Source organism: Dermochelys coriacea, chromosome 1 (assembly GCF_009764565.3).
Source record: "Dermochelys coriacea isolate rDerCor1 chromosome 1, rDerCor1.pri.v4, whole genome shotgun sequence".
NCBI lineage: Eukaryota > Metazoa > Chordata > Testudines > Dermochelyidae > Dermochelys > Dermochelys coriacea.
The window spans coordinates 158,856,902-158,978,797 of record NC_050068.2 but is presented as its reverse complement, the minus strand read 5'-3'; the positions used below and the strand labels follow the sequence as shown (position 1 = coordinate 158,978,797).

General features: G+C 42.5%; 2 protein-coding genes and 1 long non-coding RNA gene across 5 annotated transcripts; 1 reads left to right on the top strand and 2 right to left on the bottom strand.

Annotated features, from left to right (window-relative positions):
- Positions 1 to 1,530: 1,530 nt before the first annotated feature.
- On the bottom strand, positions 1,531 to 5,689 carry LOC119857806. 2 transcript variants are annotated; one of them, XR_005293709.2, is made up of 3 exons: positions 5,541 to 5,689; positions 1,997 to 2,157; positions 1,531 to 1,873 (listed from the first exon to the last, which is right to left on the bottom strand). It is a non-coding gene; the product is annotated as an uncharacterized LOC119857806 (long non-coding RNA). The 2 variants fall into 2 exon arrangements; XR_005293708.2 differs by lacking the exon at positions 5,541 to 5,689 and adding an exon at positions 4,100 to 4,483 and having other exon boundaries at positions 1,532 to 1,873.
- LOC119857798 (interferon-induced GTP-binding protein Mx1-like) lies at positions 1,684 to 36,311 on the top strand. Of its 2 annotated transcripts, XM_043507103.1 has the most exons (15): positions 1,684 to 1,787; positions 8,292 to 8,370; positions 8,872 to 8,962; positions 10,317 to 10,509; positions 17,286 to 17,423; positions 20,359 to 20,513; positions 22,705 to 22,843; positions 23,316 to 23,514; positions 24,359 to 24,437; positions 25,450 to 25,572; positions 27,565 to 27,706; positions 30,629 to 30,787; positions 31,221 to 31,297; positions 32,314 to 32,571; positions 35,561 to 36,311. In XM_043507103.1, exons 2-15 carry the CDS (start codon positions 8,348 to 8,350, stop codon positions 35,792 to 35,794), a joined length of 2,010 nt encoding a protein of 669 aa, XP_043363038.1. In that variant the 5' UTR covers positions 1,684 to 1,787; positions 8,292 to 8,347; the 3' UTR covers positions 35,795 to 36,311. The 2 variants fall into 2 exon arrangements, with proteins under 2 accessions (XP_043363038.1, XP_038263145.1); XM_038407217.2 differs by having other exon boundaries at positions 8,292 to 8,962.
- A 1,641-nt stretch (positions 36,312 to 37,952) lies between these two features.
- Positions 37,953 to 86,359, bottom strand: TMPRSS2 (transmembrane serine protease 2). The gene is given in 16 exon segments (XM_043507089.1): positions 37,953 to 39,617; positions 39,974 to 40,126; positions 41,378 to 41,520; positions 42,520 to 42,615; positions 44,424 to 44,504; positions 44,507 to 44,597; positions 50,117 to 50,295; positions 52,476 to 52,519; positions 53,874 to 53,981; positions 54,865 to 54,994; positions 60,758 to 60,877; positions 71,691 to 71,777; positions 72,397 to 72,592; positions 73,482 to 73,552; positions 75,026 to 75,181; positions 86,215 to 86,359. Coding segments are annotated over 15 exon segments (1,569 nt in total). The 5' UTR covers positions 75,084 to 75,181; positions 86,215 to 86,359; the 3' UTR covers positions 37,953 to 39,605.
- Between the last annotated feature and the right edge of the window lie 35,537 nt (positions 86,360 to 121,896).

The window sequence follows — 121,896 nt, the reverse complement described above, 5'->3', positions numbered from 1 at the left end:
AGTCATGCCTGACTAACCCAATTGCCTTCTATGACAAGATAACTGGCTCTGTGGATGAGGAGAAAGCAGTGGACGTGTTATTCCTTGACTTTAGCAAAGCTTTTGATATGGTCTCCCACAGTATTCTTGCCACCAAGTTAAAGAAGTATGGGCTGGATGAATGGACTATTAGGTGGATACAAAGCTGGCTAGATCATCTGGCCCAATGGGTAGTGATAAATGGCTCCATGTCTACTTGGCAGCCGGTATCAAGCGGAGTGCCCCAAGGACTGGTTCTGGGGCTGGTTTTGTTCAATATCTTCATTAATGATCTGGAGGATGGCGTGGATTACACCCTCAGCAAGTTTGCAGATGACACTAAACTGGGAGGAGAGGTAGATATGCTGGAGGGTATGGATAGGATACAGAGGGACCTAGACAAATTAGAGGATTGGGCCAAAAGAAATCTGATGAGGTATAACAAGGACAAGTGCAGAGTCCTGCACTTAGGACGGAAGAATCCCATGCACTGCTAGAGACTAGGGACCGAGTGGCTAGGCAGCAGTTCTGCTGAAAAAAGACCTAGGGGCTACAGTGGATGAGAAGCTGGATATGAGTCAACAGTGTGCCCTTGTTGCCAAGAAGGCTAATGGCATTTTGGGCTGTATGAGTAGGAGCATTGCCACCAGATCAAGGGACGTGATCATTCCCCTCTATTTGGCATTGGTGAGGCCTCACTGGAGTACTGTGTCCAGTTTTGAGCCCCACGCTACAAGAAGCATGTGGAAAAATTGGAAAACGTCTAACGGAGGGCAACAAAAATGATTAGGGGGCTGGAGTACGTGACTTATGAGGAGAGGCTGAGATAACTGGAATTATTTAGTCTTCAGAAGAGAAGAATGAGGGGGGATTTGATAGCTGCTTTCAACTACTCCAAAAGGGATGGCTCTAGACTGTTCTCAGTGGTACCAGAAGACAGAATAAGGAGTAATGGTCTCAAGTTGCAGTTTGGGGGAGGTTTAGGTTGGATATTAGGAAAAACTTTTTCACTAGGAGGGTGGTGAAGCACTGGAATGGTTTACCTAGGGAGGTGGTGGAATCTCCTTCCTTAGAGGTTTTCAAGGTCAGGCTTGACAAAGCCCTGGCTGGGATGATTTAGTTGGGGATTGACCCGACTGCTTTGAGTCGGGGATTGGACTAGATGACCTCCTGAGGGCCCTTCCAGTCATAGAACCCAGGTTCTATGATTCTATGAACATGTGAGAGTAAATGCAACACTGATTCTGGAAACATGAATTCCATTGTGAAACTAATTTACAGTGATGCTAAGGATACTCTTTCAAGTTAAAAGAAAAGGAGTACTTGTGGCTAACAAATTTATTAGAGCATAAGCTTTCGTGAGCTACAGCTCACTTCATTGGATGCATTTAAGTGAGCTGTAGCTAACGAAAGCTTATGCTCAAATAAATTTGTTAGTCTCTAAGGTGCCACAAGTACTCCTTTTCTTTTTGCGAATACAGACTAACACGGCTTCTACTCTGAAATCTTTCAAGTTAGTTTCATTTCCCCTGATTACTGTCTGAGAATGTGGATGGAGTTAATGATGAAAGTGTAAAAGAAACAAAACGTATTATATCGCAAAATCAATTCACAGTGCTGCCACCAGTGGTAAGCTTTTGAATAAGTTTCATTTCTCCTGTTTTCTGTAGGTGGAGCTGCTGACAAGGGGAAGAACAAAAAAATTCTGTATTAGTTTTTTCTTGAACCGAGCACAGCGCACCAAGGAAGTTTTCTTTCGCCTCTTCTCAGTAAGTATTTAAAAGTTTGTGGGTATGTTTAATTCATCTCTTTTCATAGCCAAGTGTGGGTAGGCTGGCAGATACTGCAAGGAAATCTGAAATAAGAGAGAGGAATAAGTGAGTTATTGGGCATAGGCATTTTCCCTATAAAATTATCAGTATCTTTACCAGCATAATGATACAGGATGCAAAATAAATTCATAAATAAAGTTTGTTACCTCTTTGAGGATGTGCTTGGGAGCCAACATTTTAAATTGTTAAAGTACGATGCATTTTTAGATGAGTGTGTGAGAGAAAGACAGACAGCCTGGATAATCCTCTAATAGTTTTCACTGCTGTGAGCACTATGTCTGGTCCGACTTTCATTTCCTGTGGGATGCTATGTGAAGTTAAAGGATAACAAAGAAGATGGAGTTTAGACATAGGCATAGTTTGACTTCTATATTTGGGGGGTGTAGGGGGGACTTAATACTATTAATAGTGGGTATAGGTCTAACTTCCAGATTTACCGGTTGACAGACCACCTCCACAGCCCCATTGACACCCCTGCACTTGCATGGGGAACACCCCCCCATATCCCATCCCTCCTGCCTCAAGGAGAGACCAACAGACCCTCCTTCACCCTCCAGGAACCCCCTGCACCCCATAGGGACCTCCCTAGATCCTGTACTCCTGCCCTGGAAAGGGACCAACAGATCCTACCCCTGGATCCTGCCCCTCCCGCCCCAAGGAGGGATTGACAGATCACCCCTCACTTTCAGAGATTATTCCCCCCCGCCCCCTCAGATCCTGCACTCCTGCAGAATCCCCTATACCCCATAGGGAACCCTGGGGAGGGACTGACAGGCCACCCCTGCACCCCCTCACTCTTGGGAGGGACCAACAGACCCCTCCCACACTCCCATTGGGACCCCCCCCGGCTCTGGCACCCCCTGCCCGAGGAAGAGACCAATGGACACCAATACACACTCCATCCAGGGACACCCTCCCTGCACCCATCCATAGGGAAACTCCCAGGATCTCACACCTGTCCTGGGGAGGGTTCGACAGAACCCCATACTCTCCCCCGCCCCCGCACTCCTCTTAGGGAAGCCCCCAGGATTCAGCACCCTCTCACAGGGACCCCTGTACACTCTATAAGGGACCCTCCCCCAGATCTCGCACCACCTGCCTGGGGGAGGGACTGACAGACCCACGCCCCATAGGGAACCCCCTACGATCTGACACCCCTTAACCAAGGGAGGGACAGATAGAGGCCCCCTGCACATACTGTCCACAGGGATTCCCCCCAAGATACCTCCCCCCCCACTCCAGGGAGGGCCCAATGAACCCTTCCCAGCCCCACACACCCTTCCCTGTGGGCCCTCCTGCCAGGGCTGGCTCTAGGCTTTTTGCTGCCCCAAGCTCAGGTGGGGCTGGGCCTCGCAGGCAGCGCTGGCAGCGGAGGGAGTGACGTCCCCTTCTCCCAGCGCCTGCAGGGGCTTGCCCCCCTCCTCTGCTCGGCCATGCAGAGAAGCCCTAATAGAAGGGGTGGCACAAGGCAGCACAGCGGCCAGTGCGCAGATGAGGCGGCTCAGCCCCGGCTCCCCGGCAGGACTCGCCCCCTCCTCCCCAGGTACAGGCTGGCCCTGGCAGCTCAGCATGCTGGGGCTGAGGCTTCCCCTTCCCGCCGCAGCCAGGGGCGTGGCGCCCTTGCCCCGTTTAAGTGGCGCAGCTCCGAGAGCGCAATTGCCCTGAAAACAAAGGCTGGCCGGAATGCCGCCCCTGGAAATGTACCGCCCCAAACACATGCTTGCTTTGCTGGTGCCTAGACCCGCTCCTGCCTCCTGCACCCCGCACAGACAAACCTGGCTAACTCCACTTTGGCCACCAGGAAAGGGGCAGGACCCAAATGTGAGTTTCCCCCCAACTAGGATTCGTGCCAGGCAACAGGGAGGCGGTGAAGAACCGGGAGATCCCCTCCCTGATCCCAGACTCCTCCTCCTCTTTGCTTTCTGTTGCTGGGGGAGAATCTCTCCCTGGCCCCCCATCTGGGCGTGATGCCCCCCACCAGTCCCTGTCCCCCCACCTGGGGGACTGACACCCCACCATGTCCCCTCTTATCTGAGGGTGCCATCCCTCCACCGGTCCCTGTGCCCCCCCCATCGGGAGGGATGCCTCCCATGTTTCCCTATAACCTAAGGATGACACGATTTCTGGAGTAAAGCGTCCCCCACTCCCTGCCCCCACAATATCTGGTGGCGATGCTCTCTATATCCCCTCTATTCAGGGATGATGTCCTGATAGCTAGGTTGATACCTCTCCAATCCCTGACTCCTCACCTCTCTCTTCGCTGCCAGCACTGGGGAGTCTCTGCCCCTCCTGGGCCTCCCAGCGGGCAGCAGCCTCCTCGCGGAAGTCCCCCCAGGAAGGCAAGGGGGCACTGGCACTAGCACTGCTGGGGAGTGGAGTCCCCAGCCTCAAAGGACTCTGCCCAGCAGTGGCAGATTTAGGATTAGTGCCCTGTGCTCAGCTTCATTTCCCCCCCGCTCAGGGGGGTGGGAATGCTCTCTAATCTCCCCCCCCCGGCCCCATTTTTCATTTTTTTCTGCATTCTCCTCCTGGGGCTCAGGGTGCAGGGTCTGGGAGGTAGTTAGAGTGTGTCAGTGGGCTGGAGATGGAAAGTCTGGGTGGGAGTTATAGTGCGGGGGGGAGGGCTCAGGGTTGGGGTGCAGGGTCTGGGTGGGAGTAATGGTGTGGGGGGGGCTCAGGGTTGGGGTGCAGGGTCTGGGTGGGAGTAATGGTGTGTGTGGGGGGTCAGGGTTGGGGTGCAGCAGCTGGGTGGCAGTAATGGTGCAGGGGGGCTAAGGGTTGGGGTGCAGCGTCTGGATGGGCGTAATGGCGTGGGAGGGGGCTCGGGGTTGGGGGTGCGGGCTGGGGGTGCAGCATCTGGGTGGGAGTTAAGGTGTGGGAGCGGGTTGGGGCTGGGGGGATCCGGCCAGGAGTTAGGGCGAGGGAGGGGGCTCCAGGCTGGGGCAGGGGAGTGGGGTGCTGAGCACTTGTATCTGGGGCAGCTCCCGCTTGGTGCAAGGCGTGCAGGAGGCTCTGCCCGGCCCTGTGCTTGCCCCGCAGGCAGCGCCCCTTGGCCGCGATTCTCAGAGCTGCCGCCCCCCTGCCAGGCAGGGCCGGATCCCAAGGGCTTTAGGGGCCGCAGCCCAGGGCTAAGTGCGCCCCGGAGCCCCGCCCGCTTTCTGACTCCGGCCCGGCGAGCCCGGGCTGGAGGACTCAGGAGGAGCAGGGGCAGCCCCGCCAAGGCGCCGCGCCGCGCCGCTCCTCTCCGGCCAGCTGCCCCGTGCGCCTCCTGAGTCCTCCGGCCCGCGTCCCCGCCACCCGCCTGCTCCCCTGTGAGCGAGCCTCCCTCCCTGCTCCGCCCGGCTGCCCCCTCCTGTGCAGCGCTGAGCGGCGCCCTGTGCCATGGGTAAACCCGCCCCCCGTGCCCAGGCCCCGGGAGCTCATTGAAGCCCAGAGGCCCCGCCCCCGGCGGGCTCTGCACCCTGCCGGCCTTGCGCAGGGGCGCGGGAGCCGATGGGTGAAGCGGCTGCTAGCCGCGCTGGGACCGGTATATGGTTTGCGGGGCAATGCCCCCTCCCCCATCTCGGCCTCTGGGTTTAGAGCCATAGTCCCGAGGCAGTCACGACACCATCGCAGGCAGCAGTCTGTGCCGCTTTTCAGATGGACAAAAGTTGAATTAAAATGATGTTTGGGAAAATGGCACCTTCTTACCAGCCAGTCAGGTCCCCTGTGCCTTCCGTGTCAATAGCTGCCTGATTTAGTGACTAAAGTAAGGCCATGTCTCAACCACAGAGCTTACAACGGCGCAGCTGCACTGCTCTAAGATCTCTGATGTAGCTACTCTAAGATGAGGGGAGAGAGATCTCTCTGCCGCATAATTAAACCACCCCTAACGAGCAAGGGGAGAAACTCCTCTGCCAACACAGCACTGCGCACACTTCCACTTACGCCAGCGTAATTTATGTCACTCAAGGGACTGGAATAGTCACACCCCTGAGTGTCAAGTTCTATCATCATAAGTGGTAGTGTAGACAGGGCCTAAAGTTTGGCTATTTCTTTTAGCACCACAGCACCAAAACAGCCATGGGAAAGTGAGCAGGATTCGAGTCAGGGTCACGTATTAAAAAACTTGTTAATTAATGCATACATTTAATTAGTAACAATGAAATTAGTGGGTGCTATTTCAGGTATATTTAGGAATGGATACATGACACATTGGGAGATAAATACATAAAGGCGAAGGAAAAAATTAACCCAGCTTTATATTGATGAATGGCGTTACAGGTTGCTCTGGAAGGGAATAATATGTGTGACTTTGCTAGCAGCAGTCCTGTCCACAGCAACAAAGGGGAGGGAGAGAAGGAAGAGAAAATTGTGGAATACTTTTGAAAAATATATTTTTCCCCCACAAAATTTGAAAAAAAGTCAGCCAACTCTTTAGGTAGTTAAAAAATGACAATTTTTTTTTAAAAATTCCTCTATTTTTTGGGGGGGAGGGAGTTTCATTTCCAAATGATGTCCCTACTTCAACCATGTATTTTTCCTTGGATGAGATATCTCCACAGATTAACAGGTGTTTTCAGGAGCATTTTGGGACTGATTGCTACCCGTCTAGCTTAGCGGCCTCAGAGCCAGGACTGAAGGCCTGCAAAGTGTTGATTTAAGGTGACTTTAAAAATGAAATTTGGGCATGTACCATTTTTTCTTGTTTATGAAGTATAAAGAAACCCTAAATGGCTGGTGTTTTTTAAAAGTTCTATTTTTTTTCCTGCTGGCTTTATACATTGGAACTATAACTAATGTCAAGTCTAGTCTTCTCCATTTTGCTATAGGCTTGTTTTAGAAGACCCAGAAGTCTGGATCAGCCATTAATTAAAGGGATGAGAGTTATACTTCCACTAACGAATTTTGCTTCCTACTCCTTTTTTCAAGCATCTCAGTTAAATAGGTTTTTAGTAAAATAAACACCCCCTCCATTTTTAAACCAACTGCATTAAAGAAAAGAAATCACTGCCTCTCTCAATCAGTCTAATTGCCATAGTAACTGTGAGATCATAAACCTCCTGTTTCTCCAGCCATTCAGACATTCTTCCAGGAAAAGGAGGAGAGACAAAACCTGAATTTTTACTACATTAAAACTAAACAGGAAAAGAAAAAAGAAAAACCTTTCAGTTCTCTTTTTCATAATATAATGCAGCAAAAAGGCCACAACCCCTTTTTTGTTCTTTTACAGGCCACTTTTAAGCAAAGGGAGTGGCCCCAAGAAGCAGGGCCTCCAGGACACTTGTAAAGAGTCAGCCACAAGTTGTCCAGATTCGTCCTTTTGAAAAATGAAATGGGCTGGGGCTGACGCAAGCAGCTGTGGGGGAGCCTTGGCCAGGGGCATCATTTAAGGAGGGTGGAGGGGCTCCTCCCTCCCCTCCCAACTTTCACACCAGAGGTCGGCTCACAGCACATGCCCCAGCCCCCATTGAAGCTCTTACCTGCTGCAGCACGCAGGCAGGTCCCCTCCTCCAGGAGCCAGGGTTGTTTGGTTGCGGCTCCCATGGTCAGTTTCCTCCACTACACTAGGGCCTTGAGGATGAGGCAGGCAAGTAAAGAGTCAGTCAAGGTGGGAGGGGAAGCACAGTGCCCCCAGTGGTGGTTGGGGGGGAGAAGCAGAGAGTTCCCAGTGGTGGTGGTGGGGGGGTTGGAACCTGGGGGGGGCCAGTGGGATGGGAAAGGGGAGTCAATCTCTAGGGAGAGGTGAGGGCGCAGGGCTGTGCCCTGAGGGAGGGGGGCACTGAGTGTGGGAGAAGCAGCTGAGGGAGAAAAGACCCTGGGACAAGGATCCTGAGGGAGGGGGAGCGAAAGAAGGGAGGGGGCTAGGCACAGCTTATAAGTGGGTCTTGGACTCTGTTTGCCCTGAGAGAAGCAGGGAGCACTCTCATCTCTCCCTGGGAAGAGGCTGGAGACAGCCCCCACTAAGCTAATGCAGTCTCTCAATTGACTAATGTGCTCTCTGCCTTCCTCCCCATCTCCCCTACTTTAGGGTCACTTATACCTTTATCCTGCAGTGCGGATCATGTGCATGCAGAGGTTTCTTTAGCTCTCTACATCTGGGGGAATCTTTTTTGTTGTCTGTATTGTTACAGACCTACCTGCTGACAGGTATTTTGAAATAAATTACCAAAATAATTGAAACTGGTGTGATTATACTGTGTTATTTTGACAAATATAATATGTGGAATTTTAGAATATTCACAGAATTTTTAAGTTTTTGGCGCAGAATTCCCGCAGGAGCAAAATAAGGGGTCAGAATCTTGGCTGGTACAAACCAACACAGATCCATTGGTTTGAAAAGAACTACACCAGCTGGTTCCAGCAGAGATCTGGCCCAACCAATAACAATATTGTTTTGACTTTCTCCATAGTTATTACTATTGCAGAGCTGAATTCACTCAAGCCCATCTATCATTTCAGGAGCCGTATAGAAGAGTTGCTGGACCAGACATTTGTTTTTCAGTGACAGACAGTTAATGAACAAGTCCCAAGGCTGCTGGGCATCTTCATCTAGGAAGCAAAGAAGCAGGAAGGTAGTGCGTAAAAGGTCACAGAAAGTGATGCAGGCACAGTCAGGGCCTGGAGCTTACTTGACGACCAAAGAATCACAAGTATTCCTTGGAGGAACATCCCCCACACAATCAAATGCAGCTTTTGGAGCATCGCTGACAACACAGTCTAAAGCAGTTTTTGCGGAATCATTCTCAACTCAGTCAAAAGATGATTTTGGAGTACCACTCCCGCCTGAGTCAGAAGACAATTTTGTAACATCGCCCGCACCGGCACAGACTAACACAGTTTTTACAGGATCACATCCAGCCCAGTCAAAAGGAGGATCTCTAGAATATTTCCCGGTGCAGACTAAAGCAGTTTTTCCAGGATCTCTCCCAACACAGTCAAAAGAAGCTTTAAGAAGACTGCAACCAACGGAGTCAAAAGGAGCTACTGCAGTGCCACAGCCTTGCGCACAGAGTGCACCTCCAGAGTGCAATGAGATGATTCAGAGACACATAGGAGCAGTCCAGTGGGCGGAGTCTGAAAAGATGACACAGCAAGGGGGAATATATCATTTCCAAGAGCAACAGAATAAGGCAAGTCACATATTTGGCATCTGAGAGAAAACTGACTCCTCTGAGATTAATGTTCAGCTGCTGTCAGGGCTGAATTTTCAGTAGTCTGGGCTCACTTCTGCATACACAATTTGCAGACACAGATCAGAACAGTTCTTTCTGTCTGTGTGTGTGATTGTGTGTGCAAGTCTGGGCACCAATCCTGCTGACACGGGACACCTCTTCTAAGATTTTAATGCGCAGTCATATAATTACTAAGATTTGCACCTGCATTTCATTTACAGGTGTAAAAAAAATTGTAGGCATAGAAAATAGAAGGACCAAAGCCTAACTCCAACTTTCCCCTAGAATGTATATCTTAATGAATATTCACAATTAGAAAGTTTAAACGGGTATCTTGGTATTTGGGTTTTTGTACTTCTACATGAGGTCCGGTGTATTCGATAGAAATTGATAGAAATACCAAGATTCTTATTTAATATTTCCTATGTTTAACACTGAGAAAATCAGAATAGACATTTGAAAAGTTTATATTAAAGTTAATAAACCAGTTAAATAATAAAGTTATTAGATAATAATCATTGCAGTTATGATCGGGGGTTCAAAAATATTTTCCCCTGGTGATAAGTGTTGTCGGACTTATCACTAAAGATAGCTATTCTGTATTTGTGTTTTGATATGTTTATTTCCTGAAGTAGCGTTTTTAATTCAGGGTGGAAGATAAGAATTTAGCTCTTTAGCTCTATACACATATACCAAATTTTAGATTAAGTTAGGAAGTTGCCTGACCTGTTATATCATAACATTATAGCTGTCAAGCGATTAAAAAAATTAATCACAATTAATCACGTGATTAATCACGCTGTTAAACAATAGAATACCATTTATTTTAAATATTTTTGGATGTTTACTACATTTTCAAATATATTAATTTCAATTACAACACAGAATACAAAGTGTACAGTACTCACTTTATATTTATTTTTATTACAGATATTTGCACTGTAAATGTATGATGCATTATAAATAAAAGAAAAAACTGCAGTTAGCAAAAATAATTGAACAAAGGACATTTGATAGGGTGGTGTTCTTGCTTTTCTTATTGTGTATTCACTTGCTAATTTATAAAATTCAGTAATTTGCAATGGATATTTCAGCCATTGGTGCAAATTAGCTAAATTTTGCTGAATTTACAGGAATGTGTTTACCTTGTCAAGAATACTGCAGAAGGCTTGTAGCTCACAGTACAAAGCTAGTGGTATGGTGGGGTGAAGTGTAGTCTGCTGATGATGTACATCATTTATGGCACAGACATGTTTAATTTTGCCTGATTCTGTGAAATGAGCTAAAATTAAATGAAACACTGTTCTTACAGAATGCAGAACACACCTTATACAACTACTATGAGGAGAAAATCCGTCCCTGTATTGATCTCATTGACTCCCTGAGAGCACTTGGAGTAGAAAAGGACCTGGCTTTGCCAGCAATTGCAGTGATTGGAGACCAGAGTTCTGGAAAAAGCTCGGTTCTAGAAGCCCTGTCCGGAGTTGCTCTCCCTAGAGGCAGTGGTAAGAATTTACCTTTCAGCTTTTCATCTCAGAAATTTGACTCTTCCCCGAGTTGCAGTTGTGTGTTTCTATCTGATATTCTGTAATTCATGTCAGTTTGGGAACACTGAAACTTAGATTCATCCCTGACACAACCCAAAAGAATTTGTATTTTCCCCATCCCATCATACAGAAAACACTGTTATGATGAGAACTGTGCAGCAACTGGAATATCCCTTTTGTGGGAAATTCTACTATTTTGAAATTTGCTTTCATTCCATGCGGGAATAAAACGTTATATTTCAGACTTAATTGTGAAACAACTTTTGGAAACATTATTTTGGTTCAGTTGAAATAGTTAGATTCAATAGCATCAAAATGTTTTGTTTTGTTTCAGTGTTGACTTTATGTTCTATTATAAGTTAGAATATAAAATAAAAATTGAAACAAAAAGTCATCTGAAATGAAAAAAAATATAAGTCAATAGTTTAGGTTTTTCTGAATTAAATTTTGGTTAAATCAACACATCCCCATGCAACATAAAGGAGATAAAGGAGAGACACCACAGAACTAGGTGCGGGGTGGGGAAGGAATCAAATCAGTATCTTAGATGTCTGTATACTAATGTGAAAAGTATGGGGAATAAGCAGGAAGAACTTGAAAGTCTCTGGTAAGGATAAAAGGGGTAAAAAATGAGAGTGATGTCATGGTAGGGGTTTACTACAGACCACCTAACCAGGAAGAAGAGGTGGATGAAGCTTTTTTTAAACAACTAACAACATCATCCAAAGAACGGGACTTGGTGGTGATGGGGGACTTCAACTATGTAGGCATCTGTTGGGAAAATGACACAGCAGGACACAGATTGTCCAACAAATTCTTGGAATGCATTGGAGACAATTTTTTCATTTCAGAAGGTGGAGAAAGCTACTAGGGGAGAGGCTGTTCTAGATTTGATTTTGACAAATAGGGAGGAACTGGTTGAGCATTTGAAAGTGGAAGGCAGTTTGTGGTGAAAGTGATCATGAAATGATAAGAGTTCATGATTCTAAGGAATGGTAGGAGGGAGAACAGCACAATAAAGACAATGGATTTCAAGAAGGCAGACTTTAACAAACTCAAGGAATTGGTAGGTAAGATTCCATGGGAAGCATGTCTAAGGGGAAAAACAATTGAAGATGATTGGCAGTTTTTCAAAGAGACTTTATTAAGGGCACAAGAGCAAACTATCCCACTGCATAGGAACAATAGGAAGTAGGGCAAGAGACCACCCTGGCTTAACCAGGAGATCTTCAATGATCTAAAAATCAAAGACGAGTCCTACAAAAAGTGGAAAGTAGGTCAAATTACAAAGGATGAACATAAACAAATAACACAAGTATGTAGGGACAAAATTAGAAAGGCCAAGGCACAAAACAAGATCAAACTAGCTAGAGACATAAAGGGTAACAAGAAAACATTCTACACATACATTAGAAGCAAAGGAAGACCACAGACAGGGTAGACCCATTATTCAATGAGGGATGGGGCGTGGGAATAATAACAGAAAATGTGGAAATGGCAGAGGTGCTTAATGACTTCTTTGTTTCGGTTTTCACCAAGAAGGTTGGTGGTGATTAGACATCTAACATAGTGAATGCCAGTGAAAATGAGGTAGGATCAGAGGCTAAAATAGGAAAAGAACAAGTTAAAAATTACTTAGACAAGTTAGATGTCTTCAAGTCACCAGGACCTGGTGAAATGCATCCTAGAATACTCAAGGAGCTGACTGAGGAGATATCTGAGCCATTAGCAATTATCTTGGAAAAGTTATGGAAGACAGGAGACATTCCAGAAGACTGGAAAAGGGCAAATATAGTGACAATCTATCAAAAGGAAAATAAGGACACCCAGGGAATTAAAGACCAGTCAGCTTAACTTCTGTACCCAGAAAGATAATGGAGCAAATAATTAAGCAATCAATTTGCAAATATCTAGAAGATAATAAGGTGATAAGTAACACTCAGTATGGATTTGTCAAGAACAAATTGTGCCAAACCAACCTGATAGCTTTCTTTGACAGGATAACAAGCCTTGTAGATGGGGGGAAGCAGTAGATGTGGTATATCTGATTTGAGTAAAGCTTTTGATACGGTCTCACATGACCTTCTCATAAACAAACTAGGGAAATGCAACCTAGATGGAGCTACTATAAGGTGGGTGCAAAACTGGTTGGAAAACCATTCCCAGAGAGTAGTTATCAGTGGTTCACAATCATGCTGGAAGGGCATAATGAGTGGAGTCCTGCAGGGATCAGTTCGGGGGTCCGGCTCTGTTCAATATCTTCATCAATGATTTAGATAATGGTATATAGAGTACACTTATAAAGTTTGCGAATGATACCAAGCTGGGAGGGGTTGCAAGTGCTTTAGAGGATAGGATTAAAATTCAAAATGATCTGGACAAACTGGAGAAATGGTCTGAAGTAAATAGGATGGAATTCAATAAGGACAAATGCAAAATACTCTATTTAGGAAGAAACAATCAGTTGCACACATACAAAATGGGAAAGGACTGCCTAGGAATGAGTACTGCGGAAAGGGATCTGGGGGTCATAGTGGACCATAAGCTAAATATGAGTGAACAGTGTAACACTGTTGCAAAAAAAGCAAACATCATTCTGGGATGTATTAGCAGGAGTGTTGTAAGTAAGACATGAGAAGTAATTCTTCCGCTCTACTCCATGCTGATTAGGCCTCAGCTGGAGTATTGTGTCCAGTTCTGGGTGCCACATTTCAGGAAAGATGTGGAGAAACTGGAGAAAGTCCAGAGAAGAGCAACAAGAATGATTAAAGGTCTAGAAAACATGACCTATGAGGGAAGATTGAAAAAATTGGGTTTGTTTAATCTGGAAAAGAGAAGACTGAGACAGTGTTCAAGTACATAAAAGGTTGTTACAAGAAGGAGGGAGAAAAACTGTTCTGAGGATAAGACAAGAAGCAATGGGCTTAAATTGCAGCAAGGTAGGTTTAGGTTGGACACTAGGAAAAACTTCCTAACTGTCAGGGTGGTTAAGCTCTGGAATAAATTGCCTGGGGAAGTTATGGAATCTCCATCATTGGAGGTTTTTAAGAGCAGGTTAGACAAAGACCTGACAGGAATGGTCTAAATAATACCTAGTACTGCCATGAGTGCAGGGGACTAGACTAGATGACCTCTTGAGACCTTCCAGTTCTATGATTCCATGAACATTTTGATTTTGTTGAGTCAGCATTTTCTGATTCAGAACATTGCTGGAAATTGTCAGAAAATTTTTGACCAGTTCAAGTTATGACCATATCCCTGAGCAGTACGTCACTTTTTCCAGTCAGGTGGGAAACATCTAGAAGTGTTCTACTAGGTAAGAGGGACTTTTTGCAGTTCAGAAGGATGCACATCCTTATTCATTACATTAAATAAAACAAACTGCAAACTCCCTACCAGTTGAAAAATCTTTCAATTCCTCAATAAATATTGAATTTTTATCACTTTTGCTATAGTATATCTAATTCTTGCTTAATCATTATAGTTGATCTACACAGATCAGGAAACATAAACATTTTTAGTTCAAGAAATCATTTGTTAGATCTTTTCATAACCAGCACCCAATTCCAATCACAGAAGGATATAAAGGGGACTTGATACTTTAGCTTAGCCATGTTTTCAGTGGGGTTGCCGCATTCAGTGAGTATGTTACTGAAATTCCGCAAGGAATCTAATACATCTCCACAGTTTCAGGGTGGCTCATATTTGATGGGCAGTAATGTTTCAAGCACATGAAACTATTTTCTGATAACAGCCAGTATTTCAGTATATTCCACAGCATTCCTTATGCCAAGATGCAGCTTTTAATTTCATTTTCCATAGGCTCTATTTTCATATTTAAAATAAAGTTTTCCTTCATCAGAGCCACAGAAAGATTTTAAACACTGATAAATACCGTAGAACAGTGGTTTTCAAACATCAGGTCGCGACCCAGTACTAGAAACCGGCCAGTGGGAGCTGGGGTGGGGCAGGTTGACTGTGCGTTGTATGAAGAAATACTTCCTTTTGTTTGTTTTAAACCTGCTGCCTATTAATTTCATTTGGTGACCCCTAGTTTTTGTGTTATGAGAAGGAGTAAATAACACTTCCTTCTTTACTTTCTCCACACCAGTCATGATTTTATTAACCTCTATCATATCTCCCCTTAGTTGTCTCTTTTCCAAGCTGAAAAGTCCCAATCTTGTTAATCTCTCCTAATATGGAAGCCGTTCCAAACTCCTAAGCATTGTTGTTGTCCTTTTCTAAACCTTTTCCAATTCCAAAATATCTTTTTTGAGATGGGACAACTACATCTTCACGCAGTATTCAAGATGCGGGCATACCATGGATTTATATAGCGGCAATATGATATTTTCTGGCTTATTATCTACCCCTTTCTTAATGATTCCCAACATTCTGTTAGCTTTTTGACTGCCACTGCACATTGAGTGAATGATTTCAGAGAACTATCCACAATGACTCCAAAATCTCTTTCTTGAGTGGTAACAGCTAATTTAGACCCCATCATTTTATATGTATAATTGGGATTATGTTTTCCAATGTGCATTACTTTGCATTTATCAACATTGAATTTCATCTGCCATTTTGTTACAAAGTCACCCAGTTTTGTGCAATCCCTTTATAGCTCTTCACAGTCTGCTTTGGACTTAACTATCTTGAGTAGTTTTGTATCATCTGCAAATTTTACCACCTCACTGTTTACCCCTTTTTCCAGATCATTTATGAATATGTCGAATAGTACTGGTCCCAGTACAGACCCCTGTAGGACACCACTATTTACCTCTCTCCATTCTGAAAACTGACCATTTATTCCTACCCTTTATTTCCTATTTTTTCACCAGTTATCAATCCATAAGAGGACCTTCTCTCTTATCCCATGACAGCTTACTTTGCTTAAGAACCTTTGGTGAGGGACCTTGTCAAAGCCTTTCTGAAAATTTAAGTACTGTATATCCACTGGATCCCCCTTGTCCACATGATTGTTGACCCCTTCAAAGAATTCTAGTAGATTTGTGAGAGATAATTTCACTTTACAAAAACCATTGTTGACTTTTCCACAACAAATTATGTTCATCTATACGTCTGACAATTCTGTTCTTTACTAGAGTTTCAATCAGTTTGCCTGGTACTGAAGTCAGACTTACTGGCCTGTAATTGCTGGGACCACCTCTGGAGCCCTTTTTTTAAAATTGGCATCACATTAGCTATCCTCCAGTCATTTGGTACAGAAGCAGAATATGAACCCTGTGCTGGTACAGGAGGTCACCCACCTGCAGTTTCACATGACCCAGGAAGCCGTATGGGCAAGCAAAAGCCTTCTGACAGCATATGCTAAAGCTAGTGTCTAAACAGGAGGCACATGCATTGTGTTCCAGGTATTTACAGAAGATACCATGTTAAAGCTCTGCAAAAGGTGTTGTTATTCTAAGTCACTTTGCTCTCTCAAACAACAGAAGAACTGCCAGGCAGGTAAACCACAGTACTTCCAGAGCACTCTTCCGCATCCTTGCTTCACTTCACACCTTCTGGGTGTGATGTAGGTCAGAGTGGAAATCTCCTCCTTATTTGTATCTATCAAGTTCAGCTGCTATTTCCTACAGGAAAGTGCCATGGAGATTAATAGAGTTGAAACCAGTAGGGTTCTATGAAAATGAAAATCAAGACTGGATGTTTTTTTCTAAAAGATATGCACTAGCATGACAGGAAGATATTGGCCTGATGCAGGAATCACTGGGTGCAATTCTAAGACCTGTGTTACGTAGGAGGTCAGACTACATGGTCATAATGGTCCTTTCTGGCTTTAACATTTATTAAAATTAAACACGTTCTATAGAAATTACTCTTAAAAACCTGTAGAAATTAATACATGTATAGATTTTTTTTAAATAATCTTATACAATACAATACAAAATCATTTCCCTACTATAGAACAGGATCAGGGTACAATTCTATAGAAGGGATATGATACTTCAAATGGCTGTGCGAGGTATAAAGCATCTAGCATACACACACCTTTAAAGTTTCCTTTCTCTTCAGATATATATTACTGGTTTCCATTACCCATTTTAACTATATTAAATAACTTTCAAACAAATGTGAAAACTTTCAAAACAGAAAGAACTTTTAAAATATGGTCACGGCACAGAGCTGCATACAAATGGGATGATAGTTTTCCTCACTGCCCTACCAATGCCCAGCATGCTTTCCCAACTCTCAGATATTCCATAGTGTGTGAGCTGTGTGAACACACTGAAAGCTTTGGGCCATTGGCGCCAACTTCTCCTGGTACCAGTGGGTGCTCACTCCACCCCTGCCCTGCCCCCATTCCAACCCCTTCTGCAAAGTCCTCGCCCCAACTCCGCCCCCTTCCTGCCCCATTGGACTCCTCCCCTGAGCGCACCATGTTCCCATTCCTCCCTCCTCCCTCCCACAGCTTGTTACACTGCGAAATTTTGCGGTGGCAAGCGCTGGGAGGAGAAGTGGGGATGGCGTGCTCAGGGGAGGAGGTGGAGGTGAGCTGGGGCAGGGAGCTTGGCTGCCGGTGGGTACAGAGCACCCACCAATTTTTCCCTGTGGGTGCTCCAGCCCCAGAGCACCCACGGAGTCAGCGCCTATGCTTTGGGCATTCTTCTGTATACTGTGGGAAAAGCTACATTCTGTGGTGTGCTCTATACCCATTCAAAGTAACAAGGATGCTCATTAACAGAATTAACTCTCTTTATGGACACCTGCAGGTATTGTTACCAGATGTCCCTTAGTGCTCAAACTGAAAAAACTGGCTCCTCAGCAGGAATGGAAAGGGAAAATTAGTTACCGGGATATAGATGATGAACTCCATGATCCCTCAGGGGTGGAAAAAGAAATAAGAAAAGGTAAGTGCTATTTATTGCATTCTGATTTAATTCATCAGATCCTCCTTTTCATCCTCTATTCCCTTCTGTTAGGCAGCATAACATTTCCCAAATTAACACCCTGATCATAACTGCTGAGAATGCCAAGAACACAGGGAGCCACATTCATAACTGGAATAAACCAGCACGACTCAGCTGATCTCAGCGGCGTTGCAGCATTTTACATCAGAAGTGATTTGCTCCAGGAGTTTTCAGACCAGCTCAGGCCATAGTGTATCTGAATCACCATCTTGCACTTGGCATTGACCAATACCTAGTATTCTACGGGAAGACAAAAAAACATGTAGCTAGCTAGTTGTACAGTGTTCCACACGATGGGAGAAAATATCTCTCCCACCCCTAAGGCCTATTAGCTTATGCTCTGAAGCTTAACTTTTCATTGTCCTTGTTGTCGTAGATTGCGTACTTACATTCATCGTTATTGGTCGTAACACTGTTTGGTTTTAAGTATATGTCACTGTGCCTAAGTGGGACGTAGCCTCAAATGCCAGCTCAGGACAGACTGCCGAGAAACAGGCACACTCTAAACTGGTAGTTATTCTGTCATTAAAGTTGATCAAGCCAGTAACAAAAGTATCACCATACCGGTGAACAAGAAGACAAAAGCACAGTCTCCTTAGGCATTCCAGTCCCTGGCTTACCACCCAGACCACTGGACTTTATGATGAAAGGTTACTGAAAACTAGATTCACCATACATAAGTTCTTCTGATCCCAAAGGGTCAGACATACACGCAAGGTCACATTATAAACTTTAGCATTTTACCAAATACAACACAGATGCCAATCCTTAAGTAATCTAAAACTAAATGTTTATTGAGATAAAATAAAAGAAGAGTTATTAAATTATTAAAAGGATCATATACATTACAACTGATTTTAGAGTCTGGATTTCAGGATCATAGTAATGATGGTAAGTCTGCTAGCTTGCAAAAAGTCTCTCTGGATCACCCAAACAAGTTGGGGGTCATCAGTCCCTTGTTCAAAGCTTCCCTGTTAGAAATCACAGTCCAGAGGAGTGAAGTAGGAATGTAGACAAAGTAGTGATGTCACATTATACTTTAGCCCATGTGCCTGGAAAGTTACTGGCAAAAAGATGGATTCTTAAGTCACATATCCTTATCACATGTCTTGCTGAGTCACTGTGCAGCGATTGCCTCAGTGCTAGGGTGACCATACATCCAATTTTGGCAGGGACAGTCCCTTTTTTAAGCCGTCCCAGCTATTTTTGGCAAAAGCGGGTATTTGTCCCATTTGTTCTTGTCAACTTGATCAGTTGAAAAGAGCAAACGTGACAAATTCCCGCTTTTGTCAAAAAAGGTGGGTGCGGAGGAATGGGGGGGGGAGCACAGACTCCAGCCCCAGCCTTTGGCAAATATGGTCACCCTATCCAGTATGTGTGTTGCTGATCGCCCAAGCCCTGCATGCCCCTCACGTGGGGTGGGGACCTCAGGCGAGCAGCTTGGGTCAGCCTCATGAGGAGGAGAAGTAGGGCCAGCCCCATGCCATATCCCGTCTTCCTTTTTGGAAATATGGTCACTGTACTCGGTGCCCTCTGAAACGTCTACAGGAGGAACTCACTGGCTGAGTTGAGTGTCTTGAATAGCCCATCAACACATAGATGGTTAGACTTGATGGAAATTTGACTTGGGAGGCGGAGGGTTACCCAGGAACACAACACATGTTTGAGATACAAATACATAGCAAATATTCATAACTTCACATACAAATATGATTCGTGCATATAAACAGGATCATCATACTTAGCAGTCTATAACTTTTCTGTTGATACCTTACATGAAATACTTCGTACAAATTTATGGTAATTTTGTAACAGTGGTAACAACAGTGATCTACTTGGTCACCTTCCTTTTATACAGCATCATAGTGTACATTTATCCTCAAAAGTTTTCAAGAAATAATTTTAAAAAACTTGTACGGTAGCGAGGTAAGTGACATAAAAGTCAAATAAGCTAATTATGCGTCTGAAGATTTCTCATGAGAAATTATTTACTTTGATATCAAGAAATAGCAGCAATACAGAGCTATAAAATGGTGTCGTTATGTTGAATTAATAAATCAGTCGCATGTACTAGCAGGCTTCTGTGAGGTGGTGTTTGATTTAGACAGTGTGGTCTGATGGTTAAAACAAAGTACAGGCACTCACTATCCTTCCATTCGGTTTGTGGCTCTGCCACAGATTTGCTATATAAACTTGGACAGGCCACAATCTCTATGCCTCATTTCATCCATTTATAGAATGTGTAAAATAATCCTTTGGTACCTTGCAAGATTAACTAATGCATTAACTAATTCTGTGGATTAACTAATGCATGTCCAGCATTTTGAAGATGAGGAACCAATTGTTTAATACTAAGTATTTTATTGTAACACTTTATTATTATTTTGATTTTTGTACATTGAGATTTCTGAAAGTTTAGTTCATAGACCAGGGATTGGCAACCTTTGGCATGCGGACCATCAGGGAAATCTGTTGGCGGGCCGGGACTGTTTGTGTTTACCTGCAGCGTCTGCAAGTGTGGCTGATCACAGCCCCCATTGGCTTGGAACGGTGAACCGCGGCCAGTGGGAGCTGCGATCGGCTGAATCTGTGGACGCTGCAGGTAAACAAACCATCCCGGCCTGCCAGCAGATTTCCCTGATGGGCCGCGTGCCAAAGATTGCCGATCCCTGTCAGAGACAGTGTATTCGTCAAGTTTTATTAATATTCAAATCCTGAAAAGGAGTCAATTGATTTCCATGGGATTTTTGCCTGGGCAGGATTGTGTCCCAAAATGCCTTTCTTTAAAAAAACAGGTGGCAACAGGAGCTTTTCAGTTCTGATATGTGCTAATCTAAACTTTGCTTTCCTTCTCTTTCCCTTTCGTCCTTTGTAGCCCAGGATGCAATGGCTGGTGAAGGAGTGGGCATTAGCCAGGAATTAATTTCCCTCGAAATTAGCTCTCCGAATGTTCCAGATCTGACACTGATTGATCTTCCAGGGATTGCTAGGGTGGCTGTAGGGAATCAGCCACAAGACATTGGAGAACAGGTAATGCAACATACATGTTCTGAGCTAGGAAACAGTTAAATTACATTAGTAGAGATCTAATGCACAAATTATCTTAAACAGAAGGTTTTGCTGGAGGATCTAGACAATAATGTTCTATACAGTTTACTTAGTTCATAACCAGAATTAAAGATGTTGTAGATAACAGACAGGACAGTTATTGATGGAGGAAGTGCTGAAAAGAACTGTGGTGATCACTTAGAATGAAACACATGCTGGTCAGCCCTACAGACAAAATTTAGCAAAAGGATAGGTCAAAACTAAAGAAATTTCTATCTAAGAATATAAGAATGGCCATACTGGGTCAGACCAAAGGTCCATCCAGCCCAGTATCCTGTCTACCAACAGTGGCCAATTCTAGATGCCCCAGAGGGAGTGAACCGAACAGGTAATGATCAAGTGATCTCTCTCCTGCCATCCATCTCCATCCTCTGACAAACAGAGGCTAGGGACACCATTCCTTACCCATCCTGGCTAATAGCCATTAATGGACTTAACCTCCATGAATTTATCCCGTTCTCTTTTAAACCCTGTTATAGTCCTAGCCTTCACAACCTCCTCATGCAAGGAGTTCCACAGGTTGACTGTGTGCTGAGTAAAGAAGAACTTCCTTTTATTTGTTTTAAACCTGCTATCCATTAATTTCAATTGGTGGCTCCTAGTTCTTATATTATGGGAACAAGGACATAACTTTTCCTTATTCACTTTCTCCACAACACTCATGATTTTATATACCTCTATCATATCTCCCCTTAGTCTCCTCTTTTCCAAGCTGAAAAGTCCTCGCCTCTTTAATCTCTCCTCATACGGGACCCGTTCCAAACCCCTAATCATTTTAGTTGCCCTTCTCTGAACCTTTTCTAATGCCAGTGTATCTTTTTTGAGATGAGGGGACCACATCTGTATGCAGTATTCAAGATGTAGGCGAACCATGGATTTATATAAGGGCAATAACATAGTCTCCGTCTTATTCTCTATCCCTTTTTTAATGATTCCTAACATCCCATTTGCTTTTTTGACTGCCGCTGCACACTGCATGGACGTCTTCAGAGAATTATCCACGATGACTCCAAGATCTTTCTCCTGATTTGTTGTAGCTCAATTAGCCCCCATCATATTGTATGTATAATTGGGGTTATTTTTTCCAGTGTGCTTTACTTTACATTTATCCACATTAGATTTCATTTGCCATTTTGTTGCCCAGTCACTTAGTTTTGTGAGATTTTTTTTGAAGTTCTTCACAGTCTGCTTTGGTCTTGACTATCTTGAGCAGTTTATTATCACCTGCAAACTTTGCCACCTCATTGTTTACCCCTTTCTCCAGATCATTTATGAATAAGTTGAATAGGATTGGTCCTAGGACTGACCCTTTGGGAACACCACTAGTTACCCCTCTCCATTCTGAAAATTTACCATTTATTCCCACCCTTCGTTCCCTGTCTTTTAACCAGTTCTCAATCCATGAAAGGATCTTCCCTCTTATCCCATGACAACTTAATTTATGTAAGAGCCTTTGGTGAGGGACCTTGTCAAAGGCTTTCTGGAAATCTAAGTACGCTATGTCCACTGGATCCATTGGATCATGTTTGTTAACTCCCTCAAAGAACTCTAATAGATTAATAAGACATGATCTCCCTTTACAGAAACCATGTTGACTTTTGCACAACCCTTTATGTCCTTTTTTTTCTTTTTACTTTTCATGAATTTCTCATTGAAAGGCAAAGACATTTTGCTTTCTTTTGAGAAGTACACTTTTGAGATGGATGTATTTAGCTCTACATTTTACCTGAACTTGACATATCAATATAATCCAACTTGATTTTTTTTCTTAGCTGTGAATAGACAATAGCATTTGGTTGTCTCTAGTGCAAGTAAAATATCACAAGCATATTCATCATGGAATAGATTATGTACCGGGCCTAGTACATTTTTATGACCATTTCCCAATGCCGATTTAAAAGCAGTCTGTTCTAGGGCATGCACCACATTTGGATTACCTTTAGATAATCAGGCTGAATTCAGCCACTGACATTTGCACCTTAGCTTCTATTGTATGATTATACCCATCATGTGTATGACATTCCACCTAGTCAGATGATGAGCAGCCTGGCATCCAACACCATTTGTCACATCAAACTTTACTGCATTTCTTTCTTACCATATTTTATTACAGATCAAAAAGCTAATTAAAAAATTTATTGCTAAGCAAGAGACTATAAATTTGGTAGTGGTGCCAAGTAATGTGGATATCGCAACAACCGAGGCATTGAAAATGGCCCAAGAGGTAGACCCTGATGGAGAAAGAACTCTAGGTGAGACGTACTTTTAAAAATACAAATGGGGGGAAGGTAGGTCATAGAGTTCTAATATTCTTCCCACCCTGCCCCCAACCCTGCAAAGAGTTACCTGCTATGAGGAAAAAAACAAGCTCTGTGGAATAACATGAATTTTGCACACCAATAAAAGGGAACTGATATCTAAACAGATAGCTCAATTTGGGGCCCTACTGCCATAGATACTATGCCAATAAATATCTTGAAAACTAAAAACATTAAAAGTTAATATTGTAAAGGCTCTGCTATTAATTTGGTGTTCCTGGAAAAAGTGGGAGGAGATGCGGGGGGGGGGGGGAGATGCAGGGAAAACTTACAGCACCACTGGAGAAGTCGCCTTAGCATATGTTACAGGGAACAGTCCTGCATTAGGTAACTAGAAACCTGCAATAGATCTTTCCCATCACTAATTTCTGTGCTTGTCTAATCTTCTCATCATATTACTTCACAGGGATCCTGACAAAACCAGATTTGGTGGACAGAGGAACTGAGTCGTCAGTTGTTGATATTGTACGAAACCTTGTCATCCACCTAAGGAAGGGTTATATGATTGTTAAATGTCGTGGGCAGCAAGACATTCATGACAAGCTCACCCTGGCCTCTGCAATCCAGAAGGAGAGAGAATTCTTTGAGCAGCATGAACATTTTAGGTAGTTTTCAAAAACAGTTAAAGGGCCTGATTTAAAGTCCATTGAGGTCAATGGTAAGATTCCTGCTGACTCCCATCGGATTTGGATTAGGTTCACAATGAGAATTATTCTTGAACTTAGTTTGGGATGGGGTTTTTTTGGTTTGTTTTGCATTGTCTGTGTGGTAGTGTTTTCCAAAATGCAAGAAAGAGTTTACATGTCAACTAACTTCTCTTAAACTCAACTTCTTTTCAGATTCCAGTTTGATTTAAGCCCTGACTCCAGAAAACCAGAGTTTAATGGTCACCATGTTTTTAAATGAAGTAGTCCCAAAGGAGTCAAGTTAAGCACGTGCTGTAAAGTGCTTTGCTGGCTCAGGCATTAATGCACATTGTTCTATCCACTTGAAAGTATGGGGAAAATCACTCCCAGAAAGATATAGTCTGTGTCAGGAGAACGCTCTCCTCCACAGATGATTGCTTTTCAGCATTTCAGGCATAAAGAGAATTTTTGAACCCCAAAGTGGTTCTGAATCAGTATCCCTACCATACATAGCAGTATATACATTCTTATAATACAGCAATAAATGTGGATATTCTTATCTCATGATCTTTTTCTGAAGTTAGGGTTCTGAACCTTTGCTGAACAGACTGAGAACAGAAAAACAGCTCATCATTTAAAATCTAATCTTACACAAAGGCAGACTTGGCAGGATGAAGTGAGGTTATGGCTGCACCTTCACTAGCATTCCCCTGCTTGATCAGAAGAAACTGTATTTACCTGCTTTGTGTTGCAGAACTCAGGAAGACACTGCTCTCTTGTTCAGCAAATGTCATCTATATTCATATTCCTTATTCTGTTTCAGAGTTCTTCTGGATGAAAACAAGGCCACTATCCCCATTTTGGCAGAGAAACTTACAAGTGAGCTTGTGGAACACATTAATGTAAGCTAACAAAGAAACATTTTACATCAGGTTGTTTACTTCAGTAACCATTAAAAAAAATAGGACCCAATCCTGCAGTTTTGAAGGATTGGGCCTGTAAAAATTATTTCTATGAATAGCTTTATTTACCCTGCCTGATGGCAATCTGGAAGTACATGGTCCTCTATACTGAGCCTTGGCTTGGCAGTCAGGGTAGAGCTGGGAGATTAGTTGATTTTTCAGTTCAGCTGCCAAACCGGGGGTATAATCGGGGGAAATGTTCATTTTGATTCCAAAAATGTTTCGAATTTGTCAGTAAATTAGAAAAGTCCAGCTCTTCCTCAGCTTAAACTATCGGATCATATTCAGATAGTTTTGGGTCGACAGAAACTGCTTTTTTCAGTGAATAAACTATTCAAAAAATTTTACCCAGTGATAGTTAGTTGACCAGTATTCGATTCTCAGCTTTGCAGCAGACCTACAGTTTAACCATGGGCAAATCACATAATCTCTCTGTGACTCAGTTTTTAAAGTGGGGATTCTGATACTTGCTTTCCTTTGTAAAGCACTTGAGATAAATGGAGGTATAGTGCTAACTAGAGCCAACTATTTTCATTGTCAACTTTTGGAAGCCTGAATAATTTATATAGAGTAAATATGAAATATTTCAGATACTATGTGTGCTTTTTATAAATAACTGTTTAGTAACAATGAAAAGGTTGCTAAGATGCACTGGTTCCCTAAATAGGATGCTGTACTAGACCAGCAAAGCAACACTGCTTTTTTTTTTTTTTTTTTTTTTTTTTTTTTTTTTTTTTTAAATGTAAGAGAAGCACTGAAGAACACCACTCTTTAAACCTTCCCCATTCTTTTCTCAGTACAGGCAGTGTTGTTTTAGACTTCAGAGCATACCTGGACTTTTAAGGGCCGTGCAAGATTCATAAAGCTCCATGTCACACTCTGAAATGTTCTACTTCTTTCAAAGAATGGAATTGTTCAAACTGTACAAGTATTGTTGTTTTTTCTCCCCTAGAAATCTTTGCCCACTTTAGAAGAGCAAATAAACATTCAGCTCCAAAAAACAACTGAAGAGTTACGCAAATATGGCAAAGGCATACCAAAAGCAGAAGGCGAGAAGTTGTTTTTCCTAATAGATGTAAGTATAAATATGTATTTGGTTGTGTGGCATGACAAAGAGAGCTGAACAAGTACGAAACTTTCCTGATTTTGATAAGCTCAAGAATTTCAAAGGGAACAAATTCATTTCTGCCATCAACATTTTGTAGGGTTTTCATTGCTTACAACACACATAAGCCTAAGTGCATCCCTGGATTTAAACCATGGGTGCATTTGGCTCATGGTGTCCAGTTTCATGACGTATTTTGCCCAAAAGATTCACAGGACTTAGAGAAGTGGATATAAAATAACAGACTTACACACATATTCCAAACTTAACCTCTCTGTCCACAGCTCAGGTAGGTCTGGCTTTTGCCCCATCTCTGAGTTGGGAGAACCAGTCTACACTGCTTGCAACAAGCTTCTTCTGCCTCTGACTGAGACCTCTCAGCCTGTCAGGTGTTTTACAGACACTATCAGGGCCACCCCGCCCCTATCACTTGAAGTCCTCTCCCTTTGATGTAGTCTGTGAGGTCTCAGCTTTGGCAAAACAAAACCTGTTAATTTCACTGGCATCTGGAAGTAGCATCTCCCAGTAATGGCCCCATTGCTCTCTTAGCTGTTATGAAGGTGTGAACCTGAAACTGTCTGAGCAGTTAATGCTAGTTTTGTTTTCTGCCTAGGCCAATCCCCAAGTCCAGTCTGATTTAACCCTTTGAGTTCAAGCAGGCAGCAAAACAAAATGGAACAGGAAACCTAGGTCAAACATAATATTCAGTAGAAATAACACAAAGTGAGCTCCTGAGAAAGCCAAGGTCTTTGGTCACATAATTTTCGTTTTAGGGTAACGCAGGATATGGGAAGCTTAGATTAGTACATACTCAAAAGATATTAATTTTTATATCCACATATCGAGCTGGCCCTCAGCAGAACCACTTCTCTCAGTATGAAAAATGAAACTAACAAAAGTGGGATAACGTATGCCTGCTTCTGTCCAGCCTCGCGATTGTCATCTGGCCCCTCTTGGACTGAGTGGAAAATTGTTACTGCTAATTGTGGTGATGGCTGCTCAGTGGTCTGTATGAAATGAGTTGGTGGTCTCAGTAGTTCTCAGTGGACTCCACAGTAAGGAAAAAATTACGAGCGCTCTCAGCAAAGAAACCAAGGACTAAAATGAACATTGAGAATGAATTACCCCTCCAGAACAGGACTGAGACACATGGACTGAATGCTGGTGGAGAAGCTGTCCTGGCTGATAACTAGACAACTTCAGACTCAAAGGCTTTCAGGAGCAGTACATTTAAAAAAAAACAAACCCCAAGTTTTTCAAAAGTAGGTGTTTAAAATTAGGTACCCCAAGCCACATATAGGCACCCAAACAAATGGTCTGATTTTCAAAAATGCTGGGCATCCACCCTTGGCCAGGAAAATCAGGCCACTTACATAGGTGCCTGAATCTGGATTTAGGAGCCTAGATATAGGCACCTGTTTCTGAAAATTTTGGCTGATGTTAGATCAGCTTTTAGAGTAAAGAGAAAGGGACAAAGGAGGTGAATTAAGATTTAGGTTGGGATTTTCAAAAGCACCAAAGTGAGTTAGCAGCACAAATCCCATGGACTTGTCAAGCAGTTCAACGCTGGACAGAACTTGGTCAATATGACATTATAGCGTTCCATGGTTACGTCTCAATGATTTCCATAGCACACGTCCTCAGTTTACAAATATATGGTTGTCATTTTTCTAACTGCCAGGCCTGTAATCTCAACCTGGGATCTGCGAGTCAAGATAGATGCTTTTCTTTTTGAATGTTCTACCAGTAATATAGGTTCTGCAGACAAAAATAGGCCCTCAGCATTGATACCTGTGTACAGTGTTCCTGTACCTTCATTGGCTTTGCATAAATCTAACTGATTGGAACTTAATAAAAGATTGCTTTGATCCACGAGGAAAATAGAATCAAGTTCACTCTTGCTTAGCTATGCTGCCTTTACAGAACTGTGTGTTTTGTTTTCCTTTTTAAATCTCACTTCAGAAAATCAAACTGTTTAATCAAGACATTACGAGTTCAGTGGCAGGAGAAGAAAAGTTGTCTGAAAATGAAATTAGACTGTTTACAAAAATCCGCACAGAGTTTCAAAAATGGGGGAAGATACTTGATCACAGTGCACTGACTGGTAAGTACAGGAGCTTGCCTGTGAAGCTGCTATGAAATACTTATTTTGACTGAAGTTGTAATACAGCTAATAGAGCATGTTAATGAAACTGAAGTGATGAGAACTTATCTACCAAGATCCCCAGCTAATGTGAACTCACATAGCTCCATTGAAATCAATGGATTCCCTCCATTTCCACTGAAGTCAATGGTGCAAGGACAATTTCACCAGCTGACAATATGCCCTTGATTCTTTGAATAACTTGTGTTTAAGAGATTTTTTTAGTCTAGCGGCAGCAATTTATGAGTAATAAAATAATCACTTAAAGAACAGCCATGTTTCCCAGATAACCCAGTATGCTAATTGCTTACTGTATCCAGATCTAAAAGGAGAAGAATGTCTCACAGAAATTGAAGTTTAAGATCAGCTCAAAACATTTCTAAACCTCTCCGAATACCCATTAATTCTTCCTCTTGGTCAACATGTAGCACACATTTATATTGAGCGGCACCTATTGCTATTCGTTTTAACTGTCCGTGCAAGTCTACATAAACATAGCTAAATGTAATTCTACATGAATAGTTACAAAATGTATGCAGGGGTACATGTCACTGAGGGGCAACTACATGTAGACACAGGTGTATTCTGTTGTCTAATCTGTCCTGTCCCACCACATACCCAGAGTCAGTTAATTTAAATGTATTAGGTGAGTGAAAAAAGAAGGAAAACAGGTGGAAAGAGGAGATAGCAGGTGAACAAAAACACAGGAAAAATAGAAGAGGAGAAAACAACTAAAAACCAGTTTCTTTTTGATGTTACTTATTCCCTTTGAGAATCAGTTAAAGTGCTTGTGTGCGTCAGTAGGAGGTGCACCTGCATTGCATGTAAAATGAAGATAATGATACTTTTGCCTTCGTTTAGAAAGTAATTTGAGATCTACCCATGAAAAGAACTGTGTATGAGGCAGGTATTATTGTTTATATAGCTGAAGTCATTGCAAAGTAAGTTCATCTAACAGTTCTAGTTGCAAATCATCAAAGAGTTGGAATAAATATTAAAAATAGCAGATAAATGGAACAGACAAGACTTTTACTAAATTAGTCAAGTTTTGGGGATTCCTATTGTAAAGTACATTAGAAGATGGTTTTTCCTGTTGACGAATTAATTTTACAAATCCCTATATACCTTCCTTCTAAAGTTTTGCCTCAAACTCCAGTCTATTTGATACAAACTACAGCGCAATTTTTTTGCGATATTTAATGATAAGCCCTTAAGTTTCTGGAATCTCTTAGAACTTCTAGGAGGAACGGTCCTTAAGAATTGAATGCGGCGTTACCTGTGCACCTCCTGCCTCCAGTCATGCATGATTATGGTGGATAGAAATCTGGCTAGATTGTCGGGCTCAATGGGTAGAAGTCAATGGCTCCATGTCTAGTTGGCAGCTGGTATCAAGTGGAATGCCCCAAGGGTCGGTCCTTGGGCCGGTTTTGTTCAATATCTTCATTAATGATCTGGAGGGTGGCGTGGATTGCACCCTCAGCAAGTTTGCAGATGACACTAAACTGGGAGGAGAGGTAGATATGTTGTAGGGTAGGGATAGGATACAGAGGGACCTAGCAAATTAGAGGATTGGGCCAAAAGAAATCTGATGAGGTTCAACAAGGACAAGTGCAGAGTCCTGCACTTAGGACAGAAGAATCCCATGCACCGCTACAGACTAGGGACCAAATGGCTAGGCAGCAGTTCTGCAGAAAAGGACCTAGGGGTTACAGTGGACGAGAATCTGGATATGAGTCAACAGTGTGCCCTTGTTGCCAAGAAGACCAATGGCATTTTGGGCTATATAAGTAGGGGCATTGTCAGCCGATCGAGGGACGTGATCGTTCCTCTCTATTCGACATTGGTGAGGCTTCATCTGGAGTACTGTATCTAGTTTTGGGCTCCACACTACAAGAAGGATGTGAAAAAATTGGAAAATGTCCAGCGGAGGGCAACAAAAATTATTAGGGGACTGGAACACATGACTTATGAGGAGAGGCTTAGGGAACTGGGATTGTTTCGTCTCCAAAAGAGAAGAATGATGGGGGATTTGATAGCTGCTTTCAACTACCTGAAAGGGGGTTCCAAAGAGGATGGATCTAGACTGTTCTCAGTGGTAGCAGATGACAGAATGAGGAGTAATGGTCTCAAGTTGCAGTGGGGGAGGTTTAGGTTGGATATTAGGAATAACTTTTTCCACTAGGAGGGTGGTGAAGCACTGAAATGGGTTACCTAGGGAGGTGGTGGAATCTCCTTCCTTTGAAGTTTTTAAGGTCAGGCTTGACAAAGCCCTTGCTGGGATGATTTAGTTGGGGATTGGTCCTGCTTTGAGCAGGGGGTTGGACTAGATGACCTCCTGAGGTCCCTTCCAACTCTGATATTCTATGATTATGCTACAATTTCTAAATCCACTCATGATCAATCAATATTGGACACCTTTTAAAGCACTTGTACTTGTGGATGTGAGGTACACATGCAACAAAAAGGGGAACAAATATTTACGAAGGCAAATTTCTCCAGTGTTGACAATGTTTTAGTGATGGTGTTGTCGGAGTCTACTAGAGGGTCTAGAATAGACTTCCTTATTTGTGGTAGTTTTTCAGCTGTTGAAAATATATCAGACTGATAGGAGTTGCTGAACTGGATCAGACTACTGGCCCATGTTCCTGTTTCCATTAGTTTATATGGTCATCTCAGTGACTGAAACAGTTCATTCTTAAAAGTTGTAACAGCATATTTTGGCTCAGTTCTACAGAAATCAACTTGCTTAAATGACTAGCTGTGTATTAGTTCTTCCAGTCAAGTGTCTTCAGAAAAAAAGAACTAAACTACTTTTAAATCCATATTTTTTTAATAAATTCATTGGATTTAGTGTATTTAAATATTGCTGTTTTAATGTTATAGTTAGGAAAACTATACAACATGAAGTGTGGAGATTTGAAAAACAGTATCGTGGAAGAGAGCTCCCAGGGTTTGTCAGTTACAAGGCATTTGAGGCCATTGTAAGACAGCAAATCATGGTACTAGAAGAACCAGCTATTGAGATACTGAAGAATGTAAATGGTGAGTTTCATTTACTGAGCTTATCCTAAGTTTCGGAAATATTGGTTTGTCTACATTTTGGTTGACATGGCAAGAGCTGTATCTTGGCTGCTTCAGCCAGGGGAAAATGAATCTGAATCAAACCAGTTTCAAGCCATGAGACAGATCTCTAGACCTAAATTCTCTATGCCTGGCCTTCAGACTTTGAAAGTACAAATTCCTAAATGGACAGTATTTCTGAAAAAGTTAGAAATTGGCCACGATAGTAAAATGAAAGATGGTCATAGGTATGACAAGGAGGGATTAAAAATTGCATTGATGAGGCATAGCTCCATGGTAGTGTCATTTGGATAGATATGGTGAATGACCAGTTTTCACAAATCTTGTATTACCAGTAGTTCAGTAATCACGTTTATACTGCTACCTTTATTTTATGTCTCTTTTCTCCCCTCAGAACTTGTCCGACAATCTTTTACAGAAGTTGCCAAAGATCATTTTGAGGATTTTCACAATCTTAAAAGAGCTGCTAAGGTGAGACACCACATGCTGCTCAGAGGATCAAAAAAAAAAAAAATGATTAAAGGTCTGGAACTCATGACCTATGAGGAAAGATTGATTAAAATTGGGTTTGTTTAGTTTGGAGAAGAGAAGACTGAGGGGGGACATCATAAGTTTTTCAAGTACATAAAAGGTTGTTACAAGGGCAAAGATGAAAAATTGTTCTCCTTTTGTCCGAGGATAGGACAAGAAGCAATGGGCTTAAATTGCAGCAAGGGAGGTTTAGGTTGGATATTAGGAAAAACTTCCCAACCATCTGGGTAGTTAAGCTCTGGAACAAATTGTTGAGGGAAGCTATGGAATCTCTGGCATCTGAGGTTTTTAGAATACACAAAAAACACAAACACCTATCAGGAATAGTCTATTTATTATGCAGTCCCCTGCACTCAAGGCAGGACTACACTAGATGACTTCTTGAGGTCCCTTCCAGTCTGACACTGCTATGATTTTATGTAACCTGATATAAGACCAGCAGTACTGAATGGCATAATACATTGTATATGAATTACATGTTACTCCTCCACTCTTGGTCAGTCACTTATTTGATAGTTGCACTTTTAAGCAACTTGTGGAGATTCCTGCAGACATAACACCTTAATGAATATGCTGAGGCTGAATACGGCATCGGCTATCACTACATGCTGTATCAGAACATATTGAATGATCCCTTCAATATTTCCCCTGCCCTACAAACCCATCCCTAGGGGGTTTCTCGCATAGTTGGCAGCACAAACACTCCTCTGTTGTTCGTACTCCGGGAACTCAAGCGGCAGGCTTTTGGCTGTCCCTGTCCACAAGTGTAATGGGGACACAGAGCAATGCAGCCTCTCCTGCCCGTTGACACAGAACCAGAATCTAGCACTTACCCTGTGCTCGAGAACCCTGTGACACCATGTTACATGTGACTCGTCGCATGGGGCTGGTCCTGTACTCACCTGTAGCTTAGTGGATTTTGATAGTTTTCTTTCCCCCTCCCAATGCCTTTACAGGAAAAAATTGAAGACATTAGAGACAAACAAGCACAAGAAGCCGAAACAATGATCCGAGTCCAGTTTAAAATGGAGCAGCTTGTATACTGCCAGGACAATGTTTACAGCCAAGACTTAAAAGTTATCAGGGAAGAAACACCAAAGGAAGCAGCCAACATTCTAAAACCGGCCTCCTCGGGTTTCAATTTTGGAACTGTTCCAACCCAGAACCACTCTGCCATTAACGAAATGGCTTATCACCTGGAGGCATACTTCAGTGTGAGTTTATGGATTCCTACCACAGCAGTTTTTATTCCATTCCAAATCCTTCAGCATATACTAATACTGTTGCCTTTGCAGACAATAGGAAGAATGTATCTCGTTTTTAGTTTAAGAAAACACTGGTACCATTTATAAGGCATACAACACCCCCCCACATCCCCGCCCCGATGTCCATGGATAACATCTTTTGGCATTAACTGGAATTTTGAACAGCCGATGCAAAATGTCTATGGGCAAATTCAGAAGTGATGTGAGAGGGATGTACAGTATCAATGTACAGAATCATTATGTAGGTGTAGTCATAGGCTGAGTGCATAGCAGAGGCCTGCTTCATCCTGCATCTGCCTTTTGATTGCTTTTCCTGCCATAAGTCTACCTCAGTTTTCAAATTACACCAACTTTCAACTTATTGACAAAATGTATGCCACCTCTGAATTTAGCCCTACATCAACTCAGAAATTAAGGTCCTGATTTTTAGATGAGCCGTAGCCTGGTCTGCAGCGATGCACCACTGGCAAAATTCAAGTGCAATGGCACAAAATGGATGCATGTGTAGATACAAATCAGTGCATTCATAATACTAGAGGCAGCTATTGAACAACCAGGCCTTTGTTCTCTCCCTGAGAACAAAATGGAAACTACATGTAGCTCCTGTTATTAGAAGTGGTTATTTTAGCCATAGATGCTATGAGGTAGGGTGAAAAAGCAAAAGAGAACTTGCTTTTACATCATCTCTCGAATACTTACGGTATCCTAAAGTGCTTCACTTGGCAATAGGTTAAACAACACTAGAACAGTGAATCTGCAGCAAAGAGTCATTAGATACTCAGCATAGGGTTGGCAGGTGTCCAGTTTTCAACTGGAATGCCCGCTCGAAAAGGAACCCTGGAAGCTCTGGTCAGCACTGTTGACCGGGCCATTAAAAGTCCAGTCAGCGGCTCCCCCAGCTGGAGCCCTCACCCTCCTCCTGTATCCTAACCCTCTGAGTCAGCCCCGTGAAAATGAACAAGCGAGTGAGGGTGATGAGAGAGCGCGATAGAGGGAGGGGGATGGAGTGAGTGGGGGTGGGGCCTCAGAGGAGGGGCAGAGCAAAGATGTTCAGTTTTGTGCAAGTAAAAAGTTGGCAACCCTAAATCAGCAACATTCAAGAGACCCTATGCAGTTAAATACCATCAATTTTCTGGTTTGTCTCTTCTGATAATGGGATTTAAACACCTAAAAACTCTTGGAAAATTTTACCCTCAGCTTAATGATTTGAAAGGAGAAATGTTGGGCAACAAACTGAGATTTCTCACAAGTGTCCTTCATTTAAGTTTCCTCTGCCAGTCAGTGAAGTTGAATAGCTTATCTGAATTATAAATTGCTGCCCCGTTGTACTCTGATTTGTTAGATTAAGAGGGAACTAGCTCAGTAAAAAGCAGTTAGCTTTCATGCTTCTAAATAAGTGATCAAATCCCCAGGATGACATCCTTTAAGGCTACGGCATAGCACTAAGGCAGCCCTGTACTTCACCGGACTAGTACAAATAAGTTCTGGATACTAGGAGTTGACTTTGGGCTGTGCTCATTTGACTGCTTGTGGCAGACAGGTTGATTATGTTAAAGGGATTCAAGCTAGAATCTTACAATTGGAAGTTTGTGACAGTACCTTAGGTTTTGTCCTACATAATTACTTAAGGGCCACTCCATTACTACCCCCAGCAGTTTGTGGAAGCAGGTCAGCCACACACTATGGCTTCTGTGGAAGGAGTTTTCTTTACAATAGTACAGTAACTCCTCGCTTAATGCTGTAGTTATGCTCCTGGAAAATGCTACTTTAAGTGAAATGATGTTAAGTGAATCCAATTTCCCCATAAAAATTAATGTAAATACGGGGAGTTTAGGTTCCAGGGAAATTGTGTGTGTGTGTGTGTGTGTGTGTGCGCGCATGCACACATACACACTAAGTTTTGAGCAAACAATTTAATACTTACACAGCAGTGATGCTTGTGAAGCTTGGTTGAGGTGGTGGAGTCAGAGGGTGGGATATTTCCCAGGGAATGCCTTACTGCTTAATGATGACCTAGCACTCAGCTGAGCCCTCAAGGGTTAATACATTGTTGTTAATGTAGCCACACACTCTACAAGGCAGCACAGCAGAGAGAGACAGAGACACGCGCATTGCCCCTTTAAGTATGCTGACCCCACTCTAAGTACATTGGCTTTTTAAATAGATCAGCAAGTTGAGGCAGTTGCTGCCAGCAAGCTCCCTCCATCCTTAGCCCTGCATATCCCACCCCGCTCTGTGGAGATGGGGGGAAGGAGGACACGCTGACATCAGTAACCCTCTTCCCCCCCATCCCCACGGAGCAAGCAGGAGCTCCCAGGCAGAGGGCAGGAGCAGCACACAGCGGCGGGGGGAGGGACAGCTGAACTGCCAGGCAATTGACAGCCTGCTGGGTGGCTGCTGCACAGGGAACTTAGGGGAGCTGATCAGGGGGCTGCCGGCCCACCCTGGTTCCACCAGCTAGTTCCAACGGGCTGCTTTCTGCAAGCACTGGACAAAGCAGGCGGCTGCCAAACAATATTATAAGGGAGCATTGCACAACTTTAAATGAGCATGTTCCCTAATTGATCAGCAAAGAAACAACGTTAACACTTACAGTAACTCCTCACTTAATGTGGTCCTGGTTATTTACAGGATGGCACTCTGCTGGCAAATGTCAGCATTAATTAGGTTATACACAGACTGATCTGTCTTGTGTTTATGCTCCTGAGAAAACTTGAGGTTCAAATTAAGAGCGCATCTCATTTATGTTTTCAAATGGGATTAAAAAGGAAAAGTTGCATCTCAGCTGTCTGAACCATTTCCAGACTAATTCATGAAGATACTCACTGGAACAATCACTTGACACAGAATGTTGTAGCTTCTTACTGACTTTCGCTAGAGAGCCCTTCCCTTGTCCTCTCTTTGATAGTAATATTTTATAACCATCTTCTGTTTTCAGAGTGCAGGTAAACGTCTCTCCAGCCAAATTCCTCTGATCATCCAATTCTACATCCTTCAGGACTTTGGAGATAAATTACATAATTCAATGCTGCAACTTTTACAAGAAAAAGAAAAATTGAGCTTCTTTCTTCAGGAACGGAAAGATGCTGCCGATCAGAGGCAGTTTCTGAGTGGACGAATTGATCGTCTTACACAAGCTCGCCTTCGCTTAATAAAATTTTCTGTGCTGTAGCCTCTCTGCTTTAAATGGTCTGTTTCAAATGTCAGTTCTTGGTACTGAAAAGACCTATATCTGAGCTTTGTATAACCCTTTAGACATTGTGCGTCTGTCTACATTGGCCTTAAAAACTGAATTGACTAAGTCAGAGTTTAGCTAAATGACATAATTGCTTTAACCATCATCAGTTATGTGTGTTACATGTTCATCTGTGAACCATTTTATTTTTAAAGTCTTGTTTTAGTTAGTTTAATGTATAGCATTATGAATTTATGTTTTCCCATAATTACATTGCTACTGTGAAACATTCTGCATGTGTACATTTTAACAAGTGAGGACATGAGCTCTCTGGTACAGACCATACAACCTTCAGTAGGCAAATGAATTAAACCATATTGCAGTGAGAGACTGAACCAAAAGTAAGTATATTTTAAATGTGTGCTTTCCTACTCACTTTTTTTGTTGTGTTCTTCCACATGCTTTATTTCAGCCATAGAAACTAGTTAGTCTATTTTAACTTTTTGAAATTATGATACATAGTAAAAGAAACAAAGCTAAATGTCACTTTGCAAGTGTTGTGTGAGGTAAATTGTTAGATACTGAACTGAGATCCTCTGTATGTGTTTGACACCTGATGTCCTGGCCCAATCACTGGCAAATAAACTAATCTTAATGTGGCTCAATAAATAATGAGTTGAGACTGAGTTGTTTCTGTGGGTATGGTAATTATGCTTCTGTGAAACTCTACAAGTACAGTATGAGTTTTAATAAAGCGACTGAGGTTGACACTATCAGATGGTTCAATGGGCTACCCAAAGGGGGAGGGGTAGAGAAGTATACAGGTTGACCTGTGTTTGTTAGCCCCCATGAAAGAGCTGAGGAGCAAATGGGCATAGACTGACTTATCTTTAGTGTTCACCATAGCTGTGTGGTGTGGAAACTTTCTTGGCCCTACTCAGCTCCAGAAACTGAAGTTTCTATTTATAAAAAGAGGTACATTACTCTGCTGCTATTCAGTCAACAGTAACGTGGGCTTGTAATCTTAAAAGAAAAAAAAGCCCTGAAGGTAACACTCTTGGACACACAAGTTTTCTCTGGTTAAAACTTCAAGTTATCCTTCATTCAGTAATGAATTTGGTGAATACTTTTCTTTCAAGTATTATCGGAACACAGCATGCGCCTGTTACAACTAAAGATAGGTCCAGTACTGACTCAAATCCAACCTTCTATCCATCAAAGTAGCAAAATACAGAGTTCCCCTCAGCCCTTACTGCCTTTAAAATGAGCTTCCTTGCCACTTGTAAGTCCACTGATACAGTATCACTAAAATTGTCCTTCCCACTGAAGTTATTTGGCAGTGGGGGTACTCAGCACTTCTGAAAGTCAAGCCAAGCAACTTGTTTAAAGGACTACCAGGAAGCCTGCTGAAAGATTGCAGGGAAGAAAAAAAACAAAACAAAAAACAAACAAAAAACCAGTTCCCTTTGGTGCCCAATCTTGTGCTTAAATCAGAAGATATCTTTCATCTCTGAGGCTCTCAAGGTGCTTTATAGTAGGGGTGGGCAGACTTCGGCCTGAGGGCCACATCAGGGTGCGAAACTGTATGGAGGGCTGGGTAGGGAAGGCTGTGCCTCCCCAAACAGCCTGGCCCCAGCCCCCTGACTGCTCCCCTCAGAACCCCTGACCCATCCAATGCCCCCTGCTCCTTGTCTCCTGACCCCCCGCCCCGAACCACCCCCCGGGACCACACCCCCAATCTAACCCCTCTGTTCCCTCCCCACAACATCCACCCCATCCAACTGCCCCCCTGGGATCCCCTGCCCCATATCCAACCCCCCAGCCTCCTTACCATGCTGCTCAGAAAGGCATGTCTGGCAGCTGCGCCGCCTGGCCAGAGCCAGACACACTGCCGAACTGTCCTGCAAAAGTGTGCAGCCCCACCACCCAGACTGCTGCCCATGCAGCAGCATGGCTGCAGTGGAGGAGAAACAGCAGGGGATGGGCCGGGGGGCTAGCCTCCTGGGCCAGGCGCGCAGGGGCCAGGCAGGACGGTCCCGTGGGCCTTCATGTGGCCCACGGGCCGTAGTTTGCCCACCTCTGCTTTATAGACTTTCAGTCAAACAAAAAGATTGAGGGAGGTAGAAATGCTGTAATAAATTACTGCGAGGAAAAATGATTTGTAAAAGATTTATTAGTTGTACCACTTGTGTGCAAGACAACTGCATTTGTTTTCTTAATGTATACCAAAACAAGACAAAATTTCTTGCTATTTAAAAAAAAAAAAAAAAGTCGTTCCCCAAAAGAGATTTGTCATTCCTATAGAAAGTGACTCATTATGGCCTTTATCCCCCCATGAACATTCTAGCCTTTACAATCATTTTTAAAATATTAAGTGGCACTCTGATATATAACAGATTGTGCTTCCAAAATTGAAGTGGAAATTTCTCCAACTCAAGCTTTGAGAATTAAGGTACCATTAAGTAACAGCAAACTTGATCATTTCACTTCCTTAGAATTGGAGAGCACACAAAGCAAGAGAGACATACTGAGTCATTACTTTTGGTCAATTTGTCAGAGCCATCCCAGTCTCTTTTCATACACATCCAGAATTAGAGCATTTTATTTTTCCTCTCCTAAAACATTAAAATCATCAGACTTATGTGAATGGTTATTGGCTTTGTTTTTTGTTTTGTTTTTCAAAAAAAGCTTACGTGATTGGTCTCCTGCCTAAAATAGCTACATGGACAGGTACAGAGAACTTTCTATGGAATTAAAAGCCAGATTCCTTTAAAACTGAGGTAGTCATGTGATTAGGTGGAAATGGGGTTGGTTGTATATTTTTTTGCATCTCTGATTTCAACACTTTCCCAGCCTTCCGTACCTACATTTGGATCACAGAGAACGACTACATGGCAGGCAGCTGCACAGCAAAGCTTTGTTCTTTGCATTTCAGAGAGGAGAGTTCTCAGAGTCAGTTAGCGGCTCCCCGCTCATAAAACTGAGCATGCTACTGGTACACAGTGTCCTGCCACAAGCCAGAAGAGCTGTTCTGCACTGGCTAGCTTTAGAACAGTAGTTACCGTATTTCTCCTGCATGCTAGATGTGGGACCCAGGAAGGGTAACCGTGAAGAACAATGGCACATTTTCAATTGCTGAGCTAAATGCTGATCCTATTTATGTTGGGGTAAATCCAAAGAGATCAGCCTGGCTGTTACTGCACCTGTAAAGACCCTGAGGATTTTTAACTACCAATATGCCAAGAATATATGCCAAGAATATATGCCAAGACATCTCTCCCTGCCTCTACTCTCCAATGCACAAAACAGCTTCCCTTCACCTATAATGCCAAGACTGACATTTGCCATGTGTTTTCCACTTTAAGTCACCAGCTAGGACCCCAGAGATTCATATTTACACCACTACTTACATTTAAATTAAATTATGCTGGTAAAGCAAGTGTCAAACCACCCTGCTTGTAATTGAAACAGTGATTATTTCAGTTACAAATGTGATTACAGAAAACCCTATAAACTTGGAAGCTACAAAACTAAAGGAACAGGTCAAGTACCAGTTGACAGCAACTTTGTGCCACCAGGCACCATAATGAGAAAGGTGCTTGTTATGAGTCTTCTACTTCATTAAATAGATCAGTCACTGTAGCCAGCACAGAACTGAGTGTGCACTTCAGGTTATTTGCAAGTAATAAAAAAATTGTAAGGACCTAGAAATTCTTTTTAAAAGTACATAATAAGGTAGCCAAGAAAGCCTTAGTTCCATTTAGGATTGTTCTTGAAAATGATTCAGCACGAATGGCAGATATCATGATCATCTATTTGCCTGTTTAAAAAAAAAAAAAAGGTGAGTATCATATGTCTCATTTTTCTCAATAGCCAGATAATGGCTCTCAAGGTCATTAAAAATGTGATGTTACTTTTCATAATATGAATAATGGGAATTTGGAATAATAAATAGTGGGTTCTCTCTAACTCAAAGTCTTTAAATCATGATTTGAGGACTTCAGTAACTCAGCCATAGGTTAGGGGTCTATTACAGGGATGGGTGGGTGAAGTTCTATGGCCTGCAACGTGCAGGAGGTCAGGCTAGATGATCACAATGGTCCCTTCTGGCCTTAAAGTCTAAATTCTATAAGCCTGTATCAAATGTTGAAGAAAGAGCATGAATATATATTTTACCTGCATATTTCTATAAATCCAGTCAGTGAACAGAGTCATATTTCCATAAACTCCAGGTCTTCTGCGACTGGCACAGCCAGTTCCCCAGCTTGTGTCACCAACTAGCCACCACACTGAGTTTTTCTCAGTTACTAATGGACCTCCACTGTCACCCTGGACAAAAACACGAGCCCACAAGCATGCTATTAGTGACCTTGGCCCATTAGAAAGAGCTGATAAAATACAGATTCAAACATTGTAGCCAAGTCCCAGAGGGAACAATAAAAAAACCCCATTGAGTATTGCTTCCACAATGCATCTAAAAACAGATGTTCCTAAACTTTTTTGCTGCAATCCCCTGTGGAGATTCATGTCCAGGCATGCCCTCCTCTTTCTAAGTAAAAATATTCCATGGACACCTAGGGTCCAGGACCCCAGCCCACTGCTCCCCAGCCCACAAGCCTCCCCTGTCCAGGACATATTTCAGGAAGGCAGCCTCAGCAGGACACAGCCAGCCATGCTGTGCACTCTCCTTGTGTCCCTGCCTCTGGAACCTGCTGGAATCATTAACAGGCCGCAGGATCCTCTGGCCTTGGCATGATTCCCAGCATGCATGTGCAAGAGCCTAAGCAGGCAGAGAGGACCCCCCTCCCAAGGGGGTGTGTACACATCAGCTTTTGGAGAGGCCAGTGAGCTGCAATGACCCAACCTGACCCACCCCACCCCTCCTGCTCAGGGAGAGGCCATGCCCTCTCACTCCATCCCTCCCTCCTCATCATTTCAGCCTGGCAGCAGGAACCGAGCCGGAGGCTCAGCTATTGGAAGAAATTCTTATTTTATCAATGATGTTTTGAAGAAACAAGACAATTCTTAACCAGTCAGGTCCTTGTCTCCCCGATAACCTTGTTGTGCCCCATCCCCAACCCCGGGAGGGCATACCCCAGTTTAAAAAGCAAATGATCTTAAAACAAGTGATACCTCAGTTACAGTACTGCACAGTTAGCTTACCCAGCAAAAATGCAAGAATTCATATATTGTTGGATGTGTATTAAGATTGAGTGCGACTGGTTTTCTCTTTTCTCAAAAGCAAGAGAAAAGTGTTGCTAAGTTTGTGAAAAGTCACGCATTTTCAGCGCTCCCATGAAATTGTTACAGATTTGCATTGAAAATGAGGGGACAAATTTAGCAACAAGTGGATACCTTCATCAAAGACTGAGGAACTGGAATGGGAGAATCCAACTAGCAGCCCTACCTCTAGCAGTTCTCTCAGCATGATGAAAACTGGAAGTCTGACTGCAATGCTTCAAAGACAGTCACTTGTCTATTTAGCTAGACCTGTCATAGTCACTAGCATTTTAAATACCCTCTCCAGCAAGTATTAGCATAATCAAATATTTAAGAGCTAAAACAAACACAGATTATTACCTGGCAGGAATCCTTTCCTCCTTCCAGATACCCAGCACATATCATGGTAGGCAAAACTAAGCCATTATAGACTTTGGCAGAGTTACACATATAACGTTGTATTAAAGGCACCATTACGGCATTCAAGACACCTGAACTTTTACCTAAAGTTGAAATATGCGCACACACAAAAATGAAGTTAGAACAGGTCTCAGATTTTCATGTGTAGAAGTTACAAAGTTGCTTTCAGTGGTTCACAAGATCAAAACAAGTCAGCAGGCCTTGGCATAAACACTGACATTGATTAAAAAAAGAACACATTAAAAACCACTTTTGAAGATGACAATACATTATCCTGAACAAGTATGTTAAAATGCCAGAAAATAAAAACTGCCAGCACAGCTGTAAGTTGATCAGTTACCCGCAGAACTATAGGAGAAAATGAACCTACAAGGTGTTGAACCCCCTTCCGCAACTTTCTGCAAGTTCACTAGGAGTTAGGGTGCCCTGCACCTTACAGGAGGCACTTGACACTTTCCCTAATCAGGCTCCACCCTCCTCCATGGCCTGAGAAATCTCTCCTTTTCCCACTCACTGCAGCTTTACTGCAACCCTGTCTTCTTGTCCCAAGGAGAGCATCAGGAGCTAGAGGATATTCCCTCTAGCAAATATAAACACTACACTACACCACCCTCATCCACTCCCAGACAAAAATCCACATTCCCCCACACTCACAAGGAACTGCTGTAGAATGCACCCCACTACACTCTGTCACATGGGTGGGGCACACGATCACTACAGTGTTTCGAGCCCTTGCTAGCAGAGATGCAGAAGACTGTCCGATTGCTAGGCTGCCAGGATGATCCTAGTTTCCTTTTTTTTTTCCTTCCTGCACTAATATTTCTAACCCCATACTTAGTTGAGCTGCTTTGCAGACTGGTGTGGAGAGACATGTTACAAGTTTCTTGACAATACCAGACATTTTGCCTCAGAAAGATGACAACAAGACAGAGTGAGTGACAGCAAGTTGGCAGGGATCTTTCAAATTGTCTCCTACCCTATGAAATTTATCAACAGACCGCGAATGAAGAGCATTTTTTAGTTTGGTACAAACGTAGAACAAAACTAGACGTGTCCCAGTATTTTAGAACCAGAAGTCTCACCCCCTTGGTGTTCTGCTCCCCATCCAGATACCCAGCACTGTTGATTAGGTAGGAACATCATTCCAGGGTTAGGCAAACAAACAGGTGCTACAGTGTCTGGAAAGTAAGAATATACTGGTGATTAGCAAGCCTAAGTGAGAGAACATAAATTTAAAAAAAAATTCTATTAGAGGGTCTTCCACCCAGGAGGAGACCCATGCTACACTGAATACTAGAGACTCCAAGTACACGCTAATGCTTTTAAATATAAAGGCTCCTCCCCTGTCCATTTAGCTTCCTAGTATCTAAGCAACTATTGTGATCATAAAAGCTGCCAGCCTGAGAACACCGAGACCTCTTTATCCACAAGAAGCACAGGATGGGTAGGAGGAGTGTAGGCTTCCAAATGTTTCTAAGCCTTGACCTAAAGTTTCAGCCTCTGGGGATTCAGAGCAAGGTTAGTTCCCTCTCCATCACTCAAGTAACATTTAATAACAAGTTAATGCCAACTGTTTTGAGAGGGTTTCTTTCGCGGGGAGGCCAGAGGGAACAAGACATGGAAATGAGACACTGATCCACTAGGACACAGACTGAGGACAAACATTGGTCAAGAATGCTTAATTCACATGAGCATTGTGTACTTTCCATGCAAAGTCCTATTGAAATTAGCATGTTGCTTCTTCCACAGATTCCAATACGTTGTGCGCAAACAGCCATACTAGCAGTAAAATATTTGTTAAGCAAACCTTTGTTTGCACCTTAGGCGTGTAGGGCTCATGCTATTCCTAGTGAACGCACACACTTGCCTATCACCAGCAGCAAGCGGGAGTTCTTCATGCTATTTTTGCCATTTCTCCAAGTGCTATACACTGTTTTTCTTCATTGCATCTTATTAGAAAATCTTAGGACTTCAGGTAATTTGAAAAGTTTCTTGAATGCCTTCAATTTAGGGCACTGGAGTAGAGAGCATCCTCTCTGCCATCTCTCTCTCTGGGTTCACACTATGCTTGGTCTTCCAGTTTTTTCACTTCTAGTTTGGCCACTGTACTTCATTTAAGAAAAAAACAAACAAAAAACAAAAAAAAAACCCGCCCACCTCAGTTTTGCACGCTCTGCAGGGATCTGAAATAGTTTTGCTTCTTTCTGGAAACTGTTTTAGGTCTTGATCCATTGTGCCCTATTCAGTTAAGGGCAAGGTACAGAAGTTAGTAGCAGGGCCTGGGAGTTATGTACACCGGAATGGACTATGTTTGTTTGATTTTAGTAGTTCATTTTCAAGTGCTTTATAGTGGAAGAACTGTATGCTGTTTTGATGGAGAGGACACTAGGAGTTATAGTTAGTCTGAAAATCCCTGATGAATTGATTATGTGGTAAACACACACTGGATTTAGAGTGTTTCCTTATGTACCTCCTCTTTTCATAAGAAGATCACTCATCACATTTGATGTGCAAGTCCCTTATGTTGCTGTATATTCCTTGCATGTATAGACTCTCTGGAAGGCCATTATGGGTAATTAATAGAATGACCAGGTCATCAACACACAGCAAGGATTTAATTTCTCATTCATTAAGAATCCCGGGTTCCAGTAGAGTTGGCAGATCATTAAGTGTACCTGAAGAGGGTAGTGCTGACATTACATCCTTGCCATACCTGCAGACCTCTCTGAGAAAAACATACTTTTTAATTGGGTGTCAATTTATCACAGTTTTCTATTTTGTAGCAGCTTAGTGTTCAGTCCTGGCTCGCTGACTACATGTTATTAAAATATCTTCCCATGCTTTGTATTTTTTCTCATGTTTTCTAAGTGTCTGCAGAGTAGGCCCTTCCTCTTAACGGCTGACACAATTTAAAAAAAATAAAAGAGAGTGGGCAATTTCTGCAGCTGAGCTTTTGAGTTTTAGCACAGAACAAGAGAATACCTACCAGTAAACCTCAGCGGTGTCTGTAACTTCATCAGGGCAACATCATTGTCTTTAGAATCTGAATCATAATTTGGGTGGGAATTATTTTCTGCACTCTGGATCCACTTCTCTCGTGCATTTCCTTTTGCGTCAGAATCCCAGCATACACACTCCAGTAGTATGGAGAAGAAGCTGTCTGGAGAGTAAATAAAGTTAGACTATATGCTTCTGTATTAAGAAGAAGCTCCATCTTCTTTCTCCTGCAACAGCCAAAAGATTTCAGATCTCATTGACTTTTTTACTGTGAATGGGGTAAACACGCACATTGAACTATTACCTGTTGTTCCCAATCCTTCTTCGGTTGCCAAATTTAATAGCAAGAAGAGTGTTAATACATTTCATCTATATGTCAATGAAACTGGGAAAGCCAGTGTTCATAATGGAGATGGTAGTGAGAGAAGAAACAAACAGTACAGAAATCCAGGCACAGACATTCCACATTTACCCACAATGTGAAGATGTAGACATACAATATAAGAAAGAGACAGTCACATTTTGAAGTCTTGGGCCATTCAGTGACTGACCATGAAGGCAGCAGATCACAATGATGGGATTCACAAGGGGCCTAACTACCAAAATGTAGTTTTGGGGGAGGGAACCCCAGTTATTAGGAAGAGACAAATAATAATAATGGGGGATTCAATTATTAGAAATACAGATGGTTGGGTTTACGATGACCAGGAGAACTGCAGAGCAAATTGCCTGCTGGGAGCAAAGGTCGTGGACCTCTCAAGACATCTAGATAAACTTATGTACTGGGCTGAGGAGGACCCAGTGGCAGTGATACATGAAGGTACCAATGACATAGGGAAGGATAGGCGAGAGGTCCTGGAGGCCAAATTTAGGCTGCTAGGAAAGAGATTAAAGTCCAGGACCTCCATGGTAGCATTCTCTGAAATGCTTCCAGTTCCACATGCAGGACCAGTTAAACAAACAGATCTGCAGGGTGTCAGTGCATGGATGACAGGTTTCAGAGTAGCAGCCGTGTTAGTCTGTATTCGCAAAAAGAAAAGGAGTAATTGTGGCACCTTAGAGACTAACAAATTTATTAGAGCATAAGCTTTCGTGAGCTACAGCTCACTTCAGCTGTAGCTCACGAAAGCTTATGCTCTAATAAATTTGTTAGTCTCTAAGGTGCCACAAGTACTCCTTTTCTTAGTGCATGGATGAGTTGATGGTGTTCAGAGGAGGAATTTAGGATTAGTAGGAAGTGAGGGACCTTTTGGGAAAGGCAGAGCCTATACAGAAGGGATGGGCTCCACCTAAACCAATATAGAACCAGACTGCTGGCATGCAAAATTTAAAAGGCTATAGAGGAGTTTTTAAACTAAGGGCTGGGGGAAAGCTGACAGGTGCAAAGGAACACAAGGGTCAGACAGACACATCCCATAGGGGAGGATTTATTGAAGGGGAGAGATGCGCTATATCCTAGCAAAGAGGAGAGGATGAAAACCAATAAAGAAAATGAGAGTCCCATTTAACTGCATCACATGAAGGCAGACAACCAAATACTGACAAATTTTATAAGTACTTGTATACAAATGCAAGAAGTCTAAATACAAAGATGGGTGAACTTGAGTGCGTGATATTAAAGTAAGGATTTTGACATAATGGGCATCCCAGAAACTTGGTGGAACAACAATAATCAAAGGGGCACAATAATACCAGGGTACAAAATATATAGGAATGACAGGGTAGGTTGTGCTGGTGGGGGAATGACACTATATGTGAACGAAAGCATAGAATGAAAGATCGTACCAGTCTTAAATGAATCAAACCGTACCACAGAATCTCTATAGAAAGAAATTCCATGCTTGAACAAGAGTAGAGTATAGCAGTAGGAATATACTACTGACCCCCATACCAGGATGGTAATGGTTATTGTGAAATGCTCAGGGAAATTAGACAAACTGCAAAACAGAAACCCAATAATAATGGGGGATTTCAATTATCCCCATGTTGATTGGGTACATGTCACCTCAGGATGGGATGAAGAGATAAAGTTTCTTGACATCTTAAATGACTGCTTCTTAGAGCAGCTAATCCTGGAACCCACAAAAGTAGATGCAATTCTTGATCTAGTCTTAAGCAAAGCACAGGATCAGGTCTAAGAGGTGACTATAGCTGAACCGCTCAGTAATGAATTATATTATGGTTGTTAATTTAACATCCTTGTAGCAGGGGAAACTAAAAAAAAACCCACCAGAGTAGTATTTAATTTCCAAAAGGGGAAGTAAACAAAAATGAGAAGGCTAGTTAAATGCAAATTAAAAGGAACAGTCACAAGAGGGAAATGCTTACAAGCTGCATGGAAACTTTTTAAAAACACCATAATAGAGGCTCAAACTATATGTATACCCTAAATAAAAATAAAAAAATAGTAAAAGGATCAAAAAACACCACCATGGCAAATCAACGAAGTAAAAGAGGCAGAGAGAGACAAAAAGACATCCTTTAAAAATTGAAAGTCAAATCCTACTGAGGAAAATAGAAAGGAACAAACTGACAAGTCAAGTATAATTAGGCAGGCCAAAAAAAAAAAATTGGAAGAGCAACTAACTAAAAACTAACAGTAAAATTTTTTAATTACATCAAAAGCAGGAAGCCTGCCAAACAATCGGTGGGGCTATTGGCCAACTGAGGTGCTAAAAGAGAACTCAAGGAAGACAAGACCATTGCAGAGAAGAAATTAATTCTTTGCACCTATCTTCACTGCAGAGAATGTGAGGGAGACTCCCACACCTGAGCCATTCTTTTTAGGTGACAAACCTAAAAGACAGACCCAGACTGAGATATCCATAGAGGAGATTTTGGAACAACAAACTGATAAACGAAACAGTAAAAATTACCAGGACCAGATGGTATACACCCAAGAATTCTGAAGGAACACAAAGAAGAAATTTCAGAATAACTGTGATATGTAATCTATCACTTAAATCGGCCTCTGTACCAGACAGCTATCTGTGGATAGTTAATGTGATGCTGATTTTTAAAAAAGGTTCCAGAGGTGATCCCGGCAATTAGTCTAGTAAGCATAGTTTTAGCCTCAGGCAAATTGGTTGGACCTATAGTAAAAAACAGAATTATCAGACACAGATGAACATGATTGCTGGGGAAGAGTCAACACATCTTCTGTAAAGGGAAATCATGCCTCACCAATTTATCAGAATTGTTTGAATGTGTCAAACATGGACAAGGATGATCCAGCGGATACAGTGTATTTGGACTTTCAGAAAGGTCCCATAGCAAAGGCTCTTCAGGAAAGTAAGCAGTCATGGGATAAGAGAAGGTCCTCTGATGGATCAGTAAGTGGTTAAAAAAAAGATAGGAAACAAAGGGTAGGAATAAATGGTGAGTTTTCATAGTGGAGAGAGGTAAACAGCAGGGTCCCTCAAGGATCTCTACTGGGACTTGTGTTGTTCAACACATTAGTAAGTGAGGTTGCAAAGTTTGCAGACAATATAAAATTACTCAGGATAGTTAAAGTCCAAAGACTGCAAAAAGAGTACAAAGACCTCACAAAACTGGGTGACTGGCCAACAAAATGCAGATTGGGGGTATGGAACAGCTTTCCACATAATGAGAGATTAAAAAGATTGCTAGTCTTCAGCTTGGAAAAGAGACGACTGAAGGGGGATATGACAGAGGTCTGTAAAATCATTACTGGTGTGGAGAAAGTGAATAAGGAAGTATTATTTACTAGGTGTCAACCAATGAAATTAATAGGCAGCAAGTTTAAAAACAAACAATGAATTACTTCTTCACACAACGCACAAGCAAACTTGTTATCAGAGATGTTGTGAAGGCAAAAGCATAACTGGGTTCAAAAAAGAACTAGATAAGTTCATGGAGGATAGGTCAATCAATGGCTATTAGCCAGGATGGTCAGGGATACAACCCCATGCTCTGACTGCTAAAAGCTGGGACTGGACGACAGGGGATGGCTCATCACTCAATAAATTGTCCTGTTCTGTTCACTCCCTCTGAAGCATCTGGCATTGGCCACTGTCAGAAGACAGAATACTGGGCTAGATGGACCACTGATCTGACCCAGTATGGCCATTCTTATGTTAGATCCTCAAAACGCCTACTCAGATGCCACCGAAAGCTGTGGGTGCCTTAAATTTCCTAGGCCCTCAGATTTCTGACAGTGGGTATCCACATTGTCACCTCAGTCCTGACACTACAGAGCAGCTCAGCACCTAACTCACACGTAAGACCAAGTCGGATTCACAAACAAGACATTCCCCACCTACCTCACCTTCAGAGTTCAATCCAGGAGATGTGCTCTGAGGCTACCTTAGAGCATGTTTACTGGACTGGGCTTCACACAAAACCCAGCCAGAAGAGATAGTGGTCACTTATACCCAACAGCACAATGGTTAGGGTGCTCACCTAGGAGACCTGGATTCAAATCCTTTCTCCATATCTGGCAGAGGGAGGATCTGAACCCAAACTCTAACATTCTTGGTGAGTGCTCTAATCACTGGGCTACTGAGTATAAAGAGCCACCATCACAGAGAGGCTCCTAAACCAGATCAGTCCTAACTCCAAGGGAAAGTTCTCAGCTATGAATCCCAAGTGGAGATAGATGCTTCCTCAGACCCAAAGTTAGGCACTGAAGTCCCTCAGAGAGGTAGGGCTTAGCACCCACCCTCTCCTTACCATTTCCTATTGGCTAGCTTAAGCAGCTCAGCTTGCTGCTTTTGTGTGGATCTCATTCTTAGATGCATAATACTTCCCATGCATTGCATAGGGAACCTGGGTACGGAGAACTCCACTGGAGCAGAGCACCTAAATTTAGGCATTGCAATGCTGAGACTTTGTCCTCTTTGTGGCTTTAGCCCTCAGAACAAGATGGGAAAGACAACAGAAAATGGCAGGTTTTTACAGCGTGACTTTACAATGGGCCCGTGCTGTATTTAATATTTAGTGCTGAGATTCCAAGAGGCCTTAAGGGAAAGATGGTATGAACTAAAATGAACTGCAATGCTGGAGCCAGGCAAATATAGATTAAATCAGTATGCATTTTCTGTTGTGATGATATAGATTTGATTTTATTTTAAAATGAAGTGTATTGAAAAGCAGATTTAACCAGTCTTTTGTATGGTTTTAACTGGAATTAGCTTTGTGCTTTCTGGTGTAGGTTTTTGTTCCCTAAATAATCAGCATAATTACCCAAAGTCCTCTGTAGCTTCAAGTGTATCTGCAGCCCTATGCCATATAGGAATGTCCAATTTAAAAAAAAAAGGGGGGGGGGGCAGGGAGGGCCAGCCCCACCCATGACATGAATGGAAACAGACGCTTCCCATTGAAAGCAAACAGCAAATTTTCAAACTACCCTCTGACAAAGTGATTTTCCTTTAATAGGGTTAAAATGGTATGAAGTTAGAATACCATAGAACATACAACCAGATTGTCTCTCCCTACCTGCCACATGCACATGCAATCAGTGAAGATGTGCATGCAAACGAGGGGGGGAAATTGATCCATTCAGTTTGAAATCCAGAAGGAGTTCTCTTAGATTTGACTTCCCCTACAGCCTGAAGTCAGTATGTCCACATCCCAAAAATCTACACTCAACCGTGTATGTTGTGCAATACCAGAATTCCCTCACTTTGGGGAATCAATTGACAGAATGCAGTAGTTTAGGACTTACCCTTCTACACAGTGAGCCGCTGTCACTATCCATTCAGGGGTGATAATGGAGCCTCCACATACATGGGAGCCTTGGACTTGAAGGCTGACCTGCCATGGCCATTCCTTCAGCTTTGCAGCACTTCCACCCACAATTCTGCCTGAAGGATTCGCATTTTTATGGGATAAGCCACACTCTGAAAAAATACACAAAGATGGGGAGTGTGGGAGAGAGATTGTTTTCAACTATTATTGGCTGCATGTCTCAGAATAATGATAACGCAAAAGTTATGTTGGGATTTTCCCATTTAAAAAACCACCACCAATTAACAAGGTGGAGAACAGGAACTCTGGAGGCTGAAGATTTTAAACGCAGTTTATCAACAAAAATACATCATGACCCTCTGGATGGGTCTTTGTAGAGACTGAATCCAGGACCTTTGGCTCTAAAAGTATAAGCCTCTGCTGCCTAAATTAGAGGGTCAGAGGCAATAGCAGACCTGTAACTTTCCTTATGTGGTCCACCCACTAGACTCACACTGGTATCAACCTAGATGACATACGTATAGCTTCTTTACTCTCGGTGTGTTACTTGGTAGCTTTTTTAATTGTCTGCCATTTAAATTAAATTAGTGTCTAAATTAGTCAGAATCAGCAGTCTCACAAACTCATGGGTTCAAAATTCCATACTAAATGCCCAATTCTCACTTCACACTGCTCTTGCAGTGTGAACTATTGCAGGTAGATGCTAGCCTCTGGATGGGAAATGAAAGTGTGGGTCCTTTTAACTATCAGCATTTCAGGTGGAAGACAAACAAACCCAAGTCAGGGATACCCCCAGTATGTAGGATTACTGACTCTTTTCCCCCAGAGGTGGTGTTTTTTTTTGGAATTAAGTCTATATGAGCTGTTGCTTTCTGCTTACCACTAGAATACATAACATTTCAGAGATTTCCCCTTCTCCTCCCCCCAAGGTACTTGGTCTCCAAGTTGCATCCTTAAAAATCTCACTACTGAAGAAATGGAGAGGAGTCACCAGGTTACTTCTCTAACAAAAGGACGTGGGACTAGCTTAATTTTTCATTCCACCTTTCTTCCGATCAAACTTGGAGAAGGTATGTGAAGGAGGTGGATGCATGATTACTTGTAAATGACTGGTTTCAGAGTAGCAGCCGAGTTAGTCTGTATTCGCAAAAAGAAAAGGAGTACTTGTGGCACCTTAGAGACTAAAAATTATTTGAGCATGTTCAGGGGTCGCATAGCATGCTCAAATAAATTTGTTAGTCTCTAAGGTGCCACAAGTACTCCTTTTCTTTTTGTAAATGACTGACACAAAAGGGTTGGCGATTGGGGCGGGCTTAGAAGAACTGCATGACTATATGAATTTCTACCATGCTGTCACACATACGAGCGTTCCTGTACTAGACCCTGCACAAGGGAGAAAGAAGTGCTCCCATACTCGGATACAGGCTGAAAAGCCAGACATCATCATATTCTGATCATTCTGGATTCTATGTATAGTTGTAGGGATAAATATAAAAACAGGACTGGAAAGGATCTTCTGGGTTATGTTCAGCCCCCTCTATTGCAAACAACCCCATCATACAACATGTATTATGAGTTAATATATAAAAGGATGTAACAGGTATGTGAAGTATCATTACTACAGATACAAGAATCTGTCCTTAGATGTTTGCCAGGATGGCAGACTGTCCTTGCAAAACTATATAACAAAATGTCCCTTATTTATTTAGAACAAGGGACCTTCCCATAAAGGTAAGGGGAAAACTACACTTAGGCATAAGCAGAACTGAGGAGAGACCTTTTCTCCCCTCTGAGCCACAGAGAATAAATATTTCTATGGGTAATGAGAACAATCACAGGTAGGAGTAAAAGAAGCTAGAAAGGACAAATGTTTCACTAACTATCAGGGATCCATAAAAAAATTTACACCATGGGCAGGTTATTCCTCAATTGTCCATTACAGGGTTTTTTGGACTTGCCTCTAAAATATTTGATACCGGCCACTGTGAAACATGATTCTGGATTAAATGGCCTACTGGTCTGATTTTTATATGGCAATTTCTATATTAATTTAATCTTGGGCAGATTATTCAAAGGATCTCATAAAGCCTGCAACAATACAGTTAGACAAAGAAAATTTGGGATCCAACATCATGCTTGTCTCCCCTAACTCTCCCCCAATCTGCTAGCCACTCCCAGATTCTGCACTTCAACTATAACCAAGACGCCTATCCCATCAGAATAAGATGTGCTTCAACATGCAGAACCCTTGCGCAGCTGATTTCTAGACAATGACCGGAAGCACAGACAAATGAAAAAGTTATATTCTTCTAAAGAAACAGAAAACGCTTACCTATGCACCGCAGAGATACCACTTTTCCAGACACACAATAGTCACTAAAATAAATCAGCATACAGTTAATCTTTATAGTGCATATCGTGCTTAGCAAATGGCAGTCAGAGACAACTCTCCAGCCACAGCAATAAGTGTTCCCTCCATCCAGCCACACTTGTCTCCTTCCTCCGTTCACACTCTCTCTCTCTCTGACTGCCCTGCCAGTGCTCACACGACTTTCACTTCTGTTTTCTCCATTCACAGCAAGAGCATTAGTGGGAAGCATGCAGCTCTGACTGTAACCGGCAAAAACCTAGAACTCTGAGGCAGATCAGTACAATGAAGAGAGTAAAGTGAAGGGCAGTGGAAGAGAGGTCTGATCACCCTAGTCCCTATTACTCATGGGGTGGAGGGTGGCCCTCGATCCTTCATACATCAATATTTTAAAAAATAAAAAGGGGAGAGAATTGGTGAATTTTTGTAAGTGCACCTGCCCACGTACTGGGGAACTGAAATGAGAACATACGCATGTTTCATAAAAGTAGTTTAACTTGGGGTCTGCCACTCTTGAAGGTGTCCTTTTAACTGTTACATGCATATTCATACAACTCTAAAAAAGTGAAACCAAAATAATGCTGTGTGTCTTAATACTTTATGGTTGTTACCACTCTAAACGCAAATGTTCATGTAGTAACCAACATCATGAGTTTTCCTCAAAACAGTCTTTTAGATGGTATGCAAAGAATAGGATTGAATGCAAGAGGGGAAAATCAAGTGTCCTCAAGAAATCAAGCTTTAAGTGGGCCCTGAAAAATAACCTTTAACGAGACAGTGCCAGGAATTATTCAAAAGTCGTGGATTAAATATAACAAACAGCAGTTATTGTGATCAGCCACAGAAAATTCTCTTCCCACCCCATTTTAAAAAAATTAAGTAGAGCAGGGTGGATAATGGATTTTTTGGTTCACTAGCACATCTGGAAAAAAAAGTCAAAAATTTGTTTGTGGCCAAATTAAATATTTTGTTTGACCAGAAACAAACAGTTGCATTTAAATTTTGACCATTTAATTTTTTATTTTTATTTATTTTTTTAAAAAGGAAATTTTGAAAGAAAGTCATTTCAAAACAAGAAACGAAACAAAACACCCATACAAATGTTTTGATTTTACTGGCATTTTTTTGCTTGTTTTTTTTCCTCCACCCAAAGAAATTTGGCAAAAATCAGCATGAATTGATGAAATATTAAATTGTCACCAAATCTGCATATTTTGCCAATAAAAACATTATGTAAAAAATTTTGTCCAGCTCTAATAATCCCATCAGAGGTGTTTGCATCATAGTAATGGTGGAAGCCACCTTGCTTCCAAAACTTAAAAGTAAACAAATATATAAAAAGCTTATATGAAATATAAATACCTGTTATACAGTTTTTTGTATAGGTCTATGTTCCCAGCACTTGTATTCAACCTCATAAAGTTTGAGCCTCTTCCATGTGTTATTCCTTGACTATAGTAATAAGTATTTCTGTATAAAACAAAATATTTAGTAAGAAACAAGATATTTCAAATCCTATCAGAAAGTTCTTTTTAGTAATGTAAAAAACTTTCCACCAATCTAAAGCTTATAACATGAACCACAATGTTATGGAATACTGTATCATAAGAACCACAAAGGCACTGTACCATGGCTGAATTACATTTTAGTTTCTAAGTAACTATTCACTATGTCCACTTTTACAGTCAAATAAGACCTTACTTTCATCTAACACTTTTTCATGGTGAAGATCGCCAAGTTCTGACCAGACTAAATCAATCACTCCAACCACCTCATGAATAGAAATGCAGCAACAGCAGCCCATCTGCATTTGGGAGTCTTTCCATCCCCCACCCCTCACTCCCAACAGCAACAACATAGGTAATTATAGCTACAAAGAATTTCAGGTAGATAAAAATAAATTACTGTAGTTGAAATTTGTCCAGAAACTGGTTAAATGTCAACACTCTTGTGAAAGAGCACAATAAAACCTTTAGTATCCTCCAGAGGTCAGAGTGGTCTGTGTAATATTGATCACAATGAATAGGTTTTTTCTATATGGTTTTAAGTTCAGACAGCACTATCAGTCCAAGAGGATCCTAAGCAGTGTGTGTGCATGCATGTACTGATGCACAAACACATCCCACAACTATTGTATATGGCATATGCATTACATGGTTTTCAAGAATGTCACTTTGATTCAGCAACACCTACTTGTTTTTGTTTTAACTGGACTGTTTTCTACTCATGAAAATTAGACTAGCAACAGAAAAAGCAATAACTGATTTTTTGCTACAGGTGTCCATTCTTTGAAAAATTTAATGAAACAGTTGTGTTGGCTGTACATCTTTCATGATTAGATTGTTATACTTACACATTATATCCCATGTCTTTACAAGCTATCTTTCCATAGTTATTATTCCAGTCATCTTGACATACTGGATACCAGGATTTGCTGACAGATGAATAGACCTCTAGGATAAAATTTGGTCCATAGAGTCTAACTGCAATCAAAGACGACAATATTGCTGACCATCCTGTTCAAAGCCTATGATTTTCATATTCCTAAAAAGTATTTTGCACCTATTACTCTTACAAGCAAGAGTACTAGAGCTGCAAGATTAAAGAAGGATAACATTTCAGTTTATTTCTTCATTTGACAGCACTTTGTGGATAGATAATATACGGGAAAAAACCTGAAACTCATTTTTTAAAACCTATACATAAAAAATGCAATTGTGAAACCACAAAAGTTGTCAGGGGCTCTACAGACAGGTGTAGCACCTGAAATTACTTTTTGCTTTTAAAGAAAAACTTCCAATTGATGCTATATTTTGACACTTTTTATGAAGTTTTCATGTACTAGATTTTTACATGTCATTTTAATTCCTTTTTCTAAATCCATGAGTTACTACCTTAAGTTGTATTTACATTTTAATGTAATGTTCTAGGTGCCCCAGAAGGAGTGAACCTAACAGATAATGATCAAGTGATCTCTCTCCTGCCATCCATCTCCACCCTCTGACAAACAGGCTAGGGACACCATTCCTTACCCATCCTGGCTAATAGCCATTAATGGACTTAACCTCCATGAATTTATCCAGAGCTTGTGGAAAAGGAAGTTTAATAAGAAGTGAGCCAAGCCAGGTCATTGAACTCAAGCAGATAGTACCACCACCACCCCCAAGATTGTTGTAAGAAAACAGCTACACAATAGGTAATGCAGACATTTCTAGGGCCTTGTCTATGCCTTGGTCTACACTAGGAGTTGAGGTCAAATTTAGCAACATTAAATCGATTTAACTCTGCACCCGTCCACATGACGAAGCCTTTTTTTCGACTTAAAGGGCTCTTAAAAATCGATTTCCTTACTCCACCCCTGACAAGGGGATTAGCGCTGAAATCGGCCTTGCTGGGTCAATTTGGGGTACTGTGGACATAATTAGACGGTACTGGCCTCTGGGAGCTATCCCAGAGTGCTCCATTGTGACCGCTCTGGACAGCACTCTCAACTCAGATGCACTGGCCAGGTAGACAGGAAAAGACTCACAAACTTTTGAATTTCAATTTCCTCTTTGGCCAGCGTGGCAAGCTGCAGGTGACCATGCAGAGCTCATCAGCAGAGGGGACCATGATGAGTCCCAGAATCGCAAAAGAGCTCCAGCATGGACTGAACGGGAGGTATGGGATCTGATCGCTGTATGGGGAGAGGAATCCATGCTATCAGAACTACGTTCCAGTTTTCGAAATGCCAAAACATTCGTCAAAATCTCCCAGGGCATGAAGGACAGAGGCCATAACAAGGACCCGAAGCAGTGCCGCGTGAAACTTAAGGAGCTGAAGCAAGCCTACCAGAAAACCAGAGAGGCGAACGGCCGCTCCGGGTCAGAGCCCAAAACATACTGCTTCTATGATGAGCTGCATGCCATTTTAGGGGGTTCAGCCACCACTACCCCAGCTGTGTTGTTTGACTCCTTCAATGGAGATGGAGGCAACACGGAAGCAGGTTTTGGGGACAAGGAAGATGAGGAGGAGGAGGTTGTAGATAGCTCACAGCAAGCAAGCGGAGAAACCGGTTTTCCTGACAGCCAGGAACTGTTTCTCACCCTGGACCCGAAACCAATTCCCCCGAGAACCCACCCAAACCTGCCTCCCGAACCCGCCAGGCGGAGAAGGGACCTCTGGTGAGTGTACCTTTTAAAATACTATACATGGTTTAAAAGCAAGCAAGTTTAATGATTAATTTGCCCTGGCATTTGCGGCTCTCCTGGATGTACTCCCAAAGCCTTTGCAAAAGGTTTCTGGGGAAGGCAGCCTTATTCCATCCACCATGGTAGGACACTTTACCACTCCAGGCCAGTAGCATGTACTCAGGAATCACTGCAGAACAAAGCATTGCAGTGTATGTTTGCTGACGTTCAAACATCCGTTCTTTATCTCTCTGTGTTATCCTCAGGAGAGTGATATCCTTCATGGTCACCTGGTTGAAATAGGGTGCTTTTCTTAAGGGGACATTCAGCCCGTTCCTGCTGGGCTGTTTGCCTGTAGCTGAACAGAAATGTTCCCCGCTGTTAGCCACGGGGAGGGGGGAGGAGCTACACACGCGCTGGGGGGAGGCAAAATGCGACCTTGGAACGAAAGCACATATGCTATGTATGTAATGTTAACAGCAAGGTTTACCGTGAAAGATGGTACCCATTGTTCTATAAAATGTATCTTTTTAAATACCACTGTCCCTTTTTTTCCCTCCACCAGCTGCACGTGTTTCAAGGATCACAGGATCTTCTCCTTCCCAGAGGCTAGCGAAGATCAGAAGGCGAAAAAAACCGCACTCGCGATGAAATGTTCTCTGAGCTCATGCTGTCCTCTCACACTGACAGAGCACAGACGAATGCATGGAGGCAGACAATGTCAGAGTGCAGGAAAGCACAAAATGACCGGGAGGAGAGGTGGTGGGCTGAAGAGAGGGATGAAGCTGAAAAGTGGCAGCAGCGTGATGAGAGGAGGCAGGACTCAATGCTGAGGCTGCTGGAGGATCAAACTAATACGCTCCAGCGTATGGTTGAGCTGCAGGAAAGGCAGCTGGAGTACAGACCGCCGCTACAGCCTGTGTAACCAACTGCCCTCCTCCCCAAGTTCCACAGCTTCCTCACTCAGATGCCCAAGAACGCGGTGGGGGGCCTCTGGCCACCCAGCCACTCCACCCCAAAGGATTGCCCAAGCAACAGAAGGCTGGCATGCAATAAGTTTTAAACTTTTAAAGTGCTGTGTGGCCTTGTCCTTCCCTCCTCCACCACCCCCCTGGGCTACCTTGGTAGTTATCCCCCTATTCGTGTGATGAATTAATAAAGAATGCATGAATGTGAAGCAACAATGACTTTATTGCCTCTGCAAGCGGTGATCAAAGGGGGGTGGGGAGGGTGGTTAGCTTACAGGGAAGTAGAGTGAACCAAGGGGTGGGGGATTTCATCAAGGAGAAACAAACAACTTTCACACCGTAGCCTGGCCAGTCAAGAAACTGGTTTTCAAAGCTTCTCTGATGCGCACCGCACCCTCCTGTGCTCTTCTAACCGCCCTGATGCCTGGCTGCGCGTAACCAGCAGCCAGGCAATTTGCCTCAACCTCCCACCCCGCCATAAACGTCTCCCCCTTATTCTCACAGATATTGTGGAGGCACAGCAAGGAATAACAGTGGGAATATTGGTTTTGCTGAGGTCTAACTGAGTCAGTAAACTGCGACAGCGCACTTTTAAACGTCCAAATGCACATTCTACCACCATTCTGCACTTGCTCAGCCTGTAATTGAACAGCTCCTGGCTACTCTCCAGGCTGCCTGTGTATGGCTTCATGAGCCATGGCATTAAGGGGTAGGCTGGGTCCCCAAGGATAACTATAGGCATTTCAACATCCCCAACGGTTATTTCTGGTCTGGGAAGAAAGTCCCTTCCTGCAGCTTTTGAAACAGACCAGAGTTCCTGAAGATGCGAGCGTCATGTACCTTTCCCAGCCATCCCACGTTGATGTTGGTGAAACGTCCCTTGTGATCCACCAGTGCTTGCAGCACTATTGAAAGGTACCCCCTTGCGGTTTATGTACTCGCTGGCTTGGTGCTCCGGTGCCAAGATAGGGAGATGGGTTCCGTCTATGGCCCCACCACAGTTAGGGAATCCCATTGCAGCAAAGCCATCCACTAGGACCTGCACATTTCCCAGGGTCACTACCCTTGATATCAGCATATCTTTGATTGCATTGGCTACTTGCATCACAGCAGCCCCCACAGTAGCTTTGCCCACTACAAATTGATTCCCGACTGACCGGTAGCTGTCTGGCGTTGCAAACTTCCACAGGGCTATTGCCACTCGCTTCTCAACTGTGAGGGCTGCTCTCATCTTGGTATTCTTGCAGCTCAGGGCAGGGGAAAGCAAGTCACATAGTTCCATGAAAGTGCCCTTACGCATGTGAAAGTTTCGAAGCCACTGGGAATCGTCCCAGACCTGCAACACTATGAGGTCCCACCAGTCTGTGCTTGTTTCCCGAGCCCAGAATCGGCGTTCCACTGCATAAACCTGCCCCATTAGCACCATGATGCCCACATTGCTGGGGCCCGTGCTTTGAGAGAAGTCTGTGTCCGTGTCCATGTCCTCATCACTCTCGTCACTGCGCTGACGTCGCCTCCTTGCCTGGTTTCGCTTTGCCAGGTTCTGGTGCTGCATATACTGCTGGATAACACGTGTGGTGTTTAATGTGCTCCTAATTGCCAAAGTGATCTGAGCGGACTCCATGCTTGCCGTGGTATGACGTCTGCACAGAAAAAAGGTGCGGAACGATTGCCTGCTGTTGCCCTGACGGAAGGGGTAGGCTGGATCCCCAAGGATAACTATAGGCATTTCAACATCCCCAACGGTTATTTTCTGGTCTGGAAAGAAAGTCCCTTCCTGCAGCTTTTGAAACAGACCAGAGTTCCTGAAGATGCGAGCGTCATGCGTAAGCGACATGGCTTACAGGGAATTAAAAATCAACAAAGGGGGTGGCTTTGCGAGAAACAGAAGGCCCCCCAATGATAGAACTCAAAACCTCAAGGATAGAACTCAAAACTGGGTTTAGTAGGCCATTGATTTCAGGGAGGGAGAAGAAAATAAATACAAAACAAATCTGGTCTATTTGTTATTTTGATCCACTTCATCTATCTTTATACATCTTGCTGGCAGCAGACTGTGCAGTATGACCGCTAGCCATCATCTCCTGGGTGCTCGGCAGAAGACAGTGCAGTATGACTGCTGGCCATCATCTTCTGCTGGCTGCTGATTAAAAGACAGTGCACTGCCGGTAGGACTCAATCGCCATGAGATGAAACTTAAAAGGGAAATGACCTGGCTGAGTCACTCCCATGTTTGCTCAGGCGCCCGACCTCATCGAGGTTGGTTAAAAAGCACCCAGGACTACGTCAATGATGGCTACCAGTCATACTGCACTGTCTGCTGCCAAAAGGCAATAAACTGCCGCTGTGTAGCAATGCAGTACCACGTCTGCCAGCACCCAGGAGACATATGGTGACTGTTAGCTGAGCGAGCTCCATGCTTGCCGTGGTATGGCGTCTGCACAGGTAACTCAAGAAAAAAAGCGCAAAACAATGGTCTGCCCTTCCTTTCACGGAAGGAGGAAGGGAAGGGGGGCCTGACAATAGGTACCCAGAACCACCCGTGACAATGTTTTAGCCCCATCAGGCACTGGGATTTCTACCCAGAATTCAAATAGGAGGTGGAGACTGTGGGATAGCTGCGGAAGTCGACGGTTGCCTTGGTACTGTGGACACACTCCACTGACTACATGCACTTAGAGCATGTGTGGAGAGACACACAATCGATTGTATAAAAACGCTTTCTACAAAACCGACTTCTATAAATTCGACCTAATTTCATAGTGTTGACATACTCTATATTAGCAAGTTGCATCAGTTTAATTTAAGGTGCGATTTTAAACTGATCTGGCACAAAATCCTGTGGGGGACATTTTGATTTGGTTTAAGTATGGGTTATTTTAGTCCAGCAACTCCATTAGCAATGGACTTAAGATAACTGATATTAAGCCACTCTAAAACCAAAAGACAACTGTCCATACAGGGGTTTGAACTGGTTTAACTAAATCAGTTAAAGTCACACCTTAAACTAAGCTAGTGTCACTTTCTAATGTAAACAAGGGCTAAGGAAGGAGAAGTCACCAAGAGGTTTCCAAGAACAATTTTACCTCTGCATACTTGAAATACTTACCACATCGGTTTTCATCTTCACCATTGGAACAGTGGGCCTCTCCATCGCACCACTGAGATGGTGACACACATGTTCCTGAAGATCCACACTCTATTGATGAGCCAAGACAGCTATTGGCCACTGCAAGGGGATCAGAGTAGAAAGGAGATAGGTGTGGGGTCATTAAAAAGGATCCTTAATGTAAGGGTGAGCCACAAATTGTTATGATTTCTGCTGAGTTTTCTAGGAGAATATCAATTTAATCAAGGCATATGTTGAAAGAGCTTCTGATTGTTTGTAGAATTTGGGGAAAGCACATACAAAATAAATATGGACAAGAGGGCTGGTAAAATGGAAGAATGTATATTCTACAATTCTATTGCACCTGTTGCCAGAGGTAACTGTCAAGGCAACTTTTGTTTATTAGCTAGTTAAACCTGATAGTGATAACCATGAACTAAACTAGCACCATTAAGCTCACAACTGGCACTGAAGATTAATTTATAAATGAAAAAGGCAAGAAATTAATATAGACTAACTGCCACCATTAGGTATATACCATTTTTAAACAGGACAGGATTTTTTTTTTTTAAAAACACTATTTTCCCATACAATCAAAGGTTGTAAAATATATTGAAAAATAAATTTAAACCTCAAAGAAAGACCTGCTGGGATACACCGTTCACTTTATAAGGGCAGCAGACCATTAGATGAGAGGAATACATGAACCTCTTTTTAAAATAACTTGCTTTTCAGAGATTCAGCATTCTGTAACTGGTGTGATTAATGCATGTGATGGATATTAAAATAGGTATTAATATCTAAGCAGGCATTCCCCATGTTGGAAGTGTTCTCAATTATAAATTTTCATAGAGTTTAAGGCCAGAAGGGACTATTAGCCCATCTAGACTGACTTCCTAAATAACACAAGCCATTAAGTTTTACCCAGGTGCCCCTGTTTTGAGCCCAGCAACAGGTGTTTGACTAAATTTAAGGAAACTAAACACATACTTAAGGCTTCAAACAGCCTGCTTGGGAGCCAGATTTCTGCTGGGATGCCAATTAAGTAGCTTATTCCATCTCAAATCATCACTATAACAATGAGAAAAAGTTTCTTCTTGTGAGGAGGAAGTGACTTCAATATCAAGCAAAATCCACTCTGTACTGAATGGGACATTCTGCAATTTTTTGTATATGTTCATTAAAACTGGTCAAAAAGTGCTATATTTTCCTCTATGAAAAACTTCATACTTCAGGTGGAGAGAGTCAGGGTTTTCCCTCCCTTACACCCAACCCCAGAATTCTTTGGTCTTCCAGTTTGAGAGTTGAAATATTCTCTTTTTTGAATTCTCCCCCTCACTCTTCTTCACACCTGTTCCTTTCACTACCACCATCTCAGGACACTCACTCACGAAAAAGGTGTGGGGAAGAGAGGGCAAAAAGCCACAGAAAACTACAAGTTTTTCAGTTCTTCCCCCAGAAAATTTTTACCAAAATGAACATTTGTGTTTTAGCGGAAAAGCAGTTTCTTCACTGAAAAACTGCTTCAATTAAACTATTTGAACCAGCCCTAATATTAGGAGATGGAATAGATTTTAATTTTATATTTTTAAGAGCTAATGAGTTCTCCCGACTCCACCTGAAGCAAGTGGGAGCTGCTGGTGTTCAGAGTGGACCAGAGGAGGTCTATTCCATTTGCAGACATTTTAAGGAAATGCGTTCACATTTGACACAGAAAGTTGTGTTGGGTGTGTCTGCACCTCCAACTGTCTGCCTCTGCCCCAGACACAAAAACCTTCTCTTCAAAAGGTTAGTGAAAACCAATACATTTCCACAAAACATTTCAGCTTTGACAAAACAGCATATTTCATGGAAATAAAGTGCTGCAATCAGTTCTATGCAGCACTTGTGAAAAATTAGTCAGGCCTAATATGTCTACACATACTTGATCCTTCCTTTCTTCCCTTCATGGTGGCAGTTAGGGAGAAGCTGTATAACTTAAAACCTCACTCCAGAGACTGCATATCCAGGAGTGGCCCTAGACTAGCTGCCAGAAACTGGTACCCTAGGTGAACCATGCAATCGGTGCCCCCAGCCCCCAAACCCCAAGGGCAGATCTAGGCTGAGGTTTTTGGTAAACTGGGAAACTTTTTGCCCCTTTTTTCCTTCTAATATTTTCAGAGGCTTAATTATTCAGTTTGTCCATCCATCCATCCAAAGTTTCTGAGATCAGATAAAGACACAAAATTTTCAGAATAGATTTGTAAAAGACAGTTAGATGATATTTCAGTCCGATTTCAAATAAAAATGCATTAAAAATGTTAATTTTTATTACTACAAATCCGAAATCCATTACGCTATCCTGCTTTAACTGCCATTACCACCACATCCAATATAGAAAGAAATAAGAAAACTCTTCAATGAACTTTAACCTGTATTTACAAAACACTTCAAATAAACTCTGTGCTCTTAAAACATTATTTTTCTTTCTTTAAGTTTTGAAAATTCAGTCACGAGTTATTTTAGATTCAGTTTTCCAGCTATTTCATGCTCTATTGACATTGTGGCAAGTCCAACAAATCTCTCTTGCACCATTGTTGAACGCAGATATGTTTTTATCAATTTTAACTTTGAGAAGCTACGTTCCCCACTAGCTACAGAAACTGGCAAAGTTAAAAGAATGCATAGAGCTATAAAAATATTTGGAAAACTGTCAGAGTTTACTTTCACAAAAACTTCAGTACTTCTTCAGGAGTGGAACATTTCTTAAGTTGTCTTGAAAAAGCCTGAAGCTCACTACACAAATCTGTAGCATCAATGTCTTGAATTTTCATGAGTCAATGCCGACTCCAGTTTTATACAAAATTCTCTTATCTGTTTTTCTGTTTTCTTTTGAAAGCTGTGGATATCCTATAGAAAGCCAAATATGGACTCTAGCTGCTGCATCTGTTGAAATCTTTCGTCAACCAAGTAAATAGCAGTATCAAGGACTGCAAAGTAGAAATTCACTTTGAACCTTTGTTTTGGGTTCTGAATGGGTGTGTCTTGTCAGGTCATACGAAAACTGCTGTTTCTTTTGCCAAATGTAAACTGGTTCTGGTTCAAATTCTGTTGGAAAGTCTATTTCTTCATCAAGCTTGAGAGTCTACCAGTGTTCTTTTGAACCCTTCATCACTTCTGAATTCCTCCAGAACATTTTTAGTTTGCTGAAGTTTTTGAATAGCAGAATGTATATTCAAGTTCTTTTCCTGAAGCTGCTTACTAGTGAGGTTAATCTCGAAAAGGAATTTTATACCACAAAATGAGTGAAGTCACAAATTTGAACTTGGAAAGGCCATTTGCAAGAGCTTCTGCATCTGAATGTGCCTTATTGCCAGATGACCCAGTAAAGGTAGTATCAGAAATTTCAATTCAGGCTTCATAAATGTTTCCAAGTTCATAGCGAAGAGGCATCAAAGCATCAATGCAACTCTCCCATCTTGTCTGACTAAGTGGTTTCACAGTTAGAGAACTCACATGGTGAGTCAGAATCTCCCAAGGGTTTGTTGAGCCTAAGAAAAACACAAATATGTTGCACTGGGTGAAAGAAACTGCTTGCCTCCTAACAGCATCATTGACAACCAAATTCAGGGAATGTGCATTGCAAGGAATGAAAAAGGCCCTAGGATTGATTTCCATCATTCTCCTTTGCATGCCATGTCTTTACCCTTCCTATTACTCCCATTATCATAGGCTTGGCCATGTAAGTTTTCAACAGATAATGACATTGTTTCAAGGTCTTGGAGAATAGTTTCAGTCATAAATGCTCCAGTCGTCTCCTTCAGTGGTATGAAAGGCAAAAAATGTTCCTTTATGAGCACGTCAACATTATCTTCATCTGCAGACTTCTCCATATCACAAAACGAATGATCGTCATTTGTTCAACATGACTCACATCTGGTGTACAGTCAAGTATTATTGAAAAGTATTTTGCAGAATGGGCAGCTTCTACAATATTCTTTTTAATGGCATTTGCTAGGATTTGAATCAGTCCATTCTGCATATTTTTCCGAAATAATGAACCTGTTTCATGATCAGTTATTTTACTTAGATGCTCCTTCATGACTGAATCAAACAAAGCTAGGTATTCAACAAATTTTAAAAAAAAGTTTCCATTACCTGGAGTATATAAATTTTTCACTTCTACCGCGGCCGCAGAATGCTACATTTTGCCCACCAAGAACTCTCACTAAAGCAATCAGACGCTCTAATATTTGTTGTCAATATTCTTCTTTCCTTGATCACACAAATTTTCTTCGTTGATAGTTTTTTCTTTTTTCAATCATAATTCAAGTTCTTTCCAATTTTGAAAACATTCCAAATGTTCGGTACTTCTTTCACGTGAAGAGAGAATTGAAGATATGTTTTTCCAGTCCTTCAAACCATTTTCAGTAAGTGATGTACCAATTGCTTGATTTCTAAACAGCCTGCAGCAAAAGCAAAACAGAGTCCTTCGACACTGAATATCGTAACCAGTTTCAATGAATTTCTTCCCCATTAATGAGTTTCCTCTTGTAATGTTGAGCAGAGAATTTTCTTTTATTTCCATCCTTAGGGAAGGAAAATTCGTGAACTTTTTTGGGTCCATGTTCCATGAGAAGTTGCCGCACACTGTCATCACATCTGGGCTATGAAGCTGGGTCCCCTTACTGTAACTTGTTTCACCTTAGAGACGAACAAATTTATTAGAGCATAAGCTTTCGTGAGCTACAGCTCACTTCATGGGATGCATTTGGTGGAAAAAACAGAGGAGAGATTTATACACACACACAGAGAACATGAAACAATGGGTTTATCATACACACTGTAAGAAGAGTGATCACTTAAGATAAGCCATCACCAACAGCAGGGGGGGGGAAGGGGGAAAACCTTTCATGGTGACAAGCAGGTAGGCTAATTCCAACAGTTAACAAGAATATCAGAGGAACAGTGGGGGGTGGGGTGGGAGGGAGAAATACCATGGGGAAATAGTTTTACTTTGTGTAATGACTCATCCATTCCCAGTCTCTATTCAAGCCTAAGTTAATTGTATCCAGTTTGCAAATTAATTCCAATTCAGCAGTCTCTCGTTGGAGTCTGTTTTTGAAGCTTTTTTGTTGAAGTATAGCCACTCTTAGGTCTGTGATCGAGTGACCAGAGAGATTGAAGTGTTGTCCAACTGGTTTTTGAATGTTATAATTCTTGACGTCTGATTTGTGTCCATTCATTCTTTTACGTAGAGACTGTCCAGTTTGGCCAATGTACATGGCAGAGGGGCATTGCTGGCACATGATGGCATATATCACATTGGTAGATGCGCAGGTGAACGAGCCTCTGATAGTGTGGCTGATGTGATTAGGCCCTATGATGGTATCCCCTGAATAGATATGTGGACAGAGTTGGCAACGGGCTTTGTTGCAAGGATAGGTTCCTGGGTTAGTGGTTCTGTTGTGTGGTTGCTGATGAGTATTTGCTTCAGATTGGGGGGCTGTCTGTAAGCAAGGACTGGTCTGTCTCCCAAGATCTGAGAGAGCGATGGCTCGTCCTTCAGGATAGGTTGTAGATCCTTGATGATGCGTTGGAGAGGTTTTAGTTGGGGGCTGAAGGTGATGGCTAGTGGCGTTCTGTTGTTTCTTTGTTGGGCCTGTCCTGTAGTAGGTGACTTCTGGGTACTCTTCTGGCTCTGTCAATCTGTTTCTTCACTTCAGCAGGTGGGTATTGTAGTTGTAGGAATGCATGATAGAGATCTTGTAGGTGTTTGTCTCTGTCTGAGGGGTTGGAGCAAATGGGTTATATCGTAGCGCTTGCCTGTAGACAATGGATCGAGTGGTATGATCTGGATGAAAGCTAGAGGCATGTAGGTAGGAATAGCGGTCAGTAGGTTTCCGATATAGGGTGGTGTTTATGTGACCATCGCTTATTAGCACCGTAGTGTCCAGGAAGTGGATCTCTTGTGTGGACTGGTCCAGGCTGAGGTTGATGGTGGGATGGAAATTGTTGAAATCATGGTGGAATTCCTCAAGAGCTTCTTTTCCATGGGTCCAGATGATGAAGATGTCATCAATGTAGCGCAAGTAGAGTAGGGGCATTAGGGGACGAGAGCTGAGGAAGCGTTGTTCTAAGTCAGCCATAAAAATGTTGGCATACTGTGGGGCCATGCGGGTACCCATCACAGTGCCGCTGATTTGAAGGTATACATTGTCACCAAATGTGAGATAGTTATGGGTCAGGACAAAGTCACAAAGTTCTGCCACCAGGTTAGCCGTGACAGTATCGGGGATACTGTTCCTGACGGCTTGTAGTCCATCTTTGTGTGGAATGTTGGTGTAGAGGGCTTCTACATCTATAGTGGCTAGGATGGTGTTTTTAGGAAGATCACCAATGGACTGTAGTTTCCTCAGGAAATCGGTGGTGTCTCGAAGATAGCTGGGAGTGCTGGTAACGAAGGGCCTGAGGAGGGAGTCTACATAGCCAGACAATCCTAGCTCTCCAACACCACTTTCTACAAGCCATTACCCTCTGATCCCACTGAGAGTTACCAAAAGAAACTACAGCATTTGCTCAAGAAACTCCCTGAAAAAGCACAAGAACAAATCCGCACAGACACACCCCTGGAGCCCCGACCTGGGGTATTCTATCTGCTACCCAAGATCCATAAACCTGGAAATCCTGGACACCCCATCACCTCAGGCATTGGCACCCGACAGCAGGATTGTCTGGCTATGTAGACTCCCTCCTCAGGCCCTTCGTTACCAGCACTCCCAGCTATCTTCGAGACACCACCGATTTCCTGAGGAAACTACAGTCCATTGGTGATCTTCCTAAAAACACCATCCTAGCCACTATGGATGTAGAAGCCCTCTACACCAACATTCCACACAAAGATGGACTACAAGCCGTCAGGAACAGTATCCCCGATACTGTCACGGCTAACCTGGTGGCAGAACTTTGTGACTTTGTCCTGACCCATAACTATTTCACATTTGGTGACAATGTATACCTTCAAATCAGCGGCACTGCGATGGGTACCCGCATGGCCCCACAGTATGCCAACATTTTTATGGCTGACTTAGAACAACGCTTCCTCAGCTCTCGTCCCCTAATGCCCCTACTCTACTTGCGCTACATTGATGACATCTTCATCATCTGGACCCATGGAAAAGAAGCTCTTGAGGAATTCCACCATGATTTCAACAATTTCCATCCCACCATCAACCTCAGCCTGGACCAGTCCACACAAGAGATCCACTTCCTGGACACTACGGTGCTAATAAGCGATGGTCACATAAACACCACCCTATATCGGAAACCTACTGACCGCTATTCCTACCTACATGCCTCTAGCTTTCATCCAGATCATACCACTCGATCCATTGTCTACAGCCAAGCGCTACGATATAACCGCATTTGCTCCAACCCCTCAGACAGAGACAAACACCTACAAGATCTCTATCATGCATTCCTACAACTACAATACCCACCTGCTGAAGTGAAGAAACAGATTGACAGAGCCAGAAGAGTACCCAGAAGTCACCTACTACAGGACAGGCCCAACAAAGAAAACAACAGAACGCCACTAGCCATCACCTTCAGCCCCCAACTAAAACCTCTCCAACGCATCATCAAGGATCTACAACCTATCCTGAAGGACGAGCCATCGCTCTCTCAGATCTTGGGAGACAGACCAGTCCTTGCTTACAGACAGCCCCCCAATCTGAAGCAAATACTCACCAGCAACCACACACCACACAACAGAACCACTAACCCAGGAACCTATCCTTGCAACAAGCCCGTTGCCAACTCTGTCCACATATCTATTCAGGGGATACCATCATAGGGCCTAATCACATCAGCCACACTATCAGGCTTGTTCACCTGCGCATCTACCAATGTGATATGTGCCAGCAATGCCCCTCTGCCATGTACATTGGCCAAACTGGACAGTCTCTACGTAAAAGAATGAATGGACACAAATCAGACGTCAAGAATTATAACATTCAAAAACCAGTTGGAGAACACTTCAATCTCTCTGGTCACTTGATCACAGACCTAAGAGTGGCTATACTTCAACAGAAAAGCTTCAAAAACAGACTCCAATGAGAGACTGCTGAATTGGAATTAATTTGCAAACTGGATACAATTAATTTAGGCTTGAATAGAGACTGGGAATGGATGAGTCATTACACAAAGTAAAACTATTTCCCCATGGTATTTCTCCCTCCCACCCCACCCCCCACTGTTCCTCTGATATTCTTGTTAACTGCTGGAATTAGCCTACCTGCTTGTCACCATGAAAGGTTTTCCTCCTTTCCCCCCCTGCTGTTGGTGATGGCTTATCTTAAGTGATCACTCTCCTTACAGTGTGTATGATAAACCCATTGTTTCATGTTCTCTGTGTGTGTGTGTATATAAATCTCTCCTCTGTTTTTTCCACCAAATGCATCCGATGAAGTGAGCTGTAGCTCACGAAAGCTTATCTAATAAATTTGTTAGTCTCTAAGGTGCCACAAGTACTCCTTTTCTTTTTGCGAATACAGACTAACACGGCTGCTACTCTGAAACCTGTAACTTGTTTGTTCCTCATCCTTTCTTCCTTCTACTTCATTTACTTCAATTTCTGCATGTCTCTCTGAAGGTGAATACATTTTCTCCACTTCCATATCAGTCTGATGCTGTGAGCTGCCTTCATCTAAAAGTAAGTTTCCATCAGCTTGAGTTTCCAAACTGCTTCCATGCGGATATGAGCTATCCTCCTCTCTGAGTAAAATTCCTTCATCTGGACGCTGTGAACTGCTTCCATCTTTATTTGGATTAAAGAGAAGGTATTTCAGGGAAGATCCCTGCTGTTTTGCTTGGTCCTTTTCCTTCTCAGCCTTTCATTTATGATACTAGCTCCTGAAGGTTTTCTTTTTCCTCTTTCCGCCATGGGGCATTTGAATATTGTTATGTACTAATTGTGCTTCTGATTGCAAGCATTATAGCATTAAGGATGGCTGACCCACCACATGGCTGGTGATTTAAACTACATTTAAACAGTGAAAAGACATGTTGGGATTGCTGCAAGGTCCAATGATTAGTAACACACACTCACTCCCTATTAAAACAGTTAGTTACAGCATTTACATGGAAACAAAATGATCTTTTTTGACATTATAACATGACATTGGTTGTTTGGAAACTAATCCCCTTCCTCACCGGTTACTCACTTGGAGTGACGTCATCACTTTCAGAGTCTATTAAGCATTAGCGCTGTACTTTTCTTTTATGGACTTATTTATTACATGAGCCAGTATATAACAAATAAAAAGTTCATAATTATACAGCCCGATAATAACGCTAAAGGTTTAATAACGCTTAAAGATGCTCACATTTTGGATTTATAATCCTGAAAGACATTTCTTTGGCACCAAGAAACACAATTTTCCACAGTATTCACTCAATTCTTAACCATCTACCTGCGACATGTGTTATAATGATCGTTTGACATGTATCAATTGATGATATCTCCACTCTACATAAATCTCCGGCTATGCGACCTTGATGTATATTTGAGTTAGGTGTCACTTGCATTGCAGCTCTTGTGCTGGTGGATGTGTTTCATTGTGGCTGAATTATTGCTTATCAAAATTGTGGAGTAGGTCATCTTGACCTACGTCGCAAAATGAAAATATTATATATATATATATTCGCTAAAATATTATTATTTTTGCAGTAAACAAAGATTTGACATTAATAAATTCTCAGAAATGTAGAGAAATGAATTAAAAAAAATTTTTTTTTTTTGTTTTTTTTTTTTGTTTATCAATTTTTCCCTCGTATGCACAGGAATTGAAATAATGACATCCTTATTATTATTTGTATTTTTTCCCCCTTCATCTTTTTTTTTTTTTTAAATTGATTTTTTTCCCTCAAATTTGGTGCCCCATTTAACTTGGCACCCTAGGCAACCGCCTTGTTCACCTATATGGATGGGCCGCCCTTGTGCATATCAGTAGTCTCTTAGGTTAAATTCACCCAAGGGCTCACGCAAAGCCCAGTGTCACTTAGACCTTATAAACGCCCTTTGCTCTGGGGTAAACTGCACTCTTAATCCTAGTGTGACGTTATCCGATTAAAATATGACCATATAGATCATTGTTGTAACCACTGTCATACATTTGCAACAAATCTTGTACAAGGTTGTCAAGCGAGGTGTCTGTGGAAAGGTTATGACTCGCTGACTATAATTCTGCTATTTGTATGCATGTATCATTTTTGTATTTGAAGCTATTGAGTATTGGCTCTATATCTGGATTTCAAATGTTTGCTCCTGGGGTAATGCCACAAGGTAGCTAGCCAGCACATCCTGGAAGGACTATTCAAATTGAGTGGACCATCAAAAGAACATTTAACTGACAAATGGACCATGGGAGACTTACACTTAATGGAATTTCCTGATGTGACTAGTCGAAATGCATGGACATGCGACTTGCCCATGTGACTCTAAACTTCATCTTGTTGCTGTAATTTTCCACAGTTCATCCTGAATTTGGCATCCTTAGTTGTGACCCACTGAGGCACAGCTATACCTAGATATCACATTACTAAAATAGTTGTACAAAAGCTTGTCCTAGACCAACTGTTGCTAAACAGTTTGTGGGATCTCAGAGAATTCAGATGAATAAGAGGTTGCTACTGAGTCAAGGACACTTATCAAATGTAAATATATTTGAAGTTAAAAGAAAGGACAACAGCAACAGTGATACTGGTTATGGCAAATAATGAAGCTTTTAGATAATAAAATAAGTTGCATTCATAAAAAGAGATAGATAACAAGAGTTTACTGCTCTAATTTACCACCCTCTGGAAGATGACACACTTATGTTGGGAAATGGAAAAATCTCAAGACATTTTAGCTTTGAATAAAAGATTTCTATCAACACAAACACATCCTTACCAAAATACCAGATAAGAATAGCTGCAATTATGGAAACCGAAAGTATTATTGCAACGGATAAAACGATGCACAGAGTTTTCTTAACTTCTGCAATTAAAAGGGAGAAAAAGAAGAGTTAGGTTTGCAAACAAATTACTTTACTAGGCTAACCTCCATCCCTATCTTCCTGCAAGTAAATTAGGGCTTGTCTTCACTAGCACTTTACAGCGCTGCAACTTTCTCGCTCAGGGGTATGAAAACACACACCTCTGAGCGCTGCAAGTTGCAGCGCTGTAAAGGGGCAGTGTAGACAGTGCTCCAGCGCTGGGAGCTATTCCCCTAGTGGAGATGGGTTTTTTTTATAGTGCTGGGAGAGCTCTCTCCCAGTGCTATGCCATGACTTCACAGCCACGTTAAAGCGCTGCCATGACCAGCGCTTTAATGTTGCTAGTGAAGACATGCCCTTAGATGGACAGCTTCTAGTAATCAATCACTAGTAAGCAGGCATGAATCTGCAATTCAGATGTTAGAGTCTCTCCATCTCATTATCACTTCAAAGAACCACCCAACTCCTCACACCTTTTACAAAAAATAGTAATTGACTTGTTCGACTATCTAGCATCCTGAGGGACAAAGAGGTTCTCCTGGGATAGTCCCTCAACATAAGAGCTTGAAAGGAAACACATTTCGATCGGCCTACATAAAAAGAAATCCAGACAAATCTTACTTGATGTGCACAGTTTTGCTGACGGAGGCTTTGGCTGTACTACTGGGGGAGCTGACTGATGAGCAGGAACTCTTGGGACATAATGTGGCATTGACGGAGGATAATATGGTGGATACACGTTAGCATCCACAGGCTGTCTGGAAATATAGACGTTTTCTGGCTGATAACCATGATTTTCATAGTAAGGTGGCAGCCCCTAAATAGCAAAATTGAGGTGAAGGTGAGAAAAAACATTAATATTGCAAAGTTAGAACAATATAATCATTTCTAAAAAACATTAAGTGTCACTTATGCAAATACAGTAAAAGCCCACTAATTCTCATTGCACTCATTCAGAAATTCATCACACACACACACACTATACAAAGTCTCCCGAGAAGTGGAGTGAGACTTAGAGACACATTCAACTGAGGGATTAATTTAAAAAACCCACACCAAAACTACTTTCCAATAGGTCACATCACCCTCTTAAATATGTTTTAAATTTAGATTTTAAATTTATTTAGAAAGAGAAAAAAAAATGTTGCTTCCCTAAGAGTCTCTTTTACACAGTTAGTTTCTCTTTTATTGAAAAAAAAAAGTGAAAAAAAAAAAAAAAAAAAAACAAACAAACAGGAAAAATTGCATATATTTTTTTCTGATAACTTATTTCAGCTGTAATAATTTAGGGGGTAGTTACTATGTTCGGTGCAAATTTTTCAGTGATAAATTTGATTTTCCAGTTGACAGCGTCGCTTCAATACTAATTAGCGGAGCGTTGCAGTGAGATCTGATAAGACTTCATTACTTCTACCAAATACGCTATAGAACAAATTACTGGATGGCAGAGTGCTAGATTCATAAACTACATCCACCACTGTGATATCAGAGACTTGAAGCATTAGTTCATTCATCCCCACAATACCCTGTGATACAGGCAAGCATTTTCCCCATTTTATAGATTAGGAAACTAAAATCAAGAAACTTCTTAAAAAAAAAAATAAAGTCATGTATACCTATGTCCACTTTTAATGGACCTGACTATTAATTCGTTACTCAATAGGCTGCTACCCACAGAAAACAAAACTGAATATTTAACTACTTACTGAGTTTACAGCCATCTCAGCTTTGTCAACAGTGCTGAGACAGCTCAAGTGTTTGAAAAACTTGGGATAACCTGTAAACATATAAAAACACATGCATTCATAGCATTACAATTAGAGCGGGCTGAAAAAGTTGTGACAGCAGTTTTCAGTCGGAAAATGCCATTTCCAAACTGAATCAAAACGTTCTGCAGGAACATACGATTTCAAAATTCATACTGGGAAATTACTGAAATATGTATATAATTTATAAGAATGTTTTGATCTTCTCAAAACAATAAAGGTTAAAACTAAATTTTTCAGAATATTCCATTTGTTGGGGGTGGGGGGAAGAAATCAGAGATTAACTTTTTGTCACAGTTTGGGAATTTCAAAGTCTCGATCTCCTGCAGGACAGAAATACCATTTTTCAACCATCTCTAGTTAAGATGCAAACCAACAAGCACAGTGATGTTCTTAGTTATGACTGTCATTTCACTCTTAACTCATCCACTTATAACTAGAAATATATTGCCTAAATTAAAGAGAATTAGTTTCTCAACCCTCTAACATTAACTAAATATAACAGCATGAAATAAACCTAGCAGCATTACAGATTTAATACCCGAGTTTTCCTGTTAGGCTCTAGTTCTTAAATATGTAATAATATTGTTGAGAAGGGTAGGCAGCGATGGTTGATCAACAAGAGAAAACTAAAAAAGCCATCCTCCTCTCCTACACTACAAAATTAACACTGGCTGTAGGCTACATTATGGACTAAGAATAAAATGGCATGGAAAATTTCAAGTTCAGTTAGACCACCACACACATCCAGAAAAGAAAAGGGAAGAAGTTTGCTCTCTATTAAGCAGCCACACATTAAACATGAACTCCTGTTGGGTGCACTGAAGGAGAGCCAGAAAGGAATGTTCCTGTGCAAGTTTCAGCTCAAAGTTCATCTTTACATTCAAGCTACATGCAAACAAACACGCTTTTATAAAACTCAACACACTGATGCAGCCTTTACGATTGTACAGCAGCAAGTGACAGCCAGCTGCATAAGTGCCCCACAGCCCAAGAAGGTTAACTGAGCGCCATGCTCGCTCTCAAAATAAGAGTACTGATACTCCCAGGCTTTGTCTCACCCCTAAGAGAGGTGCAAATTTTTGCTTCAGTGTACACTGCACTCAAACACCAGCAGCAGGCCTGTGTTAGGCTCACAGGGCTATAAAATTGCAGTATAGATGTTCAGGCTTAGGCTGGAGCCATGAATGGGGAGGAGAAGAAAGGATGGGATTGCACAGAGCCCTGGCATAGGGAACCGTAGTATAGGAAGATTAGTAATGGGGAGAATAGGGCTAAATTGCAGCTACCTCTTTGGCAGATTGCACCAGTGGCTTAAACAGTTAGAACATCCCAATACTCCACAGCAATTTAGAAAAGGAAAGCGGGGGGGTCGGGGGCGGGAACAGAACCGGTCAAAGCTACAGGAGAAATTTAGGTCAGCAGAATGGTATTAGTCTTATTTGGGCAGGATATTGGAGTTAACACCATTTACTCTTACTTACAGGAAAGGCAACGAATCCAGTGAACACACGTCGTCAGTACCTCCGTTTTATGTCTCATCCATTCTTACTCAGATGTTCACAGCATATAATGGTGGCATGCAGTTCCGCCCACCTCAGTGGTTGAGTAACACTTTGCAGAAGAGGTTTTTCTATTCTCTGGAAAAGGTGATATGAAAACAGAATGGTAATCAACGCAACCTCAGAAATACCCGCCGCTTTGTCAGCATCTTAAATAAAAGACTTAGGCTACATCTACACTACAGATGGTACAGCGGCACAGCTATGAAGCTGCAGCTCTGCTGCCCTAGCACCATAGCGTAAACAATTGCTATAGCAACAGAAGGGGGGGTGGAGGGGAGATTTCCAGTGCTGTAGTTAATCCACCCCCAAGAGGTGTTAGCTAAGCTAGATCGATAGAAGAATTCTTCCATCAATCCAATGGCATTTAAACTGAGGCTTAGTTTGGCCTAACTACATCTCTCGAGGGAGTGAATTTTTCATGGCCCTGAGCAACATAGCTAGGTCAACTTAGGTTTTCGGTATAGACCAGGCCTTAGGCCATGTTTGCACTACAGCAGTATAGCTATGCCATTGTAACCTGGTAGTATAAACATAGACTACAGCAATAGAAGATGTTTTTCCAACACAGTAGGAACTTCACCTCCCTAAGCAATGGTAGCTAGGCCAACAGAAGCATTCTTCTGTCAGCTTAGCTACACCTACAGCAAGAATTAGGTCAGCATAGTGCTCAGGGTGTGGATTTTTAACACCCCAAGTGCTGCAACTATGTCAACCCAAATTCGTAAGGTAGACCAGGCCAAATGCTGCCACTACAAAAAACATCAGGCATTTTTACTCTCCATAGCGTAAGATACTGCTAGGAATTTTTAAAGTAAGTTTCTCATACCCACTTTATCCTGTGTTATTTCACCAACTATTTCCTCCTGTGTTTGCAGAAAGGGATGAAGTTATAGTTCCTCGTCAGTCACTGGCTTTTGCACCAGAATTACCAATACAGTTTGTGTTAGCTACTATAGGACAGGCCAAACAAAGAAAATAAACAGACCACCACTAGCTGTCACCTTCAGCCCCCAACTAAAACCTCTCCAGCGCATCATCTACAACCTATCCTGAAAAATGATCCCTCATTCTCACAGATCTTGGGAGACAGACCAGTCCTTGCTTACAGACCTGAAGCAAATACTCTCCAGCAACCACACACCACACAACAAAAACACTAACCCAGGAGCTTATCCTTGCAACAAAGCCCAATGCCAACTCTGTCCACATATCTATTCAAGTGACACCATCATAGGACTTAATCACATTAGCCACACCATCAGGGGCTCGTTCACCTGCACATCTACCAATGTGATATATACCATCATGTGCCAACAATGCCCCTCTGCCATGTACATTGGCCAAACTGGACCGTCTCAACGCAAAAGAGTAAATGGACAAATCTGACATCAGGAATCATAACATTCAAAAACTGGTAGGAAAACACTTCAACCTCTCTGGCCACTCAGTAACAGATGTAAAGGTGGCAATTTTGCAATAGAAAAGCTTCAAAAACAGACTCCAGCGAGAAACTGCTGAGCTTGAATTAATACGCAAACTAGATACCATTAACTTGGGTTTGAATAGAGACTGGGAGTGGCTGGGTCATTACACATATTGAATCTATTTCTCCATGTTAAGTATCCTCACACCCTCTTGTCAACTGTCTAAATGGGCCTTTTTTTCTCCTGCTGATAATAGCTCATCTTAATTAATTAGCCTCTTACTCCACCTTTTCATGTTCTGTGTGTTCACTCACTCACTCTCACACCTTTTATTATATGTTCCATTCTATGCATCCAATGAAGTGCGCTGTAGCCCACGAAAGCTTATGCTCAAATAAATGTGTTAGTCTCTAAGGTGCCACAAGTACTCCAATAATCATTGAAGTTAACAGAAAAACTCCCACTGACTTTATGGAAGTTGGAGTGGTCACCTTACCAGGTGCCCTCTTAGAACTCTTTTCCTCTGCCGTACACCCACACTCAGGAACAGTGCCCTGGAATATCTGATGACCTCAAAATGCTGCACCATTAGCTGATAACGGGTATACAGGAAAGAATGAAGCCCTTTGGGAGACCACCAGCAACACTTCCTGAAGCACTCTAGGTTTATCTTAAGGACCAGCCATCCAAGGTAAAATACTAGACATTCCTTAGCTTGGGCTGTCCAAAGAGGGTTTTACCGGCATATTGGGCACATTTATAGTTTTCTGCCTATTAAAATTTCCATTAAAGCTATAGATCAAATATCATAATTTATTGCAACTATATGGTCAGTTAAAAATCTGGTTTTGTTCAGTTTGAAAGATGTTTTGTCAGCTTGCAGGCCTGCCCATGTATAGTGTAAATAAAAATAGTAAGAGAATATTTCAAAGCAAGAATCAGAAATGTTTGTGTAAATAAAATTGCTATGACTGAACCACAAACCTTCCAAAAGCCTTATGCAAAAGTACAGGGTTTATTTTCTGTGCATATACAAGATATAGCTTATTAAAAAGGGAGGGGAAGGCCTCATAACTGTTTTACTATTAGAAACAGCTAGATCGTTTAATAGAGACTATTAAAATAACCTATGAAAGTGTAGGTTGTTATTGGGTAGTTCCTTGGCTATGCAGAGAGTTGATCATGACACACAATTCAGAACTTTTTACTCAGATGACCTCACAACTGTCAGAAACAAAATTGTGAATCACATATAAAAATGTTTGAATAACCAACATATCAGAAGTCACCAGAAAGAATTTTAAAAGCATGCGGTTTTTTAAAATATTTTCACTGGCACCTCTCTTACCTCCTCCTCCCACAGTTTCTCCCCCAGGCACTTCCTCCAGAGTAGAAGAATGTCACATACGTGCAATTGTGCTTGTTATCATAGGATTGCCAGGCAGAGGATGCTGCAAAGCTTATTTTAGAGCAGTAGATAAATTTTCCATGACTAATTGGGCATTAGACATATCCCTATTATATTGAATATGTTAAATCTGAGCCATCAGCCTTCCCAGCATCCCTTTAGTCACTGCTATAACTTGCTACCCCAGGTAGCTGGCAAAACACCGTGCAATAACAAAGGTGGAATTTTAGCCCTGAACACCCAGCATAGACACTGACAATATCCACCAATCACAGACCCGGAGAACAGGAAGCTCAAGTCCTGTTGCATTTGCATTTTTACGGTACAGTTACTAATATGGCATTTTTAATGGTTTACCACATAAAATGCAGTGCCTCAATAATGTTCTTAAGAAATTGGGGAAAATTCCTCAAAAAGATTCTAGCCATCTGATTCCACCCTAGGGGAAGCCTGAAGCTACTCAGTGTCAAAGCTACCAGTATCTTAATTTAGTTTTACAATAAATTTTGCACCTCAAAAAATACAGTAAACAAAATCAGCCATTTCCTCCCAGTCTCCTCATTTGAAATTGAGACAAATATTTAAGGAACGAGGACATCAAATCCCCATTTGTTTGTTCTAATCAGTCACGACTGAAACATATATCTGTAGCTAAAACTAAAAGTAGAACAAAAGACTGGTCATTGTTCAAATATGAAAAAGCTACTAAATTTAGGAGCAAACTAAAAGTGATCAATTACTTTAAACATTTGAAATCACTGTGTGGTATTTGAAAGCTTATTGCACACTGTAAGAAAGACCTCTCACAACATAATGTCTCCAAAAGTCCCACTAGTTAGGAGCCTTTACTCTATTACTAAAACAAGTAAACAGTTTCTAGACGAAGGAATTGGGGGTCAAGAAATCCTGACTTTTAATCTCAACTCTGCCAATGACTTCCTCAAAGCTTGACAGTAAATAATTTCTGTCTGTCTCCAGTTCTCCATCTGGAAAATGGCAATAATGCTTACAAGCTATACACAGCGTTCTGAATTACTTTATAGTCATACAGAGCTTTGGAAACAAAAAGTCCTATTATTAATTACATTAGCTTCCTCAGACTCTGTAATCAGCTATGGCTACACTAGACTAGAGAGTTTACAGCAGCGCAGCTGTAAGCTCTTTATGTAGCCGCTCTAAGCTGACATAGCTACCACCACTCATGGAGGCTGGAGTATGTTGGTGTGAGAAGCTCTCCCACTGGTACGTAGCGCTGTCCACACCAGCACTTAGGTCGGTGTGACTTGTGTCGCTCAGGAAGGTGGCTTTTTCACACCATTCGGCGACAAACTATACCGACATAAGTGGTAGTGTTGACATAACCTAAATGGAAAGACGGCACTAGTTTTGACAGCAACACAACATGTATGGAAACCACTACTATGCTAGTACTTTCAGAAGCCTAATTTAAACAAACTCACTCACCTTAGTCTGGATATCTCCAGCTTCATGATGACAGCATTATGTCTCCACCTTTGTACTCACTATACATTTTTAGCAATCTTGTTTCCTGAAACTTGAATCTTATTAGCTGTTTGCCCAGTTTCTGAGATACGAATCAGCAGTAAATAAATCAGACCAGTTATTTATAGGTCAAGCTACGTCAGAGCAAACACTTTGATGAGGAAGGATAAAAGACAAGGAAGGAAGTATAACACACTAAACAGTAAATGATGCAAAATCATGGTCCTGATCTATAGTCATGGCTAAACAAAATACACAATAAAAAACACATTACATTACAGATAGAAAAACTCCCAAGTTACCAAAGAATGGTTACTTAGGCTATGTCTACATTAGAGATCTTACAGTGGCAAAGCTGTACCAATGCAGCAGCACCGCTGTAAGATCTCTTGTGTAGCTACTCTATACAAATGGGAGAGAGCTCTCCTGTCAGCGTTAACGAGCGGCGGTAGCTACGTCAGCTGGAGAAACTCTCCTGCTGTGCACACTGCCATTTATGCCAGTGTCATTTATCTTGCTCCGGGGGAGGGAGGGGGAGAATATTCACACCCTTGGGCAACATAAGTTTTTACCAACATAACTGGTAGTTTAGACATGGCCTTAGAAAAGGTACACTGCAGTATATTAAAACCTCCACCCTATTTGTCATTCAGTAACTCCAATAGACCCAGCTGAGATCCTGATCCCGTTGTGCTAGACACTACATTATATATGAATGAGAGTCCCTGCCCCAAAAAATTAAAATTTAAATACACAAGACAGACAAAGCATGGGAGAAAGAATATAATTCCTATTTTGCAGATGGAGAACTGGAGCATAGAAAAATTAAAGAGTCTTGCCCAAATTCACACAGCAAGCAATAGCACAATTCCATTCCAAAGTTTTGTCTTTAAAAAATGATATGCTATACTTTATAGCCCTTTTGTTATGGGTACCACAAATCCTCCCCACCTTTTATCAGTTACCATCATTGTACATTGGCCAAACCAGACAGTCTCTACACAACAGAATAAATGGACACAAATCTGACATCAGGAATCATAACATTCAAAAATGAGTAGGAAAACACTTCAACCTCTCTGGCCACTCAGTAACAGATTTAAAGGTGGCAATTTTGCAACAGAAAAGCTTCAAAAACAGACTCCAATGAGAAACTGCTGAGCTTGAATTAATATGCAAACTAGATACCATTAACTTGGGTTTGAATAGAGACTGGGAGTGGCTGGGTCATTACACATATTGAATCTATTTCCCCATGTTAAGTATCCTCATACCTTCTTGTCAATTGTCTAAATGGGCCATCTTGATTATCACTACAAAAGTTTTTTTCTCCTGCTGATAATAGCTCATCTTAATTAATTAGCCTCTTACTCCACCTTTTCATGTTCTCTGTGTATATATGTGTGTGTGTGTGCGCATACACACATATATATAACTTCTTACTATATGTTCCATTCTATGCATCTGATGAAGTGGGCTGTAGCCCACAAAAGCTTATGCTCAAATAAATGCGTTGGTCTCTAAGGTGCCACAAGTACTCCTGTTCTTTTTGCGGATACAGACTAACACGGCTGCTACTCTGAAACCCATCATTCAATTGTGACCCCCAACAAGTTTTCAACAGTGTATATGTAAACAAGATTACTGAAGAATTTTAGCTGAGTGGAAAAGGAGAAAACAACAAGGAAAGGAATTGTTTTACAGGTTCACTTTGTGTGATCTTTTCACACATCCCCCAATCCTTCAGTCCTTACTGCATGGGCAAGATACATGGAGCAAGGCCAATATCCCCACTTAAGAAGCAATAGCATTTTGCATTAGTCAAATTAATAATGTCATGATTTACACACAAGTGTAATACAATTGTTGAAATATTCCAATTCTGATTACTTTTAAAAGAAGGATCTAATTGGATCATCTGTGCTCATTTGAGCTCCTGCACTGTATGTTCCTCAAATATTGACATTTCATTTTATCAGGGAAGTATTACCAAATGCTTCTGTTACAGTGCCTGAACGCGTTCTGAAATAAATCTTTCCTGAACCCCCTCTTCAGGCCTTCAAACATCCCCTCAACCTCTCCAAGCTCATAATCAGAAGCAAGCTCTTCACAGAGCAGGACACACAACTCAAAGCAGCACCAGACCCTACCAGAAAGATGCAAAACCTGCAGACATAATACCCCCTCCTATACCACACCTTTCAAGATCCAAGGGTCAGATACATGCCTATCACAACATGTTATGTACCTCATCCAGTGCACTAAGTGCCACAATAGCAACTATGTGGGTGAAACAAAACAACCACTATGCTCTCAAAACAAACAAACAAACAAACACACACACACACACACACACACACACAACTATACAAGAGAAAAACACCACATCACCTGCAACTGAACACTTTTCACAAAGCGATCTATCTATATCTGACCTATCAGTCCTCATTCTAAAAGGAAATCTGCACAACACTTTCAAAAGACAAGCCTGGAAGGTTAAATTCATAACTTTTCTAGACACTAAAAATCATGGACTGGACACCAGATTTATGGCTTATTACAACAATCTGAAACCCACTAACAACCCTCCCCTCAAAAGCTTTCCCCTCTCCTTTCCTCCCTGTGACTGACAGGTTGTTAATGGGCCACTTCATCTTAAATAGTCCCTTGAAATATGTGTTAACTACTTATGCTAAACAATCTGTTCCATCTGGTATTTAGCTGTGACCCTCTGAATTCATTTCCCAGCCCTGAGAAAGAGCTCTGTGTAAGCTCAAAAGCTTTTCTCTCTCACCAACAGAAGTTGGTCTGATAAAAGATATTACCTCACACACCTAGTGCTTGGTAGGGAACAGGTACCTTATGAAATATTTTGATAAGCACAAACCAAATTTGGGGAGCGGGGAAATTTTGTGTTCACAAAAATGTTCAAGATTGAAATTCTTTGTCCTGATTCAGTACAAAACATTTCAGAGTCTCAACAACTTTTTCAGGATAGGAAAACTATTTCCCACCCAGCTCTAGTATCTGCACAGAAGACTCAACCCACTGATAAAATGTAAATGCTCCTGTGTTCCTTGATTGTTCCAGACCAGAGTATTTTCTGGGACATGATTAAACTGCTGAACTATTCTGCATATGGTACTTAAAATAAGGTTTAAAGAAAACAGAAATGGTTCTATTTATATTGCACATATATGTTTCCAGAACTCTGCCCCCTCCAACTAAGTGCCACAGGGAGGAACTAGAGAGCCATAGGGTAGCAGCAAAGTCTAGTTAAACATCCAATTTAAGCAAAAACAACAACCCACCACACACATCAGCCAGTGTTCATGCCAGAAGTACGTGTGCGCTCATTCTGGTAGGGAACAGAAACAACAGAACTCAATTCATGGCTTTGGAGCTGTGCTCCAGCTCCAGGCAAAAACCTGCAGCTCCACTGCTTTGGAGCTGCTCCACGCTCCACTCCAAAGCCCTGACTCAACTGGCCTTCCACTACAAGTCCAAACAAGGAATCCAGAAATGGGAAGCATGGGAGGCATGAAAAAAAAAATCAAGAATATTTGAATACATTCAATAAATAGGTGATCAGTAATTTTCATTTACTAGTGCATATTATAGGAACAGAAAATAGACTAAATCAAAATAAATGTGCTCTGCTCTATTTATGATTAGTTATGCCACCACAAGTGTCTAATTTATTTCCTTGATCCTGCAACTTGCTCTTCATGTACAGACCCCTGCATCTATATGTCATCCATTGACTTTACTGCATGGGAGTAGGGGCTCATCCACGAGCATCAGCTTGAGGGATTGGGACCTTAAAGATGGTAGGCGCCTCCAAAAAGTTACCTTGGCCAACACCCAACCTGCTATTTAAAGTTGGTGGGGAATTTCCTGGTAGCACTACTGTACTATATTTGAACTATATTAATAGTTTTTAAAATTATACTGACACTTTTGTCTTTCCTGGGTGTCAAATTAAAGGTTAAATTTCTCAGCCTCTGTTTACTTTAGTCAAGCCTTAATTTGTATTTCTCAGCTTTTATTTGTTTTAGCCCAACCTAATCTGAATTTATTACGTTTTTCCTCTTACTGTTCCCACACACATTTGTATGACTGCAATAATTATAGCAAATTCCCTATCTTCATTCATCTCTACAGCATCATTTCTTTTGTGATACCATCTAAAGTAACAAACCACTGAAATCAAAATTCAAAGTTGATCCCGCCTCTGAGTTTCCCAATCTGTGCTGGTGTTTCCTCTGGGTCTTTTAGACTAGAAGCTTGCAAAGGAGGGACTGTTATTTCATGCTTTCTACAGAGCCAGTGACATTGTTAGCACTTAGTAAATAAGAGATATTAAAAACTGGGTATTTAAAGAATTAAGTCAGACTATACTTATCTCTCTTTGGTCTACTGCTGAAAAACCCTGAGGTGAATCCAGGCCCTATTAAGGTCAATGAAAGTTCTGCTATTGACTTCAAAGGGGTCAAAAATTTCACCCCCAGAATCCATTTTTAAATTGGGCGGGGGGGGGGAGAAAAGATAGCTTGGGGATGGGAAGAGTTGATATGAATTTAGTTGAAAATGCATGAAATGTGTACCCAGAAATGGGGTCTTTTGTAAGAATATATAAAAATATGTTGATATTGAATGATAAGAGTACAGGACTAGTAAAGAATTCTGAGCTATTCTCACCTCTGACAGCCATTCAGTGCGACCTTGGACAAATTGCTCAATCTCTCAGTGCCTTAGTTCCCCTCCCCCACAAACTGTGAAAGGTGGATAATGTTTACTCAGGAGGTATTAGGAGATTTAATTTAGTGTTTGTAGAGCACTAATGGCCTTTTTTTCCCAAGGATATCGAAGTACTCTATTATTCCATCTACAGTATTCACTCAGGCTTTCCCATTCCTCTTATCTACTGTGGGGCAGAGGATGGAAAAATGTATTTATCCAGGGTTGTGTATTATGCTCAACAACCACTGTGGTACCCAAGAGATGTGTGTGCGGGGCAAGGGCATACAGTGGTGGGTGTCTAAGCAATTTAGGCCCCAATGCTTCAATCCTTACTCATTGGAGTCACACTCGCTAGTAGCCCCACTGAAACCCATGAGCTACTCACATTCGTAAAGACTATTTGCACAATTTCATAAATTAGATGTTCCTCTGAAATGACTACAGTATAAGGAAGTGTCTTTTTTGCCTTTAAGACACCATATCTACTAAACACTACCATTGTATACATTTGTTTTATACAGTAATCAGGATGCACATTTAATGTTTTGCACTACATAACGCTTTCCATCCAAGGACCTCAACGTGTTTTGCCAAGTAAAGCCTCACAACACCCTCATAAGGAAAATATCCATTATCCCCATTTTACCAAATGGGGAAACCGAAGCACAGAGCAGACACGTGAATCCCCAGCAGCAGGTAGCAAGTTCGTTGCGAAATGCAAGAGTTCCTAGCAGCCAGTTCTACATTCACATCAGGTCTGTATTCCCCGAGAACGTCAAGATGAGCCTAAAGCTGCCAGATTTCAAACAGCTAAGAGGAGGCAGGTAACAACAGTCTCATTCCCTTCGTGCTTAGATGATCCTAGAAACAAAAGCCATCCCATCCTCGTCTAATGAGGCCTCTTTCTGAGGCACCTGCCAGGCATGAAGGTTGGGTTATTTATGAAGCACCAGCTGTCAGATGGGGGGGGGGGGACTAGAAGGGGCCGCAAAAGACCCCTTTGGAAAGGCAACATCTGCTGTTCCACAAACTCCCAGGGGAGCCAGGGCTCCTGAACGGTCACCCAACACCCTACATACGGAAAGGGCTCTCTCTCAGCAACACCGAACCACCACCAAGTACGCTCCGCGCCGGTTGCCCGCCCCGGCGATCACCGCCGAGGGACGAACTCGCTCCAGCCCCTACCGAGCGGAGCCGGCGTGCGATCGATTGCAGGGCTGGGATCTCGGCGTCGGCAAACGCCGCCGGGGCCACCCGAGGCGCTGCCTTCGGCCCAGCCAGTAAGTTGAAAGCGAGTTTCCAAAGACCGCCGCCAAGGACACACGCGAGTCGCCGCGGGCGGGGTCAACGAGCCCCCCCCGGAGCCGCCGCAACCCACTCACCGCCTGCCGCGGCGCGGAAGCCTCCCGCCTTGCTCTAACCCGCGGCGGGGCGGGGCGGGACTCCCGAGCCCCGGGCGCGCCCTGCCCCCTGCAGAGCGGCGCCGCTGCCGGGCGAGCCGTGGAGTTTGCCCCGCTCAGGCCGCTCCCCCCCTGCCCCGAGCCAGCCGCGCCGGGAGAGTCACGGAGCGGCGGCGGCGGCGGGCGGGGAGGAGCCGGGCGGGGGGAGGGAGCGGCTGGCGAAGGGGGCCAGGTGGCGGCGCGGAGTCACTGCCCTCCCCAGGCGCCGCCGGGGCTCGCTGGGCCGCCCGGGCGGGCTTCCTGGCTCGGGCGCCCCAAGGCGCTCGGGGAGGGGGCGGGAGACAGGGCGTCCAGGGGCTGCAGCCTGCCAGGCGGCGGGCACCACTCCGCTCTCCCGCGGGGCGTAAAACCCCGACCGTCGCTCCCCGGGGGCCGCCCCAGCCACATCTCCCGCCGAGGGCGCCCGGGCTGCTGGCGGGGAGGGAGGGAGGGGGGGGGGCGTTAAGGCCGGTGGTTTGCAACGCGTCGCCCTCGCTCTGGGTCTTGAGGCGAGATCGTTCAAAGGGGGCTGCTGAGGCGCCCCGACGGCGGAAGCGAAATGCGGGTTTTGGTGCGACTTCGGAAACGCACCCGGCGCTGTGGCCCCCTTCTCTGGGCTGTGCAGGTGTTTGCCTTTCGGCCCCGCCCCGCTGCGCCGGGGATTCCCATCCCGGCCGCCTGGGGCCGGTGTAACCCTCTGCGGGCGAGTGGGAGCTCGGGGGTCCCTCTCCGGGCGGGCGCAGCGGCGGCTCCTGCCTTGTGACCGCGCCTAGCGAGAAGCCACGTGTAGCTTCCCCCCGGGCGGCTCGCACAGCGCGCTCATCCCGGGAAAGAACAGACGCCCCCCTCCTGACACCTCACCTCCTCCGCCCTTTGCTTTTCATAGGTCGCCTTTTGCATTTGGAAAGGGCAAACAAGGATCGTTCATGGGCTCGCTGAGGAGGATATGGAGGCGGAGCGCTCCTTTTTTACCCGTCTTCCTTCTAAAGCTCAGTAATTTACCTGCCCCAGGAAATGTATTTGTTTCTAGTTCCTCTAGACGTTATTCTGGCATTTGCATGAGTATGTGTGAAGTGCCTTACAACATGCTATTTGCCACCTCCCGCAGCTCCGGGACTTTCGTTTCACTTCCCTGCCCTTCCAGGAATTTCGCAACTAGATCATTGGGTGCGTGACTTGGAGATCATGTGCTAAACCCTTTTAAATCAGAGTCCAAAATGGCCTCTGTTAGATGTGGGTGCTATCGGTCTTGAAAAGTGTGCCTTAAATGACCTTCCAGAAATATTTAATAACTTTATAAGATAATGTTGAAGTAAAAAGAAAACGGTACAGAGTTTAGGCATAGAAATTTCTGGTTATCAGGGAATAAGGTACAGTTTATCAAGGGGTGCGAAATTCAGTTTAGGAGTGGGTGGCATAAGGAATACATAATCTGCAATCTCCCTGATTGGGGGTAAAAGTTTAACGGGTCAAAGTACAGACATTGAGATATGGAGGTATGTTGTCCATATAATGGCTATGTTCAGGTGTGCAGTATAATCAGCGGATATGATTCATAGATTCATAGATACTAAGGTCAGAAGGGACCATTCTGATCATCTAGTCCGACCTCCTGCACAGCGCAGGCCACAGAATCTCACCCAGCCACTCCTACGAAAAACCTCATCTACGTCTGAGCTATTGAAGTCCTCAAATCATGGTTTAATGGATCTACCCTCATTTGGTGGGATTTAATGTTCAGTGACTTTATGGTTCCAGTTCATATGGACCAAGGGGGAAAAAAAAAGTCTCTCAATCCCTTTCCCATGAGACTTTACATTATAACTAATAAGAGAGTTAAGTGCTTTGTTTTTTTAGCTGAGGTGTGTGAATTTTTTTTTTTAAGTCTGGACATCTCTCCTTGCTGTTAAGTCATTTAAAAAAATTTTAACTGCTGGAATTAGCCTACCTGCTTGTCACCATGAAAGGTTTTCCTCCTTTCCCCCCCCTGCTGTTGGTGATGGCTTATCTTAAGTGATCACTCTCCTTACAGTGTGTATGATAAACCCATTGTTTCATGTTCTCTGTGTGTGTATATAAATCTCTCCTCTGTTTTTTCCACCAAATGCATCCGATGAAGTGAGCTGTAGCTCACGAAAGCTTATGCTCTAATAAATTTGTTAGTCTCTAAGGTGCCACAAGTACTCCTTTTCTTTTTGCGAATACAGACTAACACGGCTGCTACTCTGAAACCTTTAAAAAGATAGAAAGGAGTCCAGTGGCACCTTAAAGACTAACCGATTTATTTGAGCGTAAGCTTTAGTGGGTAAAAACCTCACTTCTTCAGGGCATGGAGTGAAAGTTACAGATGCAGGCATTATTATACTGACACATGAAGAGAAGGGAGTTACCTCACAAGTAGAGAACCAGTGTTGACAGGGCCAATTCGATCACCTTGGATGTAGTCCACTCCCAACAATAGATGAGGAGGGGTGTCAATTCCAGGAGAGGCAAAGCTGCTTCTGTAATGAGCCAGCCACTCCCAGTCCCTATTCAAGCCCAAATTAATGGTCTTAAATTTGCAAATGAATTTTAGTTCTGTTTCTCAGTTAAAATGTTTAAAGCTGTTCGGTCAAAAATATGTCATTCCTGGACAGGTCAGACAACACACGGCATTCTTGCTTTTATGCTGCCCCTTCACCTGTTTGTTCTGCCCCCTAAGGTGGTTGTACTACTTTGGAAACACTTGTACAGATACACAATACATATTTATACACATACACAGATATAAAACATAAAGGTATCTTACACCACCAACTACAACAAACGTGTAGTTGTCAAGCAAACTGTCTGGGCAAGCCCAGACTGAGAACTAACTCTTCTTCTTATGTTCAAAAGAAATACTATTAGGTACAGTTATTAGAATACACCTACCCATTTCCAAATTTTATTTGGAACAATTAGAATACACCTGGTGATTTCCAAATTTCTCTCTTTTTTAAAAATAATGTGATTAAACTTATAACTGGACAAAATGACAATGTAAGGGCACATAGCCCCATAAAGTTTTGAAGAAAAGCAGGATAACAAGAAAAATTTCTAAATGTAGACAAAACAACTTTTTTTTGTTTAAATACAAACTATCCGGCCTTCTTTATGCATCATAAAGAACCCAAAAAGGACAAAATCCCTTGGCATCTATTTGGGTGCAAGGATCATTCTGAACCTAAGATTTCAAGACATCTACAGTCTTGTCACATTCAGACATGTTTTTATACTATTGAGGCAAAATAAATGTGCCCCTTTAAATAAACAGGTGCTGCCAGTCATAATTTTAGGGTCCATCTTGCATTCTTTATGTACCCAAAACAGCCAGCCATTTCAAAGAAAGTTGGAAATCTTCCTTTGTCATTCTTTTGTTTGACAATTAACAGCGTGCTTGCTTCAATAGGCTGTAAATAACAGGTCAAGAAACCCGGCTTTTCAACTTGGAGGTCTGTAAAATTCCTCTCTCACTGGATAAGGGATTGCTATGGGAGAACACTTCAATCTTCCTGGACATTCTATAATAGATTTGAAAGTAGGTATAACTTGAACAAAAAAACCTCAAAAGAGTGTAGGTGTGTCTTGAAATCTTAGGTTCAGAATGATCCTTGCACCCATATAGATGCCAAATAGAGACCATATGGATCTGCACAGATGTTCGCCAGTGTGGATCCAGTTAGAGGATTTGGGCCTTAAATTTCACCTTAAAGAATATATGTGATCAGTCTATACTTACAGCCAAAATGTCTTTCCCTCCCCCTTTCTGATTCCTCTAGAATCCTAGTTCTGTGACATGTTCCCTTTCCCCAACAGTATGGATGGCCCTGCACAGGCAGCCTATGGATCTGGAATGGGATGGCTGCTCTTGATGTCGTTCTGCATATTGCCAATATCTTCTTGTGCCTTTTCCTCTCCCAAAGAAACTGCAAAGCAAACTGACACATGTTAAAGGTAATCTGTAAAATGGGATTTTGTCCTTTTTGGGTTCTTTATGATGCATAAAGAAGGCCGGATAGTTGTATTTAAACAAAAAAAAGCTTGTTTTGTCTACATTTAGAAATGTAATTCTTGTTTATCCTGCTTTTCTTCAAAACTTTATGGGGCCACGTGCCCTTACATTGTCATTTTGTCCAGTTATAAGTTTAATCACATTATTTATTTTTAAAAAAGAGAGAAATTTGGAAATCACCAGGTGTATTCTAATAATTGTCCCAAATAAAATTTTAGAAATGGGTAGGTGTATTCTAATAACTGTACCTAAGAGTATTTCTTTTGAACATAAAAAGAAGTTAGTTCTCAGTCTGGGCTTGCCCAGACAGTTTGCTTGACAACTACACGTTTGTTGTAGTTGGTGGTGTAAGATACCTTTATGTTTTATATCTGTGTATGTGTATAAATATGTATTGTGCATCTGTACAAGTGTTTCCAAAGTAGTACAACCACCTTAGGGGGCAGAACAAACAGGTGAAGGGGCAGCATAAAAGCAAGAATGCCGTGTGTTGTCTGACCTGTCCAGGAACGACATATTTTTGACCGAACAGCTTTAAACATTTTAACTCTTGTCCATGTTGCTTTGTGAATGAACAAGTAATGGACCAGATCCTCAGCTGGAGGGACTCAATGCAGTTCAACTGAAATTAGTGGCGCTCCATCGATTTACATCACTTGAGGATCTGCGCAAATAAGTGCATGTCAGATGTGGACATATTCTCTCAGAGTTTTTCAAGAAAAATGTAACATTCCTAGTAACGGTCAATTTGTCAGATATCTAGAATCGAGGGAATGTATCCAATGAAAGAATATGTTGCTATCCCTTTTGACCCAAGCAGCTGGTCACAGTTCAGGGCCCTGAGGGCTGTTCCAGTTGGGAGGAGAAATTGAGGCTGAAGGCTGGTACCTTTGATGAAATCTTGTTTATTTACAAGAAATGTACAAAATCCTGTTTTCCCAAATGCAGGAGGAACCAAAAAGGAGTCAGTTCCTTTGTTTGTTAACCAAGGCAGCCTTTCCAGCCAACACTATGTAACCAAAAAGCTTTTTCTCTTCGCTTTATCTCACGATTCTATTTCTGTGCTTCCAGGCTGTGTCCACTTGGCATTCTCTCTCTCTCTCTCTCTCTCTGTGCTCTGTTTGTCTCTCCTTGTGTGCTGTATCTGTCACTTACAAACAGACCAAACCCCTTGGCACCCTGACTGAGCATCTACTCGGCTTTTCCATGTGCCTGTGTTTTGGAATGCTACTGTTTCAACCACCTGGTTACAATGCATCCAATGAAGTGAGCTGTAGCTCACGAAAGCTTATGCTCAAATAAATTTGTTAGTTTCTAAGGTGCCACAAGTACTCCTTTTCTTTTTGCGAATACAGACTAACACGGCTGCTACTCTGAAACCTGGTTACAATGGTTTCTTTACAGTTATCCTGAGTGGAAAGGGTGACCATACCTGACCCGTAACTATCCAAGACTCTCCCTCTCATTTATATAAGTGAAATCTAAATTATCAGCATCCCATTTAGTCTCCATTATTTACAAATATACAGGCCAATATTTTCAAACATGTATACTAAATATTAGGTACTTAAATTCATATTTAGGCATATAAACAAGTGGCCTGATTTTTCAGAGCTGCCAGTATAGGCTCATCCTACTATGTCTTAAACTCTTCTGTTTCATGCCTTTTTTGTAACATACTCTTAGCATGTGCATGACATTCATTTTGCATGTCCATTGATCATCAAAGCAATACAGGTTACATTATCTGAATACCTACATCCACTCGCTTCATTTGCTAATCAACTTGCACCCAATTTGTAACTTACTCCACTGTTTACATCACTGCTGAATTTTGCACACATGTTTAACAGAGTCTAGGTTAAGACTCAAGAGAGCCTGAAGTAAAGCCTTCTCAAAAGCAGGTCCCAGGCTCCCAAGTACCACTTCAGAGAAATCAGGAAGAATCTAACCTTGCCATTTTCAGATCATGTCACAAGACCCACTTTTTTGCCATAGCTTTTCCTTAAGAACTAGAATAGAAGTAAACCAAAGGGTATTCTCAAAAGTAAAGCCCACAGCTATACCAAAAAGTAGTCTGGAGAACTTAGAGGCTTTCAATTGTCAGAGGCAAAGAATATCACAGGGTGGTGGGGGGTGAAACTCCTCTCTTTCGCTCTGCCCTGGAGGAACAATACTGTCAGGAGTCATCATAAGCAAACTTTCCTTTTCTCTATGTGCATACCATTAAGGCTGCCTGTGTGAGCAGCTCATCTATTATCGAAACTAGAAAAACGAGACTGAATAAAAATTCAACAATGTCCTTGGTTTACATGCATTGAAATTCAGTATACATTCAGTGTTCATTGTTGTAACTGAGAACAGAACAAAGCCTGCAAGCTTAATCAAAATATTGGTGTTTATTATAAAGAAAACAAACATTGAACAACTTGTATATATTGTATACATTTACAAATACTTGGTCCATTTTACCTGATACGCTCTGGCTGCTCTGTGCTACTCCAGTAAGGCAAAGCAGCCATAAATCCAGCAAAATTGGTCAATTATGGCTACTTTTGTGTCAGAGTGGCCTGATGCAACTGGAATGCAACCAGTAATCTGACCTCTGATACAGAGTCAGTGCAATATTGAATATTATTTGAAAAGTGAATTTTTAAAATGTGTTTGAAATAAAGAAAGCAACTGGAAATTTTAATGATATTCTAAATCAAAACAGCAATTTTGTCAGTTCTAATAATTACTATGGGAAGCTAAATTCACTGGCATCAGTGATACATACTCGGACAAATATTCTGAAAAGTTAATAAAATTAACCCAATAAAATGAAAACTACCAACTCCTGAATAAAGATAACTTCTGACAAGTGGAAACTAGGATTGAAGTTCTGGCCCCAGCTAGTCAGTGGCAACGCTCTTACTGATTTCAATGGAATCAAATATCATTCTTGATGCTTGAAGCTTGTGCAGGGAGACATTTAGAACTTGTAAAGAGATCAAATGCCAATCCAGAAATAATGAACTTTGGACTTTCATTTGTAATTTCCTCTACTGAGAAGAAGACGTATGGACCAATTGTCCTGGGTCACTCTTCATCAAGAGTTGACAACGTATGGTTAGTTGCGGTTTTAACTGCTGTATTATTTTACTGTGTACCTGCATGTGATAACCAGAGATATTGTGGCAGGAAGCATGGTCTTCTGCTAAAACATGACAAGAAGTTGTGTTTTTCCCCCCCAAGTTCTGTTAAAGACTTGCTGCATGATCGGGAGCAACTCTCTTCTCTGTGCATCATATTTGTTTGTCATAAATGGGGTTAATAATACCTGCCTGCAGTGTTATTGTGATACCTTAATTATAGAATCAGATTATATGCCAGCAGGGACCACCAGATCCCATACCTCTGACCTCGTGTATATCACAGGTCACCAACACACTAAACCCAACAACCGAAATTAGTCCACCATATTAACCACCCTCAGAGACAAAGTATTAATATTAATATTTGTAAAGATCTTAGAGAGTTTCTTAAATGGAATATTGCTAGTGGAGTGCAAAGTAGTTTTAATATTTCAGTATCTATTGTTATCATTCAAGCTTTTATGTCCCGTCTACGGCAGTTACAGCTGTTCATTTATCAAGAATCAGACATTGTTTTAATTCCATGATACACATACAGCTTAAGTCAGAAAACTCGTAATCATTAATGACTTGTGCATTCAAAATACTGATATAGCCCATTAGGTAAATCCAGACAAATTATATTGAAGTCATATCTGAATATCAAACAGTAACAGCTTTGCACAAAAGAGCACAAATGAAACAAGCCAAAGTTAACGTAACAACAACATATGAATTAAATTCAATTTTGAGATAAGTGAGTTAACGTATTCAAAGCATGAGATCAAGTTCCTGGTACTGCAAAAAAATTTTAAGAGCGGCTCTTGAAATTCCTTACATGTTTAGTGAAATTGCACGCTGCCTTAAATATAATGATATACCTGAGATACATCAATGACATTTTCATCCTCTGGACGATGGCCTAAACTTCCTCATAGATTTTCACCACAGCTTCTTAATAAACCACTGCCCATCATCAAACTCCCCCTAGAACACTTCCCACACCAGCATCAGGTTTCCTGGATACCATGATCAGCTTCATCAATGGAACCCTAAAGACAACTGTACAAGAAACCAAGGGATCACCACACCTACCTTCACAGGTCCAGTAACTACCCCCAAAACACATAAGACATCTATCTGCAGCCAGGCACTCAGATACAACAGACGATGCACTGAGGTGAAAGTCTGGGGTATACACCTTAACACACTTAAGACCTCCTTCGCCAACAAGGACACTCCGACAGAGAAGTTGATAACATCATAGAGCAGGCCACCCAAATACCCAAGAGAATATGCTTCAATACAGGAAAAAAATCCCTCTGACTGCACACTCTGACTGCCACCTACCATCCAACACTGGAACACATATGAGGTATTAAACAATTATAATCCATACTCAATGGGGACTACATTCTGAAATAAATCTTTCTGAACCCCCTCTTTTGGCCTTCAGATAACAAACTTCACCAAGCTCATAATCAAAGCAAGCTCCTCACAGACCAGGACACACCCAACTCAAAGCGCTACCACACCCCGCCATAACAACAGATGCAAAACTTGCACCATATCTCTACTGTTACAATGATCAACACCCCAACATCCATGGGTCCTAACCCTGCATATCATAATATGTGCTGCACCTCATCCAGTGCACTAAATGTCCCAATAACAACTATTTGTGTGAAACCAGACAATTGCTGTGCTCTCAAATGAACTCACACAGGAAAACGGTAAAAGACAAAAACAACATACATCAGTGGGCAACACCTTTCACAAAACCATCTCTCTATATCTGACCTATCAGTCCTCGTCCTTGAAGGAAACCTGAACACTTTCAGAAGCCGAGCTTGAGAGCTTAAATTTATAACTTTGCTAGACACTAAAAATCATGGACTTAAAGGCACGGGATTTATGGCAAATTTACAACAATCAACAAACTAGCCCTCCTTTGTCTATAACAGGAAAGATAATTGCCCACTTCACCTTGAATGATCTCTTACAACATGTTAACTCCTTATATTCTAACCATCTGTTCCTTGTATTTAGCTGTGACACTCTGAGTACCTTACCCAGACCTGAAGAAGAGCTCTGTGCAAGATCAAAAGCTGTCTCTCTCACCAACAGAAGTTGGTCCAATAAAAGATATTATATCACCCACCTTGTCTCTTTAAAACAACAGAATGTTGGTCTTGATCATGCAAAATGGGTTCCTCATTGTAGCAGCATAGAATCTCACCAACATCAGACCAACATCAAGTAATGGCATAGTTGTGATTTTCAACTACTTAATAGCCCCTGGGTACTGAATAAAGAAGGGATGGATTTTGCTCTAGGTCTCTTTCAAGACTTTGTTTTATTTTCACTAACTGCTGGGTGGTGCATGCACCTGGACTTCTCTGCTGTTTGTTTCCCACGTTTTTGGGCTTGCGTTTACTACTTTTAATAGGGAGGAAAATAGGATTTCATGACAGTCAGTGTTACAAGAGCTAGTGACGTAGCAGGCTAATGTATGCTCTTTTCTGGTGGAGAGGATTGCATGCGACTTCTTTTATTCTGCCAAACATGAGCCAATACTGATCAATGTACTATTAGTGTTCTCTCCAAACCTCTGCAGTGCAGGCTACAGGAACAATGTATACTTCCTGGTGCCAGCATTCTCTCTCTTAATTACACTTCTGTTTATCAAACAGCCATCAGCAGGAACTAGAACATTTAGCTGTGCACTACACACTGTACAATAAGTAAACCAGTGTTTAGCCAGCGCAAACTATTTTCTCTTTGTCCCCATCCCCCCCACAATGGAAATGGTACAAACACAAAAAAGTACAGATTAATCTTTATCCCCAGCGCTGCCCAGGAACTATGTCCACCTCATTGTGCTGTTTAAGCAGCATAAAACTATACCGGCAGTGTATTATTTTGTAATCATTTACTCCTGATTAAAATATCAAGAGGCCTGCCTATATTCTTTAGTTCTTTCCTCTGGCTGCTGGGGGAGGAATGGCACATGCCTTCATTTCTCTCATTTGACTGGTGGAAGAACGGTTGCTATACTCTTGTTTCTGTGCTGAGGGGAGGAGTCCATTCTTCTGTTCCTCCTTCTGGCACTCACCATGCTTGATCCATTATATACACAAGTCAGAGCAGGGCGTGTTCTGCAGTTAGATCCAGTATGGCCAATGGAGGGTCAGTTAGCAGAACCAAGCAACATGTTCAGCAGTTCTCTCAAACCACTGTGTTTAGTTGTCTAGAGAAAAATACTCATACACCATAACAGAGCACACCAGCCAACTTTGAGCCTGTCACTCACCATATCACATAATTGGGCTTGTCATTGGCAAAAGCACTGGTTTTAGCTCTGAGTAAGAATAAGAGTCTATTATTGAGATGAGCCTTTGGTTGAAAAAGTTGCAGAAATGGTGTATGTCCCTCTAAAATAAAAACACTAATGCTGATAAATAAACTTCACATTTCAAAATTTCCTACAAAAATGGGACAAATTTTTCACTAATTTTTCATGCCAGATTTTCCCATATTTTGGACTGGCTCTACAAAACACCTATGATGAAATCCTAACCCCATTGAAACAGATAAGAGTTTTTTCACATTTAGAGTGCAGTTTTACTTTAAAGAGTTACTCTTAAAGTTGGCATTTTGTAGTTCTCTTAAAGTTGGCATTATTGCATCTCAGTGGTTTACAGATGAAATCCACATTGTTTTCAAGTTTGAAATTCTATTTCTAACTGCAAAACTCAGCCTGCAGTCTGGAAGCTAAATTAGGTTCGGTTTGGCTCATGCAATATAAAAAGTTAAAGTACCTTGTATAAAAGAGTGGTTATACTTAGCTATTTTGTTGATAATCCCCCAATTTGAAATAGAATTGGGTTCACTCTTCATAATTGTATTGTTCCCATCCTGTGGTATTGGAGTATATAGGATATGTTTTTATACCAATAAGCAAGGCCAACCTAACAATTTGTGAGGGCTCAGGCAGGCGGAAAAGATGAAGGTTATCAGCCTTGGTGACTTCTTCTTCTGGAATGAGTAATATGGTCATGACTTTGGTCAAGTGCCAGAGGGTAAGATAATGCCAGTCTATCAGTGACTGCACTTGAACTGTATGCAGAGATCCAAATGACAATCTGCTTTGCTTGTATCTATGGCTAGCCCTATTCCATGGGCGGTGGGTATCACAGGCCAGGGGAGGCTAAGACTCTCCAAACAACTTGGTGTGGCCCCACCCACGCTCCACCACCAGACCCCTCTGGCTTCCCGATCTTCCCCCTGCCTGGGACTAGAGCGGCTTGCAGCTGGAACTTGGGGCGGCTTCGGCCAGTGCTCATGACACCTGGCACTCCAGGGCTGAGGGTATTGGGGCCACGCTGCCTGCCCGGCACCGGGGCTGGGGACACCAGGTCCCACCACCAGCCCAGTGCTCTGGGATTGGGGGCACTGGGACCATGCCATCCATCCAGCCCTCCAGCACTGGGGGTGCTCTGGCAGCTTGGGGCTGGGGGATTGGCTGGGCCTTGGGCAGAAGGGGTGGAGCCAGGGGCTAGCTCCCAAAACAGATGGTTTACACGCCACCCATTTTGCTCTGGCAGTCTTAATGGCCTGTTTTGTAAGGCCTTAGAGATCTAGAACCCAGGCCTATAGAGCAACCAGGCAGCAAACAGCTCCAGGCTGCCATACAGCAGCACTTGTAACCAATTTGTGCTCCACTTTCCATGACTGGCTGTGAACACAGCCCATGGGAAGTTCCTCCTTAAGGGTTTGACAGACAGCAGCCTCATGGCTCCTGATTGGCTCCCTGCCCTATATATACCCAATGGACATTCCAGGAAGTGTCCAGGCAACTGTGTGGATCTTTTGTAGCCATCATGACTGGTCTTTGGTCTTGAATTCCTGGCTTGACATCAGCTTGGTTTGGACTTTGCCTCCTGACTCAGACTCTGAAATCTGACTTGGACTCTGACCCTTGGTATGGACCCTGACCTGGACCTGATTATGAACTCCTTTCCTACTCCCAGCCTCAGATTTGCCCTTGGCTCTGACTGCCCTTGTTGGGATCCTGACATGTTCTTTTTTTCCCTCACTCCTATTTCCATGCCTTTTTCCCCTGTTGCTTCTATGCATAGAAAATCATCCCAGTCCTGGGCTTGCTAGGTCACCACTATATCTCCTCATTCAAATCCCTTCCAAATATTTACTACTTCTATGCTGCACACAAGTGCTCTAAAGAGAAATGTGGGATGGAAATAACTTGTCAGTTCTTCCTCTAGTTTTCCTAGTTTGTCCTACCTTCTCTAGGCCCATCTGCCTAGACTGTAAGTTCTTCTGGGTAGCTGCTGTCTTTATCTGTTGTGCACGGTAAGAAGCATATTATTGGTATTAAACAAGTAATAATGTTAATATTAAAAATTAGGGTTTGTCAATGCATGAAAAATTATCCAGAATAAATTAAGATGCAAGTTTAAAGCTGATTAACTATTCCTAATTAAATCCATATGTGGCTGCTCTTATTCCAGAATAAAAGTGCCTTATTCTGAATTATTTTAATCCATTTAAACTAATTGGAGGGTAGGGGAAAGGGGGAAGGCACTCTTATTCCATAATAAGAGTGTCCATACATGGAGTTTGTCACTGTGCCTCCGTGGGTCACAAAAGAACTGCCATAGTGGGTCAGACCAAAGTTCCATCTAGCCCAGTATCCTGTCTTCTGACAGTGGCCAATGCCCAGTGCCCCAGAGGGAATGAACAGAACAGGCAATCATCAAGTGATCCATCCTGTCACCCATTTCCTGCTTCTGGCAAACAGAAGCTAGGGACACCATCCCTGCCCATCCTGGCTAATAGCCACTGATGGACCTATCCTCCATAAATGTATCTAGTTTTTTTTTGAACCCTGTTATAGTCTTGGCCTTCACAACATCCTCTGGCAAGGAGTTCCACAGGTTGACTGTGTGTTGTGTGAAAAAATACTTCCTTTTGTTTGCTTTAAACCTGCTGCCTATTAATTTCATTTGGTGGCCCCCAGTTCTTGTGTTATGAAGAGAAAATAACACTTCCTTCTTTACTTTCCCCACATCAGTCATGATTTTATAGACCTATATCATATCCCCCCTTAGTCATCTCTTTTCCAAGCTGAAAAGTCCCAGTCTTATTAATCTCTCCTCATATGGCAGCCATTCCATAACCCTAAAAATTTTTGTTGCCCCTTTCTGAATCTTTTCCAAGTCCAATATATCTTTTTTGAGATGGGGCGACCACATCTGCATACAGTATTCAAGATGTGGGCATACCATGGATTTATATATAGGCAATATGATATTTTCTGGTTTATTATCTATCCCTTTCTTAATGATTCCCAACATTCTGTTTGCTTTTTTGACTGCTGCTGCACATTGAGTGGATGTTTTCAGAGAACTATCCACAATGATTCCAAGGTCTCTTTCTTGAGTGGTAACAGCCAATTTAGACCCCATCATTTTGTATATATAGTTAGGATTATGTTTTCCAATGTGCTATTCTAACAACTGAGAATACCAAATTCAGGACAAGCTGCTGGGGAAAAAAGGCAAAGACAGCCCAAAACTGGTGGTTATTCTTCCATGAGATATATCAATACAGCAACAAAAGTAAACTTTTGTCTCACCACCTGGCTAACAAGAAGTCAGAAATTCAACCTCTTTAGATTTTCCAGTCCTGGACTCAACACCCAGACACTAGACTCAATGATAAGTGGTTATTTAAAACCAGTTTCTTCAAACAAAAGGGTTCTTCTGATCCCAAAGGACCAGCCACATCCCCAGGTCAATATATAACTCAGATCTTACCCAATAATCATGCTGTTGCCAATCTTTTAGTATCTAATATTTAAAGGTTTATTTATAAAATAGAAAGAAAGGTGAGTTAAAATTGGCTAAAGGAATCAAATACATACAACAATTGCAAAGTTCTTCGTTCAGGCTTGTAGCAGTGATGGAATAAACTGCTGGCTTATTAAGTCTCTGGTTGCTTCCAAATCCTCAGTCCCTTGGTTAGAATGCTCCCATTAGTATAAGTTAATAGTTCAGAGGTTTGAGCAGGATAAAGGCAAAATGGAGATGTTTCCAGGGCCTTTTATAGCTTCTGCCAAGTGAAAGGAAACCCTTTGTTCTCACTGTGGAAAACTACAGGGAACAAGATGGTGTTTGGAGTCACCTGGGCAAGTCACATGTCCATGCAAGCTTCACTTAGTCATAGTAAAGGCCGTTACCCATACTCTAAAGTTCAGTGGTCTCCAAAGTGAGGTGCGCAAGACGATCCCCAGGGGTGCACGGCAGGAGGAGCGCCACCGGCACGCCTGCCGCAGCTCTTCTACCTTTGATACTGTGATAGCAGGAGGAGTACGCCTGCGTCAGCTTTTCTACATAGCAGCTCTTCCCTTGCTTTTTCTGTGCCGGCACACCTGCGATAGCCCCTCCCTTTTCTTTTCTTTGGCGGCACCTCTTCCACTTTTTTTCCTCGGCAGCATGCCTACGCCAAAAAATTTTTTTTCTGGAGGTGCGTGATCAAAAAAGTTTGGAGACCACTGCTCTAGTTAGCAGGTTCACAGGAAAGTCCATCAGGTGTGGATAGGTGTCTTCCATGGACCATTGTGAGTTAAGTGTTTCTTGATGGGCCATTTAATATGAATAGTACCTTCATAATGTACAGGCTACATACCTTGTGGGTGTTACCCATGAGCAAACATTTGAAATACAAAAAGAAAAGGAGTACTTGTGGCACCTTAGAGACTAACAAATTTATTAGAGCATAAGCTTTCGTGAGCTACAGCTCACTTCATCGGATGCTGTAGCTCACGAAAGCTTATGCTCTAATAAATTTGTTAGTCTCTAAGGTGCCACAAGTACTCCTTTTCTTTTTGCGAATACAGACTAACACGGCTGCTACTCTGAAACCTGTCATTTGAAATACAGGTACACAGTTAATAATCATAACTTCAGATACAAAAATGATACATGTATACAAATAGCAATCATATTCAGCAAATCATGAAGTGAGCTGTAGCTCACGAAAGCTTATGCTCTAATAAATTTGTTAGTCTCTAAGGTGCCACAAGTACTCCTTTTCTTTTTGCGAACTTTTCTATTGACACCTTACTTGACATACTTCATATAAGATTTCTTGCAATTATATAACAGTGGTAGCAACAATGATCTACATGGTCATATTTTAATCAGTTAATGTCACAGAGTTAATCAGGAATAGCTATTTCAGAATCATTTCCCATGTATACAAACCCTTAAAACTGAGATTTATAACAACTTGCAATTGACTTATCATAGGCTGAGCCAGCATTGCAAAAAACAGCTATGTTTTTTAGAAATAGGTACAAACATGTAGGTTTTTTAAAAGCCACTCTGTTTCCTCCTGCCATCGCAAGTACATTACTTCATCATTAAGAGTACAGGTTTCAGAGTAGCAGCCGTGTTAGTCTGTATTCGCAAAAAGAAAAGGAGTACTTGTGTCACCTTAGAGACTAACAAATTTATTAGAGCATAAGCTTTCGTGAGCTACAGCTCACTTCAGCAGATGCAGTTTTTGTTTTTGTTTTTTTTTTCCACCAAACGCATCCGATGAAGTGAGCTGTAGCTCACGAAAGCTTATGCTCTAATAAATTTGTTAGTCTCTAAGGTGCCACAAGTACTCCTTTTCTTTTTATTAAGAGTACAGTTTGCTTTCCTGGTTCTCAATAGAGCTTAGTGTTAACACTGAACTATGCAAGTATGCCGCATTTACATCTGAACATTCCTTTCAAAGTTAATCTTTGAACAAATATTGCCTAAAAATCCAAGATCGAAATAAACTACAACATTGCAAGGAATGGAGAGAGATTTCCTCCACTTGCTTACAGCACACATGATAGTGAATACCAGCTGCTTGTGCTGTCACTTCTTAGAACTGAAGTTTCCAGGAATTACAAGCAGGTATCCTCAACAGAGGTCCCTCTCCTGAGGAACCTGCCCTGTCATTTTCTACACTGGGAAGTGTTTTATATTCAAGAACTGTGAGGAAGCAAAACACATTTTTATACATCCTCCATGTTCTAACAAAGTCCATTCTCTCACTATAGACAAGCCCCCAGACAGTCCCTTAGACCCAGAGTTTGGAGGCTTGCAGGGTCTGGGGTAAAGCAGGCCTGATCAATCAGGCAGTCACATGAATTATATTGTGTTAGGGTGAAGATCTCCTTTGTACAAGAAAAAGGAAGGAGATCATTTTACTGATCCATCCATGTGGGTGACTCAGGTGTCTTATAGTTTTTACTCCTGGGGAGTTTTGTGCCAACAAATTAAAAATTCTGTGCACAGTATTTTAAAATTGTGCATATTTTATTTGTCAGAACAACACAATATAATCACACCAGTTTCAATTTTGGTAATTTATTTCAAAATAGCTGTCAGCAAGTATGTCTGTAACAATACAGACAACAAAAAAGATTCAGGAAATGTTTTTTGACAAATAGATTCTGTTCTAGGCATATTAATACAGAACTCTGAGTAATAATTCATTTAAATTACAATACAGAACAGTATTTCCCACACCCCTCAGAAACAGTGCAAAGCCTTGCGGGAGTCAGGGGTAATGGAGGAGCTGAGGGACAGGAAAGTAATTGCTGGGAAGGAGCCTGGGAGTGAACCTGGAGAGTTGTTAGGTGTGGGTGGGAGAAATATGGAACAGTTTTTTTGGGGGGAGGGAGGGATTGTTGGAGAGTTGGGGAGCCTTCCCCCAAGCAGTCCCTGGCTGATCCCTAGTCTCTCCCATTCAGTCAGGAACAGCTGTCCCATCCCCATGTGGCCCTACACCCCCTCCCCTGCCCCCATGTGGCACTGAACCCCCTCACCATCCTCATGTGGCCCTGCATCCCCATTCCCATTTAGCCCCTGCCCCAGTCTGTCCCCCCCTCTAGCCCTTCTGAACCTCAGTCTCTGACTCCCCAGCAGCTGTGTGACCCCCGTTCTGTCTGTCCCCGGCACCTCCATATCCCATGCCTCCTAACCTGGCTCCACAGATAGGCACTGTGAGGAACGCAGCCTGCTGCTGGCTGCTACTGCTTATCAGCCATCTGCTCTCTGTTCTGGCACAACCTGGTGTAACTGCAGTGTCTTTCCAGCAGAATGTATTTTCTGCAGAGAGAAAAAAATCTGCAGGGGACATGAATTCTGTGTGTGTGCAGTGGCACAGAATTCCCCCAGAAGTGCATTCTGATTACAATTTGAGGTGGCCAGATGCTACAGCAATGGATGGAGTCAAATGAATGACCACATAAGGGCCTGATTCAAAAGCTTTTAAGGTCAGCAGGAGTCTTTCCATTGATTTCAATGGGCTTTGGATCAAGCTCGGGGTCCTCAAAGGGATTTAGGCATCTAACTCTCAGATTTAGGCTCCTAATCCCATTTTAAGCACTGCTGTGATCCACAAAACTCCTGCCTAACCCTGTAGGCACCTAAACTTACTCAGTGCCTGAGTTTTTTGCATTAAAGTTCCCTAGACACCTATGTTTATGCCTCTGAGCACGTGCACTGTTGCCTCGCCCTAGGCATCTAGATACCTATCTCCCACCTAAGCCCCAGAGCAATTCACAAACAGAGGGAAGACAGGCATTCCTCCACCTAACTGCGTGTTAGACTTGACCCAGCAGACATACTCAGAGGCTGCCTCGATCTACATAAAACAGCTAATGGGGAGGGGAAGAGGAGAAGGACTCCCTTGTAACCTTTAGCCCAATGTTAGGGTATTCACCCAAGATGCAGGAGACTATTTCCCCCCAGTTTGTGGATCACTAGCAGAGATAGATGCCTACCTCTGTGAGAGGGGCAGGGCTTAGCACACATTCCTCAACAGTATCTCCCTCTGGCTACCTTTGGAAGCTCCCCGCCGAGCGTGCTGGCTTTGGATTGCCTTCTAAGGCACTTGTATAGGGAGCCTAGGTGACTAACTCATGCTTTGTGGATTGTAGTGTTATTCCTAAATCCCTGTGTGGATCTGGGCCTAAATGGTAGAATGAAATACATTGATTTTCAGGATTTCTTTAAAGCCTTCGTTGAACAACTCTCAAATCTCAAGCTCAGTCTGATATGTAAAATGGTTTTAAAAAATGGGTAAAGACAAATAGAAACAGAGGTTACAAAAGGGTCATAAGTTAAGTAAGTCACAAGTTGAATGAGAAAAAGTGTGATTTGGAAAAAAACATACATATATATTACTGTTGGCAACCAGTGTAATGCTAATGACTTCTTGGAACTAAAATAGAGTTAAGCAATAAGTGCCAGGGAAGCAGAATCGATATTAGAAACCTACTGTAGATATTTCTAGCAGGAAAGCAACACTGTAAAACTCAGTTTCCAGTTGCAGTGCAGAAAACCTATTGTAGAAAGTACCATTTAAGAGCAGCAAACTTCTCAGAGTATATCTACACAGCAAAAGCTGTGTCTGGACTAGCCAACCTGAACGAGCTTCAATCCAGGTAGCACCAGTAACAATGGCAAATGAAGACATCACTGTGTGGGCTTCAGAGTGGGTTAGTGAGCCAAATACATACCCAGGCTCTGTTCTGGACTTTTACTACCCACGCTGAAACCTCTGTCTTCACTGTTACTGTTACCTACAGTAGCGAGAATTAGTCTAGCTTGGGTAGACTAGCACTTGCTCATCTTTTGCTGTGTAGACATACCCTGAGAATAGATTTTGGTTTTACTTAGCAGTTTTCATATTTGCAGTGTTCCCATACACTTTACAAAGAGAGGAGCTCAGTATTGCAAATCCACTAAATATGGCCCTGATTTTACAAATACTTAAATTAGGCATGTGTTTATGTGAGTAGTCCCATGGAAGTGGGATTGCATATGTATATGCTTAAATGTTCTCAGGATCGTGAACTACATAGGCAAAGCTATTGTATAATGTCCCACACTCAGCAAAGCAAGTACTTTATGCAGCTGAATTGTTCTTATTAACTTCAAAGGGACTTTAAACACATGCATAACTTCATTCATGTGACAAGTTTTTGCAGTGTGATGGTCTATGTGCTTAGCAGTAATTCCTGTACTACCTTAAATGTTAGATACTGCCTAATAAAAAAAGATTTCCTGGATGAAAGTGAGAAAGTTATACTTCCCACACACACACACACACACACACTTAATTATGTTACAGAAGAGCAAAACTCTGGCAGATGCTCTGTTTACAGCTAGAGGATATTAAAAGGAAGAAAGAAATTGATCCTCAACTCTGAGTTATGATAGTTATTGAGAATTAATTACTAAGCATGACCCAGTATTTTTTTCCTGTTTGTTCTTAAACAAACATTGCAAAACGTTGTCTTCACCCTTGCACGTACAATTCATTGTTAATTTCATAATATTTAATTGAGTATAGAGTATAAAATATTAATGACCAATCACCTGGTTTCAGTTGCTTTCTTATCCCTTTAAACCACAGTTTCTATAAACTTAATATCTGGATAAAGCGTGTTTATACCAGTCACAAGCAAGATAAATGTATCACAAGAGCTGGAATGTTTACAAAGCCATCTGAAGTGGGGTTTACCTTTTGGGTGTGTGAGTTGCATTTTAAATAGAGTAGGACATTCTGGCCTAATTCATACCTAATACAACCCCACTAAAACCTGCAATAGCTGCTGTGGACTGAAATGTACTAGAATTTTAGGACCTAATCCAACAAACACATATGTTAGTAGCTTTGCTCATTGAGGCATCTCACTGAATTTAATGAGCCTGCTAACACAAGCAAAGTTGTCTGCATGCTTAAGTGATTACAGGTGCAGGTCCATAAGATTTGATTTTTTTTTCCCCCTCAGAAGTACTGAGCACCTACAATTCCCACTGATTCTTACTGGAGTTGTAGGTGATTGTATCTTCTGAAAATCAGACCCTTAGCTGCAACATAATGTATGTGTTTTGCCATGAATTATAAACAACCTATTCAAGCAGAAGCATGACTCACCTCATTAACTCACAAAGAGGCGAGCTAAACAATTTGGCTGTTTTATTTTAACTTCTTCAGCTGAGTAGGTAAAGTGTGGAAAACTTTTTGATAATGACCATTTGGGGATATTCACCTTTACCAGCCTTCAATCTACTTACTGCTTCTGTTTTGAAATCAAAGTCCTCCTTATCTTGTCCCAAGAGCCTTCACTTCACGGGAAGCCGCAGCACTTAGAAGTGGAAACTTCCCAGATCATATGGAATTGTTGGATTTTTAAAATTCTTGACATTAATACTGATTGATTTACTCTAGTTATCTAAATAAAGTCACATCCTTAGCTACCAGATCAAGTGTACCCCTGGTGTAACTTCATTGAAGGTAGAGTCATACTAGGAATTATTTTGGCACATAAGGTGTTTACATTTTTTTTTTAAGAGTGCTTACTCACCATGCCTGTTGAACATGTTGATTACAAGATCTTACAGAGAGGGTCTGTACCATACCTTAATGAAACTCACAGCTGATACTAAATTTGGAGGAGCTAGAAAACTAGGGGAGAAGTAAGATTAAGGGACCTAGAGAGACTAGCAACAGGGGCTGAAAGTGATAAATTTAATTTAACATGGTAGCGGAGGTAACCACCACTGGGATGGAGAAACTTAGAAAGTATTAATACTGAAAGACCTGACCCAACGATAAGGGTTGCAAGTTGCATTTGAATTTCCAATGTGATGTATGCACAAAAAGGCTAATGCAGATTTGGGCTGTGTTCCATTTCCCAGATCAGCAAGGTAATAGTCCTTTTCCTTCTGATACTGGTGTGCATGCACCTACAATATAGTAACACATTTGATATTGATCAGAGAACATCAACAATGATTATCTGATTTAGGAGAAAAGACTCAAAAGGTAAAATAAGAATATTAGCTAGGCAATAATGAACACTACAGGATACGAAACAATTAAAGAATGTTAATACCAAGGATGGGGATTTATTTATTTAAATACATGGGCATGTGAACGGATGATATAAGAGGGAAAACTTAGGCTGAGTATCAGGAAGAATTTCCTGAGGTGACAGGTACATGGCTCTGGAGCAGTCTTCGTAGTCTGGGCTATGTCTATACTATGAGGTAGGGGGGTAATTCCCCTACCCATGTACACATACTCATTCTTGTGCTCATTGATGACAGCCAGTGTGAGTATGTGTACACGAGCAGGGAAATCACAACCCTAGCTTGTAGAATAGCCATAGCCTAGATAGGAGAACACTAGAATATCTCCAGAAGGGAACAATCCTGGATCTAAGTTCTAATAGATTTTTCCCCATCTCTGTTCTATTTATCACTATAAAATGGGGGGAAAGAAAATAGTGACTTGATCCTAAACACTGTTTTTAAATTTCCATTATCTGCCTTCCTGTTCAATTTTCTGAAAGAAGGCAGTAAGTGCAATGACCTATTTCCTGTTCAATGCTAAACTAAAACCAGTCTAACCATATTTGATTTTTCATAAATATGCACAATACACTGGATAGCTGTACCGGGTTTCTCAAGCAATGTGTCTCAAGACTTCTTCAGCAGGAGAGAAAGCATGAACCAAAATCTCTTGGCACCAGGTCGTAACATTCTCGTTTTCCCACTAAAAGTTGTCCATTATATTTGCTGAATTCCTAAAATTCCCCATTTTCACCCCATTCCTGGACACAGCCACCATCTTACTAGCCAAGGAGCACCAAATTGGATTCCCTCACTGGTCAGACTTCAGTGGGAGCCAGTTCAGACCCTGTAGAAGTCTTTCCATTGATTTCAATAGGAGTCGAATCAGATGTTCAGCTACTGGTCAGGCTGTAGACTGATGTGAGGCACTCCTCATATCTTTCCAGTTTTCACTTCTGATCCTAATCTGTTGTGTAGTGTTGCTGATTAGGATCTGGTCAGGAATTTTTGTATGAAACAGTTTTTCACTGAAACCAAAACTTTCATGGGAACATACCAGTTTCAGTTAAAGAGTTCTCAAGTCTGGCATGATAGGGAGAGGGTGTGTTCCCCCACCTTCCCAGACTAAGCAGTAGCTCAGTGGTACCTGGATTTCCAACATCCCAGGAGAGTGCCCTAACCACAGGGCTATTGGCTACTCTGGGTTGGAGTCTCCCCCTCTGGTTATTCATCAAATTAACTTGGTTTTGTTTTGTCCTAATGTAAAATGGAGAAATTTTCATGGTACGGGAAAATCATTTTCCATCCAGTTCTATTGCCATGCACTGTGAAACAGCTGCTGTGTTTCACTGCAGAATTGTATGAAGTAATTCCTAGAGATGGCATGAGTCTTCATTAGTTAGAACAAGGCTGCAATAGGAAGACGAAGTTGGATGGGCAGGGATGGTGTTCTTAGCCTCTGTTTGCCAGAAGCTGGGAATGGCCAACAGGGATTGATCACTTGATGATTACCTGTTCTGTTCATTCCCTCTGGGGCACCTGGCATTGGTCACTGTCAGAAGACATGATACTGGGCTAGATGGACCTTTGGTCTGACCCAGTATGGCCATTCTTGTGTTCTTAGGTTCTTGCTTATTTATTTATTCTCATTTGCCACACACTGGATGTGTGGCACAGTCACTGTTTAGTTTGTTCAGCAAGACCAAGATATTTAATTTCACAATCAGTTATACACAAGGAAACTTGTTTTCATCTCTGCCTGCTTGTTTCAGGAACTGCCGCAAGATGACAAAGATATTAAATGTTTACACAGATCAAGATGTTTATTTCAACATAAAATTAAGAAGCTGCCCATGACCTTATATAATGTGAATGAATCAAAACTCATTTCCTTTTTGCTGTGTTTACCAGTACTCTACATATTGTTCTAATATTAGTTACTAGTCACCCAACTCTTAATCATCATCTATACAATAGGTCACACATCTGTCATGTACAGTTTTCTTTCTTACCTTCCCAGAAGAAATTAGATGTTTTTTTAGCACAAAAGAGTCTGATGGCATCTTAAAGACTAACAGATTTATTTGGGCATAAGCTTTCATGGGTAAAAACTCCCACTTCTTCAGATGCATGGAGTGAAAATTACAGATACCGGCATAATATACTGACACACGAAGAGACGGGAGTTACCGTACAAGTTGAGAACCAGTGTTGACAAGGTCAATTCAGTCAGGGTGGACCACAATTGAATTGAATTGACCTTGTCAACACTGGTTCGCCACTTGTACGGTAACTCCCTTCTCTTTGTGTGTCAGTATATTTATGTCTGCATCTGTAATTTTCACTCCATTCATCTGAAGAAGTGGGAGGTTTTACCCATGAAAGCTTATGCCCAAACAAACCTGTTAGTCTTTAAGATGCCACCGGACTCCTCGTTGTTTTTGTGGATATAGACTAACACAGCTACCCCTCTGATACTTAGATTGTGCTATCATCATACAGTAAAATCTACAATAAAGATTCAGGTTCTGATTCTCATTTACAATAGTTAGGCTCTTTATGTATTGAAGTGAGATCCATAAATACATGTCATACAAAACATTTCATATCATATATTGAGAGAGTGTCTTGGGAACATGTGAACAGTGTATATGACTGTGGTATGCCATCATTTTTCAAGGCAGGCCTTGAGTGAAAGACAAGGGCATAGCCTCCCTCCCTTATTAGTAGGAAGGAGATGGAAAGGGTAAGCACACCAAGAACACTGGTAAGAAAGGAAAAGATTGAGCAGGAGCGGCAGAACTATATAGTAGCTAGGGCACTAGCCTAGGAGCTGGAGAACCAGGTTCAGTTTCCTACTGTTATAGACTTCCTGGGTGACTGTACACTTAGCCTTTCTGTGCCTCAGTTCCCCATCCATAAAATGAGGATAATAGCACTGCCCTACCACACAGGGGGTTTGTGAGGATAAATACATTAGACTGTATAATGCATTCAGATGCGATGGAGATGGGGGTGGGAAGGTGCATATAAGTACCTTAGATAGCAACTAGTTGTCTTCTAGGGTATGTCTGCACAGCAGCTGGGAGATGGGGTTCACAACTTCAGTAGACAGACAACATACCCCTAGAAGGGAAGAAAGGGAGGATGTGGATTGAAGAAACTGGAAATGTTCCCCCAAGCATTCCTCACTCATCCTCTTAAAAATGTAAAATTTTTGGGTAGAAGCTACACAGTAACCATGCACCATTCCCTTGCTGCTCACAGGATTACATAATAAAAATGAATATATAAATAGAAGCTACCCTTGATTTAAAGTTGTATGAGAAAGTAGTTAAATGAAATAGAAGCAGTGGCTTATCAGTGAAGATATACTGAGACAGATCTTTCGCTAGCATACATCATCATAGCTCCATGAATTCAATGGAGCTAATCTGATTTACACTAGCTGAAGATCTAGCCCATATAGTGTGCTAGATAGAACAAGAGTTTGATCCTCCAAATCAGAATTCAGCATATGGTAGCTATGGACTCCACCCTATTGAAATAGTTGTGGAGATAAAACCCTTTGTGTTGTAAGTATTTCCTATAACTGATTACCATATTAATATAAAATTACTGCACAAGCCATTTAGAAAACAAAAGAAATGTCAAAGTAAGGTCTTTAATCAAACCAAACAGATTTGATACAGACAGGACAATGTGGAGAGAATGTGATATTAATATCAAAGGTCACTTTCAAAAAGGGTGAAGGTGTTTACTGAACAGGATGGAATGATCAGCTTCTTTGTGCACAGCTTACCATAGCACTACTCAGAGAGCCACTCTGCAGACAACAAATGACTGTTCACCAGCAGACACGCTGGCAGCTCTCACCTGAACAGGAATGCTGTTGGAACAGCATTCTTAGGGTGACAGAATACAAGTCAAATCCTTCCCCATATTTCATTTAAAATTGCATGTGGGAGAGACATGCTTACAGATGGGATAAAGTGTGTGGTGGTGTCTTGTAACTATTTATTATTTATTCATTCATAGTAATCAGCCTTCTTGGATTCATTCTATTTGAGATGAAACCAAAGGGGAAACCCTTTCAGTCTATGCTGGGATTTGAATGTTACATGATCAGCAGAACTGAATCTCAGTGAGTGTAATTTGTCATTATAAACTGTGGTTCAGCTCTGAAAAGTGGTTCAAAAATAGCAATTTCTCACTCATCATATCTGGCCCTCCTGGATGTTTATGTCTGTTTATGTTAGTGACAGAAATAAGCATAGGTGCCAACACCATGAGTGCTCCAGGGCTGGAGCACCCACAGACAAAAATTAGTAGGTACTTAGCACCCACCTCTCCCTCCTCTGCCCCCAGCATCTCCCACCTGCCACTGGCCCCACTGATCAACTCCTCCTCCTCCCTCCCAGTGTCTTCCCCTGTTTCGTAGCATGCAGATGGCGCTGGGAGGAGGAGGAGCAGGGATGGGGCACGCTCAGGGGAAGGAACAGAACTGGGTGGGAAGAGGCAGGATGGGGATGGGGGCTTGGGGCAGAGCAGGGGTTTGAGCACCCCCAGGGCCCAGAGGAAGCCAGCACCTGTGGAAATAAGATCCTACTTTACTTGAGCATGTGTGTTTGCTGGATCAAGGGCTAAGGTTTTACTACTTTTGTAAGCTCAGCGGAGCTTGTGCAACTAAGGGAGGTTGATTTGGATTCTATTCTAGCTCACACATTAACAGAATTATTAAATGCAGGGCCGAATCCTGCATTCAGTTACACCATGTAACTTTGTTGTCCTCAGTTGGTCAGGAAAAGAGTACTGGGTGTAGAAATCATGATTTTTCCACCCACTATTTTTCATTATCATTTCAGGATTTTTCAAGAAGTTCTGACCAGAGTGAAGTCTTCAGTGAGGACAATAGCGTTTGCACAAATGTAACTGAGGGCAGAATTGGGACTGTGCTATCTCTATTAGTGGTGCGGATGCTGAGCCAGAGAGTACTTTGGCTTTTCCCAGGCTGAGTTGGTAAGTTGGCATTTCTGAAGACTCTCTTAACTAAGCAAAATTGATATGGAGCCATTGAGAGGCAGTGTATATTAAACCCCATAATGCAGTGTATCAGAATAGAACTCCACTTCAAAGAGAAAAACACTTATAATAACTACTACTCAGATTTTACATCTTTAAACATTTACTATTTGGGGCTAGATTCACAAAAGGATTTAGGCACCTGCCACTTGAGGTGCGTAAATCCCAGATTCAACCCCACTGGTATTCATCCTGTTCTGTTGTCCCCAAGCCCTGTAAGCATCTAAAAGCATTCTGCACCTAAATTTTTGCAGTAAAAGTTCCCTAGGCACCTATGTTTCTGCTTCTGAGCATGCATAACACAGCCCCACACCACGCATCCAGTTGGCTAAGCCTCAGACCGATGCATAAATTGGGAGGAACATCTATCTTCCCTGCCTAATGCGTTTGCAAAGCCTGATCTGGTAGGCAAGTTCTAAGCTCACTTACCTGATTGGGCCCCTGTAGAGAAAAAACACCAGTGTGAGGGAAAGGGTAAGGAGAAAAGACCATGACAACTTCCCTCATAGCTTTGAGTCCAGGGATTAGGATCTCCCACCTCTCAGTGCCCTAGCCACTGGACTATGGAATATTCTGACGTGGGGTCTCTGTCTCTCATGTTGAAGCTTTTCCACTGTGGATAAATAAGTAATTGGGCCAGAGAAAGAACAAGCATGACAATGGATCTGTAGCCTGGTGATTAGAGCACTTCTATGAGAATCCCAGGCCCCCGGCTCCAATTAATTTTTTATAATGTATCCACAGTGGAACAGCTTCAGCAGGAGAGACTGAGGGACCCCACTTCACAGTGTTCCATAGCCCAGTGGCTAGGGTACTCACCTGAGAGGTGGCAGATCCCTGTTTAAATTTCTTCCCCCCTCAGGTTGAGGAGGCACTTGAACTGGAGGTCTCCCCCATCCCAGGTGAGTATCCTAACCAGAGCTAAAAATTATGAGGGAGCTGCTTCTCACATCACACATCCCTGAGATTGGCATCTCCCATTGGCTTCTCCCCTCCCCACATCCTCCCCTCAGGCTTCTTGGTAAAACAGTGTAGGTGCCTGATGCTAAGAGAGGGTTTGCTGCTAAGAACCCCAGGCAGAGGGAGGTACCTCCCTACAGCCCAAATTTGTGTGTCTGTGAGATAGGAGGGGTTTAGCACACATCCCTGAGATTGGCATCTCCCATTGGCTACTTTAGGCAAGGATCTGCACAGAGTGCTGGCTTTTGTGAAGCCCCATTCTAAGGTACCTATCTCTCCCCATTTGTTGTACAGGGAGCCAGGATGCCAAACTCGCTCTGGGAATCCCAGTGATTTTTCTAGGTGCCTAAGCATTACGAGTGGTGATACTGAGGGTCACCACGCCTAAGTTTCTTTGTGACTCTAGCCCTTGTGTGTTCAAATGTCTTGTTTGTTTGATATAGTACATGGTATAATTTAGTCTGCAAATTAACACCATACACGCTACTAAGAAACATTGAGCCAGCCAGAGTGATCAGGGGTGATGGTGTTACAGCATAAATCATGTAGAGAAGTTCCCAGAGCTGGTTCAATCCTACAAATTCAGGAATCCCTGGGGCAGCACCAAGTAGGATCAAGAAGGCCACCCCTTCGGGCATCAATGAAGCATTCAAGAGCATGGTGTGCTGGGGTGTCTTTGTCCAACCTGGCAACATGGCCAAAGAGCATGTAACGCTACTTTTGGATACAATGAGCAATTGAAGGAAGATCAGATCTTTGCAAGATTGTGACTTTTTTTTCCACAAAGTCAAACCACTTTATCCTCAGGATCTGGTACTGATGGAGCATATGGAATGCCTCTAGCTGCTCCAAGTCTGCCTGTAAGAGGGTCCAGGTTTCTGACCCTAGCAACACAGGTTGTAGCAATATGTTTATGAAAGTTGTGGTTTGGATATGGTCCCTCATAAGGGACAGTGTTGAGAGTGTTAGAATTTGGAGATGTATTGGGAACCGCCCATGGCTGTGTGCAGAAATTCACTACAGAAGCTCTCCAGTTTGTTATTTATTGAACCCCAAGATCATTACACAGGTAATACAGTTTTGTTAGATCCTGAACTTCATCTCAGTGCAAATATGTGTTTGCACCCATACGTGAGACCTGGACTTCATCAAATCAGTCTTGCTGCCTCCAGAATGAAGAGTGTCCAGTTTGCTACGACTGTTTGAATTCTGCTTGTAACCTAGGCAGATGAATGTAACACTCTCCATGGAGCTCAATCCCACCTCCAGCAGGGGTTCTGGTGGCCCAGCCTTGAGGCTCTGGACCTTGGTCTTTTCCATGAGATATTCAATCCTATATTGCAGGCAGTGTCTTGGAGAGACTTCTCCACAAGCAAGGTGAATTCATCAGCATAGTCTTGTTCAGTAAACACTGCTTGACCAATCTTGATTCCAACATGTGGAGCAGCAAGTCCTAAAATCCAGTTGATAGCTCAAGAGAATAGTACCGGGGATGAGACTTCATCTCTGTCACACACCTGAGGTTGTGCAGAAACACTGAAAGTCATGAACCAACATGCACTCTCACAAGTGTGAAGATCATACACCACATTTAGCAAAACGTTTGGAACACCAACCCCTTTCAGTGCAAGACAAAGTGAAGACCTGTCAACCAAATCAAAAGTCTCTCTGACATTGATGTATGAAGCAGGTGGTTAAATTCTCAGTGCTGCTCAGCCAGAAACTGGAGGGTAAGGACAGTATCCATTGTTGACCACCTTGTCATACAGAACAATCAGATTTCACTGCAATGTCTGTTAAGGACCAGCTGCATCCAACAAGCTGAACATGAACAAACACCTTTCCAGGGACAAATAATGAGATACCCCCATGATCTCTCACTGAGTGTGGCAACTCTTTGCCATTGTACAGGGACACTATGATGCCATCTTTCCATTCTACTGGTACTCTGCCTGATACCCACACTATTAAGAACAGTTGATGCAGGCTGATGCTCACTGGTTTCAAGGCATCTTTGAGCAGCTCAGGGCCAGCAGCACGTCCATTCCATAGCTTTTGAATGGCTGTTTGTACTTTCTTGAGTGACAGATGATCAGCATTCACCCCTGGATCTGCAACTATGCTGGTTGCCAGGTCAGATAGCAGTTTTATGGTTCAGCATGCTTTCATAATGCATTTTCCATATATCGTGGATGCCATCCATGGTTGAGCAGGGGAAGTTATCTGGTTTCATAATGAGGATGTTAGAAAGCTGTTTATGGCTGCTAGCCAGGCATATGACGGCTCTGTAGGTAAGATTCAGATCATTGTTGTTTAGGCCATCCTCTGCTTTGTTGGCCAGGGAGTTGACGGATCTTGTGGTCATGTTTTGCCAAAGCCTAATGCCTTTTAGCTATTTATGTCCTTGGACAGCTCAGCTTGCATGGCTTTGCCTTTTTTGCTAATATATCAAAGACCTCTTCAGAAAGCCAAAGTTCCTTGTATTGCCACCTGAAGCTGATCATCACATGTCACCATTGGAATATAGCATATATACCACTCCAGATGAGCTCCATGTTGTCCAAGAGACTATTGAGGCTATATGTGATCCTCAATGGCCTGTGTGTACTTCAGCGCTTCAACAGGATCCTCAGACACTGGACATTGTATTGTTGGTAGATGTCTGGCTTGCGAGGAGGTGGAAGATGCAGTGAGAGAGCTGAGCAACTAGTCTAAGGTCTGAGTTTGCTGGTGTTTCTATACCTCCAAAGACCTGGTGAGATTTCAACACACTGCTAGTGCTCAGATTTCCATGCCATGACTGGCTGCAATTGAACCGGGTCTGAAGTTGTGATAGGTCCCTTTGGCTCAGGTTCCCCAAAGGACAAGACCACCCAGCTTTTGATGTTGTGTGCCACTGATGACTTTTCTGTTATTAAGGCATCTGATCCAGGAGCACCTGGTTTCAGAGTAGCAGCCATGTTAGTCTGTATTCGCAAAAAGAAAAGGAGTACTTGTGGCACCTTAGAGACTAACAAATTTATTTGAGCATAAGCTTTCGTGAGCTACAGCTCACATGCCATGAAGGAATGAATAATGCTCCAACAGCAATAAAATCTTCAGATAACAAACAGTACAATCTGTTTCTCAGACAAACTGAATAAATGTTTTTAAACCACAAAGATGGAATTACTGCACCAGCTGACAGTAGAACAATGGAAGTGGCTACACTCTTCAAGTGATGTATTTATGTTACTTAGCAACCACACAGTAGTTAAGGCCCTTGGACTATTTTGTTCACATGTTGGAATAACGGAATTATTTTGAATGTAAACAGGCTTAGGGAATCATTAAAGGAGAGAACTGATATCATTAACTGCACAGAGAATGTTTTCTTGGTGATCACTCTGACTAGCATCTGCTTTACAGATACTAATTTTCTATCTTGGTAAATGAGTCACTGAGTAGACACACTAGTGATTAAGAGATTGATTTTGAATACTATAATCTTCTACATTCTCTTTATTTTTCAGCTGTGAAATCATTACACTTTAGGTTAGTAAAAGTCAAGCTGCTTTTTAGGGCTTTCATTTGCTAGTCATTTAATCTACTAATAGTAAATTCAATATTTAAAGTTATTTAAACTAGTGGGATTTTAGGTAGCTGCTAGTATAGTAAGTCCTAGAACATCCCCATGTAACATATTCCAAGCAGACAGAGAAAGGAAGAAAGAAGCGGATTGACCATGAGAGTTGTCCCAGACCAAGCCCTGTGCTGTGCCTCAGTTTCCCACATCATATAAATCAAACTCTGCCCAGGGCTTTGCCTCAGTCAATCCCTTATTCAGGGGACACTATTGATCACCAGCCATTAAATCAACATAAAGACATAATCCATGGCTTCTGTTTCTTTCTTACTGAAGGGGACTGTTGCCCCCTTACTAACATTCAGTGGGGTTGTTTTGGTTGGCTAGCTCCCAGTACTAAAAGGGGAAGGGTCTATGGGAAACCAGGACCCTGAGACTGACAGTCCCCAGGAAAAATGGGGAGAGGCCAATGCTCCAGGTCAGCCTGAATGACAGGGTGGGCAGGCTATTCAGAGAGTCAGGAGGCCAGGGGGGTCCTGTCCTCCGTGTGAGCTGGGTCAGACAGAGTGGGGCTGAGCTAAGGAGAAAGCAGGGGCCCAAGCTAAGCTGGGGAGCAGAGCTGTGCCAGATCCAGAGGGACCAGAAAAGCAGCCCAGAGAAAGCAGTCCCTGTCCTGGGAGCAGAGCTGCAGCCCCAAAGCCAGAGGAACAGCCCAGAGAGAACAGACTTGCCCTGGGAGCAGAGCTGCAGCAACCAGAGGCAGAGGGGCCAAAGAAACAGCCTAGGGAGCTGGAGGCAGAGCAGCAGCAGCAGTGCAGAGACAGAGACTGAGTGATGCAGCTGGGGCTGGAGCAGACTGGAGCTGGGTGTGATGAGCAGCTGGAGAGAGGGAGGGGGACCTTGGGCAGCAGGCCCAGCTCAGGGAGACGCCTCAGCCAAGGGGCTCTGCAGGCCAGGGGTGGATCATAACCCCGACAGATGTGGTGGGAGACTGCCAGTTCCAGTTCAAGTGGCATGCCAAGGGCTGATTCCTGCACAGGTGGCTAACTTAAGGGTGTTGCCAGAGAAGCATCAAGAAGCCTTTTCAAAGGATGAGGTGACCAATTTCGATGACTGTGTCAAAGGTGTTGTCAAGGTTCCTTCCCCACTCTGAACTCTCGGGTACAGATGTGGGGACCTGCATGAAAACCCCCTAAGCTTATTTTTACCAGCTTAGGTTAAAACTTCCCCAAGGTACAAACTATTTTACCTTTTGTCCTTGGACTTTATTGCTGCCACCACCAAGCGTCTAACAAATATATAACAGGGAAAGAGCCTGCTTGGAAACGTCTTTCCTCCCAAACCCTACACCCCCTTTCCTGGGAAGGCTTGATAAAAATCCTCACCAATTTGAATAGGTGAACACAGATCCAAACCCTTGGATCTTAAGAACAATGAAAAAAGCAATCAGGCTCTTAAAAGAAGAATTTTAATAGAAGAAAAAGTAAAAGAATCACTTCTGTAAAATCAGGATGGTAAATACCTTACAGGGTAATCAGATTCAAAACATAGAGAATCCCTCTAGGCAAAACCTTAAGTTACAAAAAGACATGAAAACAGGAATATACATTCCATTCAGCACAGCTTATTTTATCAGCCATTTAAACAAAACAGAATCTAACACATATCTAGCTAGATTACTTACTAAGTTCTAAGACTCCATTCCTTTTCTGTTCCTGGCAAAAGCATCACATAGACAGAGAGAACCTTTGTTTCTTCCTCTCTCCAGCTTTGAAAGTATCTTGTCTCCTCATTGGTCATTTTGGTCAGGTGCCAGCAAGGTTATCCTAGCTTCTTAACCCTTTACAGGGTTTTTTCTCTGGCCAGGAGGGATTTTAAAGGTGTTTACCCTTCCCTTTACATTTATGGCAGGTGTCCATGACAGACCAAAGACAGCCAGCGAAGTTGCTCTCAGTACAACTAAAGACACATCCCAATGTAGGAAAAGGACATATGATCGCAAGTCCCGTGGGGCTCTCATCAGACCTGGTGACTGTGTACCAGTTCGTAGCCACAGACGCCAGAGACATAATAAAATACAGGACAAATGGGAGCCAAATCCCCACACTGTGGTCACCCGCAACAATCCCGTACTGCCAGTGTACGCTATCCAGCCTGAACAAGGAGGTCCTGAGAGAGTAGTACATAGGGACCAGCTAAAGCATTGGACTTTTAGTCTTACCAGAGCTCATAGGAGGCATAGAGCAGCATTTCCAGAGGAGACTAAAACCAATGGGGTAAACCCAAACCCTAACGGGAATGGCCAGATTCCTCAAACTCACCCAGTTTTACCCGAGAACAGGGAAATAGAAAATATGAGTAATGAAGCACCAGTTTTAAGAAGGTCCTAGAGGGCTAATAAGGGTATACTTCCTCTTAAACTTAGAGATGATTCTGTTATTGGTTCTATGAAGTGTTTTAATGAATATTGCTATGTATAGTATGAAGAAGTAGATGTGAAATGTTAAATATGTTAAATGTTCTTTTGATAATTGTTAATGGGTTTTTTATATGATACGATGTGGGTATATGTTGTTACTATGGGGCCTGGGTGTACTGGTGTGAATATTTTGGCTGTGGCAGAATTTTAGCAAGGGGGAATGTAAGGGGACTGTTGCCCCCTTACTAACATTCAGTGGGGGTGTTTTGGTTGGCTAGCTCCTGGTACGAAAAGGAGAAGGGTCTATGGGAAACCAGGACCCTGAGACTGACAGTCCCCAGGAACGATGGGGAGAGGCCAATGCTCCAGGTCAGCCTGAATGACAGGGTGGGCAGGCTAATCAGAGAGTCAGGAGGCCAGGGGGTTCCCATCCTCCGTGTGAGCTGGGTCAGACAGAGTGGGGCCAAGCTAAGGAGAAAGCAGGGGCCCAAGCTGAGCTGGGGAGCAGAGCTGTGCCAGATCCAGAGGGACCAGAAAAGCAGCCCAGAGAAAGCAGTCCCTGTCCTGGGAGCAGAGCTGCAGCCCCAAAGCCAGAGGCACAACCCAGAGAGAGTAGAGTTGCCCTGGGAGGAGAGCTGCAGCAACCAGAGCCAGAGGGGCCAGAAAAGCAGCCCAGGAAGCAGGTCAGTGCTGGGAGCAGAGTCACAGAAGCAGCCTGCAGAGCAGACCTGTCCTGGGAGCAGAGCTGTAACAGCCAGAGCCAGAGGGGCCAAAGAAGCAGCCCAGGGAGCTGGAGGCAGAGCAGCAGCAGCAGTGCAGAGACAGAGACTGAGTGATGCAGCTGGGGCTGGAGCAGACTGGAGCTGGGTGCGGTGAGCAGCTGGAGAGAGGGAGGGGGACCCTGGGCAGCAGGCCCAGCACAGGGAGACGCCTCAGCCAAGGGGCTCTGCAGGCCAGGCTTGGCTCATAACCCCAACAGGGCGGGGGCGACACTGGGAAGAAGGGTCCTACCACTTAGAGCCTGAGAGCGTGTGGCCACCGCCAGAGCAAGTGTCCAACCCGCAGCATCCCTGCAGCACAGCCAGGGCCTGAGAAGAAGGCCTGGGACTTACAAGGAACAGACTGTGACCTGCCCTGACATTCCAGAGACCCTGTTTGTGATGTTCCCTGCCACAGAGCGGGGTGATGTGTTTCCTTTAACCTTTCCCCTTTTTCCTTATTCTTTTTAAAATTAATTGTTGATTAAATAACTTGCATTTCATAGAATCATAGAATATCAGGGTTGGAAGGGACCCCAGAAGGTCATCTAGTCCAACCCCCTGCTCAAAGCAGGACCAAGTCCCAGTTAAATCATCCTAGCCAGGGCTTTGTCAAGCCTGACCTTAAAAACCTCTAAGGAAGGAGATTCTACCACCTCCCTAGGTAACGCATTCCAGTGTTTCACCACCCTCTTAGTGAAAAAGTTTTTCCTAATATCCAATCTAAACCTCCCCCATTGCAACTTGAGACCATTACTCCTCGTTCTGTCATCTGCTACCATTGAGAACAGTCTAGAGCCATCCTTTTTGAAACCCCCTTTCAGGTAGTTGAAAGCAGCTATCAAATCCCCCCTCATTCTTCTCTTCTGCAGACTAAACAATCCCAGCTCCCTCAGCCTCTCCTCATAAGTCATGTGCTCTAGACCCCTAATCATTTTTGTTGCCCTTCGCTGTACTCTTTCCAATTTATCCACATCCTTCTTGTAGTGTGGGGCCCAAAACTGGACACAGTACTCCAGATGAGGCCTCACCAGTGTCGAATAGAGGGGAACGATCACGTCCCTCGATCTGCTCGTTATGCCCCTACTTATACATCCCAAAATGCCATTGGCCTTCTTGGCAACAAGGGCACACTGCTGACTCATATCCAGCTTCTCGTCCACTGTCACCCCTAGGTCCTTTTCCGCAGAACTGCTGCCGAGCCATTCGGTCCCTAGTCTGTAGCGGTGCATTGGATTCTTCCATCCTAAGTGCAGGACCCTGCACTTATCCTTATTGAACCTCATTAGATTTCTTTTGGCCCAATCCTCCAATTTGTCTAGGTCCTTCTGTATCCTATCCCTCCCCTCCAGCGTATCTACCACTCCGCCCAGTTTAGTATCATCCGCAAATTTGCTGAGAGTGCAATCCACACCATCCTCCAGATCATTTATGAAGATATTGAACAAAACGGGCCCCAGGACCGACCCCTGGGGCACTCCACTTGACACCGGCTGCCAACTAGACATGGAGCCATTGATCACTACCCGTTGAGCCCGACAATCTAGCCAGCTTTCTACCCACCTTATAGTGCATTCATCCGGCCCATACTTCCTTAACTTGCTGACAAGAATGCTGTGGGAGACCGTGTCAAAAGCTTTGCTAAAGTCAAGAAACAATACATCCACTGCTTTCCCTTCATCCACAGAACCAGTAATCTCATCATAAAAGGCGATTAGATTAGTCAGGCATGACCTTCCCTTGGTGAATCCATGCTGACTGTTCCTGATCACTTTCCTCTCCTCTAAGTGCTTCAGGATTGATTCTTTGAGGACCTGCTCCATGATTTTCCAGGGACTGAGGTGAGGCTGACTGGCCTGTAGTTCCCAGGATCCTCCTTCTTCCCTTTTTTAAAGATGGGCACTACATTAGCCTTTTTCCAGTCATCCGGGACTTCCCCCGTTCGCCACGAGTTTTCAAAGATAATGGCCAAGGGCTCTGCAATCACAGCCGCCAATTCCTTCAGCACTCTCGGATGCAATTCGTCCGGCCCCATGGACTTGTGCACGTCCAGCTTTTCTAAATAGTCCCTAACCACCTCTATCTCTACGGAGGGCTGGCCATCTCTTCCCCATTTTGTGATGCCCAGCACAGCAGTCTGGGAGCTGACCTTGTTAGTGAAAACAGAGGCAAAAAAAGCATTGAGTACATTAGCTTTTTCCACATCCTCTGTCACTAGCTTGCCTCCCTCATTCAGTAAGGGGCCCACACTTTCCTTGGCTTTCTTCTTGTTGCCAACATACCTGAAGAAACCCTTCTTGTTACTCTTGACATCTCTTGCTAGCTGCAGCTCCAGGTGCGATTTGGCCCTCCTGATATCTTTCCTACATGCCCGAGCAATATTTTTATACTCTTCCCTGGTCATAT

Coding starts and splice junctions, on each gene's coding strand:
- LOC119857798 (XM_038407217.2), top strand. CDS start 8,348: ATGAACAAGTCCCAAGGCTGCTGGGCATCTTCATCTAGGAAGCAAAGA. Junction 17,424..20,358: donor GGAAAAAGAAATAAGAAAAG/GTAAGTGCTATT, acceptor CGTCCTTTGTAG/CCCAGGATGCAATGGCTGGT. Junction 32,572..35,560: donor ACCTGGAGGCATACTTCAGT/GTGAGTTTATGG, acceptor TTCTGTTTTCAG/AGTGCAGGTAAACGTCTCTC.